Genomic DNA, 144,179 nt, shown 5'->3' with positions numbered 1-144,179 from the left:
GCCTATCTGTGGAAGAGGTCACCTCCAGTGGTCCCCACAAGCAAGCGATGGATCCGAGACCAACTTAAAAAATTAGGAGAGAAATTGAAGCAAAATAAATCAAGTTGAATGAGAGTAACAGCCAAGGACGTGAGAGAGAAAGTGAATTCAGATTTAAAGCATGATAAATCTTGTCAAGCTTGCTTAGTGCCAAGTGTAACTAAGAACTTGCGGTCAGAGACAGCGTGAGGAAGTGTTATTTTATGAACAGAAATGCTCGAAGCTCAATCTAGACACTTGTTGGGATTGATGTTCAGAGGTTTGCAGAAGTTCTGATGTGGAAAGGCAGCTGGGGAACAACTGATCATTCCCCTCAATGACAAACTGCAGTGGAGAGTGCAAAGTCGTAAAATGCAAAATATGTTTGGTTTTTTTTGTGTATTGATATTGTTTGCTCTGTAGCAAGAAATATTTAAAAGCCGATTATTGAGCAGGCCTGATGCATCATCGAGCAGAATCCAGCTTGCTTAAAAGTAGATTAATGACCCAGAAATTCATTTGTGCAATTGTTTATTTCAATGCTAAGTGACTGAAAATGCATATTGGATAGCGTCGAGGTCAAAATCAACCATTTCTGTTGTCCATCATTTTTCCGAATTTCCCAGCGAACTCAGGATGAATTGTGCTGCTTATAATTTTGTCCCAAGTTCAGGAGTAGACATGCACCAAGTGAGGTCATCAGTCACAGAGACATTTATTTGGGCTATATATTTTAGTAGTCTCCTTCTCTCCTATGGTGCCTTCAGCCCAGACATGTATACAAACTCCAGAAGCTGGTTTACACCAAAGAGAGACAAATAGGTGGAGTAACTCAGAGGGAGAGGCAGCATCTCTAGAGTGAAGGAGCGGGTGACGTTTCGGGTCGAGATCCTTCTTCAGACTGAAAGTCACGGGAAAGGGAAATGAGAGATATAGAACAATGAATGCAAGAGATGCAAAAAAGGTGACAATGATAAAGGAAATAGGCAATATTTAATTGTCTGCCATGACCAGTTTTTTTTACAATTACTGATGATAGACCTGGAGTGGATGAGGCAGACAACAAGAACCTTTTTCCTGTAGTGAGAGCCATTTTCATTTGTCACTTTCTAAGACTGGGCCTAGTTCACTTCAACCAAATGGATGGTTCAACTAGTCTATTAAGGCTTGCAAGCCTTCATGTTACAACCAAAGGGGACTTTAATGCCAGACAATTTAGGGAAGACAGATGCGGGTCTTCAGACACAAACAATTAATTTAATGGCTGTAGTTGGCTGCATAGTTAACCTGTTGAGGTTCTGATTAGAATTATAATGCAAAATAGATTGATTTATTCATGACATAAACAAGGCAAAAAAAATGCATTTTGAATAAACACGAGTGACTGCTAATATACCGCTGAATCATTAGAAAAAGAAAACAAATGCTGTATGACTATTCCCGCCTTGTCCATATTATTTTCACAGACTTAAATCTACCCGAGCAGAGTTTTATTTTTTAATTGACATTTGGTGAACATCTAAAATGAATGACTCAGAAGGTTCCAGAGGAGCATCTCTAAAGAACATTCATTATGCGAGTCAACAAAACAGCTTAAACACATCTAAGAGCAAGTACATACTTGTCACGGCAAATTACTGTAAACATTCCATGGAAGACTCACAACTGAGAAACTTGCTTCCCTTTCAGGCACCAATGACCACTTAAGAATGATTTTCGGCTTTCCCAAGATACCAATTCTAATTTGCATTCTTTCCTACTAAAGTGCTTGCGAGATTCCTCATTGAAATTATGGATCAATTAATTTTAATTAATATAAATAAAATCGCCTATCGGTGTAGCACTGGTCAAAATTCAGGACATTCCAAAAGTTCTCAATCGCCTAAATACCTCTTTTATACTTGAGATTTAGACTAGGCTCAGGCAGATACAAGCCCTTCGCCATTGAGTCTGTGCCGACCAGCGATCTCTGTACCTCAACACCATCCTACATACCAAGGACAATTAAAATTTTTATCAAAGCCAATTAACCCAAAAACTTGTACGTCTGTGGAGTGTTGGAGGAAACCAGAGCACCCGGAGAAAAACCCAGTCCCAGGGAGAACATACAAACTTCGTACAGATAGCACCCGTACACAGGATCGATCCCGGGTCTTATGGAAATAAGCCTATCGGCTCACCATGGTTCCCAAGGACCACTGATCACTTACTCACACTAGATCTGTTATCACATTTCCGCATCCACTCCCCACACTCTAGGGGCAATTTGCTGGGTGATTAACGTACAAACCCACACATGTTTGGGATGTGGGAGGACACCAGAGCACCCAGAGGAAACACACATGGTCACAGGGAGAAAATGCACACTCCGCACAGACAGCAACCGAGGTCAGGATTTAACCATAGGTCTCCGACGCTGTGAAGCAGCAGCACTACCAGCTGCTACACTCTGCCGCCTCATTTTACTCTCTTTTTACAACAGGCCGTAAGATCCCTTTGTGCAGGTGATCTCAACTACAAACCTCTTCCATCATTAGCCAAGGCATCACCACCATCTCATTTGAACAGTGCCAGTTTTTATCTTCCCACCTTCAAACACTGCAAGACATTTCCTGCAACATGCTACATGATGGGTTCTGTGCAAGTACTTTCCAGATGTGCAAGTACTTTCCAGATGTGCAAGTACTTTCCAGATTGTTGCTTACATCATGCATCAGGAGTGTTTTTCAAAAGAGCTTATCCATGAATGCAGCCCTTTAATTGCACATTTCCACATTTTATAGCACTTAACTTACACTTTTTTTTCGGGTATACACATTTCAAAAAGAATGAAAGCTTAGCCTTCATTTAACGATTCAGTCAAAAACCAGATTTTTTTTCCCCCCCATATAAAACGTGAAGATTCATGAAATCTCTTTTCTAGAAAGGATCTGTAGTTTTTTCAGCCACCCAGAAAGAAACCACCTTAACAATGTGGTAGACAAAAATGCTGGAGAAACTCAGCGGGTGAGGCAGCACCTATGTGGTAATGGGTTTGAAACTTGCACAAAGAATGGGCACTCCGGAGATCATTAAGGAGCAGATAGTTTCTCACATCCACTGCTGACATTCAGCAAGAACATTACTTGACAACATGCTGACTTGTCCTTCAACACTAGCACTTCCTGATAGGCACTGGATGGCTGGGAACAAACACATTTTAATCAGTACTTAAAGACATAATAGGTTGGAAACACTCTCAGACAGCATACCCACATGTTGCACTGTATAATAGACTATCAAGGTGGACAGAGTGGTACTACTCTCTTACAGCTGGAGACCTGGGTTAAAACCCTACCTTGGGTTCGGATTGTGTGGAGTTTGTGAATCCACCTTCTGTCTGTAAGAGTTTCTTCTGACAAAGCGTCATAGAATGAATGTGGAAACAGGCCCTTCAGCCCAACTTGCCCACCATAACCAACATGGCCAATCTACACTAGTCCCACTTACCTGCTTGTGGCCCATATCCCTCTAACCCCATCCTACACTATCCATGTCTAAATGCTTCTTAAATGTTGCGATAGTACCCGCCTCAAATACCTCCACCGGCAGCTCGTTCCACACACCTACCATCCTTTATGTAAAAAAAGTTATCCCTCAGGTTCCCATTAAATGTCTGACCCACTGAGTTACTCCAGCACTTTGTGTCCATATTGAAAAGGAATTCACATTGGATGAAAATAGGTCAAGGTCAGACAAGCTTCCGAATCATATTGGTTAGCTTCCACTGACAACAGTCTAAAGAGTCACAGCATGTAGAGCTGTTGCCTCACACTTACTGAATACCAGGTCCACTCTTTCCCTTCAGTTCTGTCTGCATGGAGTTAGCACATTCTTACTGGGACCATGTGGGTTTCCTTTGGGTACACTGGTTGTGTGCCACATCCCAAAGATGTGCGAGGTCTTAAAGTCAAGAGGGCTGGTAGGTTCATTGGCTGCTCTAAATTGCCCCTGGTAAGTAGATGAGCAGCAGTATCTTCAGTTGGGGGAGGGTAGTTGATGAGAATGCAGCAAGTGACATTAATGTAGGATTATTGTGTCAGTGGGTGCTCGACGGTTGGCACGGACTCAGCGGGCCAAAAGGTCTGTTTCAGTGTTGTATGTCTCTACGACACATCCAGATAGGATGCTTTCTGGATGCATCTGTAGAAATTGTTAACAGTCCTGGGAGATGTGCAGAATTCATTAGCCTTCTGCGGAAGTAGAGGCGTTGATGCGCTTCCTTGCCTGTAACATCAATGTTGGATCAAGTCAAATGGTTGGCAAAATCATTGCACCGGGGGACTTTAGCTGGTTTCTGAGCTATGTTACAATTCAGTGTGGCTAGCACACTTCACTGGAAGCCGGTCCAGCATGTGAACAAATCATAAATAGATTAAAAAGAAAAAAGTGGGAGGGATACATCAGTCAGGTCACAGAATGGATGAATTTGGATCAAGAGATTAACTCAAGCACTGCTAATTAAATGTAATTAATAATACAACTTAATAACAACGTTTCCTACATCTGAAGGGTTGGAGGAATTACTGCGTGTTTGCATGATAATTATCTGATGTAGTGCATTGCCTGGTCATGGGGCGTAAAACGGAATATGTAAAATGACACAAAATTGAATTCAAAACTGAGAATGCAATAAGATTGAGCAGGATATAACCTGCTATCTTGGCACCGCTGATACTGATAACAAATGGATGCTTGCCTATTCCTGCATAAACCGCTGCATCTTATTTTGTGCATGCTTGTGTTGCATATATTGGGTACGATCGGAAGCTTAGCGACAGCACGAGTATGTCGAGCGATGAAGACTGAATGGAAACAGAATATACCGAGTCGACTTGGAAGTTGCCAATGTTGTGCAATCCAACTGGTTGTTGCTCAGTGGGAAGAAAGCCACAATTTCCTTTACTTGTTAGAATAAATGGCCTTCAGTTAGATATATATTCCTAAAAGGAAAGTCTGGAGATGATTCCGTACTCAGCAGATGTGCCTTCATCTGGTAGAATTTAATCAATTGAAGAGACAGCTAAAAGTATAGCGGGATACAAATAGCAAGGCAATTAAAATGTCTACGAGTCAGTGCTGTGACAATCTCAAAGCACAGAATACATTAAGCATGCACTCAGAGTCTGGCTTTGCTTTTCCACAATACTCTTGGGGTAAAATTCTCCCTTTGCTGTATGTGCAAAATGTGTAATGTAGCAGATCATGCTCAATTGACTTTGTATCATTTGCTTCTGAGATTTAACAGAGCAGAATTACTGAAGCAAAGTTCAATATGTATACATTACTACATTGAACATACATCGTATATCTTTTCTTGGATCTTTCCTCGACGGAGATGTGACTTTTTCCATGTCGTATCTCCGTCTGCACTGCAGCCTAACATCGTGGAGTTGGCGGCCTCGTGTTTGGGACTTCTAGAGCTCCGAAACCGTGGAGCCTGCGGACTTACCATCTCGGAGCGGGCGATCCCTTTGCCAGGGGTCGGCCTTTGCTGCTCCGACCTGCGGGAGCTGCGGATTTTAACATTGTGGAGCACGCAGTCTCCGGTGAGAGGCCGATTTCGGAAACTCCAAGCCGCAGGAGTTTTGACCGTCCCGACGCGGGAGCTCGATCGCCGGTTGCGAATGGTTCGACTTCCCCCGACCGCGGGAGGAAAGGAGAACATACTTTATTGCCTTCCATCACAGTGGGGAACATGGAGGAACTGCTGTGGTGGATGTTTATGTCAACCTTTATGTATTTGTGTGTCTTGTTGCTTTTTTGTTATGGCTGCATGGCAAACCAAATTCCCCGTATGTTGCGAAACATACTTGGCTAATAAATTATGATTATGTTTGAAGGATCTCAACCTGAAACATCACCTATTCCTTTTCTGCAGAGATGCCGCATGACCTACTGAGTAACTCCACCATTTTGTGTCAAACATCATATGTTACAGGACATAATTCTCCGCAAGAAATTCAGCCTTAACTAGGAGTGCTAAACGTGTTATATAGTACCATCTGCACATTCCACCGTGCTTTGGAAATTCATTTCACCCAACACCCAAAGGAGGATATTTTTGAGGCAAAATATAATCTGCATTTGTCACTGGATAGATAATTGTGCAATTGTTAACACATGGTTTTCTTGGCATGTATTATTTTATGAAGTACTGAATATTGAATGGGGGACAAAGAATGGAAGGCAACATAATAAAATAAAGACGATAAATCCTATGCAAGATTTCCTAATCCCCAAAAAAGGTTTCAATTTTTCAACAGCAGCAGGTAAATTGCACAGAAATTAACCAAATGGATTTCAGCCCAACACAATAAAAACATCTTTCGATCGATGCTGCCTGATCTAGTGATTGTTTCCAGCATATTTTGTTTCAATTTCAGATTTCTAGCATCTGCAGGTTTTTGATTTTCAATTGAGAGGCATAGATTGGGTAGATGCACAAAGTCTCTTGCCCAGAGTAGGTGAATCGAGGACCAGAGGACATTGGTTTAAGGTGAAGGGGAAAAGACTAATATGAATCTGATGGGTAACTTTTTCTCACATAGAGTGGTGGGTGTATGGAACAAGCTGCCAGACGAGGTAGTTGAGCCTGGGACTATCCCAACATTTAAGAAACAAGTACATGGATAAGACAGGTTTGGAGGGATATGGACCAAACTCAGGCAGGTGGGACTTGTGTAGCTGGGACATGTTGGCTGGTGTGGGCAAGTTGGGCCGAAGGGACTGTTTCCACGCTGTATCGCTCTATGACTATTTATTGACAATAATACAACTTGGGGAGAAGGCAGGCACGGGTTATTGATTGGGGACGATCAGCCATGATCACAATGAATGGCGGCGCTGGCTCGAAGGGCCGAATGCCCTCCTCCTACAGCTATTTTCTATGTCTAAATAAAAAATGTAATCAATCAAGCAAGGATGATGGAATGGAGTGAGAGTATGAACATTGTTGTGCATATAGGTTCTAGTAAAAAGGTATTATCATCAAGTGACAACAGAGGAAAAAATTATCAAAGCAATTTGAAAATAAATTGAATCAGTATTTGAAAGGAAAAAAGTATGAGGGGTTGCTGGAAAAGAGGACTAAAGTAGATGGATTAATACTGGCAGAATAACAACAATATGACTGGTCCCTTTCTGCACGACCACACTGATTATACAAGTAGTGTTATTTATATTTCAACAGGTCACAGGCTTCAGCTATGTAATTAGTCTGCTTGCCATTTGTTGATTATTTTAATTTAGAAAAAGCCTTTCATACTGAAAATGTCCTACCGCAAAGATTCATTGCCGATTTCCATAGCAGTGAAACATATCATTGTTAATACCTCCACACTGACACCCCTTTAAAATAGTATTTTCTGATAAGCCCATGCATCACTATGACCATCCCGTCACCTCCGGTAACTGGAAGCACACACCAAGCGTTCTAAATGAGCAAAGGCAGTGACCTCAACAAAACTGCACTGGTGGTATTACTTGAAGCGTCTTACTTTCCAATGACATTCCTTGAAGTGCAACACGCTGAACATTTACAGTAGAGCAAGGGAACTTTGACCCAAAGTGTGCAGCAATATTGCAATTCACCAAGGTGAGCTGGCAGATCATTTATCACCCAGGAATCATGGAGAGGCTGTGCTCATGCCAGGGCCCCTACATCCTGGAGCAAAAATAAAAGCTGCTGATGGAAGTCAGAGTTGTGGAACAACAGAGTCCAGCTTCTAGCATCTGCAGTCTCTTGTACCACCCTATACTCTGAGCTGCTTAAGCAGCTGGACAGCAGTAGATTCCTTTACCACCTGGAGAAATAGCCTCCCTGATGTCATAGAAACATAGAAACAACTACCTTCTGTGGCAGAGAATTTCACAGATTCACCACTCTGTGTAAAAAATGATTTTCTCATCTCGGTCCTAAAAGACTTCCCTCTTAGCCTTAAACTGTGAACCCTAGTTCTGGACTTCCCCAACATCGGGAACAATCTTCCTGCATCTAGCCTGTCCAACCCCTTAAGAATTTTGTAAGTTTCTATAAGATCCCCCCTCAATCTTCTAAATTCTAGCGTGTACAAGCCGAGTCTATCCAGTCTTTCTTCATATGAAAGTCCTGCCATCCCAGAAATCCGTCTGGTGAACCTTCTCTGCACTCCCTCTATGGCAATAATGTCCTTCCTCAGATTAGTAGACCACAACTCTCTTTGTCCTCCCTTTCCAAAACATGAATCAACCATTAAATGGAGGCAGGAGCAGCACTTGGGCTGGAGTAACTCAACAGGCCAGGTAGAATGTGTGGAAGGGAATGAGTGAGCAACATTTCAAGTCTTCAAACTAATAAGGGGGGGGGGGGGGGGGGGGTCAGCAACGAAGATTCAAGTCTTCAAACCTAATCCATGCTTAGTCTTGCATTAGAAATGAGGCCATGAAGGGAGCGCCGAATGCAGTAGATGAGATTAGAAGTGCATGAGAACTTGGACTTCAGACTTGAGATACAGCACAGAAACAGGCCCCTCGCACACAAGTCTGTGCCGAACATGATGCCAAGCTTAACCAATCTTACCTGTCTGCACATGATCCATATCCCTCCATTCCTGGCCTATCAATAACAGCTGGCACAATGGTAGAGTTACTGTCTTACAGCGAATGCTGCTCCAGAGACCCGGGTTCGATCCCGATTATGGGCGCTGTCTGTACGGAGTTTGTGCGTTCTCCCCGTGACCTGCGTGGATTTTCTCAGAGATCTTCGCTTTCCTCCCACACTCCAAAGACGTACAGGTATGTAGATTAATTGGCTTGGTAAACTTAAAAACTAATATGCGGGGATTGCTGGTCGGTGCAGACCCGGTGGGCCAAAGGACCTGTTTCCACGCTGTATCTCTAAACTAAACACATTCCATGCATCCCTGCAGCCTTTCCCCTTTCACCTTCAAGCTATACCCTCTAGTCTTTGACCACACACACACGCAAACACAAGATAGGTGGAGCAAGAATAGGCCACCAGACCCTTCATCCCTATCCCGCCATTTAATATGACCATGCCTGATCTAACCCAGGCCTCACCTCTTCTGTGCTTGATCTTCATTGCCCTTAATTCCTCGATCTTTCAAAATGGTAACTACTTCCAGTTTAAATACTCCTAATGGTCTAGCCTCCAAAAACAAAAACTGTTGACTCACTGATAATAAAAAAAGGGTGAAAGGCTGAAACAGCTGCAGGCTGGGCAGCCATACTCAATGGCGTCCCCTCGGCTGAGTCAAGCACACATACAACCTTCAGCTGAAGTGAGAACACGGGCTGCAATTATCTTCTATCCTCTTGTTAAATGATGCAAATGGTATACAAGCTCAACCAATGACAGCTTCAAACTGAAGATCGGGCAAATCAATTAAGCACAGGCTTCTAAACACAACTAGAAGTCTGGTTAACTCTTTCATTGATAGTTTGTCATGTCATTTGTAAAGCCTTTGGAGGACAATCCTAAATTTAAAATATTTTTTGTCATGGTTAAACTCCTCTAATAATCAGAGTTGTACAGCAGGTAAACGGACCCTTTGGCCCGACTTGCCCATGCTGGCCTGAATGCCCCAAAATATTGTGGGGCCCACCTGCCTGCGTTTGGCCCATATCCCTCCAAACACCTGCCCAAATGTTGTTTAAATGCCTCAATTACCACCTCTGAGAGCTCATTCCATCTGTGTCAAACATCATGGTTTACACCATATGTGTAAAAGTTTAACCTCGGGTTTCTATTAAATATTTCCCCTCTCATCTCAAGCCTGTGTCTTCTGGTTGTTGATTCCCCTGCTCTGGGGAGAAGACGCTGTGCGTTCACCCTCTCTATTCCCCTAATGATCTTATTCACCTCTAAAGATTACCCCTCAGCCTTCTGCACCCTAAGAAATAAAGTCTTGTCTATCCAACCTCTCCCTATAGCTCAGGCCCTCGAGTCCTGACAACATCCATGTAAATCTTCCCTGCACTCCGGCATGCTACGGTTTTAGTTCTATGTAACTGGCAGTAATTTGGACTATTGGATATTATTTCGATTAATATTTCAAGAGACTTTTGAATTGAATTAAAATAGAAAGATACCACCGTCCACACTAGTGTTACATTATCCCATTTTCGGAACCACTCTTTGCACACAGCGGGCAATTAACACAATCCAATTAACCTAGAAAGCCACATGTCTTTGGGACTCGAGAAAAAAACTGGAGCACCAGGCCAAACTTCACACAGTCACTGGGGGAACGTGCAAACTCCACACTGACAGCACCCAAGGTTAGGATCAAGCCCAGGCCTCTGACGCCAAGGCAGTAGCTCCATCACTACTGGGCCTTCCTTTTAATTCACCTTGTGTTTTAAGATGTCAAACAATTGTCCAGTGGCCCTGGTGAGCTAGACACCAAACCATCCGGATAATGAAGTAACGGGGCAGGGGATTGGTGGACTTTGTGTGAACGACACAAGGCAGATTAAAGCTGCAGATTTCCACTCATTGAACTCAGCTTGCATTTAGCAACAGTGTCCCAAAGACATCCAAGGTTGAGACACACCTTCTGATGCGAGTGAGCCACATCCGTACTAGCTTTTTTTCCCTCAAAAAAGTTCCAATTCTACTTTAATATTAATTGACAAAGAATCCACCAGGCATGATGCATTTGTGCAGCGTGGAAGAAAATTAAAATAAAGTGAGAATTTGTGCTCGTACGTACTCCATGTTGCTGTTATTCCATCTGCTGTCTAAATCTTATTATGCTGAGCCAAGAGGCTTCATGGCTGATGCCCTCTCCAATTAGGTCTGAATGTCTAACAAATTAGTCCAACCATTCTTGTGAGAATAATCAATATTATAGTTTCAATGCATTCTCCATCTATGTCTCAACCTCTCACAAACCATCAGACAGTTTTGCTACAATAATCAAAACACTAGCACTGAAAAGAATGTTTCTCGAGTTCCGTGCCATTAAATGCCTCGCTTACATATCCACTCTCATTTTGAAACATTTATGCTGCGCAATTTCTTCAATATGTTTTCTTTTTAATTGACAGATATGTCAAGCGCTTGATGGAAAACTAAAAACAAAATCTAAAAACAAAAGTGCTGATAAACAGAAATTGTTGAGCTTAGAGTTGTGTAGAAACCCGGAATCGACACACTCCAAGGACATGATGCTATTCCTGGTGTTTTTATTGTAATTCTGTGGAACAGCTTAGGAGACTGAAGTCTGAGAGACCAAAGATCAGAATGTTGTACTTTAGGATGTCTAATGGAAGAGGAAATTATACTGTTAGTAGCAAGACCCCCGTAACAGCATTGATGTATGGTGGGATCTTGGGGTCCAAGTCCAAAGCTCCCTGAAAGCTGTAACACAAGTGGATGGAGTGGTATTAACAAAAGCATGATGTATCCAACTGACAGTATCAGGACCCAATCAACATTTTTTTTTTTTTATAAGGCTGCTGAGCAGAACACTAACATTTCCACCAGATTCATCAATAAAGAAACACGGTGGAAAGTCATCCAAAAATGCAGATTAAACCTTTTCCTTGCGTTTTGCCTTGGGTTACGGACTTATGCCCCTCAGGATTGTACAAAGAAAACTGACTAAGTTGACCCTGCAAAGAGCTCAAGTACCCAGCTACCTATTTAGAACAGAATGCATCAAAGCTACAGCACTGGAACAGGCCCTTCGGCCCGCACTAACTGCGCCAAATACAATGCAAAGATAAACTAATCCCATTTACCGACACAAGATCCACATGGACCAAATGCAGGCAGGTAGGACTAGTGCAGTTGGGACACATTGGCCGGTGTGGGCAAGTTGGGCCGAAGGGCCTGTTTCCGCGCTGTGTCTCTGACTATGACTCTCAGCTTCCTATGAAGAAAAGGCATGAACAGAGAGACTCCAATGGTTAAAAGAACCAGGCCGCAGATTTGGAAAGGGGCTATTCTATTCACGGAGGCAAGGGGCGATTCTTTTGTGCAGGATTAAAAAGGGAATTGTAACGTTGGGTGATAGTCTGAAGAAGGGTCTAGACTTGAAACATCACTCATTCCTTCTCTCCAGAGATATTGCCTGTATCTCTGGGCTTACTCCAGCTTTTGTGTCTATGTTGGATGATAGCAAATCAGTAAAGTTGTTCAGAATGCTTTTTGCAAATGGAGCTCTAGCATTGATTTTTTTTTTCTCTTTTAACTTTTGGTACCTTTAACGGAGTAATGTTGAATGCAATTATGTGAGAAAGGATAGAGAAACATGCCACCAGATTAAATCAGTTGTTGTTAAAGTGCAAGGTGAGTCCTACTAGGTTTCCATTTGGTTTCCATTGAATGATGTGGCATCAAAAGTACTTCATGTTATCTTTTTAGACACAATTGTACTCGACTTCCTACATCACAAAAGATCTTAAGCAAAATCTAGTTTGGAAGACCAAGGAATTGCAGGATATAAAAATCCCATTACACCAATTCCAATATAAATCAGCCAGTCCCCATTGGTGTCTTGGTCAATGCTCATCTCTTGTCCAAAATCACCGCATAGTTCTCCGGGGATGAATTCCTATTACACTCCATCCTAGTTCAAGCTTCCAGTCCTCTTGAATGATTGATTACTTGGTTATTACAGCGAACCATTGCAGCACGATTGCCACGTTAAATTCCTCTCAAATACCTAATCAGCTGAACAGTGGCTGTCACCCAACTGATGAGAAAACCACTTTAATTTTCATTATCATGCAATGCATGTAGCTGGGTGTCTTGAGTTAAATGGGATGGACACTTTAGTGGTAGACCCCCTCATGTTTAAACACACTGGACTTTGGTTTCCTGCTTTTGTACATAATTGGCAACAAATTGTTCAGTTACATTTGTGTCGGAAGGAACTACAGATGCTGGTTTACACTGAAGATAGACACAAAATGCTGGAGTAACTGAGCGGGACAGGCAAGGAATGGATGATGTTTCAGGTCAAGATCCTTCTTCGTTCTGAGAGTCAGGGGAGAGGGAGTCTAGATATATGGAAGGGCAAGGCGTGAAAACGACAGATCAAAGCCAATGATGGAAATGTAGAATGGCTCATTGTTAGCTATTCTTTGTTACTTGTTCTTTATGTAATTTTCCTGGAGAGTTAGCTACAACTATTAGCCTGGAGCAACTCTGGTGTATTTATAGATACCACACTCTTTCTCATGAGTGGCACCCAGAATGAATACGTTGCCAATCAAGTGACCTGTCGGTGTCGAGTTTCTTGACAGTTGCTGCATCTCCACACATTCAGGTCAAGGTAGAGCATTCCATCACATTCCTGACTTCTGAATGATAGATACAATTCTGTTAGTCAAGATAGACAGTTAAGGGAATGGAAGAATCCAGATCACGTGCATGCAGGTGCAATTAGTCTACTTTGGCATCTTGTTCAGCACAGACATTGTGGGCCGAAGGGCCTGTTCCTGTGTACTGTTCTATAACTAGAGGCACTTGCTACAGGATACGCAGTCTGACTTGTTATAGATAGTTATTTGTGGCAGCACTAATTTCTGGTTAATGGGATGCCCAGATGATTGAAGGTGGTGAATTCATCAACGAGAATGCTCTTGAATTTTGAAGACGGGTATTTAAACCATTTTGCATTAATGAAGGTGGCAGTGGCACAGCGGTAGATGGGAAATGGCACAGACCCAATCATCTGAAGAAGGGTCTCAACCCAAAACATCACCTATTCCTTTTCTCCAGAGATGCTGTGTGACCCGCTAAGTTACTCCAGCTTTTTTGTGTCTGTCCAAAAGACCTTGTTCGGTGTCATAAGTAATAAGTTACTCGTTGCTACGCCTCGTGTGAAATGCTAATAAACCAAGGAAAAAGGTCAGTTAAATACGGTTATCTTTGATTTTGCTGCTGAAAGCAGTCAGATATTTAAAAATCTGTTATGCTTCCCAAAAAAAAAAATTTAACTGACAATGTGTAGATTAGTATGTCTTTACTATATATATCACCACACAGATTACATTTGTCTGATATTTGGAAGTTGACAAACAATTAATTAAATTGAGCAGCTGCAATGAGTACTGAATTTAGAGTGACAATTTTGCAGTCCATTGCATTCAAAGGAATGCCTGATGCCTGTTAAACCAGCAATGCCAAACCAAAACAATTGGTAAGTAGAGCTATGCTCTGTCAGTCCATAATTAGATGCATTGATTCAACTTGTCTCTTCCCAACCACTTTTCACTACTCATATTGCAATGATCTTGTCTAATTGATTGTTCCTTGAATTAATGAGGATGTGTGCCTTCCAAACATATTTAACAGCTGGCGTCTCCAAAGAATACGAACCTGGTGCCACGACTTGGCCAGTAATTCAGCAATATTTAAGTTGTTACAAATTGATCAGAAACCAGTAGCTGTAAACTCATGCCATTCTACGACGAGATTGGCAGCGTAATATCTTAGAAAGAACATTTCACTATTGGTAGCTTCTACTGTGTGGAATATTGTATAACCCAGACAAGGGAAACATCTCTTGTTCATTTATGACGGTCAACATTCAACTGAAACATGGCAGCAATTAACAACACAAGTGGCCAGCAATCCCACCAATCCTAAAGGAATACTTCATACAAATATCACGTACCCGAGAAAAGTTGGAGAGATTGGGCAAGGGAGGGAAAAGGGGAGCATTAAATAGCAAACTTGCCAAATGAGTTAAACAATAAGATGGTGGCAGTAAGTTTGTCCCAGAGGGACGAGCAAATCTTGGCCCCATGTATTGGGCTTACGTAGTTTCACCTGACCGCTGGTGGAAGCAGACCCATCGCAAAGCATTAAATTGGCAGCCTTGCTCAGAAGGGCCACAGAGTATCTATACAACCAAGTGATTTGTCTTCTTATTAGCCCAGAATCGGCAAGATCAAATGTAGTAACTGGTTCAGCCAACTAACTCAGCACCACCCAGATTTCCCACATATCACAAGTGGAGCATTCACCAGTCCAGAGTGAAAACAGAGGATGGTACAGCACTGGAACAGGCCCTTCAGCCCACAGTGTCCATGCTAAACATGGTACAGGATACAGCTTGGACAGGTCATAAATAAACAAAAATAAAACCCTTTCACCACAAGTTCTCCAGCGTGCATGGGCAAGCCAGTTCTGAATCCAAACAACCAAGTCACCATGGACCTCATGCATCATAATCTTCTGGCTCAGCCTACCATGAGCAATTTCATCAAAAGCCTTACTAAAATTAATGTTGTCAACATTATTGTTTCATCAATTACTTTCATCAATTCCTCAAAAAAAGTCATTCATTCACAAGAACTTGGCATGGGCAAAGCCATGCTGACTGTGTTTAATTAGCCCAAACAATAAATCTTCATCAAAAAGAACCCTCTCCAAAAGATTCTCTACCACTGATGAGAGGCTCACAAGCCTATAATTTCTTGGATTATCTCCAATTTATTTAGTAAACAACAGAACAGTGGTGAATCTCTGGAACTCTCTGCCACAGAGGGTAGTTGAGGCCAGTTCATTGGCTATATTTAAGAGGGAGTTAGATGTGGCCCTTGTGGCTAAGGGGATCAGGGGGTATGGAGAGAAGGCAGGTACGGGATACTGAGTTGGATGATCAGCCACGATCATATTGAATGGCGGTGCAGGCTCGAAGGGCCGAATGGCCTACTCCTGCACCTAATTTCTATGTTTCTAAACAACAGAACAGCATCAGCAAATCTCCAGTCCTCTGGGACCTCACCTGTGGCCAGAATAAACATACAAACCTCATCAAAGACCCTGCAATCTTCTCTCCTGGCTCTCCCAAAATCCCATTAGGCCTTGGGAGTTATCCACCTTGAGTTTAGTTTAGAGATACAGCACAGAAACTCCGTGCAGACAGCACCCATGGTCTGGATCAAACCCACGTCTCTGGTGCTGAAAGGGAGCAACTCTACCTCTGCGACACCGTGACACCCATAATATTCTTCAATAGCCACCTCCTTGCTGCTCAATGTTGCTCTAACATAGCACTCCCCAAACTGATTTCACTGTCCTCCACACCCTTCCCCTTGGTGAACACAAATACCTCACCTACGTTTTAGACTCCAGTCATAATTTCCCTCCTTTATCCTTGAGCACTCCTACCTTTTCCTCCCTGGTTACATCCCTGGCTTTAAATGTACATAAAAAGCCTTGGGATTTTCTTTAGTCCAATTCATCAATTATATTGTGTAGGATGGAACTGCAGATACACATTTACACCAAAGATAGACACAAAGGGTCAGGCAGCATCTCTGGAGAGAAGGAATGGGTGACATTTCAGGTCAAGACCCTTCTTAAGAGTCAGGGGAGAGGGAGTCTAGAGATATGGAAGGTAAGGTGTGAAAAGGTCTCCCCCTCAGCAACCAATTGTATATTGTGTTATCACCTTTCCCTCAGCTAACAATGAACGATTCTACATTTCCATATTAGCATCTGCTTCGATTTGTCATTTTCACACCTTACCCTTCCATTTCTCTAGACCCTCTCCCTTGACTCTCAGTCTGAAGAAGGGTCTCAACCCAAAATGTCACCCATACTTTCTCTCCAGAGAAGTTGCATGTCCCACTGAGTTACTTCAGCATTTTGTGTCTATCTTCACCAATTATATTACATGCCCACAAGCTAATTCCTGCTGGCATTATATTCCTCACATTCTCATGCCATGAATGGCCCTTGAATTACCTTGGTAATCTACAGTAACTATAGGGAGTAAAACATGAGGTTTATTGAGCTCCAAGCACAATCCACTCCAATCTTTCATTTCACTGCATGTAATGTGCATGTGACAAATAAAATTGACTTTGACTTTACTTTCACTCTGGCGAATTTAAAAGTGAACAACATATTTGACTGACCTCATTTACACATCAAGTTTTCACTCTAAAACACCCCTCAAAAGGTAATTCTCTGCCTCTCTGTTTTATCCATTCAAACTGCTCCAATTCAGACAGCTGAACTTAATTGACTCCATTGAAAGAAATCACAAGCACAATTACAAAGGGAGGACCCAAGTCAAGAGAGTTTATTGTCATGGGTCCCAGATAGGACAATGAAATTCTTGCTTTGCTTAACATTAACCCCACTTAACATTCCCTGTTTGTTTGCTCACCTGAAATTGCAAGTTTTCCAGGTAAAAAATAAAATACCCGACTTGAATAGAATTTGATTGTAAGAATGACTGACTTTGACGATCAACTGAGAATAAACTTAGTAATATAAAATATATTTACACTTTTTTTACCTACTCCCACTCTCCAAAGCCAGGATTCTTGGGTTTTTATTTTTGCAATGCATCTGAACATATCATACTGGTGTTTACCTTTCTCAGGGTGCCTGGAAAATATTGACCCTGCATGCAGACAAAAGAAGGGTCTCGACCCGAAATGTCACCCATTCCTTCTATCCAGAGATGCTCCCTGTCCCGCTGAGATACTCCAGCATTTTGCGTCTATCATCAGTGGAAATCAACATCTGCAGTTCCTTCTGACACATTGTCCCTGATTGCACCTCTGTTCCTCATCCAGTCCCCTCCACTGATGTGTGCACTTGAACTCTGCCTGGATTATTTTACCTTGATACATGGGAGGCGCAGTGGCGCAGCTGGTAGGGCTGCTGCCTCTCAGCACCAGAGACCCAGGTTCGATCCTGACCTCGGGTGCTGCCCGTGTGGAGTTTGCATGTTCTCACTGTGACCGTGTGGGTTTCCTCCATGTTTCTTCCACATCCCAAAGTTTGGAAGTTCATTTGTCTCTGTAAATTGTCCCCAGTGTGTAGGGAATGGGTGGGAAAATGGAAAACATGAAACTGGTGTGAATGGGTGATAGATGGTCGGTATAAACTCGGTGAGCCAAAGGGCCTATACCCATGCTATATCTCTAAACTAAATCTTCCTTATCACTTTCCGATGCTTACTTTCCCATCAGTTGTGTTTATTTGTTCACTCCCTTCCCAAACAACCCGATCAAATCATTGCATTTCTTGCCACAAATTATTCTTCACCTCTTCGGGTAAATTAACCTGAGAAATAGATGTGAATAACTTCATTGAAATGCGATCTGTTAGCCTGGGACTAGCAAGTGAGAGGAACAGTGATGTTTTCGTATTGCTCACTAAAGCGGAGGAAACTCAATATCAATTTCCAGAATTTGGACCCGACCAGATGGAAATCGGGAAGCTACTGTCTTGGATGGGGCTGTTCCCAAACCATACATACACACAAAAAGCTGGAGTAACTCAGCGGGACAAGCAGCATTTCTGGAGAGACGGAGGGCGGTTCTCTGGATGCTTTCAAGAGAGAGCTAGATAGGGCTCTTAAAAATAGCGGAGTCAGGGGATATGGGGAGTAGGCAGGAACGGGGTACTGATTGGGGATAATCAGCTATGATCACATTGAATGGCGGTGCTGGCTCGAAGGGCCAAATGGCCTGCTCCTGCACCTATTGTCTATTGTCTATTGAATGGGTGACGTTTCAGGTCGAGACCCTTCTTCAGACCTGTTCCCAAACTATGCTGTGATACATCCTGATAAAATGCTTTCTATGGAGCATCTGTAGAAGTTGGTGAGATTTGTTGGGGACATGCCGAACCTCCTAAGCCTTCTAAGGAAGTAGAGGTGTTGGTGTGCTGTCCATTGCCAATGTATATGTCGTTGTTCCTGACCTGTGGGCCATATCAATGTCTAACCTATGGCCAGTGTTTGGTCAGTCCATACAAATACAGTACATGTAACCGAAACAAGTGATTTGTTAAAATTATCTCCCATGCCTTTGTTGCCATGTCAAATTATCTCAATCTCATAACTGTGTTCGAGGTGTAATAACTGTTTTTTTAAGATCTGTATAGTATATATTGGGCAAAATAACAACAGCTGTCACTGTGTTAAAGCCATAATTCAATCTTACATGCTGCTGCAGGATGATCTTTATGATATATGATACAATTTGAACTTGCTGATTAGATTGCAGTCCAGTGTCTCCCTTCATTGTATCCATTATTCCACATGTAATCTCATATTTCTCCCTATTCACTCCGATCATCACACTTCGACGAAACTTCATAATTGAATTTGTACAACGAAGAGACCAGAGTTACCCAAGCTTACAAAGGATTTTATGCTATAATATTTTAACAGATGTATGATTGCTCTGATGACATTCCAGTTGGGTGACTGTGAAAGGAAAAGGAATACATTGTTCTCCTTTACTTGGAGAAGCATGGATTTGTTGATTTAGTGGATACAACACAATTTATTTGTGTAATTTGAACCTCATTGAGGTTCAAACGAAATTTGGTTTCTGCAGTCATACACACAAGAAAAAGATGCAAGACACAACACAATTTACACAAACATCCATCACAGTGAATCTCCTCCTCGCTGTGATGGAAGGCAAAGTCTTATCTCTCCCCTGCACTCCTCATTCTCCTCACGATGTCAGAGTCAAAGCCCCCGGCGGGCGATGGTAAGTGTCCCGCGGCCATTAAAGCCGCACGGGGTGATGCAAGGCCGCGCTCCGGGTCTTGGTGTTGGAGCCCCCGGCGGGCGCTAACAAGTCCCGCGGCCATTTAAAGCCGCGCCGGGCGATGTAAGGCCCCGCTCCAGGTAATTTTCAACCCCGCAACTCGGGCGGGAGAAGTCGCCGTTGCGGAAGCCCCGAAAAGCGGTCTCCCAGCAGGGACCCGTGGGCTCCCGGTGTCACCGTCCACCAGACCTGCGGTTGGAGCTCCAAATCTCCAGGGTCGGGTCGCAGCCGCGCGCCACCACAGCTCCTCCCGCTCCGAACTCGGCCAGCTCCGCGATGGTGGGTAAGTCCGCAGCTCCGTGACTGGAGCCCCCAGGTCGTTCCGGTTGGAGGCCGCTCCACGGTGCTAGGTCCCAACGACAACGGAGACCCAACAGGGAAAAGGTCGGGCTCTCCATGCAGGGGAAAGATTTTAAAAGTTTACTAGATTTCTAGGTACATTCTACCCATACTTGGTGTCGTTAGAAATGGGGTTTGGCAGCTCACTGGTTGAGAACAATGAACATCACAACATTCTATGATTGGCAGTGAAATTTCAAGTTTAACTCCAAGCCAACTTCGAACAAAAAATCAAAGCTTTTGGCTATGACTATGAAAGTACTTGAGGATTCCTAGGGCATCTATCTGTTACAAACATGGCCAAAGATAAAGCCAGAAGCGATTCTTCCTCGATTTTCAATCTGGTCCTCAACTACCATTTCTCACTGTTGCTGGTGAGATCAGTTTTGGAAGGAAATGTAACTATGCTGGCACGCATTCTGCTTTGGGAAAGCAGCCAGCATAATCAATGATCCTTACCAACCCGGTCATTCCTTCTTCCCACTGCTCCTGACAAGCAGAAGGTACAAAAGCTTGAAAGTGCATATTGCTATACTTAGGAGAGCCTTTTCCCGTTATCAGACTTCTCAATGCTCCTTTCATAAGATCCCTTCCCGATTTTCCAACCTACCACATAGTAGACATTTTTCTCTGTAACTGTTACTCTACAATGCTGACTAAATATATTCTGTACTCCGGTATTTTTCTCTTCAACGCAACGTTTGAGCTCCTCTCACATCTAGGCTGAGCATCATTGATTGACTGACTCTACAACATTCTTTCATTCGACAAGTCATTGGTTGCCTTTCATTAAGCCATGCACCCCAACGAGAGTTTTTGTTGAATCTAAAGCTTGAAGTTTTAAGTTTATTTAATTGAATCATGATGTAGAATTGGAAGCCGCTCGGCCAGAATATCAATGTACAAGCTCCATACAGACAGAACCCGTAGTCGGGATCGAATCCAGGTCTCTGGCGCTGCATTTTGCTGTAAGGCAGCAACTCTACCGGATATCTGCAGAAAGCTTTCATTCAGCAACCTAGACATTGGCAAGCAGAGATTTTCAACTACAGACCGTAAATTCAACAGTTTATGGACGTGCATAATTCCTCTCTGCTTTTAGGTTCCTTTTGCGGTATAATTGAGAAGTACCACTCATGCAGGCATCTGTCCTTATCAGCTGCAACATTAGATCTCAGTAATGTCAAGGAACTTACACTTGTTGATCAACTAATCCATCTATCCATTTGTTAAGGCTCCTTCATTCATCTGGTCCACTGTGAAAAGGTGATCACCTCAGCAGTGCTCGCCATGCCTTGCTAGGAAAATTGTGGGTGCAGGCACTGTCTTAGAATGGAGCTAATGGTCAATGTCATCTTCCACAAGCCCTGGGGAACAAAGGAACAAAGACATTGTTAGGACAATTCAGAATGAACAAATGCTGCTGGCTTTTAACTGCCAGGTATCTATTATTTCCTTTTATGGTGCCCCGGTGGCACAGCGGTGGAGTTACTGCCTTACAGCACCAGAGACCCGAGTTTGATCCTGGCTACTTGTGCTGCCTGTATGGAGTTTGCACGTTCTCCCCGTGAGTTTTCTTCGGGTGCTCCAGTTTCCTCCCACATTCCATAGACGTGCAGGCTTCTAGGTTAATTAGCCCCTGTACAATTGCCCTACATGTGTAGTGTACAGGTGATCATTGGTTGGTGCAGTCTCGTTGGGCTGAATGACCAGGTTAAAAAAATTAGACAATCAAACAATTTATTTGAGGAAATAACAAGAGCATCTCGGTCTGCTACAAGATTCATTGGATAGCAATGTAGTTCTGTTAGGAAATCATTATTCCGTCAGGTTGTGAGTCTGTGATCAGGTCATGGGTGATTCTGAGCCTGTGGGTGATCAGAAGGCATGGGAGCCAGTTTTTATTATGAAACTCAAAGGCCAAGGATTATGAACATGATGCTTCTAGTTTCAGGCAGAATCTCAGCCGACTGCCCCACCGCCCCCTCAAGAGAGTAAGGGGAATCTAATCCTCGACTGTGATAATGAGATTGAAAACAATATTTTATGTTATAATTGAGAACTAAAGGGGAAGGGGTAAGGACGCACAGCAGAATTTGAGCTTTCAACTATTGGAGAAGGAAAGGAAGATTATCACCGTGTGAAGCAGTTTAGTTTAGTGTTGTTTCGTTTAGTTTAGAGATACAGCACGGAAACAGGCCCTTCGGCCCCACCGAGTCCGCATCGGCCAGCAATCCCCATGCACTAACACTATCCTACACACACCAGGGACAATTTTTACATATATTACACGCCAATTAACCTGCAAACCTGGTCGTCTTTTGAGTGTGTAGGAGGAAAGTGAAGTTCTCTGAGAAAACCCACGCGGTCACAGGGAGAACATACAAACTCTGTACAAACAAGCACCCATAACCAGGATCGAATCTGGGTCTCTGGTGCTGAAGACGCTGTAATGCAGCAACTCTACCGCTGTGCCACAGTGCTGCCGCTGCTGTTCTACAGTTTTGAGATGAACGAGGCAGTGTAATAAACACTGATTTGCATCAAATGAGGAATTAAATTCAGGAAACTAAACTCCAATTCACAGTTCAGAAAATATAAAAATCAACAATAGTTTGTCAAACAAAATAACATTTCTGTGTCAATGAACTGTTCTCAGTTGAATACTCTCAAAATCCAATTATATCAAACAATAGTAACTAATTGTAATTACATTACTGTCCACATGACTGGTGAATAAATGCCTGTGAAATAATTACCCCGTTTTTATTTAGTCTGATTTTCTTTTGTTTTAAATTAGTGTTTGTAAAGAGAATGTTATATTATAAATTACATTAGCTTTTGTAGAATAGTGCATTATATCTCTAATTGTGTAAAAATGTCTCAAGTACCTTGTTCAGTCAGTTACTGATAAAATTCGGCGACTTTTGCAAAGGTAGCTACCATTCTTCCCCAGGCAAGATTCATATGAAGCAGTGAGCTGAATAAAAAGTTAATCTGTCCTTGTTTGCATTGATTGAGGAAGACATTTAATTAGGCAAGGGTATTTGGGATGGCAGAATGAAAAAAGGGATTAAAACCTCGATCAGCCATGATCTAATTGAATGGGAAAACAGGCTCAAGGGTGTGAATGGCTTTCTGTTGGTCCAATGTCATCATTGCCAATGGAACATGCTGGTGGTGCCATTGGAAATTTTCATGTAAACTGAATCGTTAAAACAGGCTGGCCAAACTTCATCCAGTCCAGATGACCTGAATCATGGACTGTCCATTTCCATTCAAAGATCCTCCCTGGCTCACTGCGTTCCTCCAGCAGTTTGTTTTTTTCCCCCTCCAGATTCCAGAATCTGTATTCTCTTGTGTCTTCATCAAGGCAAGAGAAAGTCAAGAATCAATAGCATTTAATTAAGTGGAACAATGAAATTCTTGTTTGATGATTTAGATCAGATCAGATCCTCTGTTCCCCAGCTTTCTCCCCTCTACTTCTTCAGCCTGAAGAAGTGTCCCCACCTAAAATGGTGTCCATTCATTCCCTCCACAGATGCTGCCTGACCAGTTGAGTTCTTCCAGCACTTTGTGTTTCGTCAAGATTTCAACATCTACAGTTTCTTGTGTCTCCGTCCAATCTCTTAGTTTAGTTGAGTTTAGTTTGGTTTATTTTGGTTTAGTTTAGAGATGAAGCATGGAAACAGGCCCTTCGGCACATTGAGTCCACACTGACCATCGATCACCCACTCACGCTTGTTCAAGGTCATCACACCCACCCACTCCCTACATACTAGGAACAATTTACATTTTACAAAGGCCATTTAACCTTCAAGCCTGCATGTCTTTGGGATGTGGAAGGACACTGGAGCACCTGGAGGAAACTCCATGTTCATGAACAAGAAAAATAGCTTGACATAATCAGGTAGAAATGCAATTTCATGGAATACTTCCGCATCCAATGTTAAAATTGCCATGTTTCTAGTCTGGTTTTGACTGTTCTTTTTCTTTGCAGCAGGACCAAACTTGATGTGTAGGAAAGAATTACCTTTCCTGCAGATGTTGGTATAAATCAAAGGTAGACACAAAATGCTGGAGTAAATCAGCAGGACAGGCAGCATCTCTGGATAGAAAGAATGGGTGATGTTTCGGGTCGCAGAAGGGTCTAGACCTGAAACGCCACCCATTTCTTCTCTCCAGAGATGATGCCTGTCCCGCGGAGTTACTCCAGCATTTTGTGTCTAACTTTGCCTGATGTAGTTCTCTAATGTACATTTTGAGTTAATTTCCCACTACAGTCAATATTTGACATTCATCAAAGTAATTTGCGCTTTAATTGGCCTTCTGAATTACACGATGCTTCATCCAAATGGAGCTGAGACAGTTTGAATTAATAGACAGCTTAACCATAGGGAGCTCACGCCAAGTCCAATCTAATTCACACTCAACATCCAAACATAGACTTTTTCCAATAGTCAGAATAAACAGAAAGATGCGTGATTCCATATCCTCATGGTGTCATAGAGCGATATGGAATGGAAACAGGCCCTTCGACCTAACTTACCCACACCGGCCAACATGTCCCAGCTGCACTTGTGCCACCTGTCCGTGTTTGGTCCATATCGCTCCAAACCTGTAGGGTTCTGATCTGAAACTTTGCCAATTCCTTTTCTCAAGAGATGCTGCCTGACCCGCTGAGTTACTCCAGCATTTTGTGTCTACCTTCGCTTGAAAGCACATGTGTGGATATCTAGCGAGGATAACTGGAACTTACTGGTGAGTCCCCTGCAACTGGATATCTCAATGACAGGCCTTGCAAGTTTGAGCAGCTTGCTGTCATCTGGTAGTTCCAGTTTCCATCTGGTGAGAAGTGGAGAAGGTTGGAATGTATACAAGTCACCCAGAGTCTTGAGCTTGAATGAAAGCAGAAAGCACTCAGCTCATTGAAGAGTAACTCCCAGGCCAATACTCCAAAGCTACCAGGATGCAGATGAATGAGTAAAAATTCCGACCCTGAAGCCAGGTTTCAGTCTTGGTGGTACTGCCTGTCTGAATTATATACAAGAACCATCCGCAGATTTCCCACTGGAGATTAACTACAGGGCCTCATCATTGTCCAGCCGGCTAATAGTCTGTCCAATACAGTTAGAAAGGAGTGGCCAGGAGGTAGGCGAGGAGTTCAGTGCAGCAGGACAGACAGTAGAGAGTGTGGAAAGTGAGCTGGAGGGGAAGGAGGTGGAACAGTGCAGGAATGGGGGATGTTCACAGCTTTCTACATGGGGAACTGTTTTTCTCTGATCAATTGCAAGTAACTCATCCCCTCTCTCCTCATCTGGCAGACATTTGGCTGAAGATAGATGCAAAATGCTGAAGTAACAGCGGGTCAGGCAGCATCTCTGGAGAAAATGGATATGTGACATTTCGGGTCGAGACCCTTCTTCAGACAGGTGGCGTTGTAGGTTAATTGTAGGTTAGTGCATCTCCAAAACTGATACGTTTTACATTTGTATTTAATACTTTTGTATGGGCAAGAACAGTCAATGCAGAGACTGCAATGTTAATTGCCTCCCTATTCATCTTCACTCCAACTAATCCACACTCTGATCATAGACATATTTAATGAAGGGATGTATGGAGTCATTGGCTAATTTAGCTCCTGAACTGAGAGCTTGTTTGAGACCCACAGCTCACAACAAAAATGTTAATGCCTGAATGTGAAATGGAGGATTTAAGTTGTAAAACTGTCTCCTTTTAAAAGAAACGTGCACCTAATATTTATATAGCGATTTAACACAGCCCACCTAAAAAGGCCAGAAGGAAATCTGATTTCCCTGTCTCATACTGTATGTACAACCAAAAACATGAATGACAAGGAACAAGAGAACATTTATCTCTAGAGTGTGGTGCTGTTTGTAATGTTGTTCTGCTTTTCCCAGAAAATAAAAATGACTGGTATTTGTTTTAGATCAGTCTTTGTGGGAGACACTGTCAGTAGGCTTGGAGGTACACAAAAAAATGCTGGAGAAACTCAGCGGGTGCAGCAGCATCTATGGAGCGAAGGAAATAGGCAAAATTTCGTGCCGAAACCCTTCTTCAGACTGATAGGGGTTTTGGCCCGAAACGTTGCCTATTTCCTCAAGTGCCTATTTCTGTGGCAGGATGGTTCACAATTGCCTGATAACAGCTGGAAGAAACTGTCCCTATATCTAGAGGTGTGCGTTTTCATACTTCTGTGCCTTCTGCCTGATGGAAGAGGGGAGAAGAGGGAGTAGCCAGGGTGCAGGTTGTCCCCAGTGTGTAGGATAGTGTTAGTGTACAGGGTGGTTGCTGGTCAGCGCGGATTCGGTGGCCAGAATGGCTTATTTCTACGCTGTATCTCTAAAGTCTAAAGTCTGCTTTAGATGTTGTGCTTGGATGCTTAGACAGACATTGTCACTAAGAGTCTGAAGAAGGGTCTCGACCTGAAACTTCACCCATTCCTTCTCTGCAGAGATGCTGCCTGTCCCGCTGAGTTACTCCAACATTTTGTGTCCATCGTCAATGAGAGCTGAATTGGTTTTGTTTCCTAGTTGGAAAAATGAGTTAAGGAAGATAAATGCAATAGGTACCTGCCTGGGGATTCAAGAGAAGAGACAAAGCTATAATCTGACTTGTTCTGTCCAAAACCAGTAAATTACTATTGAATTGATTATTAAAGTGTGCAGCAAATGAGTAAAATGGCAACTCAATCCATGTTTGTTGGGTTGATCAAGAGAGAAAATCTAATTCCATGTCGTGCAACGCCCAGGGCTTTACGTTAACATCTCACCAGGGAGATGAACAGTTAGTGGTGTCAATGATATTCATACTCTGTCTTTGCCCCTTTAGCAGTTTTGTCTAACCTTGCCTAGAAATTATGATTTTGCAGAAACCCTTTGAAGGTGGTAGGACTGGTCGCTAATTAAGAAATTCTAGGGTGCGGCATGAAGGGGAATTTCTAGTGTGATAAATAATAATAATAATAATAATAATAATAATAATAATAATAATAATAATAATAATAAATTTTATTTGTGGGCGCCTTTCAAAAGTCTCAAGGCCACCTTACAGAATTTAACAAGAGTAAAAAACATATAATCGGAGTAAAATAAATAATAAAGACATCACCAATACACAAATTAAAGACAGAATTCGATCCAAAGACAAAAAAATCAAAAACGCAATGTGAAGAGAGAGCAGCGGCAGCTAAACCGCGCCAGCGTACAATCTCCCTTCCGACAGCCATCATGGACACAAACTGAAATAATCACTTACACACAAAAATCATCCCCCCACAATGGTTACCACTGTGGGGAAAGGCACAATGTCCAGATAAAGAGTGTTAGTTTGAGACAGGGTGGGGGGGAAAAACCCAGAGGATTGTGAAATTACTTCCAAATTGACTTGGGATAGACAGTTTGCCTATGAGCAATCAGCAATCGATCAATAAGAACAATATTTGCATGCACCTTTGTGCTTAACATTGGATCCACACATGTTTCAGATTTCCTAAAACTTAACAGTGAGCAAGTTGAGAGCAGGATGTCAATGGAGAGGTAGAAGCAAGGAACTGCAGATGCTGGTTAACACAAAAGGACACAAAGTGCTGGAGTAACTTAGTAGGTCAGGAAGAATCCCTGGAGAACAAGGGATAGGTGACATTTCTGGACCCTACCCTTCTGTAGAAGTGTTTAAGAAGGAACTGCAGATGCTGGAAAATCGAAGGTAGACAAATATGCTGGAGAAACTCAGCGGGTGCAGCAGCATCTATGGAGCGAAGGAAATAGGCAACGTTTCGTCCCGAAACATTGCCTATTTCCTTCACTCCATAGATGATGCCGCACCCTCTGTAGAAGGGTCTTTTTTGTTGTGTCTTGGTAACAGGCGTATGGTATGGTAGTCGTCCAGAATGAAAGAGTCAAAAAGTTATGATGCAGCTCTATAGGACTTTGGTTGAGCCACATTTGTGTGCAAATCAGGTCGCCCCATTACAGGAATGATGTGGAGGCTTTGTAGAGCGTGCAGAGGAGGATTACCAAACTGTTGCCTGGTTTAGAGTTTCAGCTACAGGAAGAGGTTGGATAGACTCTGATTGTTTTCTCTGGAATGTCGGAGGTTGAGGGGAAACTTGGTAGAAGTATATAACATTATGAAAGGAATAGATAGGGTAGACAGTCAGAATCTTTTTCCCATGCTAGAAATGTTCAGCTCAAGAGTGAGAGGGGAAAAGTCGAATGGAGATGTGCAGGGCAATTTTCTTTCCACAGAGTGGCGGAGGCCTGGAAAGCACTGCCTGGAGTGATGGTGGAGGCAGATACGATAGTGGTGTTTAAGAGGCTTTTAGATACGCACATGGAAGCGCAGGGAATAGAGGGACATGGATCACGTCCAGGCAGATGAGATCAGTTTAACTTGGCATCATGTTTGGCGCAAATATTGGGGGCCGTTCCTCTGCTGTACTGTTCTATGTTTTAAACATGACAGATCGGCATAATTTCAGAAGGAACCACTTCGTTGCTGTTGTGAAGGCTGAGATCACTTCCACTGTAATCGGGTTAATGGAGGAGGTGGAACAGTGACAACGCAAGGAGCTTAACAAGACCTAATATCAGAAAATATCACATGATTCACGAGCACAGCACCAATGAACGTCAGATTATTAGCACCACAAGTGATGTGAACCAGGAAGTTAGTAAATTTGGTAATTAATGTACGACATTATTGTACAAAACTTTAATATACCCATATTACATTTGATGGAAGTGAGTGGGTTAATGCTGTCATGGCAACGATGAGGATGCACACACGTTAAGTATTCCTATGATAACTCCACAGGGTGAATATTCTAAGCTTTAATCTCAGGCTAGTTAGAGTTTACAGAGCCTTGGCAACCACTTCAACCAAATCTGGGAACACACTGCATATCTTCACCGTTCTCGTGGGGCTTATTAAACTTAGAGTGGCCTTGAGTAGTTAAGGCAAAAGGTAATCACAAAAATTCTCAGGAAAATCTCAAGGCCTTGCAACATCAAAGGTATGGCTGCCATGGCGACATCTACATTAAACTGATCCACGTTAACAAGAAGAAGAAGGAGAAGACGAAGAAGAAAAATGCCCTATCTCCACAACAAAACCTGTAAGTGCTGGAGTAATTCAGCGGGTCAGGCAGCAACTATGTAGGGAATGGATAGGCGACGATTGGATTGGGTCAGAACCTTTCTTCAGACTGACTCCACCACTCTCGACAGTGCAGATTTAAATTGCAGGGATTAGCTGCTGATCAGGTTTTTTGGAGGAAGTGAATGCACTGATGAGTGTGGTTGGTGCAGTCAACATGGATGTCAGTAAGGTCTTTGACAAGGCCCCAGATTGGATTCCAGTTCATGTAAGAGCCCCCAGAATCCAGGGCAATTTAAGAAACTGAATCTGAAATTGCCATCCTGACGTAAGTTGAAGGTTGTTTTCGCAATTAAAAGCTTGTCACTCAGTGGCACACCGTAGGAATTGGTGCTGGAACCCTTGCTAGTTGTTACACATGTTAAAGAAATGTATGGGAATGTATAATTCATAAATTCATTGATGGCATAAACATTAGTTTTTACAGATAGTGGTGGGGCCTAGAACGCGCTGCCAGGAATGGTGGTGGAGGCAGATATGATAGTGGCGTTTAAGAGGCTTTTAGATAGGCACATGGAAGTGCAGGGAATGGAGGAATGTAGATCACATACAGGCAGATGAGATCAGATCATGTTGGGCACACACATTGTGGGTCAAAGGGCCCATTCCTGTGTGTACTGTTCTATGTTCTGTGGCGTTGTTCTTGATAATGAGGAAGATAATCTCTGGCTACAGAATATTGATGTATTGACGAGTCCAAGAGATGGGCAGAGCAATGGCAAATAGGATTTAATGCTGGAAAATGTGGAGTGACCCATTTTGGCCGAAGTGTAACAATAAATGTTCGGACATACCAAGGCATTTCCCAAACCTAATGAAGTGATGTGTCACAGTTTATCTCTTAATTAGGCATGACAGATTTTAATTTTTATTGTTTATGTATTTTGACAGATAAAACTTGTTTCATTTTAGATACTCATTATGATTTTTATTGGGCTAAATTTCAAGATTGCTCCAAATTCAGATAATTGAAGCAGTCAATTTATCAACGACAGTAAACTTTAAAAAGCGTGACATTATCACAAATGTAAACATATGCATCTTCGCCTGCTGTAAAACATGGTGCTTATTAGGCAATTGTGTAATATTTGCAAGACAAACGTGATTGAAAGATGTAAATATGACCCTCCTTGTGCCAACTGCTCATGTTCACTTGGTGGTGGATTTATTAATGAGCTCTGATTATTAACAACGGGAATATTTTTCATCGAACTGTTAGCTGGAATAAATATTTACTGATAAAAATTGCCGACACATAATTTAGTTTACTTTAGAGATACAGCGTGGAAACAGGCCCTTCGGCCCACCAGCGATCCCCGCACATTAACACTATCCTACACACACTAGGGACAATTTTACACATACACCAAGCCAATTAACCCACACACCTGTACGTCTTTGCAGTGTGGGAGGAAACCGAAGATCTCGGAGAAAACCCACGCGGTCACGGAGAGAATGTACAAACCCCGTACAGACAGCACCGTAGTCAGCATCGATCACGGGTCTCTGGCGCTGTAAGGCAGCAACTCTACCGCTGTGCCACTGAAAATCTGCAAAATCTAAAGTGTTATTTAATGGCATAAATGTGGGAGTGCTGTTCTGCCAGAAATGCTTTCTATGTTAAACTAAGGTTTTGGCTGCTCTCTAAGGTGACACAGGTTACTCTGTTGGAGGAGAAACAAAACAATTCTATTTGCTCTGTCCAGCATGATCATCAAAAAAATTTATTTTCAACTCACTACGACAACCTACGACAGCAAATATTGTCGCCTGTAGTCGCCCAAAATATCGTCGAAGTGGGACAGGCACATGAATGTGCAGGGATCGCTGATCAGTGCGGATTTGGTGGACAAAATGTACGCTGTATCTCTAAACTAAACTAAACTAAACAGAATAGTGATCTCATGACTAAAGTAACTGATGGTGCATTACAGTATCTACCATAATAATGGCCAAATAAAACCCATGTGAATCTTGCACAGTCTGAACGGTTTTATACAAATGTAAGTCTTTTCTTTGTTACCCAGTGTGCAAGGATCAACCATTAAAAGTGTGGGCCCAGATATTTGATTGTGTTGCCTTGCTTTATTTTACCACCTGGGTTTCCCCCAAATGCTCCGGTTCCTTCCAAATCTCAAAGCTGTGCGAGTTTGTATGTTAAGTCTAGTGTGCAGGGAATGGATGCGAAAGTGGGATAACATAGAATTTAGCATGAACAGGTGATTGATGGTCAGCATGGGCTCGGCGGGCTGAAGAGCCTGTTACCATGCTATTTCTCTCAAACAAGACCATGAAGCATATGAAAATTAACGTTTCCCCTGGTGCAAATCACTATGAAGACTTTTGGGTAAAGTTGTAACTTGCGGGAATTGCTGGCGATGGACAATAGGATTAGCATAGATAGGAGATTGATGTCATAGACATGGCCATTTGGAAAAAAATGGGCTGAAAGATGGCAGATGGAGTTTAATGCTGATAAATGTGAGGTGCTACACCTTGGCAGGACAAATCAAAATAGGACGTACATGGTAAATGGTAGGGAATTGAAGAATACAGTTGAACAGAGAGATCTGGGTATAACCGTGCATAGTTCCTTGAAGGTGGAATCTCATATAGATAGGGTGGTAAAGAAAGCTTTTGGTATGCTAGCCTTTATAAATCAGAGCATTGAGTATAGAAGCTGGGATGTAATGTTAAAATTGTACAAGGCATTGGTGAGACCAAATCTGGAGTATGGTGTACAATTTTGGTCGCCCAATTATAGGAAGGATGTCAACAAAATAGAGAGAGTACAGAGGAGATTTACTAGAATGTTGCCTGGGTTTCAACAACTAAGTTACAGAGATAGGTTGAATAAGTTAGGTCTTTATTCTCTGGAGCGCAGAAGGTTAAGGGGGGACTTGATAGAGGTCTTTCAAATGATGAGAGGGATAGACAGAGTTGATGTGGACAAGCTTTTCCCTTTGAGAATAGGGAAGATTCAAACAAGAGGACATGACTTCAGAATTAAGGGACAGAAGTTTAGGGGTAATATGAGGGGGAACTTCTTTACTCAGAGAGTGGTAGCGGTGTGGAATGAGCTTCCAGTGGAAGTGGTGGAGCCAGGTTCATTGGTATCATTTAAAAATAAATTGGATAGGCATATGGATGAGAAGGGAATGGAGGGTTATGGTATGAGTGCAGGCAGGTGGGACTAAGGGGAAAAAAAATTTGTTCGGCACGGACTTGTAGGGCCGAGATGGCCTGTTTCCATGCTGTAATTGTTATATGGTTATATGGTGGGCTGAAGGGCCTGTTTCTGGGCTCTATGACTCTGCAAACCCTTTATGCACTGCACAGCTTCCAACCAAGCTACCACTGCAGGCTCTCATACAATTCTAGGCCAACAACTTGTGGAAAGATTTCAATAGTTCTCAAACATCAAGTCTTGAACCACTGTGCACTCCCCCACCACAAACCTACCCCTGGACCCTAACCAAAACCCTACCATGGCACCGAGCCACAACAGACTTTGCCCCACAGTGGTTACTCTATGTTTTTTTTGGGTTTTGCACTATCATGGTTTAGTTTACGTAGAATAACTAATAATGTCTGTTTATTTATTTGTATCGCTGTTGCGACTAATGTGTCTGCAGAGCTGTAGCAAGTAAGAAATCCAGTTTTCCAGTTCATATCCGATGCAAATGACAAATAAACCCTCTTGATCTCTCTTGATCATGATCATATCACAACAGTCGGGTGCTTTGTGCCTGAAGGAATCTTGACAGAGGAAGATGAGATGGTTGCCTGCTGAGATTGTGCGCTGTAAATCTTTTATTACCAATAATTGCAGATTTAGCATTAGAGATGCTCGTTTATATAAAGACAGCAAACATATTCAACCCAGGTGGGTGTACGCAGTGATAAATGGCTCCATCACCATAACAATTGATGAACGCAACCACGAGCGGTAATGCTTTGTTTGCGATGGCTTAATGATCCATAAAGCAACCGCAATCCAGCTCATCCTGAGCACATACATGAGGGGTAGTTTTGGCTGTAAGTGTAACAAGTTTGTTTTGTCAGGAGAAGCGGTGCTCTGAGGAAACTTGCCGCGAGCAATGAATAGAAGAAGAAATGTTGAGAAAAATACATGATTTGTAACACTGAATACAAGAGAGAAAGCTGCTTTTTGATTTCTGCAGAAACATCATAAATATATTCATGAAGTTTTTTTTTCTAGTTAGTATTCCTTGCAGCACAGCTCCAGTGTCAGTTAAATAACTTATATAACATGTAAATAATTCCCTCCTAAGCTTTCCACCGCTTTTGGTATTTACTGCATGTATTAGACTTGGAATGTTACAATTGATGGAGATTCATTGAGAGAAAGTACTATATATTCCTTGGGTATGCCTTTCCACTTGCATCAATAATTCCCCTCCAGCTTCACTGCTAACATTTTCCCAAAGATCCTCGCCAATTTACCATGAGGCATGGTGGCAAGAGTTTGAATGAAATGTCCACCCAAAATGTTGCCTGCCGATTCCCCCCTCAGATACTGCCTGGCACGCTGAGTTTCTCCGGCACTTTGTGTTTTGCTCAACATTTCAGCATCTGCAGACTTTAGAGATAAAGCGTGGAAACAGGCCCTTCGGCGCACCACGTCGGTGCCAACCAGCGATCACCCCGTACATTAGCACTGTCCTACATACCAAGGACAATTTACAGTTTTTACCAAAGCCAATTAACCTAGGGAGGGGAGAACAAAGGGGTAACTCGGGCTCGGTGGGTGGTGGGGGGGGGGGGGGGGGGGGGATCTGTACCTTTGTATGTGCCCTTTATGGGCAACTATTTACATGCCTTGGGAAGGTATGCAATCAAAGAATATTACTGTGACTTGTCACATGTGGCAATAAAGTATACCCTATTCTCTCTCTCTCTCTCTCTCTCTCTCTCTCTCTCTCTCTCTCTCTCTTGCAATTCTCCCCTTTGACCAAGTGGGTTTTCTCTGGGTGCTCCAGCATCCTCCCGCATCCCACATGCTCCAGTTCCTTCCTACACCCTAAAGAGATGCAGATTGGTAGATTCATTTGCCACTGTAAATTGCCCGGAAGTGTAAGTGGTATAATCAGAGGAGAGTTGATGGGAATATAATTAACCCTTAAACCTGTACGTCTTTGGAGTGTGGGAGGAAACCGGAGCACCCGGAAAAATCCCACGAGAGAACAGGGAAAACATGCATGCTCTGCACAAACATCACCCATGGTCAGGTTCGAACCTGGGTCTCTGGCACTGTGAGCCTGCAGCTCCTCGGCTGCGCCACTGTGTTGCCCCGATTAGCTCCATGGAACAAGTTTGGGCTGCAGAGCTGTCTACTTATTTGATTCAATTATGCATTACCCAGTTAATTTACAAATTGAGCCACTGAGACCATTTCTTGATAAATTCTAAAACCAGAGGACCAGAACATGCCAGTCCCTGAAATACGCCTGCATCGGTAGCAAAGGGATAAAATAGTCCAGTATGTTTGGTGAAATCTGTAGTGTTTTATTGCAACTAATTACAGCTTAAGTATCCCTCATGATAAATAATATATTGTTATGTAACTAATAAGCTGTGTAATTCAATGTACGAGGTTCATTCTCTAAAACCAATAGCAAATTTCATTCGATTTTTATCATCACATTGGCACCTGCCTCCTGGTTACCATGGTTTGAGGTAAGTCATCCACTAGTGACCAGTAAACAAGGCAGATTTTCAATGATGCTCTTACAGTAGAAATCTTCAGTCAGACTCACAGTGGTGTTGGAAATGAATTTCATTCAGTAGACGGTAGAGTTGCAACCTTACAGCGCTTGCAGTGCCAGAGACCCGGGTTCGATCCCAACTACGGGTGCTGTCTGTACAGAGTTTGTATGTTCTCCCCGTGACCTGCATGGGTTTTCTCCCAGATCTTCGGTTTCCTCCCGCATGCCAAAGACGGACAGGTATGTAGGTTAATTGGCTTGGTAAACGTAAAAATTGTCCCCAGTGTGTGTATGATAGTGTTAAAGTGCGGGGATCGCTGGTCGACCTGGACCCCGTGGGCCGAAGGGCCTGTTTCCGAGTTGTATCTCTAAGCCAAACTAAACTGAAAGTGACTGAATGATGAAGTGGTTCATTTGTATTCCATTCACATCAGGGGCCTGGTTTGTCTCAGGCCAATACAGCCAAGGTTTCCTCTCTAGAACAACTGAAGAATCAATGGCTAAGATTTCATAATTTTCCCGAGTGAACTTTTGATGTATTCCAAAGGTGCTGTGGTACATGATTTATTGTTCATCTTACAGACTAAACTGAAGAATGCTACAGGGATGGATGTTGAGAGGAATTGAAATGTGATATTGGTGTAGGAGGGAATGTTTTTTGAGATTATTGCAAGCCAAGTTTTTTTCCGAAAGGTTAATTAAGTCACCAGGGCCCGGCCTGCTCAAGTACTTCATCAATACAACCAACTAATTATTGCTCTATCCGCGAGTTGTTTGGAATCACCTGTAAAAGTTGCCCCTCGGGTTCCTATTAAACCGAAGGGCCTGTTTCCATGCTGTATCTGTAAACTAAACTAAATTAAACTAAACACCAAAGAGCATTGTCCCAATGGCCAGGTCATCTGTTCATCTATGTTAATGATGGGATGGATGTTGCTAATCTGTGGAATTCTCTGCCACAGAAGGCAGTGGAGTCCAATTCACTGGATGTTCTCAAGAGAGAGCTTGATTTAGCTAAAGGAATCAGGTGCAGAAGTAGGCCATTCGGCCCTTCGAGCCTGCACAGCCATTCAATATGATAATGGCTGATCATCCAACTCAGTATCCTGTACCTGCCTTCTCTCCATATCCCCTGATCCCTTTAGCCACAAGGGCCACATCTAACTCCCTCTTAAATATAGCCAATGAACTGGCCTCAACTACCTTCTGTGGCAGAGAATTCCACAGATTCACCACTCTCTGTGTGAAAAATGTTTTTCTCATCTCAGTCCTAAAGGATTTCCCCCTTATCCTTAAACTGTGACCCCTTGTTCTGGACTTCCCCAATATCGGGAACAATCTTCCTGCATCTAGCCTGTCCAACACCTTAAGAATTTTGTAAGTTTCTATAAGATCCCCCCTCAATCTTCTAAATTCTAGCGAAGGAATCAAGGGATATGGGGAAAAAGCATTGGTTTTAGATGATCAGCCATGATCATATTGATTGGGGGATGCTGGCTCGAAGGGCTGAATGGCCAACTGCACCTATTTTTCCATGTTTTCATGTTAATCCGGACACCCATGATAACTACTCTGCTTTATCAAAGAAATGCCATGAAACCCAACACAACCACTTGAGTGAATATATTCAGCCGAGTTTGATCCATTAGATGCCAATTTGAAACATCAGCTCTCCCTCAGTATCCTACTGATGCATCAACCTACTTTCTTGGGTTCAAGTTTCTGGAGGAGGCCATGAAAAGTTTTGACCGGGTAGAAGTATCTGCACAAATGGACAGAAATGTTTACCTTGATTGATCCTCTTCAATTAGCAAGAATCAATACGCTGAGTGAAATTTATTAATGCTTTGAAGACTGCCATGTTCCTTGGGCAGAGGAACCGAATGGAGCTATTTATCTAAGTAATGTTTCTCCCTTGGTGTAATTGCATCTCTCAAAAAAAGCCTGCCCAATATTAGTTCATGCAAACACAATTAGCACTGAGAGTTGACCATGGCAAGGTTCATTAGAAGATGCCCTAAATCACTGTGACTTTTGAATCAATTGTAAAAGGAAGGCTACGGAACTGAAGTTGATAAAATTCCAAGTTGGCTTCAATGCTCTTCTTTCCTTAATTTATATTATTGACTCAAATTAGAATCTACCATCCATCATTATATAGATATTATGGAGATGTAATGCAAGTTTTCCTAACACTTAGTTGGATGCAGTCAGACATTTAGACTTTAAACTTTAGAGACACAGGGTGGAAATAGGCCCTCGGGCCACTGAGTCCACACAGACCCTGTGCACTAGCACTATCCTACACACTAGGGACAATGTACAATTCACAGAAGCCAATTAACCTACAAACCTGTACATCTTTGGAGTGTGGGAGGAAACCAGAGCAGCCGGGGAAAATCCATGCGGCCATGATCTCTGACTAGTTTCACTGTCCAGATTACATCTTACCGATTACATGCCTCGTTATCACCTTCTCCATAGCTAACAATGATCCATTCTACATTTTCCTTGACATTTGGCTCCTTTGATCTCTCATTATCACACCTTACCCTTCCATATCTCTATGCCTCCCTCTCTCCTGAGTCTGAAGAAGGGTCTTGACCCGAAGCGTCACCCATTCCTTCTCTCCAGAGATAGGCTAGACTGTCAGAACCTCTTTCTCAGCGTGGAAATATCCAACACTGGAGGGCATTACTATAAGGTGATAGGGGGAAAGTTTAACGGACATGTGCGGGGTATGTTTTTTTTACACAGAGAGTGGTGGGAGCTTGGAACGCATTGCCGGGGGGGGGGTGGTGAAGACAGATACGAAAGTGGCATGTAAGAAACGTGTAGTTAGTCACATGGAAGTCAATATGGATCATGTACAGGCAGATGAGATCAGTTTAACCTGGCATCATTTCCAGCACAAACATTGTGGGCCGAAGGGCCATTCCCGCGCTGTACTGTTCCCTGTTCTATGTAACCCATGAGGAATTGGTCAAGGACATGGACACCCATATATACAGAACTTCAAGAATGGATATTTTCTTTCCAATTTTCTTCTTTTTGTGTTTCATTGTTAAATAAGGAACATAGAGGTTGGGGAGAGCCCAGAGAGAAGTATTTAAAATTATGAGAGGCGTAGATAGGGCAGACAGTCAGAACCTTTTTTCCAAGGATGGAAGTAATTTTATGAAGTAATTTTGTCCAAGTCATAGTGCTTGTGTTTCCTCCTTTTGTTGAAAAATGAGTTATAAAAAAACGTTCATTCATGTAGCGATTAGCCAGTTAACAGCCAGATTATCAGTGACCGAGGAGTGAAAGCCTACAATTTAAGCATAAACATGCGGCTAACATGTTCAGATGTGTTTTAGATTGACGGCTTTGTAAATTTATCAGTTACTTAACATTTGAAATTTGCGTATTTATCAGCACGCATATTTCGATAGATTTACTTTCATCTGGTGTCTTCAAAGAGTGAGTGTTACACTGGGCAGCTGATGTAACAGATAGGAACATAATGTAACTGAAGTGAACTGAACGGAATTGAATTGCAGAAGTTTAATTGATTCACAAGTGGGAGGCAATTTTGCCCATTGCTCGTGTCAGTTGAAAACTGAGGGTTGCACGGTGGGGCAGTGGTAGAGTTGCTGCCTTACAGCGCCAGAGACCCTGGTTCGAGCCTGACTAAGAGTGCTTTCTGTATAGAGATTGTACATTTTCCCTGTGACCAAGTGGGTTTTCGCTGGGTGCTCTGGTTTCCCCCACATTCCCAAAGACGTGCGGATTTGTAAGTTAATTGGTTCTGTAAATTGTCCCGTAACCTTTAGCCCACTGATCCATGGCAAACATCAATCACCACTTGGCACCAATCCTACATGAATCTAATTTCTTTATTTTCCCCACCTTCGCCCCCAGATTCTACCGTTCATCTGTACACACTCGGGGAATTTATAATGCCTGATTAATCTAACAAACCCCTCAAGTGATCAGGATGTTGGCGGCAAGAGATGGATCCAGGGAAATACACATGTTCACAAGAAGAAAATGAAAACTCCACACTCACACACACACACACAGTTCATAGATCCACTGCCTCACATCTTCAACGACTTGAGGTACCCAAGGTCAGGATTGTATCTGGGTCGCTGAAGATGTGAGGCCGTTTCTCAACTAACTGCACCATCGTGCCACCACAAGATTTCCTGCAAAATGCTTTCTGACAAGGTGGCATGGTGGCACAGCGGTAGAGTTGCTACCTTACAGCGCCAGAGACCTTGGTTCGATCTCGACTACGGGCGCTTGTCTGTACGCAGTTTGTACGTTCTCCCCTGACCTGCGTGGATTTTCTCCAGGCAGTTCTGGTTTCTTCCCACACTCCAAAGACTTACAGGTTTGTAGACTAACTGGCTTCGGTATTATTGTAAATCATCCCTGGTGTGTGTAGGATAGTGGTAGTGTACGGGGAACACTGGTCGGCGCGGACTCGGTGGGCCGAACGGCCTGTTTCCACTCTGTATCTCTAGTCTAAACTGAACAAAACTAAGACAAGGTCATCATTGCCTCCTAGTTGTGGGCTTTCATAGGTCCAAGGTCAGTGCACAGACCTGGGAATGTGTGGCTCAACACACAGGCAGCACAATATGTCAAGTGAAACATTGCACCTTGATTTACACTATAATTATTGAAACACTGTAATTAAACACCTTGCAAGTGATAGTTACAATTCTGTGGTCTGTCTGCCTAAATATTGTTCACAATGAATCCTGTAACCTGTAACTATAATGCTTCTTTCATACTGTCTATGTAACAGTGAAATGAGTCACAATATGCCAACTACTCCAGTGACATATGACAGAAAAAACAAGTTTCAAGTTTGTTCTGTCGGTGGACAAACACTATGCAAGATGCATCAATTACTGGAGATGAATGTCTCTACCGAAGATAGACACAAATGGCTGGAGTAACTCAGCGGGACAGGCAGCATCTCTGGATAGAAGGAATGGGTGATGTTTCGGGTTGAGACCCTTCTTCAGACTGAGCATCAGGGGAGAGTGAGTTAAGGGGCTGTCCCACTGTACAAGCTAATTCAAGAGCTCTCCAGAGTTTAAAAAAAAAAAATCAAACTCATGGTAAGCACGTAGAATGGACGTTGCGGGTACGTCGGAGCTCGGGACGTCTCTTGAAGGCTCGTAACGCTAACGGCAGGTACTCGGGAAACGCGGTAAGCTCGTAAAGATTTTTAAACATGTTGAAAAATGTCCACAAGAGCCCCACGTTCCTACGGGCGGCTATTACCATAATTCTCCGAGTTCGAGTCAGGAGAAACTCAGGTGAACTCTTGAATTAGCTCATACAGTGGGACAGCCCCATCACAGAGATAAGGAAGTGTAAGAGATCAAAAGAGATGAAGAACAAGGAAAGTGTAGAATAGACCATTGTTAGGTAGGAGACGATGATAACAAAGCAGAGATAAAATGTAATCAGGAGAGCAGTCAGATTGATCAGAGAACTGGAAAGAGGAAGGGATGGAGAAAGAGGGAAAGCTAGGGTTACTTGAAGTTAGAGAAGTCAATATTCATAACACTGGGGTGCAAGCTAACCAAGCGAAATATGAGGTGCTGTTCCTCCAATTTGCATTTATATACATTTGTACTCATTGCGCTGAGGGATGTAAGATTTTCCAGCTTTACTTTCAAAAGGCACAAGCTAGCAAGTGCCTCCAGCATACCCCAACCCTGAGCCTAAACCTCAGCACCTTTAGAGAAGAATTATCACATGAAAGTGGCAATTCACCTCTGCTAGGTGAACACTCGCTTTGTCACAAAGTTAAAGGAGATAACACAATTACTATGTCTTGCATAAAATTACTTCACAACATTACTTCCATCCTGGGAAAAAGGTTCTGGCTGTCTACCCTATCTATGCCTCTTATAATTTTACACACTTCCATCAGCCCTCCCAGCAATCTCCGGTGTTCCATGTCGGTCCAGCCTCACCCTGTAGCCAATATCCTCTATTCCAGGCATCATTCTGGTAAAACCTCCTCTGCCACATTTACAAAACCTCCAGATCTCCTTATTTTTAAGACAGAAATTGACAGAGGCTGTCAGGGGTTATGGGGAGAAGCCAGGAGAATGGGGTTGAGAGGGAACGATAGATCAGCCATGATTGAATGGCAGAGTATCAATCATGGGCCGAATGACCTTATTCTTCTCCAAGAACTTATGAAGATCCTTCCTGAAATGGGGTGACCAGAACTGCACTCAATACTCCAAATGCACCCAAACCAAAGTCCTATAAAGCAGCATTATGACTTCATGAGTGGCTGCAAGGCATCCAAAATCTCTCCTGCACTTCACTTGTTTTCCTTATCCTCTTTAGTTGCAGCTTCAAACCTGCATTGTGCTCTGTCTAATTGCCAGGCAGAGAATAAGTGGAATGATTTACTTCAGAAGAATCGAACTTAAATGAGAGCTCACACCAAAAAGTGCGGAACAAGAGACTCTGTTCAGTTCGCTCTTTCATCATAAAGCAAATGAAAATAAGCACCAGCACTCCACCAATGCATTGACTGCATCTTCAAAACTTTTGAAACTTGATGCCTTTGAAGTAATTTTTTCGATAAATAAATTCCACAGTATTTGCCCTAAGAGACTGTGCATTGTCAAGATTGACAGCTTTGAACTATTGTAATTAATATATTCTTTCCAGGGTAGAAATATAATGGCAGTCACACTCGTGGCTTTGAACTGTGGACTTCTGAAGAAGTGTAATTCCTTCCGTTAGGCATTTCAGGCAAAAGGATATTGGCTGCACAAATATCCCTACCATTCCATCAACTCAATATCCATCTTTTTTTGCCACTTATAGTCATAGAGTGATACAGTGTGGAAAGGCTCTTTGACCCAACTTGCCCACACCGGCTAACATGTCCCAGCTACACTAGTCCCACCTGCCTGCACTTGGTCCATATCCCTCCAAACTTGTCCTGTCCATGTACCTGTCTGTTTCTTAAACGTTGGGATAGTCCCAGCCTCAACTACCTCATCTGATATCTAATTCCATACACCCACCACCCTTTGTGTGAAAATGTTACCCCTCAGATTCCTATTAAATCTTTTCCCCTTTCACCTTGAACCTATGTCCTCTAGTCCTCAATTCCCCTGCACTGGGCAAGAGACTGTGCATCTACCCGATTTATTCCTCTCATGATTTTATACACCTCTATAAGATCACCCCTCATCCTCCTGCTCTCCAAGGAATTGGCTCCAATCTGGATCATTTCTTTGTGGCCTGTACGTTATGGTTTCAAATCATCAAATTGATACCTGGGGAGATTGAAACAGTGTGTAGAAACAGTTTTGCAATCTACTTTGGTGATCACTTTCACTGAAGTTTTGTTTTATAGAGAGGTATGAAGAGGTGATCGAGAAAAGTTAAGCCTCCTGTTTCAACTGGAGTGGAATTTGAAGTGGAAGATCTTATTCTGCTCACACTTGAAACATGTTGTGCCGATAAGTGTATTCGTTTTTTCCAAACCAATAACTGTTTTCAGTGAGTCCAGTGCTCAATCAATATTAATCTGCTGTTTTCAAAGTGCATTCATATGTTGGTTGACATCTGCCAAAAATATTTTTTTATTAAAAAAAGCTATTGGTACAGCAGTAACTTCAAACCAAGATGCTTGAGTGTTCCATGGTATATTGACTGTATATCAGGGGTATATTATCTTGTTACCCAAATGTGTGGATTAGTCGCATATTATGCCATTCTGCCTTGGTATCCTGCACTACCAGTCAATATGACTAAACATCCAAATTTAATCAGTCTGAAGAAGGGTTTTGGCCCGAAACGTCGCCTATTTCCTTCGCTCCATAGATGCTGCTGCACCCGCTGAGTTTCTCCAGCAATTTTGTGTACCTTCGATCTTCCAGCATCTGCAGTTCCTTCTTGAACATCCAAATTTAATACCTTGCTCCAGCTTTTTCCATAAATCCTTTGATCTCCACCAGTCCTTAGAAAAATATCCAATTCCTTCTTAAGTATTTAATGACTTGGCGTCAACTGATTCCTGTGGTAGAGAATACCAAATGTTCGTCACTCTCTTGGAGAAGAAAGTATCCCTCATCTCATTCTTACTGTTATCCTTAGATCTGGGTCATCCGGAAACGTCACCCATTCCTTCGCTCCATAGATGCTGATTCACCCGCTGAGTTTCTCCAGCATTTGTGTCTACCTTCAGTTATGATCTCTGTCACTAGTGGGAGAGTCTAGGACCAGACCCCACAGCCTCAGACTAAAAGGATTTACCACTAGAAAGAAGATGAGAATGAATTTCTTTCATCAGAAGGTGGTGAATCTGTGCAATTCATTTCCACAGGCAGCTGTGAAAGACAAGTCAATGGATATTTTCAAGGCAGAGATTGACAGGTCCTTGATTATTATGGGTGTCAGGGGTTATGTGGTGAAGGCAGGAGAATGGGGTTGAGAGGGAAAGATAGATCATCCATGATTGAATGGTGGAGTAGACTTGATGGGCCGAATGGCCTAATTCTGCTCCATTGTCATCTGCACATGAATTAATCCCACCACCAGAGTGTTTACCATTTGATGCACATAAACCTGCTTTACCTGGGCTTCTTGAACACAAGAACACAATAAAATAGGAGCAGGGGTAGCCACTAAGCCTCTCAAATCTTCGCTGCCATTCAATATGATCACGGCTGATCTATGTTGACCTTAGCTCTTCTCTGTCAATCCTCCACAACCATCAATTCTTCAATCTATCTAATATTTATCTATCTCCACTTTAAATATATCTGGCGATCTGATGGATTAAACACCATCTGCCAGTTCTGTCTACATTTCCAACTGCTCTAAATCTTCCTCTATCCTTTGCCAATCTTCCCCACTCTCAACCAATTTTGGTGTAATTTTCAAACTTACCAATTAGCCCACCGACAAGTACCTCCTATCATTTATTTATATATAACAAACAACAGAGGTCCCAGCACTGATCCTTGTGCAACACATATGGTCACAGAACTCCACCAATTTCTTCTGTCTCCAAGTCCACACCTATCCAAAGCTAATAAAGTAAATTCTTTAGTCAGACTGAAAGAGTCTGAAGAAGGTCCTGAATTGAAAATCACCTATCATTTTTCTCCAGAGATGCTGCCCGACCCACTGAGTGACTCCAGCACTTTGTGTCTATAGTAAAGTAGATTGTCAGCCGACTCCAAGGTTGTAATATGAATCAACTTTGGGCTAGTCTCAATTCACTTCCTAATTTCTACAGATGCACTGCGGAAAGTATCCATTGCACCCTGGTATATTAATTCCAGAGGCTGCAGAGAGCAGTGCACTCAACCCTGGTCGATCATGGCCACAGCCATCCCCACCATCAAAAGCTGCCTGAAAAAGGCAGCATCTGTCATGAAATGTCCGCACTATGTCATCTTCTTGCTGCTAACTTTGGGCAGGAGATAGAGTAGCCAGAAGTCCCACTGTACCAGGTTCAGGAACACCAACTTCCTTCTCGTGTATGTGTGGGCTATGTAAAGAGAATCTCACCGTGCAGTGCATACGTGACAATAAAGAACCATCGAAACCATCAGGTTCTTGGTCTGACAAATCCTCCCTTGGTAACAGAACACTACGGACCATGCAATACCTTAGACTTTTGAAAAAAAAAGTGTTTTTGCACTAACGTCTTGTTTTGTGCTCAGTCTTTTTTCTTTTCACTGGTTTGTATAACTATTGCATAATCTATGCTTTGCCTGTTGTCTGAGTCTGTCCTTGTGATGCTGCTGCAAGCAAAACCACGTTCATTGTAACTGTACTTCACCGTTCATGTGCATGCGACATTTGAGTCTGAAGAAGGATTCTGACCCGAAATGTCACCCGTCCTTTTTCTCCAGAGACGCTGCCCGACCAATTGAGTCTATCTTCTGACAATAAACTTGATTTGATTTGACTCGAATAGCAACAAATAACGTCCAGCAATTGTCAGTGTCACAAGAACTTATTGAAGGCAATAGAAAAGATGCACATTGGCACAAGAGTGGGTGCTCTCCTTGGGAAAGAGAGATACCTTTAACTGCATAAGTAAGTGATAGGGAACCGTTTGAGGGGAGGATTAACTGACTGCAGCTGTAGGTGAATCTACTCACTGTTTTCAAAGGCAACATTTAACACAAAGTAAGTCCAGAGGAAAAGATGTACTGAAGCAACATCAAAGCTTCTATTTCTCCCAGCTTCAGTCATCTTCCCTCAGTTGAAGAAAGGAGTCGAGCTTGTCTTGTCTGAGAAATTATATCATACAGTAGTTTCAATTAAATGGACTTTGAAGAAATGAAATTCTAATTGAAAAATGCAAAGATGAGCAGACTTCAAAATGTCAGTTTAATTTCCGAAAGCAATCTTTATGCAGGAAATTGTACAGTGCTTTATATTTCACAGAAGGACTAAAATCATTAAAAAATGAAAATATGATCTTGGTTATTTCTCTCTCATTTCATCGGCCAGCTTTACAATGAGCATCTGGTTGCCATTGAGCTTGGGGGGGGCCACCGAGGACAGAAGGAGACCCGGAGGGTACAAAACCCCCATACAGACAAAACCCGTAGTCGGGATCGAACCCGGGTCTCTGGCGCTGTAAGCGCTGTAAGGCAGCAACTCTACCTCTGCGCCGTGTGACACAAAAGTGACAAAAATTTCATAATTAACCTTCAAAGGCGCGCATCATTGGTTGTGGGAAGAAACTGGAGCACCGGGAGGAAACCCATACAACCACAGGTTGAACATGCAAACTCCGCACAGACTGCAGCCAAGGTCAGGATCGAACTCGAGTCTCTGGCGTTGTGAGGCAGCGGCTCTACCAGCTGCATCACTCTTCCGCCCATTACCTATGTTTTAATGTTTTAAATTACACGTTGGCAATTTACTGTATCTTAATTTACTCTTAAATGTTGTGATTTAATTCATTTGAATAGTTTTTAAATGTCACTGACTGTGTCCAGAATGATTTGGCCGAACAAAACATCATATTGAGCCAGGAACGTGGGCTCTAAGGTATACGTTTTAATCAGTAAATAGAAACTTATTGATGGGTAGATTATCATGAGATCTCCCGAATGTTTGTATTGGTCTGTCTGCCAAGTTGGTACCAGTAAAATCAATAGAGTTCAACACTCAGTTGTGGTGAAGGATTTCAGCTGAACATTAATGAGTTATGCTATCTAACCTTTGCCATGTACCTCTTTTTTAAATCAAAATCTTTTTTATTTAGTTTTCAGGACATAACAAAGTGCAAAGTTGTCTATTTGTTACAGACAGAGTGTACGAAAAGAATGAATAAAAAACAACTTATGCTAACATATAACAAGACAACAACAATAAAAGAAAAATGAGATACCAAAAATAACCCTCCCCAGTCACTGCCAGTGAGCATATGCAAATATCAGCCTGTCACAACAATAATCCACGATAAATGAATGGGTAGACTGTTAAGCTGTTAAACTGTGCTTGATGATCAAGCATTTATAAAGTCTGGAATGCATTTAAAAAAGGTCCCCACGCTTTCTGAAACCTTCCATTTGAGTGTTGAAGTGAGTACCTGATTTTCTCAAGCTTTAGGCAGGACATACTATCTGTCAGCCATTGAGTATGAGTGGGCGGGGTGGGTTCCGTCTACCTGAGCAGGATTGTTCGCCGAGCCAGAAGAGAAGCAAAAGATATAGTGCGTCGTTTATCTGCAGTTAATCTAACCTCCTCACCAGTGACCCCAAAAAGAGCGATTAGAGGCTTTGGTTCCAATTTGAAATTTAACACCTGGGACAATGTATGGAAGACCTCTAGCCAGAACTTGTTAAGGCTGGGGCATGACCAATACATATGGATAAGAGAGGCTTCAGAAAATTTACATTTAACACAGAATGGACTAACCTCAGGGTAAAAAGTAGATAATTTGGCTTTTGAGATATGAGCCCTATGTACCACTTTGAATTGAATCAGACAGTGACGAGCACATAGAGAGGTGGAATTAACCAGTTTAAGAATGGAACTCCATGTATCTTCCGAGAGAGAGGAACCCAAGTCTTCCTCCCAAGGCATGGTCCTCTGACTATGTTTTGTGGACAAACTTGAATAAAAAAGAGTGAAAAGTTCTAAATTAAAATCATATGGTACCAAGGATATTGGGAGCATTTTCATCCCAGTAAATTAAAACCAGAAAATACTGCAAATACTCAGCAGGTCCAGCAGCATCTGTAGAAAGAGGGTCAGATGTGACCAGACCTGCTGAGTATTTCCAGGGCTTTCTATGTTTGTTCCGATTTCTTGCAGTTTTTATTTCAATTGATGTTGTAATGGAGTGATTCTCAATGGGCTCATATTATCTTAACAGGAATATATCCATTGTTCAAGGGCATAAAGTAGGTGGAGGTTGGTAGAGGATCTGTGTCTTCTGGATCTTGAGTATGAACCCAGCTTCTCAGTGTTTCAATGGAAGAGTCATTCATAAAATTATGAAAAACATAGATAGGGTTGACAGTCAGAACCTTTTTCCTCAGGGTGGAAATCTCCAACTCTAGAGGGCGTAGTTATGACGTGTCAGGTGGAAAGTCTAATGGAGATGTGCGGAGCAAGTTTTCTGACACAGAGGTGGAGGCAGAAATGATAGTGGCTTTAAGTTTAAGAGGTTTTTGGAAGTGCAGGGAATAGAGGGATGTGGACCATGTACAGGCAGATGAGATCAGTTTAGTTTATCATGTTTGGCACAAACATTGTGGGCCGAAGGGCCCATTCCTATGCTGTGCCATTATATGTTCTATGTAATGGCTTTGAACTCATACTCTGAGTGAAAAGGGGTCTGCATACTGCAGCTCAACCATTGAGATTTGGGTGACCTTGGCTCTGGTGTGTAGTTGCCGGCAATTAAACGCATTCTCATTAGTTCTGAAGGTTGGTTCCATCGCTGTGGAAAGCTTATTGGAGCTTGTCGAGACTATCTCCACAGTGGACAGAAGAAATACTGCTCCATTGTTATCCCAATCAAACTTATCTCCTTTCTTAAAGATGGTCATAACTCTTAAAGATCCTTCTCTTTCCAGATATCCTGTAGATTTGTGACTGAATCTCCTCATTGCAACGTTATCCTTTATAGGTCATTTTTTGCCCATTCTTTTTCAAGATTGGTCATCCTTACCAAATTGTTCTCACCCTACAGTTCTGGTAATGTCTATGGTATACTTTCTTGCACCCTTACCAGAGCTACTCCATCCTTTTTAACAAGGCAAATGGACTGCATCCTACAATCCAATTAGATCCTAACCAATAGAGACTCAAAAAGCTGGTGTAACTCAGCAGGTCAGACAGCATCTCTGGAAAAAAGGAATCAGTGGAATTGTGGATCGAGATCCTTCTTCAGACCTAACAAAGAAAAAGCAGGAACGGGTACTGATTTAAAATGATCAGCCATGATCATATAGAATGGCGGTGCTGGCTCGAAGGGCCGAATGGCCTACTCGTGCAACAATTTTTTTGTTTCTATCTTTCTATGATATAAGTTTGGCATGATTTTTCTGCTTTGCACATTTTATTCCTCTAGAAATAAATCCCAATTCTTGTTTTTGTTCTTCTGCAATCTGTAATGATTTATAAATTTGCATTTCCAGATCCCTTTACTCCTCCACATCATTTTGTTTCGTGTTTTCCAAGTAATATGACTTTTTTTTATTATCAAATTGCGACACTGCGCAGGCCGCTATGTTGAAATGCATTTGCAATTATGTGTCCCTCTAGGAAGCATGTTAAGAAGCCGGGTCAATCTGATCCTCGCCTACGGCACTGCTGAACACCATGGCTGGAAATACATTTCTATGGCTGTGCAACTTGCAACACGTTGCTGGCACGGTGGCCCTGCCAGTCAAAAGGCAACATTTACTGAGTTTGCCTTATGGATTTTCAAAGTCAGCTAAGCAATGCAGGACAGGCACGTAACACGGAGCAGTGCCTCTCAAGAGTCCTGCCTTTGTATGAATCTGAGGACATGTGGAGGGAATGAGGTTCTGTGTTTATATTGTAAAAAATACATCCAGGTTTAATAAAGAAGAGGGCACAGCGATTGTGGTGACCCAAGTCAACAGTTTGAAAACCAGGAGAAAATAATCACAGTGTGGTATCGCAGGCAGGTTATTGACTGAGGCTACACTATTCTCTCTAATCCTCAAACATGTTCACTTGAAGCTCTAATTCGGTGCTTTACACTAAACAGTGTAAATAAAAGTTGGCTCCTTAAACCTGTCCTATTTAAATTTTTTTTAATTCAAAATTATAAATAGCCTGTTGGGAAACATTATTACTGCTAAAACAAATTTAGCAATGACAAATAGAATGGCAAAGTGGCATGGCGGTAAAATTGTGCTGTCTTACAGTTCCTGAGAACCGGGTTTGATCCTGACTATGGGTGCTGCCTGTACGGAGATTGTACATTCTGCCTGCGACTGTGTGGGTTTTCTCCGGGTGCTCTGGTTTCCTCCCACACTCCAAAGATGTATAGATTTGTAGGTTAATTGGCTTTAGTAAAAATTGTAAATTGGCCCTAGGGTGTAGGATTTTGCTGGTAAATGGGGATTGCTGGATGACGTGGATTCCGTGGTCCGAATTGCCTGTTTCCGCGCTGCATTCATGGTAACATGTTGTTTTCACAAATATGGATACATGGGCTTAACTTCAAGTAGCGCTTGCTTTTCCTCTCTCTTCATCCTCTTCCCCTTACCTGTTCTCCGACCAGTCTTACTGTCTCTGACTACAATTCATCTCTGTTTGCTTTGTCGTTAGCTTCTCCGAACAAACAAAGATCTATTCTACATTTTCCTTGATCTAAATTCCCTTCGTCCAGTTTTCACACCTTACACTTCCTTATCTATACACTTCCTTATATATGTACCGCCCAATCCCCTGACGTCAGTCTGAAGAAGGGTCTCGACCCGAAACGTCACACATTCCTTCTCTCCAGAGATGCTTCCTGTCCCGCTGAGTTACTCCAGCATTTTGTGTCTATCACGAGTGTAACTTGATAGCCTCAGAGGCATGGTATAAGGTGACAAAGGCTGAGAATTAAACAGTTTCTCAGAACAACAAATAGTGGAAACAATCAGGGTGAAAAAAAATGTTTTCATCCAGTCATGCAATTGGGTAGAATTGGTTAACCATCCTATAATTAAGAATTGTCGAGGAAAGAATTGTGGCTGAGGAATATGGGTCTCAAGCAACTTAAATAAAAGTAATCACTAAGATTTGGAGAGTTGACTGAAGTGGGTTGGGGGAAATAGATTAAAAGATACCCAATTGCAAGCACTCAAAAAGAAATTTCATAAATCTCAACAAAGATCCTTTCCAAGGCGAAATAAAGACTCTGCAAGAAATATGAAACTTTTTTCACTAATTAAGAAAGTTAAGGACAATATCTAGTTGAGAGCAAAGACATACAAAATCATTAAAATTTATGATAGGCTTGAGGACTAGGAAATGTTTTAAAAAGTATGCAAAGAATAATGGAAAATATAATACGTAGGGAGAAAGTAGATTATGAGAAGGGCCATATTACAAGAATGTAAAAAGGAAAAAAGTATCTAAATTAAATATTTGTCCCTTGAGGGATGAGACTGGGAAATCAATAGCAGAGAAAAGGGAATGGCAGAGACCTTGAACAAGCATTTTAAATCAGATATTGGCGGCACAGTGGCGCAGCGGTAGAGGCGCTGCCTCACAGCACCAGAGACCCGGGTTAGATCCTGACTACAGGTGCTGTCTGCGGAGTTTCTATGTTCTCCCTGTGACCGTGTGGCTTTTCTTCAGGTATTCTGCTATCCTCCCGCATTCCAAACATTCCAGGTTTGCAGATACAATACAATACAATACAATACAATACGGTTTATTTGTCACAGTGCACATAAAGTGCAAGTGAAATGAATATGAATAAATTGAATGAATATGAATAAATTTCCCATCGTGTGTCAGATGCAAAAGTGGGATAACTTAGAACTAGTGTGATCAATCGTCAGTGTGGGCCAGAGGTCCTGTTTCCATGCTGTATCTATAAAACTAAAATTGTCACAATAGGGGTGGCACAGTGGAGCAGCAGTAGAGTTGCTGCCTTACAGCGCCAGAGACCCAGGTTCGATCTTGTCCACTGGTGCTGTCTGTACGGAGTTTGTACATTCTCCCTAATAACTACGTGGGTTTTCTCCAGGTTCCTCCAACATTCCAAAGATATGCAGGTTCGTAGGTTAATTGGCTTTGGTAAAAATTGTAAATTGTCCCTAGTGCTAGTGTACAGGGTGATTGCTGGTCAGCATGGACTCAGTGGGCCGAAGGGTCTGTCTAAAGTCTAAAATCTAAAGTCTCACTGCACCCAACAATGTGTTAGGAAGACTTGCCTTACATCTCCATAATATCTGTATAATGATGGATGGTGGCTTCCAATTTGAGTCCATCACACTGCACTGCCTCTGTGAAGTCTAATGTCTAAAAAACATTAAAGGCATATGAAATCTTCCCAAGAGTAACATTGCCATTTGCCACCTAGTTAATGATTTACATAACTTGTCTACATCCTTCTACGGATACCTTGAATTCTCCTCACTTTGCCAACTAACTTCATACAGCAAAATTTAATACTGTCTTTTATTTAAATTACAAATGTTAAATATTATTAGATGAGGTCCTGGTGATGATTACTGGATTACAAGTAATAACTGACAACCTAAAAATGACTTGTATGTTCCTGCTCTTATTGGTCTTTTAACCAATTCTCCATCTATTCCAGTGCCATGTCTAACATTCCCATTTAATTAAACAAGCTTCCTTTCAATTTATCAGCCTCGGTGGAAATATCAGCATTTGATTTTCTTTCATTAAACATGTTGACCTTGTCCCATAATTTGTATGTATTCTGCATTACATTTTAATGTTACCATCAATTAAAGTGAAACCAGGGAAAGATGAGTTGAGAAAGAAGGATGAAAAAATCCAGGGAATTATAGGCTAGATGATTTGACACTAATTATCAGTAAAATGAAAGCATTGGTCAACATTTGTAGCCCTCAGGCTTACTAATCCTCTGCAACATTATAAAACTTGTCTTTTGATTTGATTTGATTCTTAATCAGTTTGGTTACTGGATTACATTTTGCAGGCATTTTAGAAACATAGAAACATAGAAAATAGGTGCAGGAGTAGGCCATTCGGCCCTTCGAGCCTGCACCGCCATTCAATATGATCATGGCTGATCATCCAACTCAGTATCCTGTACTGCCTTTTCTCCATACCCCCTGATCCCTTTAGCCACAAGGGCCACATCTAACTCCCTCTTAAATATAGCCAATGAACTGGCATCAGTTACATTCTGTGGCAGAGAATTTCAGAGATTCATCACTCTCTGTGTGAAAAATGTTTTTCTCATCTCAGTCCTAAAAGATTTCTCCTTTATCCTTAAACTGTGACCCCTTGTTCTGGACTTCTCCAACATCGGGAACAATCTTCCTGCATCTAGCCTGTCCAACCCCTTAAGAATTTTGTAAGTTTCTATAAAATCCCCCCTCAATCTTCTAAATTCTAGCGAGTACAAGCCGAGTCTATCCAGTCTTTCTTCATATGAAAGTTCTGACATCCCAGGAATCAGGACTTCTGGTGAATCTTCTCTGTACTCCTTTTACGACTCATGGGAGTGTATTTTTGTCGAAACCAATGAAAAGGTTCTGAAAATCCTCTCCGCTAACTCAGAATCACAACAACTGTACCCATTAGGAAGAAGTCTTTCGCGGATGTCTTTCGAAATTAGTTCTCAAGCATGTTTCTAGTTAAATAACATGACATTTCTTTACTGTTAAAGATTTTCTTTTTAATCTAGTAACTATGTACAAACAAACCTTTCTCTTTTTCTTGAAAGCTACCGATTATGTCGAAGATGGTTTTCTCAACAATGCATTAAAAAAGTGTGGTTATTTTCTGTATCTCTGATATAGGCATTGTTGGGAAGTGTGGCGTGTCTCGCCATTCTTGTACACCGGAATGATGTTTAGATTTTAGTTTAGAGATACAGCGCGGGAACGGGCTCCTTGGCCCACTGAGTCCGCGTTGACCACTGATCTCGGCACACTTACACTATCCTACATGCACAAGGGACAATTTACAATTATACCAAGCCAATTAACCTACGAACCTGTACGTCTTTGGAGTTTTGGACAAAACTGGAGATCGCAGGGGAAACCCAAGCCAGTCACGGGGAGAACGTATGAATTCCGTACAGACAGCACCCATAGTCAACCATAATCAAACCCACGTCTCTGCCGCTGTAAGCACAGCAACTGTAGCGCTGCGCCACCGTGCGGCCACTTGTTCAGTTACTTTAAAGATTAGTAAGTGGTTAACCCTGTTGCTGATGCCAGATGAAACAAGGATGTCAGATTTCATTGCCCAGAGAACATCAAAGAACAAAAGAGGATTTTATCGCAAAGCAGCAGCTTCATCAGCAGTTTCTGCTGTTATCAACTTTTTAAAATTCTCTTTAAAAATACTGAATTGAAGTTTTCAACCAGTGCTGTGTGAATTGAATGTTTTTTTTCCCTATGGATTATTAGCTCAGCCCCACAGGCCACTAATCCATTGCATCAAAAGGCTATGTTATTTATTACTTAGGTATTTTGAAGAGGATTTCAGCGTAAGAGTAAAGACATCTCACTGAAACCATATTGAGCCTTGGTGAAATCAAGTTGGTGCATTGTGTACAGGTCTGGTCTCCACGTCAGAAGAAATGATATCATTGTGATTGAAGGAACGCAATTAAAGTTGATCAGATTAAGTCCTGGATTGAGAGATTATGATTAAATCTATACTCCAAAGGGTTTAGAAGAGTGAGAGGTGATTTACGTGAACCTAATAAAATTCTAATGGGTTTTGAAAGGGGAGATGCAGGAATGACATTTCTGGGATCGGGAGAAGTCCAGAATCGGTCTCAGAATAAGTGGTTGGCCCCTGGGAAGGTGACATGTTTTTGGAATTGTCCACTCCAAGATGACTGTAGAGGCATAGACCCTGAACATGCTCAAGGCAGAGATAGAGAGATTTATAAATATTAATTAATACTCCCTCATATCCATTTATGTCCTCTCATTATCACCTCCTCCACAGCCAACAATGGACCATTGTGGGCTCTTTGGCCATTGGTGCCGGCTCTGATTTGTTCTGTACTTTGTTATACCTCTAGTTTCCCTCTCCCTGAATCTCAGTCTGAAGAAGGGTCTCATCTCGAAACATCATCTATTCCTTTTCTCCAGATATGCCGCTTGACCCGCTGAGTTACTCCAGCAATTTGTGCCTATCTTCGGTGTAAACCAGCATCTGCAGTTCCTTCCCGCACAATAAATCACAGGATATGGGTTTACTGATGGAAGTGAGTAAAAGAGATGCCCTGATCTTGTTGGCTAGATTTGCGTTGAGTGGCCTACTCCTGCTCCTGTTGTTTATATTCCTACATTCTTTTAATTTTATAGAAATATTTAAAGCCTTATATCACAGACAGCTACATCTCGGTTTGGTGGACAGTTGTAAAACAAATGGAATAAAAAGACCTCTTCTCCAGAACCAGAACTCATAATTTATTGATCTGGATGTAGCCTCTGGATATGACGAACAAATATCTAGGAGCATGTGAGTATTGGACTCAAAGAGATTGGAAGCAATATATGAGGGTCACTTTCAGATTAAGCAGCAAGACTTCATAGTCCCAGTGTGAAAAGAGGCCCTTCGGCCCAACTAGTCCCACCTGCCTGCTCTCAGTCCATATCCCTCCAAACCTGTCCTATCCATGTACCTGTCTTCATTTTTAATGATTCAAGAGGCAACTCCAGATCAACTTCCCAAAGGTAGCTTTGGGGACAGCACAATGGCGCAGCAGTAGATGTGCCACTGTGGATATCTGGCACTGGAGCGCCAGAGATCCAGTTCGGACCTGACTACGGGTGCTGTCTCTATGGAGTTTGTTCGTTCTCCCTGTGACCACCTGGGTTTTCTCTGGGTGCTCCGGTTTCCTCCCACACTCTGAAGACGCACAAGTTTGTAGATTAATTGGCTTTGGTAAAAAATTGTAAATTGTCCCTAGTGTGTAGGATAGTGTTAATGTACGGGGTGGTCTGTGGTCAGCATGACCTCACTGGGTTGAAGGGCCTGCTTTCGTGCTGTATCTCTAAAGTCTAAAGGGAAATATGAATGCTGGTGTTTTGATCAAAATCCATACATCGAATCCATGAAGAAAAATAAAGCCTCTATTCAGAATAAAACTAAGAAGCAAACAGAGGCAGGATACTCCAGTGTATGTTCTGGGTGATCAGGAACTGAAAAGAATGTATGTAAGAATGTAGTATGCAAGAATGTAGAGATGGAGATAGAGTGATCATGGAGGTAGAGGTCAAATAAATCAGGAAGGTGGGAGTTGGGAGAGATGATGGAGATGGGGATACGGTTAGCCAAATCTCAGGGACGGAAACACATCAGTCTGATTGGTATATCCCTGTCCTTTTTACCACCTTTTCCATTATTACACTGCTTGGGTCATAGCAGTCTAAGGCAGGATTGGTACAGAGTAAACGGCCTGTTAAAATGAGGGAAGGCAATTATTTCACTCACTGATTCATCTCCGAGGAGTTGGTCAGTTAATAAATGCATCTGATAAAACTTGTAAGTGAACACAATACAGACTGGATGACGTTTTTCCAGCTCACCCTCTTTAAGATATTAAAATCACTCACTTTGTTATCTAACAGTGTTGATGTTCCCAGCATTTGTAAACGCTCCCTGCCATACAACTTTTTGAGACATTTGCATTCCTACAATTTTGCCCTTTTGATTTTCCCCTAATTTATTCCCTTAGCCTTCAGCCGAAGATAGACCGCAAACCCACCTACATTTTTGACCCTGGTATTCTGGACCCCAACCCCAGCTCCAACAGTGCAGCCCATCCAAAGTCTACCCCCCACCCCAGCCCAGGCACCTCGGATCCCCTGCATGGATGCACACCCTGATCGCTCTCCAGACCCATGCCTCACATTCTGGGTCAATGCAGAACAATCTCAAAGGGGAGAGTGAGCAACCAGAGCTCATTGCACCCATGTACCAAAGGCATGGGTTGGAAAAGGGATGAGGTCCTGTACAACAAATAGAGGTGTGATAGGCCTGGATAAAGTCAATGTGTAGAGGATGTTTTCACTAGTGGGAGAGTCTAGGCCCAGAGGCCATAACCTCAGAATAATAGGTGCTACATGTTGGTCGGTGTGGGCAAGTTTAGAAAGGAGATGAGGAGGAATTTCTTTAGTCAGAGGGTAGTGAATCTGTGGAATTCATTGCCACAGATGGCTGTGCAGGCCAAGCCAACAGATATTTTTAAAGCAGAGATTGACAGATTCTTGATTAGTACGGGTGTTAGGGGGCTCTGGGGCGAATGCAGGAGAATAGGGTTGAGAGGGAGAGTTAGATCAGCCATGATTGAATAGTGGCCAAATGACCTATTTCTACTCCGAGAACTTATAAACTTAGTTAGAAAAAGGGGTTAAAAAGAGGACGTCAATCTGGACTGCTCACAGTGCCGCATGTTAGCGAGAGCAGAAGGATAGAGTTTGTCAAATTATTGATTTTGTTAATAACTGATCTCCCCCTATTTAAGTTCAAATGATTCATGGAGATGGGAAAAGCAAAAGAAACCAAATAATTCCCCTTGTGATTAATTATATGCATTAAAATAGTGCAAACTCTGTAAACTACCCGTTACCATCCACATCACTAGTTGTGTGATTAAACTGCTTTAATGTCTTAATCAAACAGTAAATACTCAATTCTTATTTGAAAGCTCAATGGTGCTCTAGCTGTTATCTTGTGAAGTGCCGGATTGCTGATTTATAGAAGATTACAACACATTTATCTTTCTTTGTATAGACCACCAAATAAAAAACTGAAGTTGTGAAATACTGAAGGGCAAGGAAAATAGATTCTGGCATTAAACTACACGTTTATGTCACAATGATCAAATATAATGGAACACAAACTATAATTTCATCCCTCACGTTGTTTTTGCAAGGAATGTTCAAAAGGCTTGAAATTTGAAAAGTAAAATCACTTTGATGTTTGCAGCTAATTTTCAATAACCAAAATTGCACTGGGAGTGATAAGAGTTGAATTATAAAAGTATAAATTCAAGAATGAAAGAACAATTACTGGATTTCTATACACAGTGAGGTTGTAATTTTCTTCAAGCCATAAGGTTATACTTGTTATACTTTGATTGTTTATCGCTGAAGCAGTGAAAATATCAAGGTAATCACCTCAGCGGATAGTGAACAAACCTAGGGTCCAGAATCTTTGCAGAGATACATGTCAGTCACAGTCTGAACCATCACAGCTTAAACCAACACAAGTGATATTGAAGCAACAAGAGGAACAGTACAGTTTGGGTGTCGTACCTGTAACTCTTCCACCTCAAATCTTTCTTCTTCACTAACGTTCACTTTACTTGCTTCCTTCTCAGTCTCGAGCACTCGAGGAATTTCACGTCTTCATTATTCTCCTTCCCGGTCCGAGACTGATGTCTCTGCAGTTCCAACACAATCAAACCTTTGAGCTGACGGTTCAATCCAGGCCCAATGTTTCTTGAATGAACGACATTCATTTCCAAAGGACTAATTCATGCAGCACACTCACTAATTATTTGAGGAACAGCTGTCCTGTTAGAGAAGGCTCGAATCTTACAGGGGTACTTCCTAACGCTCTGGCTGCAACATTTGGCATATCCATACCGTGTTTTGTTTTTAATTCTAAGGTGAACATTTAGAGTAAGTCTCATCCCTTGAGTATTAATTGAGGTGCACAACGTTTATAGACCCCACTCATAATTTCCATGATAATATCCTTTCTTTACATCCTCTGAGCGAGGGCTATATGTATATATGTAGCCGCCACAGTAGTTTGTTAGTTTATACTATTCTTATAACAAATGTAAAGCACTTTGGCCAACGAGAGTTGTTTTTTAAATGTGCTATATAAATAAATGTGACTTGACTTGACTTGAATATTGCATCAGGCATTTTCCACTGGAATCGTTAAACTGACCAAAGTAATTCACTGACATTTTGTCACATAGTCGAGTGTCGAGTGATGGACTAAAAAAGTGACGAAAGAACTGAAGGCACTAGGCTTTCGGACAATGGTCTTTGTCCAAGATCCTGATGTTATCCCTGACAAAACGCTTTGGGTTGATACAGGACAGACACCTCCTGAAAAGAAAAAAAGGATAATCGATAGCTCTTGATATCACAATTATTAAAGAGACATTCCATTTGTTCTGGGATAAACAAAAATGCTGGAGAAACTCAGCGAGTGAGGCAGTATCTATGGAGCGAAGGAAATAGGTAACGTTTCGGGTCGAGACCCTTTGTTCTGTAGCTGCTTTCAAAGTAAGGCATTCAAGGGAATGTTGCAGAGAAATGGAGGTTAAAAGTGATAAATTATGATATAACCAAAATGAATTAAAATTGACCGCAAGATGTCAAAAATGGGACTTTTAATTTGGAAGGTTGTTTATATCCACACAACTCATAGTCTTTCCACTTTGTCACATCAGATCCTGCCACATAAATTATCGGTTTCACCATTGTCTCATTCATCTTGCACTGAAAAGAGACGTTGGTTGGAACTCTGCCACCTGATGATCCCTCTGCATTCCGAAAACCCAAGGCCTCCTTTCCACACCATTTATTTATGCTTTAATGCATGGGTGAATTACAAGCAGCCAACTCTGCAGTTAATGAAAATCAACACAAAAAAATCTGAAATAAAAGCAAAAAAACGATGAAAATAGTATATTTTCACATCCACACAGAGATATCATACCTATATCGTAGTCATACAGCGTGGGAACAGGCCATTCAGCCCGTCCACAGACTCTCAGTCTGAAGAAGGGTCTCGACCCAAAAAAAAAATCACCTATTCCCTTTCTCTAGAGATGCTGTCTGACCCACTGATGTACCCCAGCTTTTTATGTCAACCTTCAGTCCGACACATCCATGCTGACCAGGCTTTATATAGGGTGGCACGGTGGCGCAGCAGTAGAGTTGCTGCCTTACAGCACTTGCAGCGCCAGAGACCTGAGTTCGATCACAACTGCGGGTGCTGCCTGTCTGGAGTATGTACGTTCTCCCCATGACCGCGTAGGTTTTCTCCAAGATCTTTGGTCTCCTCCCACACTCCAAAAGCGTACAGGTTTGTAGGTTAATTGACTTGGTACAAGTGAAAATTGTCCCTAGTGTGTGTAGTACAGTGTTAATGTGCCTGGATTGCTGGTCGATGCTGACTTGGTGGGCCAAAGGGCCTGTTTCCGTGCTGTATCTCTAAACTAAACTAAACTAAACTTTAACTGTACTAGTTCCATTTGCCTGCCCCGTATCCCTCCAAACCATTTCCATCCAAGTACTTATTTAAATATCTATTATACACCACCATTGTACCCACCTCCACAACTTCCTTTGACGGCTCATTCCATATATCCTCCCCTTTCCTTGTGAAGAAAATACCGCTCAGGTCTCTTTTAAATCTTTCTACTCTCACCTTAAACCCAAGCCTTCTGTTTCTGGATTGCACTACCTATGGAGAATGGGAAGAGGTCACATCGAGGGGTCATATGAAAGGACTGTATGAAAGGGTCATGTGAAAGGTGAAAGGTCACGAGGGGTCACATGAAGGGGTCATAGCATGAGAAAACATGGAGTAGTCATGTGGAGGGATCAACTCCTGGCCTTATTCCCAATGTTCTTATATTCTTACCTACATCTACTCCTTTGAGATTCCGCTGGTTCAGAGTGACCATTATCAACGGCAGTGGCTAAAATGCCTCATGATGAAGGCAGGCTTCATTCTTCCACAGAATGAGATTCAAACTCAAGTTCTTTAGGATGGTATGGTGCGGAAGTATAGAGCTGTAAATATTAACATTTTGCCGAAGCTTTGGTCTAGTGAGCACAAGTATGTGTCGCAATCAATGCAGTATTATAAAAAATGAAGTTCTTCCTGTAGCTAATAAAGAGGCAGCCACATGGAACATAGACTCCAGATAACACAATGTGTTTTACATGTCGTTTGCTTCTCAGTCAAGTGGGTAGTATAAATGGCCTATTACAGCAATTGTATTTCCCCTTGCAAATCCAAATGAAGACAGCCAGGTTGGCCAGTCATGTTTCAATTGTGATTTTTTATTTTTGATAACTAATTTAATTTTCATTAGTAAGCTTTAGTAGACAGGATTGAGCCGTAAAAGAATCACAAAATGCATCTGATGGATGCCTCTGATATTCTGAATTATCTGCTGTTCCTTGTTACAGATTGGACCATATGCAAGGCATAAGTAAACATTTTCTGTTGTGAGATGTTGAATCTTGAAGAATCACAAAATGCAACGATTGCTTCTTCTTACTGGCCTTTGAATATGCAACAAAATGAATGGTAAAAGTTGCTGCAACCAACGTAAGATAGTTGTGCTACAAAATGTGTCTCTGTAGCAGTTATTTCTGACAAATTAGTTGCAATTAGTGCCTGGGGCATACCTAACTTGTACATTTTGCAGGCGGCTGCATAATAATTAGTTTGTGTAGAAAGGAACTGCAGATGCTGGCTTATACCGAAGATAGACAAAGTGCTTCAGCGGGTCAGGCAGCATCTCCGGAGAAAAAGGATCAAGGATGGGTGATGGAACCCTTCTTCAGACTGAAAGTAGGGGGGGGGGGAACTGGAGATAGGAAAAGGCCAGAACAAATCTGGGCAGTCAACAGATGACCAAGGGTGGAGTGAGGACTGCAATTTTAGCGACATTTACAAAAATCCAAAATTCGGTCCACGTGCTTGATGTACTGGAGCGGTCCCGATCCAGGTATGCCCCAGGCTGCTGTAGGACCTCCACCATCACCCTCGACCGACTCGGTCCACGAACCGACTGCCTGACTGCCTCAGTGTCCCAGAGGCGCCTCCTGCAGCTGACCTCAAAGGAGCTGGAGGCAACCATCTCCTACCCGCCCACTCCTCACGTCCGTCGTCACCAGATTCCGAGCTTTCCCCCTGCAGGCAGCAGTCCTGCCGAATCCTTCCTGGTGGCGGCAAGTTAGGCCTGCTACCATGCACGGCCACAGGCAGCCCGCCGCCGGTCCACAAGGTCCTTCTTTGCAGCGGCCCACCGGGTCCTTCTTTTGCAGCACATCTTGAGTATCAATCTTTAGTAACCCCAGCACTTTTTCCAGCACTTGACCCATGTCCACACCGCCCTTTTACGTGTACACTTGTAGACACCGTGGAAATTCCTGGTCTTATCCTTCTTCCCCTTCTTAAATATACATATGATGGTATCAATCCCACAGTCTCCTGGCCTTATATTGCCCTCTAATAATTTAAAAGTGATACAGAAATTGCAAGTGACACAAAAGATTTCAGGTAATAATTTCAGTCAATAACTAATAAAGATAAATGGGAGAGGGGAGATAATAATAACCTTTCATGATGGGAATGATACAGGCAAACAAATCGCAATAAATGCAAGGTTATACATTTTGGTCAAAAATATAATGAGATTATGTACTCCCTAGAAATAACAATTTATGTAAGGTTTAGGATCAGCAGCCATAGATACATGGATTATAATTTCAAATCGGACCAACGGGGTCATTAAAAAGTTGAACGTTACAGAGCTCAATACCAGGGGAACTGAACTGATAAACAGTAACGTTATGTAGATCTTTTGCAGACCCTTGGTTAGGCTCAGCACGGATGGCTGCGAGCAGTTCCGAGGGAGAAATTAGTCTTTGCTGCAAGCAGTAAGTAGTTGCGAAAGGAAAGGATGGGCTGCCAGCTGTGTTTCCCTCCACGCATTCATTTCCATTGACTGCAAAGGAAACTTGCTGGGGTATGGAGAGCTTTGCCACGGAAAATTTAATAACCAATTACAATAGCGGGATATGCAGCGCTGAGGGAAATAAAGGCGATGGAATTAGGTTTTGATTTCTCTGGCCGACAGCCAGCAAAGATATGATGTAACAAATTGCTTTCTTTGGTGTTGTTAATCACTGCTGCTGTGATACTGTTGACCAGGATTTAATTTCTTGGCAATTCATTGTAGAGACTGAATCAAGGCGGATTGAAGTTACATTTGAAATAATGATAGATTACAGCACTACTGTAATATTTTGATCACCATCTCTTCCGGGAGCATTGATTTCTATTGACAACAAAGGAGATTTTTAGGCTTAGGCTGCCTGCCTACATTTTGACAGTGCTGTCCTGCACAGTAACTGGCATCAGGCCTCTCGCTGTGTGGAGGTTATTAAAGCTTAATCAGGTCCGTGTCCAGCTTTTTTAAAAAGCCACAGCAAATCCCTTGTTCCTTATTGAAACTCCAGTGGAATGAATTGATAACACCAGTGGGTTGGTGATTTTCCTGTGTGTGTTTTAATTGGGCTGAACTTCATCCTTCCCCAACAAGCCAAGTGTCTCTGAGCGAGGGCAGGCCAGTGACAATGATGAGTTGTGGCTTGCCTCTCTCAGTGGGCACTCATTTCTGAAGGCTAAGAACTCAGCTATGGGTGTAGGGTCACCAGCTGGGAGGATGTAACCTGAGAAACTTCAGGTTCCCAGTACTAGGCTCCACAGCTTTGGGGAACACACAGGCACTGTGAAGCATTGTAAAGGCCAGCTGCCGCATGTGAGGTCCATACACATTCGCACCAAGCTGCCATAGGTGATGCGATGAAGTCAGATGCATCAAGGCACAGGTTTTATGCGTGAGGAGAGGATTATTTGCAAGTCAAAACGCTTCATTTACATTTCTACTGAATCTCCAAGCACATGTCAGTCCCAATGTTACAAACCTGGTAGACCAGATAAACTTCCTGACCTGTAGATACACTACACAATTCCAATGTCCATGGCACAATACTGGGCACTAATGTACATGCCAAATTCCTCTAATCGTTAAGATATGGAGGATCTGGAAATATTGCTTGTGCGCATGTGGTGCGTGTGTAAGTGCGTGTACATGCATGCGCATGCGTGTGTCAGTTTGCTTGAGTAAGGGTTTAAGAAGGAACTGCAGATGCTGGAAAATCGAAAGTACACAAAAATGCTGGAGAAACTCAGCGGGTGCAGCAGCATCTATGGAGCGAAGGAAATAGGCAACGTTTCGGGCCGAGTTGCGTGTGTGTATGTGTGCGTGTGTGTATGTTTGCTGCATCATTGAATATCCAGTATTAAAGATTGATGGTATCCGTACATTTTGCATCCTATCATCTATCAGGAAAAACAATCTTTATCAATGATACTCCATAGAGTTCCCTGCCCTACAACAGAAGGATTGCTTTGTGCTCCTTCGATCAAATTCCCAAAGCACTTGAATGCCTATATCAGGAGGTATGATTTGTGTCTGTGTTCCTATCTCACTGATTGCAAATACTTCATTGTGAATCAATTTGTATCCATCTGCGAAGCTAGACAAATGTTATCCCATGCACACATATTCTCAACCTTCAAATCGTGTCTCCTCCTTATTAGTGGGTTTACAGACAAACAAAGTTACTGTATGCGTCTTGGGGGTTATGCATGATTCATGAGAAACTCAACTGTCAGCCTTTCAATCAGTTTTTACACAGAGCTGTTTGATAGAAACTGAGCATCACTGTCTCAGCCACTCTGCCAGAAATAACCATCGGCTGTCTAGCCTCCCGAGCTAACACCTGACATTTGCAACCAAACGATTAAGCTGAAAATTACAGATGAGGGTACTTTCAAAATGTATTGAAATCATTCACCTTTCCTCCTCAGAAGACAAGACATTATATATATATAATGCATATATATATAAGGCATATATTGCTGACCTGTTGGGGAGGGATTCACGCCAGGAAAAGTGGTGTGGACTCATGCTGGTGAAAAATGCCCAAAATAATGATTACTGTTGTTAGAGACAGTCAGCTTGAGTTGTAACGGACTATGTTGGATTCAAAACACAGTAGGAGAAGAAAATAACAACATCTACCAACAGTGCAAACCAGATTGCCTCATGAAATTTCCCTCAAATGTGTCACGTTGCTTAAGGTCAGTTAATGTGTTAAAGATTTTCTGTGAGATGGAACATTTTACAATATAGTCGGGAGTTATCATGAATTGACCTCTCAGCTTATTCTGTTTCTTGACAACACAAGACTCATTAGAAAGTAAACAACATTATCCTATGGGTTAAGCAGATGCAAGAAGTAGCAAGCTCAGCACAGATCTGATTTTTAGTTTCCATAGCTGGAGTAACTCAGCAGAACAGGCAGCATCTCTGGAGGGAAGGAATGGGTGACGTTTCGGGTCAAGACCCTTCTTCAGAATTTTAATTGTGTTCAGTGTACTTTAGAGATACAACGCGGAAACAGGGGATGCCTGTTCTGCTGCGTTACTCCAGCTTTTTGTGTCTATGGAAACAGGCCCTTCAGCCCACCGAGTCCATGCCGACCACTGATCTGTGTACACTAACACTATCTTACACACACACTGGGGACAATTTAAAATTTTTACCGAAGCCAATTAACCTACAAACCTCTATGTCTTAGGAGATGTGGGAGGAAACCGGTGCACCCGGAGAAAACCCACATGGTCACGGGGAGATCGTACAAACTCTGTACAGACTGCAACTGTAGTCAGGATCGAACCCAGGTCTCTGGCGCTGTAAAGCAGCAACTCTATTGCTGTACCACCCCCATCTGATGTATTTCTACCAAACAAACGTACTCACTCTTGAGGCAACTCGATGAGCAGGTTTTCTGAGCAGAAAGGTGTTGGCCTGCTGATTTCACCACTTTTAAATACAATGTTTGTCCTTTGATACATCACAAAGCTTGCACTCTTTCCTCCCCGGTTCAAGTAAAGACAAATTCACCAATATCCCTAACCTTATATCCCCATTTTATCTCTCGGATGTCTTTATCAGCTCTTTGGCATGGTATGTTTCCTTTTATTGGGCGGGACAATGAGTATAAGAGTCCGGGAATCATGATGCAGCTTTATAGGACTTTGGTTAGGCTGTATTTTTAGTCTGTGAAGGAAAGTACTGCAGATGCTGGTTTACATCGAAGGTAGACTCAAAATGCTTGAGTAACTCAGCGGGACAGGCAGCATCTCTGGAGAGAAGGAATGGGTGACGCTTCGGGTCAAGACCCTTCTTCAGACTGATGTCAGGTGAGTGGGCGGTACAGAGATAAAATGCGGTCGGAGACAGTCAGACTGGTAGGAGAACTTGAAAGGGGAGGGATGGAGAGAAAGGGAAAGCAAGAGCTACTTGAAGTTAGATAAGTCAATGTTCATTCTGCTGGGGTGCAAGCTACCCAAGCGAAATAGTAGATGCTGTTCCTTTACAGTACAGAGTTCCCACATTCCTTATTTATAGTACAGTACATTCCCCCATTCCTTATTTCCCTGCAATCCTTCAACTCATTCTCTGGTACAAGTCTATCGCCTTCCCTTAGATATTTTTTGCCATTAACACACTCAGGGGCAGTTACAGCAGCCAATTAACCTATCATTCCTTTCTTGGACATAGAAAGGAATTAGTGGGCGGCATAATGGCACAGTGGTAAAGTTGCCGTCTAAAAGTGCCGGACACCCGGGTTCGATCCTGGCTACGGGTTCTGTCTGTACAGAGTTTGTACGTTCTCCCTGTGACCACGTGGCTTTTCATGGGAGCTCTAATTTCCTCCCACACTCCCAAGATGTACAGGTTAACAGATTGTAGGTTAACTAAGCCTCGTTAAAAATTGTAAATTGTGCTTAGTGTGTAAGGTAGTTTTAGTGTAGGATGTGGTCGCTGGTCTGCGCGGACTCGATGGGCCTGTTTCTTCACTGTGTCTCAAGGAGGACATTGTAGCACCCAAGAGTAACCCACGTGGTCATGTGGATAACATGCACACGCCACAAAAACTGTGACAGTCATCAGGATTAAACCCGGGTCCCTGTAGCTAAAGGCCAGGGCCTCTATCTGCCATGCCACAATGCTACCCTTCAGGAAAGTCTGCAGGGGACTAAACAGCCAAAGTTCTAGGATTTTCCCACATATTCTGATGGATCACAATGGATGGATAAAAATGATATCAATCTATTAAATTTATATCCTGCCTACTATAATTCAAATTCGTACTCACTTTTGTTCCATCAAGTACTGTATTGCATTTTTAACTTTAATGTAAAGTTCAATTATATTTAAGATCATACTTACTGTCAGGTCTCCTTTAAATTCATAAAATCTGCTGCAATAGCGTTTTCCATTGTGGAAACAATTGTGTCCTGACTACCCACAGGGCTACCAACATTGGGTGAGAGTTGGGAGTGAGAAATTGCGAGAGACCAAGCCCGAGGGAACATAGCGATGGGGGGGGGGGGGGGGGGGGGGGGGGGGGAGGGGGGGGGGGGGGGGGGGGGGGGGGGGGGGGGGGGGGGGGGGGGGGGGGGGGGGGGTGGGGGGGAGGGTGTCCCCCTCTCATTGGTACGGAACATTTGCATTGTCCCCCGGTGAGGGAGTGGAGCAACCGAGTGGGGAGGGTGTGGAAGAAGGGTGTTTCCCCTCCCAGGGTAGGAACTATTTGAAATTTAATGTATTAAAATCATGTTTTAAAATCATGTTCGCCACACCACGCCGAAACACAGTGCAAATTTTTCGGTGACCTGATATGTCAGTCAACGATGCCGGAAGTCGCTGAAAAAAAATCGGCAAGTGGGACAGGTACTTTATGATATCATAGCGATTTCAGGCAATTTGAATGCAGCTGCCTGGTTGTGAAGTTGCCTTGAGTCTCCACCTGGCCCATGCCAGACTTGAACTCAAAAGATTAGTTTAGTTTATTGTCATGTGTGCTGAGGTACAATGAAAAGGGAACAAAACATTGCATTTCTTAAATCCGATCGCAATTGCAGGATCCAGATGCGGAGGAATTCAATCCTTAGGAAGAAAGATTAGGCATCTCTGGCTGATCGGTGGCCACGTTCCCATGGTGATAATCCTGAAGGGGGACGTAGGAATGGTTCATGGCTTCTCCCTGCTCTTCTAAGTAGATTCTAAGATCACAATATTCCACAGCTAACAGCCGGGACTGGAAGTGAAGTCAGCCAAAGGGCCAAGACACAATAACCAGAATATCTCTGATGCCATTTAAAAACCGAAGGCTAGTTTCTAAAGTACATGGTGTTAAAACTTGTGGGTTGAGTGTGTCATGTGGAATATTCCGATGTGAATTAATTGTTGACAAGACTGTACACTGGGAAGACACATATGTTGAATTATCCTTTAAGCTGGCGACACAGTGGCACAACTGGTAGAACTGTTGCCTCAAAGCACTGGGTCTCGGTGGCTGTCTATGTGGAGTCTGCACGTTCTCCCTGAGGTCGCATGGGTTTCCTCCAGGTGCCCCGGTTTCCTCCCACATCTCAAAGACGTACAGGTTTGTAGGTTAATTGGCCTCTGTAAGTTGTCCCTCTTGTGCAAAGAATGGATGCGAAAGTGGGTTAACTCAGAACGATTGTTAACAGGTAATCGATGGTCAGCACGGACTGGATGGGCTGAAAGGCCTGTTTCCATGCTCTATCGTAAAAAACTGTTGGCAAACCAACTGAATATGTCCAAAGAAACAAATAGGACAAGACAGTTCCATTGAAGTAACAAGGAAGACAATTCTGAACTAAATGTATGCACCGCACATTAATCTTAGGAGATGTTAAAATGCTTTACAATCAACTGATGCATAAAATACTGCAGATGGTAGAAGGCTGAAATAAAAAACAGAAATTTCTGGAATCACATCATGAGCCAGACAGTAACTGTGAAGTTATGTTTTCAGATTAATAACCTTGATGACATTTCCTTTGATGCATCACAAGACTCGAATGGCAAGGCTCCGGCGAAGGGTCCTTAATCTATCATGACAATTGGAGCTCAATGAACTTCACATTAATGTCAAGTTAAAATGGCAACACTACAGCTACACCGAACAAAAGATTATTATAATGAGTTCGAAATTTGAATTATTGATTAAACTTTGTTGACAAAAACATTTTTTTCAAAATGGAGCTGAATAATTTTCACTGCAGATAATGAACTATTGATTTCCTGTTCCTAAGTGGAGCGGTACTTAAAGTCACAAGTCGGTTAAACTATGCCGTATGGGAAGGCATAAAGAAAATTAGTATTTTGTAACAAAATAAATATTGATTGCAGGGAACAGATGTGTGTCATATTTGATTCGGTGAGGTATCATAAAATCGATAGCAATATGATTTAATTTTTACAATTTATCTTGTAGTCCTTTTAATGTGAATCTCATGGTACATCAGAGAGTGCTTTGTAAAAAGCAGATACAGGAGCCACTGTAGATTAATCTGGCAGCCGAGGTCAAGTTATTCATTATGATTTTGCCCCCTGAGAACATCATACGTGCTTTATAATTTCAAAGTCAATTAAGAACATACAAATATTAGAAAGTAGAAGAACAAACTGGAGCTAGAGACCTGCAGGCCTGTGTAGGAGGGAACTGAAGAAGGGTCTCGACCATAAACTTCATCCATTCCTTTTCTCCAAAGATGCTGCCTGTCCCGCTGAGTTACTCCAGCATTTCGTGTCAACCTGCAGGCCTACTTTGCCACTAGATAATGAAGAAGGATTTCGGCCCGAAACGTTGCCTATTTCCTTAGCTCAATAAATGCTGCTGCATCCGCTGAGTTTCTTCAACACTTTTATCTACCTTGCCATTATATAATTCAGGTTCTAAAGTATAAAATGTTCTTCCCCTTTCTCTTCAACCACTTAATCTTCAAGTTCAAGTTCAAGTGATTTTATTGTCATGTGTCCCTGTATAGGACAATGAATCTTCCATCATCAAACAAAACCTTCAACAGACCCAAGGATTAACCATTGATCACTTTCTATGCTGAGAATTGCAAAGATTTACTGCCTTCCACCTGTACAATTTTTTTTTCTGACAGCTTTTCATATCCTTGAAAATTGGTGAGAGAGTTTCTCAAAAATGTGCAGAGCTTTGAAGAAGAAAACAAAATCATTTTTAAAGTCTTCACAATGAATAGTTTGCTAAACTAAGCTAATGTCAACATCAGATTGCAAACATCTACTGTCACTTTGTGAATCGCTTCAATGCATCTCAAGACTATGGTGTCTCATGCTTGTACATATTTGTTTTACATATGGCACAAACTCCATGATATGCTTTTAATTCAATTGAAAAGCATTGTTTGCTGTTGCAATAATGCATCTCCAGTCAAAATACTTTCCAAATCAAAACAAGTTGTATTGTCATTCTGTCTGAGGATCATAGTCACTAAAGCAATTATTAGTGCAGAATCTGCTGAGATAACAACAGTGGTATATAGATCATCCAGAAATTTCCACATATGCTGCCTGATCTGCTGAACAAAGCTAACATTTTCATTTTTTTCCTCAGCTTCAAATCTTGGCGGCTTCCCAAAGTGTTCGAGGGATTTGCTAAACATCCAGAGAAAGATTGTACAGGCGGATGTTCCAATGTTATCTCAGACTTACAGCTAATTACATGTCTAGCTGTATCTCAGCTGATTTTGTACGAAGGTCTCCATCTACAGAACTGCAATGCACAAATTTCAGGTTTAACTCCAATGAGCCGTAACAAATTAAAAGCGTGACCAAAGACTTTGTCGAAGACTTAAGCCTTGGAGACATCTTAAAAGAGGCGATGGGGAAAGGTAAGGATCAGAGAGGTTCAGGGTGGAAGTTTCGGAGTCTAGGATCTTAGCATCTGATGTGGATACAGGTAGTGCAAAGAGAGCTTGAAGATCTCAAGTTAATGAAGATCGAGAACAGCTAAGATCAGCAGGGGCTAGTATGGAATAGTCAAGTCTGAACGTAATAAATTAAAGGGTTATCATTTGCTAGAGTCATAAAGTTATACAATTGGAAACAGGCCCTCCAGCCCAACTCATGCATGCCAACCAAGACGTGTGTCTGTCTGTGCACATCTAATTTGCCTGCTTTTGGCCCGTTTCTAGAGTCAGAGCTAAGACAGGAGGAAAAACATTCAGCAGTGTAAAGATTAAACAAGGAAATTGATGCCTGGATATCTGATGCAAAATATTACACCAAGATAAAAGTCTGGAGCAAAAACACCATCTTCTGGAGGAACTCAGTGGTCAGGCAGCATCTGTAAAGGGGTGGTTGGCATTTCAACTCGAGACCTTGCATCAAGACGCTACAGTTCCCTCGGTAGCTTGTTTTTTTTTTGGTCCAGATTCCAGCAGCTGGAGTCTCTTGTATCTCCCTCCTTGAAACAGTCTGTTTCATTTCCAGAGTGGTCTAGGATAGCAATGGAGATTTAACAAGAGAAAGAGATGACTGAAGGGTGGCAAATGTTGTGCCTCTATTCAAGGAGGGAAACAGGGAAAAGGCTGGGAACTACAGGCCAGAGAGCTCAACATCTGTGGTCGAAAAATTGCTGGAGATTATTCTGAGGGATAGGACACATATGCATTTAGATGGACAAGGGCTGATTAAGCATAGTCAACATGGTTTAATTCATGGGAGGTCATGTCTCATGAATCTGATTGAGTTTTTCAAGGATATGGCCAAAAACGTCGATTAAGGCAGAGGTATAGATGTTGAAAACATGGATTTCACAAAGGCTTCAACAGTTCTAGATGGTAGGCTGCTCTGGAAGGTTAGATCTCATTGGATTCAAGGAGAGATAGCTGAATGGATAGAACTTGTCTGTCGGACAATTTAGGAAGAATGGAGGAGTCAAGCAAGGTGGATGATAAATCTATATAATCGATTGATTAGACTGTAGTCAGCATAATGCAGGAAAAGTTTGGTGAACTACTCTGGAGAAAGTCAAAGTCATGCTGATGCAGCAAAGATTCAATAAAATGACACCAGTAAAGCATTATAGTAGGTGAAGGTTTGTATATATGTTCAAAGATTCAGTCAATTATCATGTGAAGGTATTCATATCATGAGGTTTCACATATTAAACGTGGAGAAATTACTTCCGCTGCTTATAAGACAAAGACAAATTATTAAAATACATTTTGATTTAAAGGGCTTTTAAGATGAACATTTAAAAAAAAATCCTTTTTCTTGAATGATGTGCACATCGATAATAAGAACAGTATTTATTGCTGACACAACAAGAGTTCTATAATGATCAATTCCACAAATGCAGTCATGGACAGATATGCCTGCTGGAGGTAAGTTAATAACTTGAACGCATCAAGTTTATCCCTTATCTTGGTTCACTCACAGCCAAAGACAGGTCAACCATGCAAGATGTGTTCTTCAGGACACAGCCAATTTGAAGACGTTTTTTTAAATTCATTATTTAAAGGGGTAGGTATCATTGGAATAAAGAAATGCCTGAGATAGGATGTGTATAGGTGACAAACCAGGTAAAGGTTGTGAAACACATGCAGAAGGCAATGATGGGGCAGTTGGATCATTGTATGAAATTCTTGAAATCAACAGTGAATCTCAAGGTCAAAATCTGCCCAGTGGAGATGGGATGCTTCGAGGGCAGCAGAATGGTACTTTTGGGAGATCCACTGCTTCACAGCATACGAGACCACACTTAATTCTTCTCCAGGGTGCTATCTGTGTGGAGTTTGCACGCTCTCCCTGTAACTGGTAAGTTCCTCCGGGAGGTCCACATTCCATCCATATTCCACAGACGTGTCGCTTAGTGGTTTAAATGACCGCTGTAAATTGTCCTTAATTGTGTAGGGGAGTGGTAGAATCTAGGGGATGTTGATGAGAACGTGGGAGAATTAAAAGAAAAATGATTAATGTAAGATTAGTGTAAATTGATAGCTTGACAGTTGACACAAACTAGAATTGTGTCAAGAAGAATAAAGATGAATATTACTGGAAATGGGTTCTATTCTGAATCTTTCCATTTAACTTCTCTAAGTGGCTGTCAATAATGGTCTAACATCTGTAAATAAACTACTTTGCAATCTGTTCATCGCTCACCTTGACAACTCGGGAAAAACATTAGCATGAAAAGTTTTCAACTCTTGCCTTTCAGTTTCCATTAGCAGTGTATTGTAAGAGCTCAATTATCCAAATTATAGAGCAAACCTGCTGAATGTGAACAAATTGCATTGGAAAATTAGATGCCATTAGAATATTTAGTCGCTTCCTGCAGCATTCCTGACAGTCATGATTCTCGAGAGAGAATTTATTGCATTGAGAGTTTAAAACTGCCCTCCCCGGGGATAACATGAATCAAGGCCATTAGCAAAATTATGGTGGTGACAATATGGTTTAAACATACTCACTTTGTGATTTGGTCAGGTTTAGTTTAGAGAGACGGCGCAGAAACAGGGCCTTCAGCCCATCGAGACAATGCTGACCATCAAACACCCTGTACACGAACATTATCCTACACACTAGGGACAATTTGCAATTTTTACCGAAGCCAAATTAACCTGCAAACCTGTACGACGTAGGAGTGTGGGAGGAAACCAGAGCACAGGGGAATACCAACGGGGTCACGGGGAGAATGTACAAACTCCGTGCAGACAACACTCGTGGTCAAGATAATAATAATAATAATAATATCTTTTATTGTCATTGCACGTCAGTGCAACGAGATTTAGTGTGCAGCTTCCAACCGATGTAAAAGAAAAGTAAAAGAAATAAATAAGCTGTGTGCCGTGACCATCCGAGGGAGACAGTCCAGGGGGGGTAGGGGGCACTCAGCAGGGCCGGTTCAGAGCCGCTATAGCTCTTGGAATAAACCTGTTTCTGAGTCTGGAGGTTCGGGCGTAGAAGGCCTTGTAACGTCTGCCGGAGGGAAGTAGTTCGAACAGTCCGTTACAAGGGTGTGAGGGGTCTTTATGGATGCTGGCGGCCTTCCTGAGGCACCGTGTGTGGTAGATGCCCTCCAAGGCTGGTAGCTCTATCCCAATAATCCTCTGCGCTCTGTAGACGACGCGCTGAAGAGTTCTCCTCTCCGCCTCCGTGCAGCTGAGATACCACACAGAGATGCCATACATTAATATGCTCTCTGTGGTGCAGCGGTAAAACGTTGTCAGCAGCTGTTGGGGCAGACCAGTCTTTTTTAATGTCCTCAGGAAGAACAGTCGTTGCTGTGCCTTCTTGACCAGCGCAGCGGTGTTGGTGGACCATGTGAGGTCCTCTGAAATGTGAGTGCCCAGAAACTTAAAGCTGGACACTCTCTCCACACTTTCCCCGTAAATGGAGATTGGGGCGTATTCTCCATTATGGGACCTCCTGAAGTCAATAATCAGCTCCTTGGTCTCGGAGGTGTTTAGTAACAAGTTGTTACGTGTGCACCAGTCCGCCAGGTTCTGCAACTCCGCTCTGTATTTTGTTTCATCACCATTGGTGATGAGCCCAATCACTGATGTGTCGGCTGCAAACTTCACGATGATGTTGGTGTCGAATGCAGGAACACAGTCGTGAGTGAAGAGGGAGTAGAGCATGGGGCTTAGTACACAGCCCTGTGGTGTGCCGGTGCTCAGGGTGATAGTGGAGGACAGGTGCGGGCCCAGTCTCACTGCCTGCGGTCGCTCCGTCAGAAAGTTCAGGATCCAATTGCATATCAGCGAGCTGAGGCCTAGCTGGTGGAGTTTGGTGGTGAGCTTGGTGGGGATGACCGTATTGAATGCAGAACTATAGTCTATGAAGAGCATCCTCACGTACACGCCCTGTCTGTCCAGGTGAGTCAGGACAGTGTGAAGAGCCAGAGAGATGGCATCCTCTGTTGATCTATTTGCCCTGTATGCAAATTGATGAGAGTCCAGTGAGGCAGGGATGCTGGATTTGATGTGGGAGAGGACCAGCCTTTCGAAGCACTTCATTGGGATTGGAGTTAGGGCAACCGGGCGGTAGTCGTTCAGGTTGGTGACTGTAGACTTTTTCGGCACCGGCAAAATGGTGGCTGTTTTCAGGCACTTGGGGACCGTTGCCAGAGATAGAGACAGATTAAAGATTCTCGTGAATACCTCCGCCAGCTGTACAGCACAGTCCTTTAGTACCCTTCCCTGGACTCCATCCGGGCCTGCAGCCTTGCGTGGATTGATCCTACGCAGAGTGCACTGTACCTCCTGAGTACTCAGTGTTAAGATCCAACCCAGGTCTCTGGCGCTGCGCCACCGTGCCACCCCAGGTATTCACCTTGTGCTAAGATGAACGTGGTCCAATATAGGAAAGAGATATGATGCTGGATATGTTTAATGTTTTGTTTGCCCATTAAAAAGTCATTGAAATTTTCAATTATTAATGTCACAAGGCACAAGAGCTGGAAAATGGCAGGGAACCAGAGTTCTATTGCTGTACTCAGTTGAGATGATATTGTCAAGTAGTTTAGTTTAGTTTAGAGATGTAGCACGGAAACAGGCCCTTCGGCCCAATGTGTCCGCACCGACCAGCGATCCACACAAACTAATACTACCCTACACACACATACTAGGGACATTTTTTTTACATTTACACCAAGCCAATTAATCTACAAACCTGAACGATTTGGAGTGTGGGAGGAAATCGAAGATCTCGGAGGAAACCGATGCAGGTCACGGGGAGTACGTACAAACAGCACCAATAGTCAGGATCGAACCTGGGTCACTGGTGCTGTAAGGCAGTAGCTCTCCTGCTGCACCACCGTGCCGCCTGAGAAACCAGTTCTCAAGATGTATGATGTATGAAACTTCCATGTTCATTGCACACATTAATGCAGGAGTCACTCTCTTCCTTACTGTTACCTGGGGAAACGGTTGCTGCTCCACACGCGATGGCTATCATTTCTCAGGAAAGTCTTGGTCCTTACTCTTCCATTTGCTCTCTGCTTCTCACTGTAACCAAAAGAAATTATCATTAGAACATCATCATACAAAATAAATCAGTCCCCTTCTCTTTTCCAGATCCCTGCAATAAATTCAGGAAAATAATAACGCAATGTGTATCAAAATCTATCTGCATCTTCTCCTGTTTCTTTGACCCCTGCACTATATCTATGTCCTCCAGTTAGTAGTCATTCTCCATGTTAAAATATATTTCTCCTTCCCATCCCATCCAAATCTCTCTAGATCTTGAAGCCTGTGTTAAGCCTCTCTTCAGACATCTGTACTAAAAGAGCTATCTGAGGTTTTCTCGGCAGCCAGTGAATCTAGGGGTCAAACATTTAAGGCAGCAGCTTGGACAGAGCGATTCAGGGACAGAGAACTGGGAGGAGATTGCAGGTTTGAACAGGGCGAATCATGAAACATGATCATGCATAAAACCTCCTGCAAAACCAAACATAATGGATGTCTGCAAACCATTAAATAAGGTGATGCAGATGATTGAAAATAACACAAGAAAATAGTAACAGGATTAGACCATTCAGCCCATCAAACCTGCCCTGCCATTCAACATGATCATGGCTGATAGACACAAATGTTAGAGTAACTCAGCGGACCAGGCAGCATCTCTGGAGAGAAGGAATGGGTGGCGTTTCGGGTCGAGCCCCTTCTTCAGGCGTATGATTTATGCTGGCCTCACCTGCTGGTCTGTGTCAGTTTCCCATAGCCCTCAAGTCCTTGACGTTTCAAAATAATCATCAAATTCCCCTTCAAATATTTCCAGTGATCTTGCCCTCCATCATTCTCTGGGGTAGAGAATTCAGTGGTTTACCACCCTTTGCAAGAGCACCCTTTATTATTGCATTACAAATGAGGGAACACTCGGTTTTGCTTAATACATAATCACAAGTGCACTTCATGCATATTTACTCACATCACTGTAAATTAATTTATTGTGCCTGAATGATGTTCATTGACGCCTTGCTCAATCAAATCAACGGTTGACACTAAATAATGACAAGATGAGTTATGGATGAATTGAAAAGTGCACATGGTACATCTGGCATCGTGAATGAGCCAGATGTTATCTGCTGCTAGCCCATTCCTAAGGATGCATTAACAGCTTCTCTGAACCTTCCAGTAAATGAACTACTTGGGGGTAGAAATTAATGTTGGCTTGAATATTGGGCGAGGTGTACAAAAGACATGATCAATTTATGACTAGTTTGCACAGTTGATTAAGATGTGTTCATAATAATTCATGCTTCACGTCTTGCAGGAACCCAGCTGAGTCTCCTCAGTAAAAGTTTGGGACTGGGAAGTATTCCGCATCTTGCCAAGAAAATAAAAATCTCTCACTGAGTCGCATCATGGGAGTTTGGTGTTTGAAATGCTGCCAGCTCTTCACTGCACTGGAGAGGAATTGTACCAAGTAATGCAGCTTGATTTTGATCTATATGTCCTTTAACTTTAAAGATTAGCTGACAGTATATATCGACTGTTTCAAGAACTTCCTGGGAATCAGGCATATATTAGGCGGTGTAAACCAGCATCTCAGTTCCTCCCTACACACAGGTTCATAACGTTATAGGGGGAGAATTAGGCCATTTGGCCCATCAAGTGTACTCCACCATTCAATCATGGCTGGTCTATCTCTCAACCCCATTCTCCTGCCTTCACCCTATAACCCCTGACACCCATATCAATCAAACACCTTACTAGCCCAAACTATAAGGCGGTGTTTATTAATTCCTGAGGGAGCTTCAACATTCGAATGAGCAAATGTGCTCCAAGTTATGGACCTTATCTGGCACTGGTTGTTACCGAGAAGGAAGCCTAAACATTTTACTATAGGTAATACACAATTGGTCTCTGCAGGCATGATTTCTATAGCCACAATTAATAACCAGCGGAGAGACAGTGTGGCTTTAATGGAGAGAGTAAATCCTCCAAAAATTCTTTAAAAAAACATTAAAGCGGTCTAACAATCATATAGATCATCCGATCCTTACATTATAATTGGAAAAGTAACCAGGATTATTATGGCCACCTGCTGTTCCGTAATAAACACCCAGATCCAAACATCTATGGGGGGCATAGTGGCACAATGGTAGAGTTGCTACTTTACAGTGCCGGAGGCCCGGGTTCGATCCTGTCTACAGCTGCTATCTGAATAGAGTTTGTACTTTCTCCCTGTGTCTGCCTGGGTTTTCTCCGGATGCTCTAGTTCCTCTCTCATCCCAATGACATGCAGGTTTGTAGGCAAATTATCCTTAGTGTGTAGAATAGAACTAGTGTACGGGTGATCGCTGGGCGGCATGGACTCGAAGGGCATGTTCCCGCGCTGTATCTCTAAACTAAACTAATCTGTTAATATTACTTAATTGTAACATAAGGCACAACTATGAAGGAAACTGACCACTAATAACAGATCACCCGGACCCCACTATATAGCTACGTGCATGAAGTGATTACTTGTTGTAAATGTAAGACTGGTACACTTTCACCAACAGTAATCATTACAGTGCAGATTTGGAGAAACATAATGGGGGATAGCTCCAAGATACAGTAGTTCTGTTGACGCAAATTTGCCCTGAGCAATTTCACAAAGCACTATCAGAAAAATCTGAGATGCAGAATAAAGATGCGCTCTCCCGGAATTTGTGCACAAATTATTATTTTATTTCCACACATGTTTCTTGGTGCATTCAGAGACGATGTGGCATTAGGTTGCTTAAAATAGGTAATACACAATTGATCACTGCTGGCATGATTTACATAACCTCAACTAAATACGTAGAGTTTTGTGGGAAATGTGATCCATCCCTCCTCTGGGATGCAGGGTTGCCTCATCTTTTCCCAAATGTTTCATAATATGCTTTAACATCACAGAAAGATAATTTTACTGAAACAAACTGCAGTGCTATAGGAAATTAAAGCTCCCCAAGGTAATTCTAAAATGAAATTAAAATACTGCACATTTTTAATGGAAATAATGGCCTGTTACTATGGAAACCTACTCCCTAATATGGCACAGATGACAAATGAAAGATGACACAGGTTTCTTGGTATTTTCAACATGGGCAGAACTGATACAAAAGAATCCAAAGTTTTTCCCCCAAAGTTCCCAAATGTACAAATCGACTAATGAAAGGAAAATATAAATAGATCGCAATTAGTTTTGAGGTAATCCAAGCATGGCTGCACTTGAATACTTCCTAGGTTAACATGTTTTTCTAACAAACATTTATTTTGTGTGTCTACAATTGAATTGAAATGAAATGAATTGAATTGAATACATTTTATTGGCCATGTATGTATACATACAAGGAATTTGTCAGTGCTTTGCTCGCAAGGATAACAACACAATATAGAGTAGACAATTAAAAATACAGCATTATAATTTAAACATGTAAAGAATAAATAAAATACCAGAGCAAAAGGAGGCTACAGACTCTTGAAGACACAAATGAACTCTGGTGTGTGCTCGAGACAGGGAAGGACATCCAACAAAAGAAATCGCAAACAAAGAAAAATTAATCTTCGGGCAAAACCTGAAGATTTTAAGATTTGGCTAATCCACAGGAGAAAGTTACCGTGACCCACCCTCTGGTACACCTTAGGTGTAGGGTCAGTTAACACTTCAACAGAATGACCAATTGCAGTCTCATTGCAGGTTTAATGCTTCTGTTTTCATGAAACAAAATATCTTCAAACATTTCAGAGGCAGTGCTGCAGGAGATTTAATAATGATTAATTAGAAAAAGCAAAACCATATTGTGGGGCAGATCACAAATCAGGCTTGAATTAAGCGATGCCAGATTCACAGCAGGCAATAAATTAATTGTTTATCATGTTGATGAAATTTTTTTTTCTACACTATCCATCACCAATTAATGACCATAAGTGCAGAAAAACTTCCTGTCTACATGAATAAGCTCTTATGAACTCGCTTCACAAATTAATGGATGAATGAAGCATAAAAAACATGAAAGTTAGAAAATAACTAAACTGATTTTAATGTGTAGGAAGGAATTACAGATGCTGGCATAAACTGAAGATAGGCACAAAATGTTGGAGTAACTCAGCGGGACAGGCAGCATCTCTGGAGAGAAGAAATGGGTGATGTTTCAGGTCGAGACCCTTCTTCAGACTGGGCTGAGGAAAGGTCTCGACCTGAAACGTCATCCAATCCTTCTCTCCAGAGATGATGCCTGTCCCGCTGAGTTACTCCAGCATTTTGTGTCTATAAACTGATTTTAAGCTACTCTTGTGGTAACGATAGTTTGGGCTTTTTTGATGCTTTCTTGGGAATCATAAAGTAAATGTAATCAAAAAATAAGGTGACAGAATTGAATGAGAAAATGGTCCAATTTGATGTTTAAGAAGGAACTGCAGATGCTGGAAAATCGAAGGTACACAAAATAGCTGGAGAAACTCAGCGGGTGCTGCAGCATCTATGGAGCGAAGGAAATAGGCAACGTTTCGGGCCGAAACTGTCTGAAGAAGGGTTTCAGCCTGAAACGTTGCCTTTTTCCTTCGCTCCATAGATGCTGCTGCACCCGCTGAGTTTCTCCAGCTTTTTTGTGTACCTTTGGTCCAATTTGATGTTTAGTTTAGTATATTGATACAGGGTGGAAACAGGCTCTTCGGCCCAATGAGTTTGCGCCCACCACTGACCCCCCCCACACGGTAACACTACCATGCATACATTGGGGATAATTTACAATTTTACCAAAGTGAATTAACCTACAAACCTGTAATCTTTGGAGTGTGGGAGGAAACCGGAGCACCCAGTGAAAACCCACGCAGTTCACAGAATGTACAAACTCCATATAAACAGCACCCGTAGTCAGGGTCAAACCCGGTTATCTGGTGCTACAAGGCAGCAACTCTACCACTGCACCACCCAAAATGGATGATGGTGGAAGTTTCAAGGGAAGACTCAGAACTAGCATTATTAACCTTCCAGACCATTTCAGTCAGCTAACAGAATTGTGCTTTTCCTCCATTGTTCTGGATCACATCCACCATCCCGGGCAGGACAGTCCCAGGGGTGGTCTTGAAGAGATGTAGACAGGAGGGGCAGGTCCTGGTGGTCTACAATATTGAGTCCAAAACTCATCACATCTCAAGACAACAAGTAACGACCAACCATTGCTCTCATTTAGTTAATCGGTACTCTGCCTCATTAAACACACTTGGAAGAAACAGAGAGTGATAAGAGTACATATATGCTTTGTTTTAGATGCTTTTAATTCATTGTTAAAGGTGGCTGAGTTAACCCCCACTGATTGAGGTAGCAGAGCCTGAAAGAAATAGCTGCTAGAGTGGGCAGGTATCAGGTGAAAAGAGCATTAACAGAGGTGACAATCTTCATCTTTACCGGTTTACCCAATGTGTACAAGTGCCCATACAGTATTTGTAGGATGGGGATTGCTGCTCAGCAGTTTAAAAAGCTTCGCCGGGCAACAGGCAGAGGACAAAATTGAAAATAAGGCCCTGGTGTTGAACACAATATGAAACAAAGAACTGTAGGTGTTGGTTTATACTAACGATAGACGCAAAGTGCAGGAGTAATTTAGCAGGTCAGTCAGCGCCTCTGGAGAAAAAAGGATTGGTTTTATTTTTGCCAAGAAGAGGGGCCCCAATCCAAAACATCACCCATCCTTTTATCTTCATAGATGCTGCCTGTCCCACTGAGTTACTCCAGCACATTGTGTCTATCTATGAATTCTGCGATCCTGGGCTTGGAAGCTGTCTCGTCCTTTTCCAATCTCCCCCAGACTCTTCCCAGGGTGGTGAATCTATGGAATTCTTTGCACAGAAGAATGTGGCAATAACCACATAACCACAGAAGGTTATGGCAAAGTCAGTGGATATTTTTAAGGAAGCGATCGATAGATTCTTGATTAGTACGGGTGTCAGAGGTTATGGGGAGAAGGCAGGAGAATGGGGTTATGAGGGAGAGATAGATCAGCCATGATTGAATGGTGGGGTAGACTTGATGGGCCGAATGGACTAATTCTAGTACTATCACTTATGACGTTATGACCTTCTCTCAGATAGCAGGATGGTCATTCCTAAAGAAATGCTCTAAACTATTTTGGGTAAATAGCTTTATCTGTTTGCAGGGATTCATAAGCTCAGCTTCAAAGCATTCACCATTCATTCAATTAATGAATGAACCCACTGATTTACTCCAGCACTTTGTGTATTTTCGTAATCCCTCTTGCACGCCACGATCATAGGAGGTAGAACCAGGATGGCACAATGGCGCAGCGGTAGAGTTGCTGCCTTACCTCGCTTGCAGCGCCAGAGACCTGGGTTCAATCCCGACAGCGGCCCAACCAAACCTCACTTGCATTCTGAAGAAGGGTCTCGACCCAAAACGTCACCTATTCCTTCTCCCCAGAGATGCTGCCTGTCCCGCTGAGTTACTCCAACATTTTGTGTCTAACAAAGATTTTGACTCTGTGTTTGATCTAGAATAATGCTGGAGATAGCTTTGGAGCTGCATGGCTGTGGATTGTGGATTTCATACTTTAAAGAAACTGCTGGACAACCAGCCAAAGACGATTCAGATTTGATTTCTGAGTACAATTTGTTAGAATTAATTTCCCCTCCCACCAACCATCTGGCATCAACATTTCTCCAGCTTAATAATTCATTGGTTTTCCTCTGTGGAACAAGTATACTTTCCAAACAATACTTTCAATGCATAGAAAGCACTGGCATTTGGCCCAGTAACATCGGTGAAGCAAACAACTGATGTAAAAAAACAAAATTGATGAACATTAGGTGCAAGTGAGTCAGAGGGGAAATGATACCACAATAGATCTTCCTCAATTTTTTACACAAAACACACCTCAACTCAGTTAACTGTTTTTTTTAGAGATAGAGAAAGAGGCCCTTCGACCCACCGAGTTCACACCGACAATCCCCGCACACTAACACTACCTTAGACACACTGGGGACAATTTACACATACACCAAGCCAATGAACCTACAAACCTGTACATCTTTGAAGTGTGGGAGGAAACCGTAGATCTCGGAGAAAACCGATGCGGTCCTGGGGAGAACGTGCAAACTCCGTACAGAGAGCACCCGCAGTCGGGATCAAACCTAGGTCTCTGGCGCTGCAAGCGAGGTAAGGCAGCAACTCTACCGCTGCGCCACTGTGCCATCCTGGTTTTTTCCCCACCTATGATCGTGGCGTGCAAGAGGGATTACGAAAAGACACAAAGTTCTGGAGTAACTCAGCGGATCAGGCAGAATCTCTGGAGAACATGGATAGCTGACGTTTTGGGTCGGGACAATTCTTCAGACTGTTGGGAGCTGGAATAGAGGAGAGGCTGGAAAAAGCATGGCAGTCAATAGGTGGACACAGGTAAGGAGGGGTTTGATAGACAGATGGTTGGAACAAAGGGCAGAGATAATAAAGCAGGATTGAAGAGTTGCAAATTGTTGCAAAAGCCAGAAGAAGGAATGTTGGCGGAGGAGACAAATAGGTATGAGTCCAGGTGGGGCACAGAGGAAAGGGTGGGAGGGAAGAAAGGGGGAGTGTGGGGCAGAAAGGAGAGGGAGAGGGAAAGGGAGGTGTTGTTAGAGGTTAGCTAAAATTGGAGAATTCAATATTCAATACGGATCACATTTAGGCAGAAATGATTAGTTCAATTTGGCATCATATATGGTACAGACATGGTGGGCCAAAGGGCCTGTTCTTGTGTTGTATTGTGATTTGTTCTATGTTCCTAGTCCAGGGAAATATGTATGCATGAAATTATACCATTTCTGCCTGGGAAGCACGGTGCGCAGAGCTGCTGTGAACTGTCCATAACTCAAATCGTTCGTAAGTCGGAAGTGAATAACAGCAGTGTGCAGGATCACAGAAATAGCTGTGAGGGTGGCACAGTGACGCAGCGGTAGAGTTGCTGCCTTACAGCGCCAGAGACCCGAGTTTGAGCCTGACTATGGGTGCTGTCTGTACGGAGCTTGTACGTTCTCCCCGTGACCTGCGTGGGTTTTCTCCGGGGTCTTCGGTTTCCTCCCACACACCAAAAATGTACAGGTTTCAATTTCAGCAACAACTTCCCAAATGCAACACGGGAAAATCAAGACTGAAGGAACAGCAGATGCTGGTTTACAAACCAAAAATACACAAATTACTTGAGTAATCAGCGGGTCAGGCAGCATTTAGGCCACGTTTCAGGTCAGGAGAATTCCAAAGAAGTGTTCTTATCCAAAACATCACTTACCCAGTTACTCAGTGAAGCTGTCTGACCCACTGAGTTCTCCAGCATATGTGTATTTTATTTTTCCAGAAAATTCCACCATGGACATTTCCTTCTGTAAAAACGTATATTCCTGTTGTCCAAGGATGTGGGCTGTTGGCCAGCCAGCTTGAATATCGATATTGCATGGCAAGATTCTGCCTACTGTTCCTCCATGAGTTTACAAACCAAATTAAAATTTCTACTAGATTTGGATCAACATCTTTGATACTCAAGAGACAGCCATCACTCTAAGCAAAGCTTGTTCCCTATCCACCATTACATATGCCTCATATTTTCCTGATACATTAACATAGCCTGAAACTGTCAATAGCGAATTTTAAAACATAATAAAAGCAAAACTTGTATCACAAACTCACCCTGCAGTAAAGTGTGTAAAAATAATAGGAACTGTCTGCCCAAGGAAATAACATTTAAACTTTAATACAATAATATTCCAGCACACAGCAACTGTTTTCACAGATTCTAAACACTGTGTGGTGCTGTCCCCAACCAAGCACTTTGCAGTGTGTGCTTTGGAGAGACAACAGATGGGTCTAACCAGGATCTTGCCTGGATTGAAGAGTATTATATATGAGGAACAGTTGGAAAGACTTGGATTACGTCCCCTGGGGCGTTGGAGGTCGAGGGGTAACCTCATAGTGTATGCAATCATGAGAAGCATTGTTAGGGTAAGTATTCTTATTTATCTAAGTTATAGTTAGGGACATATCCTTCGCTCAGTCAGCCTGGGCATACGCGATCTCCCAGTTGCAAAACACTTTAACTCCCCCTCCCATTCCCATACTGACTTTTCTATCCTGGGCCACTTGCAATGTCATAGTGAGGCCCAGTGCAAATTGGAGGACCTCGTATTTCGCGTAGGCATCTTACACCCCTGTGGTATGAATATTGACTTCTCTAACCAAGTAACCCTTGCTTTCCCTCTCTCTCCATTCCATTCCCCCCCCCCTTCCCAGTTCTCCGACCAGTCTAACTGATGACAACAATGTTCCTTGTACATCTTTTCATAATTGGTCTGCATATCAGTTCCTCTATCCCCTTACAACCCAGCGCTATGAATATTGATTTCTAGAGCTTCAAGTAACCCTTGCTCTAACTCTCTCTCTTTGTCCCTCCCCCACCACAGTTCTCCGACTAGTTTCACTGTCCTCCTGATTAATTGCATTTATGTCAAATCCTGATATAATTTCAGAAGACATACAGCGCATTGTGGCTTTTCAAGTGCAAATGACGGTAGATGCAGCAAATCAATAATAAAGAGAGTAAGAAACGAGCGACTGGAGGAACTCAGCTGGGCAGCTGCACCTGTGGAGAGATGGTTGACTTTTCAGGCGAGGAGCTTTTATCGGGACTTTCTCCTGCAGTTTCGTTTATTGGTTCAAATTCCAACATTTGCACTCTCTTGCCTCTCCAAAGAAAAAAGGTATTCTGGTGAGAGTCGGGAAATTATGAGAGAGAAACTGACTTAATGTATCAGATTGATAATCTTTCATCAAAAAAACTTTCAAACTCGGTCATGGATATTGCATAAGGATTAAATTTCACACCCTGGGTTTATATAGTTCCCCGTCACTCCAAACACTTGAGCCCAAGGTCAAGGTTCCAGTGCCTTATTAGGTGGATACAGCGCAGCTATCTTTCTGATGTGGAATCAGCCTGTGGCTCAGCCTGCCCTTGTCAACGGGCCATGGACCAAGTTCTAGTAAATGGAGGAAACAAAAATTAGAGCTGCAGGAAGAACTCAGCCGGTCAGGCAGCATTTGTGGAGGGAAATGGACACTTAACATTTTGCGTTGAGACCTTTAACAGGATTTGAACAGAATTTGAACAGAAAGAGCAGAGGGAAAGCAGTCGGTATGCAGAGGTGGGAGAGGTGGTAAATGGAATTAATATAGAAAGGCAATTGAGGTTCAGCCTAGGTCTGCGCCCAACCCAGGCGACTATTTATGTGCTAGCCACAGCAGCAGATCACAAACACTTATTACAATCACTCCACACTCTTAAATAATACTGTACACTGTGGATGGCTCAATTGTAATCATGTATTGTCTTTCTGCTGACTGGATAGCACGCAATAAAAGTTTTTGTTCTGGGATGTCAGGATTTTCATATGAAGAAAGACTGGATAGACTCGGCTTGTACTCGCTAGAATTTAGAAGATTGAGGGGAGGTCTTATAGAAACTTACAAAATTCTTAAGGGGTTGGACAGGTTAGATGCAGGAAGATTGTTCCCGATGTTGGGGAAGTCCAGAAGAAGAGGTCACAGTTTAAGGATAAGGGGAAAATCTTTTAGGACCGAGATGAGGAAAACATTTTTCACACAGAGAGTGGTGAATCTCTGGGATTCTCTGCCACAGAAGGTAGTAGCTAGGTGCAGGAGTAGGCCATTCGGCCCATTGGCCTATATTTAATGATCATGGCTGGGAGTTAGATGTACCCCCTTCCCCTTGGCTAAAGGGCCACATCTAACTCCCTCAGGGGGCCTCAACTACCCTCTGTGGCAGGAGAGAAGGCAAGTTTTACAGAATACTGAGTTGGACTTCCCTGAGGTCAGCCATGATCATTGGCTATATTTGAATGTGGCCCTTGGCTAAAAGGGATCAGGTGGGTGGAGGCAGGTCGAAGTTGGGGCCATGAATGGCCTACTCCTGCACCTACTTTTCTATATTTTCTATGTTTCTATGTTTTCACTGTGCTTCGGTACACATGACGATGAACTAACCTGAAATAGATGGGTTGACCCTAAGAGCCTGTTTCTGCACTCGTTGACTCCAAGCATATGCAAAGGACTAAGAAAAAAATCCCAGTAATAAACACTAAAAAGCTGGGGAAATCCGTGGAAATAATTCTAGAAATGGATTCTAGAAACAAAATCCAATGTCATACTAGAGTGTTCCAAGAAAAGATACAGAGATAATGGAAGTTCATTTGTCCTTGTTCCAAATGCCCGCACAAGACGGAAAGAGCAACCCCAGCACAAAAAAACAGCTGAGCTCCACCGAGTTAATAGCTTTACATCAAGCCTGAGGATTTAATGAGCCTAAAGCGTGAAATGATGCAAGCAAATGATGATAAATAAAGAATAGCTGAGGATGGGACCAGCATAGGGCCTTGTGGCAACTCAGCACTCCCTGTGCACCGATATACAGTACACCTGCTCTCCCACCCACACAATCGCTCCACTGGCCTTCATTTCAAAGGCAGCTGGTGGCTGCATCAGCAGAGAAAATCATTTTGCTACCCCCTTAATATTTCTGAAGATGTCCAATTTAATTCCCTCAGTTGAAGTCTTGCCAACTGATGACACAACACACTTGGAAGATGTTTGCAAACGTTGCCTGCTGCACTCATACCACTTTAAAGTAGTTGGGTGGTATACCCTTTAATGAAGATACTGAGGAACAGGGCGGTTTATTGTGTATACAATCAGTGTCCTGCCGATTGACTATAATAGCTTGTAGAAGGTTTCAAGGTCAGTTTATTGTCACATGGACCAATTTAGTGCTCCAGTTTCCTCCCTCATCCCAACGCTGGTTGTTTGACTAATTGGCCACCGTTACTTACTCAATGCGGGTGGCTGGTTCTGGCGGTAGTATTTGGAGGGATGGCAGTGGGGGGAGGAGGCGGAGTTAATGGCAACGCCAGAGAGATTAAATCCCAAGACAATAGCTGGGGGCAATAGGAATGTTCTGAAAGCCAGCACAGACTCAATGAGCCAAATAGCCTCCTTCTACACTGTAAAGAAATATATGAAATTTGGTAAGGAGGCTAGTTGAGCTACATTCAAGTTGCCAGATCATTGACCTTTGGTACCTTCACTGCCACGTTATTTACGTCCTTCCTAAAGTTACGCCCTTTAATTCTGAGGCTATGGCCTCTGGTCCTAAGCTGCCCCACTAGTGGAAACATCCTCCCCACATTCACTCTCTCCAGGCCTTTCACTATTCAGTAAGTTACTGTGAGGATCCCCCCTCATCCTTCTAACTCCAGCGAGTATAGGCCCAGTGCCTTCAAACGCTCATCATATGTTAGCCCGCTCAATCCTGGGGTCATTCTCGTAAACATCCTCTGGGCCCACTCTAACGCCAACACATCATTCCTCAGGTATGGGGCCCAAAACTGCTCACAATACCCCAAATGCGGTCTGACCAGTGCCCTATGGGGCCTCAATGATCTCCATATTCTCCATAACGGTTTCCTCAACTACACTTATTACCAGGAACTTATCACCACTCACCCACAATGTCGGGAGGCTGCCTTTATTGCTGGTGATGCACTACTTGCTGAAGAGACCTTCATTCAATCTGCTGGGACTGTCAAACATTACCTTCCAGTCTCGTCCAAGTCAACTTGGAGTGCAAAGATAACGATTAGATTTGTTTCTACACAACAAATTGGTTACTTGAACAACAACAACACAAAGCAGAAATTGCCAGGAATGCTCAGCCGATCAGACACCATATGGGACGAGAGAAAAAAATAATTGGATCCAGAGCTCTGATAAATGTTTCTCTCTCCACAGACAATGTTTAATTTTTTGTTTGGTTTAGAGATCCAGAGCAGAAACAGCCCCTTTGGCCCACCGAGTCCACACCGACCAGCGATCCCTGTGCACTAACACCATCCTACACACACTAGGGACAGTTTATATTTATATCAAGCCAATTAGCCTACAAATCTGCATGTCTTGAGTGTGGGAGGAAACCGAAGGTCTCGGAGAAAACCCACACGGTCACGGGGAGAACGCACAAACTCCGTACAGACAACCTGAGTCTCTGGTGTGTAAAGCAGTAACTCTACCACTTCACTGCTGTGCCACACTGCTTCACCTCAAGCATCTTGCTTGCGCTCAATATCCGCTGCATTTTTATGTTTTACTTCAAATTTCCAGCATTCAGTTTGTGCAAATAAATTGTCCATTTGGTCCACGTTTCAATAGCAAGTATAAGGTGTTCCTGGAATTCGTTACTACTAACACTGATTTGTTGTTTCTTCCACATCCATCTCCTCCCCTCACGAAGATACCCCAGAGGAATCCATCTCTCTCACCTCTCAGACACCCCGTTTAAACTCACCATACACCTCTTCTGCTCTCTTGGACCTCATTCTAACTGAATGGCAGTCTAATTAATGTTCAAGATTCCAGCATCTGCAATTGCTTGTGTATGAGTTTGGGAACTGGGTATGAGTTCAGGATTCCAGGTCTGAGAAAAAAATGAGGCACAAGAAACTACAGATGCTGAAATCTTGAGCAAAACACAAAGCGCTGGAGGAACCCAACTTGAAATGTTATGGATCTGTGTAGGAAGGAACTGCAGATGCCGGTGTACACTGAAGATAGAGACAAAATGCTGGAGTAACTCAGTGGGACAGGCAACATGTCTGGAGAGAAGGAATGGGTGATGATTCGAGTCGAGACTTTTCTTCAGATAGGGTCTCGACCTGAAACGTCATCCATTCCTTCTCTCCAGAGATGCTGCCTGTCCCGCTGAGTTACTCCAGCATTTAATCTCAATGGTGTATTCCCTCCACAGATGCTGCCTGACCTGCAGAGTTCTGTGAATATTAGGAACTGGGCGTTAGTGCAATAATTTAACTATTATGTGTTTAACAATTCATGGCAGGGTTGCACTAACCACGCTTGATTGAGTCGTGTGACCTTTTCATGGAACGTCTCATGGGCTGGGAGACACACTAGTCATCCAGTGGTCACTTAGTGCCAGCGGGCTCTCCTTCTCTCTGAGTCCGACACCCCTACACTCTACATCGCTATGGCCTTGGCCCACACTCAGTGATCATAGACAATCCTTCATCCTCCCACCAACAGCCATAATTACTGTGCTGTGCCGTGTTGGGTAGCACGGTGGCGCAGCGGTAGAGTTGCTGCCTTGCAGCTCTTTCACTGCCAGACACCCGGGTTCAATCCCGACTACGGGTGCTTGTCTGTACGGAGTCTGTACGTTCGCCCCGTGACCGCGTGGGGTTTCTCCGAGATCTTCGGTTTCCTCGGTAGGTTAATTGGCTTGGTATAAATGCAAAATTGTCCCTAGTATCTGTAGGCTTGTGTTAATGTGAGGGGATTGCTGGCCGGCACGTACACGGTGGGCCAAAGAGCCTGTTTCTGCGCTGTGCCTCTAAAATAAACTAAATTACCATCCTCACTCCAGAGTTGTTGAAACACCCACAGTGGCAAGATGGAGACTGGATATGTCGGTCTGCTCGTATCAGCCACTTACCGATTACCATTAATTATTACCATTAGTCACTTGGCAATTCTTCACACTGTAAAATAGAATTTAAATTTTGTTGTAGCAAAATTCAGCGCCAGCACGGTGAAATAATCATTCACAGCTCCGTGCAAGAAGAGCATGAAAGGGCAGAAGCTTCAAAATAATAGACTATATTGAAACAGCTTGTCTCTCTCCCCCAGGGAGCAATTGATAAAGATATCCGAGTTGTATATTCCAAAGGCCTCAGGTTTGCTGCCATGTTTAAAGAAAGTTAATTGCAGCCACTACAACAGAGGGAGTGCTGCAATTGAGCTGTAACTTAACTTTCCTAAGCAAGTTGGCGTCCTCTAATCAATCCCCACTTGACCAATGCACTGCTCGTTCTGCTCCTGATTACTGCCGCGTGAACTTTCCGGGCAGCAAGACAAAACTGACAGGTGTGCAGTTATATAGTTTAGTTTACTTTTCTTTAGTTTAGAGATACAGATTGGAAACAGTCCCTTCGGCCCACCAAGCCCGCGCTGACTAACGTTCACCTGTACAATTGTTCTATGTTATCCCAGTTTTGCATCCAACACACATGGGGCAATTGCCAGAGACAAATTGGCTACAAACCTGCACGTCTTTGGAATATGGGAGGAAACCGGAGCACCCAGAGAAAACCCAGGAGGTCACAGAGAGAACATAGGTACTCCATAGAGACAGCACCCATAGTCAGGATCAATCCCAGGCCTCCGTCAGCAGCTCTACCACTGCGCCACTATGCTGCCCACAACTCAGTTACTGAGCATAAACCAACACCCATTCTTGAACCAAGCTATAATGAGGGCACAAAAGGCAAAGTGTTGCAAAGCCTGCCAAGTAATAGGCGGATACAGATGAGGAGGGGGGTTTGATAGGCAGATGTTTGGACAAAGGCCACAGATGAAAAGACAATGGTGTGAGATAAAAGGATCAAAGAGTTGCGAATTATGAAGCTAGAGGATGGAATGTAGGAAGGGGAGTGGGAGGGGAGAAATAGGTGCAAGGTCAACCAAGGTTCGAGGAGAGGAGTGAGAGGGGGGAGGAAATGGGGAGGGCAGGGGGAGGAAGGGGAGAGTGAAGCAGGGTGTTTCGAGAAATTAGTTAATAATTCTGACTCCAACCACTTGGCCATAAAGACCGATTTGCCAGTTGCTACACATGCCTACCAAAAAATGGTGAAACATGCTCAAGAACTCCTGAATCTCTCTGCACTTCATTCAATTTGTTTGGTTTAGATACAGCGCGGAAACAGGTCTTTCAGCCTACCAAGCCTGCACAGACCAGTGATACCTGCAAATTGACATTATCCTACGTACATTGGGGACAATTTTACATTCATACTAAGCCAAATAGCCTACAAACCTGTACGTCTTTGGAGTGTGGGTTGAAACCAAAGATCTTTGAGAAATTCCGCGCGGTCACAGGGAAAACGTACAAACTCTGTACAGACAGCACCCGTAGTCAGGATTGAACCAGGGTCTCTGGCACTGTAAGGCAGCAACTCTACCGCTGTGCCACCCTCTTTGTGATCTTACCACTTAGTTAATAATTTGCCTTTTCTTTCCTCTTACTAAAGTCTGTGACCTCTCACTATCCTGCATTAAACTCAATTTGCTAGGTTTACAACCATTCACTCACTCGGTCTATATTCTATCTATATTCTATCACAGTCACAATGTCATGATCAAAACATGTCCCTCCATTTTCTTTCATGTCATCAAACATATATATGATGAAGAGAACACAAAAATAAAGAGGCCATTCAGCAAGCAGCATACAAAGCACAGAGAATGCGACAAAACCTACCTTTACAAAATTGCTCACAAATTTTGGAGCCGCCTTTGTAAATTTGTTTTGCTTTTGCAGACCAATAGTGTATAAAAGCATGAGGGGATTATATACGGTGATGCACAGAGTCTGTCACCCAGAGTAGGGGAATCAAGAACTAGAGGGCACGGGTTTAAGGTGAGAGGGGAAAGATTCAATAGGAACTTGAGGGGCAACTTTCTCATTCAGAGGGCGGTGGGCATATGGAACGAGCTGCCAAAGGACGTAGTTGAGGCAGGTACTATAACAACATTTAAAAGGCATTTGGACAGGTACATGGATAGGAAAGGTTTAGAGGGTTATGTGCCAAATGTGGGAATAGTGTAGATGGTGCATCATGGTGGGCATGGGAAAGTAGGGCCGAAGGGCCTGTTTCAGTGCTGTATCAGCTGTGTGACTATAATACGGCTAAGACCGAAGGCAGGCAACTCTTGCTCCGTATCCGTTGATAAACATTTGGCCCTTCACTTGTTTCCGCCAACATCCCCCATTGAATAAATTTGGGAACTTGACTCTCAAGCACACCTGGGCTGTGCTCTGCCATTTTCAATGTGCTTAATTGCAGCCAATTTATCTTCATGCACCGTTTCACATTAGAATCTTGCCAGCTGCACCACTTTTAAGGTCTTTTTCTCAGATGTTACACTTAAAATGCAGACTGCTCACCTTCCAGTCATTTCGTGCTCCTGTGGTTTGTGAAACGTTGAACTTTTTTTCTAATAAAGGTCGCTGCAATATTTGCATGTCATTAATCTCATTATACTACAGGTGCACCATGCAGTCACGTTAAATATCTGCAGTTTCTGAGACACAGCATTCAAATTTGCACCTAAGGCAACGAGAGAAATTTTCTACTTGATAGAATAATCAATAGTGAAATAATCAACTTGTCTCCAGAGTAAAAGACAAAGCGCTGGAGGAACTCAGCGGGTCAGGTAGCATCTATGGAGGGAATGGACAGATGATATTTCAGGTCAGACAGAAGAAGGTTTTCTTTTTTTTGTATTTTTAAAAACTTTTTTTTAAAATATGGAACGCTTCATGAATTTGCGTGCCATCCTTGCGCAGGGACCATGCTAATCTTCTCTGTATCGTTCCAATTTTGGTATATGTGCTGCCGAAGCGAGCACGTGACTGAAGAAGGTTTTCAACCCAAAAACGTCATCTGTTCAATCCTCGCACAGACATTGCCTGATCCACTGAGATCCTCTAGCACTTTGTTTTTTGCTCAAAATTCCAACATCTGCAGTCTCTCGTGTCGCTGATTCCAGTGTTTTCTTCAGAAAACTTTGACATCTCTGTTTCAGCGTGAACTGCAGCATGGAAACAGGCCCTTCGGCCCACCGAGTCTATGCCGACCAGTGATCACCCGTTCACACTAGGTCTACGTTATCCCACTTTCTCATCCACTCCCTACACACGCGGGCCGATTTACAGAGGCCAATTAAACTCCAAACCCGCACATCTTTGCGATGCGAGACCAAACCGGAGCACCCGGAGGGAGCCCACACCATCACAGGGAAACGTGCAAACACCACACACACAGCACACAAGGTTGGGATCAAGCCCGGGTCTTTGGCACTGTGAGGCAGCGGCTTTGTCAGCTATGCTACTGTGCCGCTTTGAATATCCATCACTTCCATATAACCCCAGCTTCGAATAGATGGTGGCAAAATAGGGTCATCGCAGGATGACCCTAAACCTGCCCTTGGGGTCACATAAGTGAGCACTTGTCTGATGTTACCCTTCTCTAACCTCGGGAAATACAATACTCATAGGGAACCTGCTAACATCAGCTAAATCAGCACAGACTACGGCTTAAACGTGAACATTTCTCGATTTGTATGGCTCAAATAAATCACCTATTAGTGTTCTTATCCGCTAAAATTCACAGGGTTTCACTTTTTGCAACTGCTTTAGCTACTGTTCCATTATAATACAATCACACTGAACTAAACCCCCTGTAATTAAACTCAACGTAATTGAAATGATCCAACAAGCCTATCATTTTTTTAAATAGACCTGCGCTATGCCTGACTCTTCATCATTACCCTTAATCTTTTCTCTTTACAGAAATAAATGAAGTCACCCTCTCAAAACCCATTTATTCTAATCTCTCTATCCGAGACGCCAGGCAGAAACGTGGGAACCAGTCTCCTCATTTAAATGGAAACCAGCTCGTAATCATTTAATTTAAAGATACTGTATTAATATTAAATTTGATACATTTTATGTTTTGAAATATCCTTTTCTACCGATTTCTGAAATTACAAATTTTCAAATTACATTTTTAGGGTGCTGTCCCGCTGCGGCGATAAATTGGCGAGTTTAGAAGAGTTTAAGAGAGTTTGAAAAAGTGTAATGTTGAAGACTATGTAGAAGACTAGTTTCGACGAACTTTGGGAAAATTGGACACCGAATAGTGGAGAGTGAAGACGACCTCCTTCGATCTCCTTCAACCTCCCTTCGACTATGTTTAAGACTATCTTCGACTACCTTTGATTTCCTTTGACTACCCTTGATTACCTACGAATAACATGCTGACCTACTATGACCTACATCGACGATACCTACGAGTAAAAAATATATAGATTTTTTCCATGGCGACCTTTTTTTTACTCGTGAGCATTTTTCAGCATGTTGAAAAATACACCGCGACCTAGCTGAGGCCTCGAGTACGTGGGGACTACCCTCGAGCATGAAGGAGAGTTACAAAGACCTCATAGGACCTCGTGTCGACCATGCTGCGAGTATGAGTCGAGGGCAAACTCTTCTAAACTGGCCAAGTAGGTCGCCACAGTGGGACAGCCCCATAAGGCAACGATCCATTCCTGATCCCTCTTTAATTAACAATGACATCAATTGATCTCAAAGTAAATATATCCCCAGGTTTGCTGAAGATAAGTTTACAGTAGGTCCAAAACCCAGTTTATGGAAAACATAAAACCATTTTATTAAGTGGCAAATACAGCAAGAATATGAAGCGTTCCGCTAGGTGAATTCAAACACAAAAATAATAAGATTATTTCTATTTATTTTCAAAGGGAATTTGTACAAATGAGAACACCAGGGCAGATTTTGTTTGCCTTAAAGCATACATAATATAGCAACTATTGTACACCTTCTGCAAATAATTTAATTTGATGCCAATTAAATCCCCCAAAGCAATTTTAATTGAATCAACCCGTCGGGAACTTGGAGGAATAAGGAATGCAGATGCTGATTAATACACAAAAGGACACAAAGTTCTGAAGTAATTCACCAGGTCCGGCAGCATCTCTGGAGAACATGGATATGTGACGTTTCAGGTCGAGAAGAAGGGTCTCGACCAGTAAGGTCACCCATCCATATTCTCCAGGGATGCTGCCTGTCCCGCTGAGTTACTCCAGAACTTTGTGTCCTTTTGTATGCTATAACAGCATACATCTGTGACATAGCCTTCACTTGCGATGTATTATCTCCAAACAATATTATCTCCATTAATATTCAACCATTTAATAATTTTCTCATGTGACTATCACTGGTTAACAATGACGGAGTGAACAAACACGTTATATTTAATGCCTTTTTATTTCATGCTTAACATCTTTTTCGTTAGTCTTCGAGAGTAATGCATATTGACATTCATTAATCAAGCTTAAAACTCTGTAAAGAACTGCATCAGACGTAATTCTTTAATGTGGTATTCAACAGTAGGAAAGAAACTAAACGCTAGCCAACATCACACACCCATTGCTGCAAACTAAAGAAGCAAATGAAATGGAAAATATTGTTGCAGAAGTCCTCGCGACACAGCTTTGACAGAAGATCGGTGGAAACCAGAGGGTTTTATGAGCTACAGATAGCAGAACTTTACCACAGATCTTCCGCTGAAGGAACGATCTCAACCTTAAACGTCACTTCTTTCTTTTCTCCAGAGATGCTGTCTGACCCGCTGAGTTACTCCAGCTTTTTGTTACTATCTGAAGGATAGGGAAATCTCCTTATGGAAATTCAGCCTCAAATGTCCTGAGCTGCTTTACGGTCGGTATCATCTTGCAGATTAGACTCCCGACGTTAAACTCCTGGATTTCACTCATTACTTAATTTACCAATTCTGTATCTCTCATCTTCGCCACTGCAATCAACACCTTAGAAAAAAAATAAGAATTCAAAATGCATCACAGAGGGCTCATTTAATGAGGAAACTAGACTAAGTGAGTCCGGTTGGGTCCCATGTTCACACGGGAGGGCTGGTCCCCCAACGCAATATTCTACCTCTCCACCAATTCCAACATTGGTAACCAGTGGGTGGTGGGGGCTCTTTTTGAGCGCTAGTATGGGTGTTGTGGGCCGAAGGGACTGGTTTCCAGATGGACATTGTGGGCCGAATGTATTCTTGGGCTGGCAGCTCAGTCACTCAGACATGGTGGGCAAGCAGCTAAGTCACTCAGGGCTGGTGGGCCAGCAGATCAGTCACTCAGGGCTGGTGGGCCAGCAGATCAGTCACTCAGGGCTGGTGGGCCGGCAGATCAGTCACTCACGGCTGGTGGGCTGGCAGTTCACTCATGGCTATTCCTTTTCAAGCAGAATGCAGGCCACCAAATTCAATTTCATAGCATTTCAGGCAGTGCAAGCCACCAAACTCAATTTCATAGAATTTCAGGCAGAGTGCAGGCCACCAAACTCAATTTCATAGCATTTCACCATAGCTGTTCCGCCAATTTGTGCTGGACCTCACTCTAACAATGGAGGAGGCCCAGGACAGAAAGGTGAGTGTGGATATGGGAAGTAGGGTTAAAGTGTTTAGCATCTGGGAGATCAGGTAGGTTTAGGCAAACTGAGCGGAGGTGTTCAGAAAAACGGTTGCCGAGCCTGCACTCCACCTTCCCAATTCTCCAACCAGTCTGACTGTCCCCCTGATTACATTGTCTCTGTTTGCTTTGTTGTCACCTTCTACCATCTAACAATGGTCTATTCTACATTTTCCTTGATCTGCATCTCTTTTGAACTTTTACAATTCCTTATCTCTGTGACTCCCTCTCCCCTAACTCAGTCTGAAGAAGGGTCTCGACCCGAAACGTCACCCATTCCTCCTCTCGCGAGTTGCTGTTTGTCCCACTGAGTTACTCCAGCATTTTGTGTCTATCTTTGATGCAAACCAGCATCTGCAGTTCCTTCCCCCACACTGAACACTGTTGTCATTGTGGATGGCATTAACTTCATGGTCCTTCATGGTCAGATCAAGAACCCTGCACTTACAACAACTGGGACTTGAAAATGGCGCCTAACTGACGATTCTGTATACTATCTCAGTGTACTACTGCTATACACTTGTACTGTATCTGAGGTGCTTGTCTAATATGTATCCAAGTGCTTATGACTAGTGATACTTCTACTGAACAGTATACAAAAATGAAGTTCACTGTACCTCGGTACAGGTGACAAATAAAATACCATACCATACCATAACTTCCCAAACACTGAATGAGACTTCAAGTGCAAGATGCTTAGATGGGGCAGAATTTGTTAGACGTAACCAAGATGTCATCTGGAAATAATATGTGGGCAGTCTAATTAGAGGGACCACATTCAACCATGCATTGGGTAACAAGCCTTGCCTGTTGCTGGTGTTTCAGTGGAAGAGCATTTTGGGAATAGTGATCACAACTCCTTTGGATTTATGATAGTTATTAATAAGTCTGGACCTGGAGAAAAAATACTAAATTGGAGAAGGGAAAATGTTAATATTATTAAGCAGGAGCTGGGGGGAAAATGCTTGGATTAGCTGTTTCGGGCTAAATTCACATCTGACAAATGGGAGTCATTTAAAGACGAGCTGATCAGAGTTCAGGACCCACATGTTCCAATGAGCAGGAGGGACAAGGGTTTAAATGTAAGGATACATAGATAATAAGAGAGGTGGTAAATTTGACAATGGTCTCTCCAGCAATGAGGCAGCAGCACCAACTGCGAAAAGGATGTCACTGTGTGATAACACCAACGTTTGTGAATAGAAAGAGTTCATTGAGTGAGAAAGAAAAATATAAAATTAATTCATTCAGAGAGCAAAGCAAACACTGACTTGCCATCAATGACATTGAGCTAAAAGATAAACTGAGATTTAAAAAAAGGTGTTAAATTAGGAAACATTGCCTCATGCACAGTGTCAGGTGATAAAAGATGAATTATTTGTGCTGGTTATAGAACAGAAAAAGAGACTGATTTACAACAAGTGCTGGAAGGAGAGAGACAGCAAGAGTGATTCACACAGGATATTGGACAGAAAAGAAAAAGACTGACCCACGGAGAGATTGATTTATATAGTTTGTTCAAATGGGAAGAGGGCGAGCCTACTGCATAGATTTTGTCAAGGGAACCAAAGAGATCACATCAGCGAGACAAAGGTGCAGAAAGACAGAATCATGTCAGCTTCCCGTGATATAAAATGATTGATTAGCAGAGAATACAACAGCAAGTGAGAGGTGGACTAACTTGGATTACATGCCAGAGAAGAGGTGCCACACAGAATCCGTGGCAGATAGTGGACAGCAAGGAAAGGGAAGAAAATAAATTTTGCAGTCCACTGAGAATAGGGACCGAAATTAAAGTTGTGACTGAAGCCCTGACAGTATCATGGAGACAGAGAGAAACAGTGCCGTCAACTGAATCAGTTCTCAGATGACAAAACAATAACAGCTTGACCAATAGTTTTAACAGATCCTAATCAACAGAGCCTGATCAAAATGTAATCCGTTAGTTTTTGTGGTAAGAATGCTTTTGGTAAATTATATGTCATAATCTGTAGGAAGAAACTGCAGATACTGGTTTAAACCAAAGATGGTCACAAAAAACTGGAGTAAGTCAGCAGGCTAGGCATCATCTCTGGGTGACTTTTCGGGTCGAGACACTTCTTCAGAGTCTGAAGAGCCGTCACCTTTTCTTTCTCTCCTGAGATGCTGCCAGTCCCGCTGACTTACTCCAGCTTTCTGTGACTATATTTTATAATCTGTTCCCTTCTTCCCTACAGGCATCAGGCTATAAAGCACTGCAACCTCCAAATAAGCTCTGACTACATGGATATTGGGGGGATTGGTTTTGCCTTTTTGAACCATTATTGTTTATTTGTATGTTTCATGTATGTGCATATATATAGATTTATTGCACTTTTTGCTTATTATATTGTCTACAGTACCACCGTATGTTTACATATTATGTAGTGTTGCTGTATTGTTCTGTGTGGAACATATGACAATAAAAACCACTCTTGACTCTCTCGAAAATGGCTTCAAGTAATACAAGCTATTTGTCAATGCTTGGTTTCAGCTGTAGCAATTCTATCCATTGTAACCAAGTTCAATTCCCTCTCAAGTTAAAGTGACTCTTCAGTGTATCACTGGAGAGATGCAACACTATGACAGGTTCCTAACAATCTGTTCATGCGGATATAAAACTCTGCGTGTCACAGGGTGCTATGATCTTACCCGGTGTCCTGATTAAGCAGCAAGCACTCGATCAACAACAGCAAAAGTAGACATCTATCTCACGCTCCTAACCCCAATCTCCTGCCTTCTCCCCATAACCCCTGACACCTGTACTATTCAAAAGGAAAATATTACCTATCAATAGGTACTATCACAACGTCTAAGAAACATTTAGACAGGTGCATGGAGAGGACAGGCTTAGAAGGATATGGACCAAACGCAGGCAGGTGGGACTAGTTTAGATGGGACATGTTGAACGGTGTGGGCAAGTTGGGTTAAAGGGCCTGTTTCCACGCTCTATGACTATGACTCGATAACACTTCAAATTGACCACTTAACATTCCTGAAATAATGCTATTTAATTTTTCCACTGCACTCCCTTTGCTCTCTTCTAAAATCTCCCCAACTCTTCAGATTCAGGGGCAGTTTCTTCCCGGCTGTCATCAGGCAACAGAACCATCCCACCATAACCAGAGAGTAGTGCTGAACTACTATCTACCGCTTTGGCGACCTTCGGACTATCCTTGATCGGACCTTGCTGGCTTTACCTTGCACTAAGGTTATCCCCTTATCATGTATCTATACACTGTGGCTCGATTGTAATCATGTATTGTCTTTCCGCTGACTGGATAGCACGCAACAAAAGCTTTTCACTGAACCTCGGTACACGTGACAATAAACTAAACTGTAAAAGGTTGACATGAAATTGATAAACCCTGAAAATGTTGCCATCTCAATCTTTCTCATCTCATCAGTGAATTCTTCATAACTTTAACGATCACAATTAAATCTCAGACTCTTCTCTGCTCCATGAGAAATGGTCTCCATATTTTCTAGCAAAATACAATTTCATATTCCTGGCAGAATTCTATCCAGCCTGACATTTAAAAAAATATATTTATGTATATTTTTGAAAGGACTAAAAGAAAGAATTTCACACACTGTTATCTATAATATGTCCCAATATTGCAACAAAATACTATTTTATTCATAATCGAAAATCTAATCAATTGCAATTACCGTGCGTGAAGAGGGAACTCTTTACAATAACAGACTTTGGAAGAAATGAACTTATGCATGTTACACAGACGTGTAATTATATAAACAGCTGAACAAATAGGCCAGTTGATATAATTCAGTAATGAATGTGTAATCAAGCTCTTTTACACCAACCTTCATCTTTTATTTATAACTGTACCGAATTGTTGTTTCCTCCTTCCCAGGAAGAATATAAAACTGATTTTACCATTTTGATAGATCTCATTATTAATTTTCAGAGCTTACTGCTGCCGAAAGCACCATTAAAAACCTTTATTTCCTGGAGATAAAATCATTCTGACTGTAAAATTACTTTTTCAATAGGCCAGTTTTGCTCTATTAGTCTGTGTGGTGCCTTATGTGTAGACCCTTTAGAAAAATGATTTAACACTAACTGTATGGCAGAAGATAGGCAATTAAAACCTGCCATGTTATTTACTGCCTTAATTACTGGTACATTGTTGACATCATGCACACAATGGGCTGAACAGCCATCTTCTTTGCAGTAGATTCCTGTGCTTTAATACTTCTGAGGAGTTTGTACAACTGATTTTAATCTGCTCCACTAGTAAAGGGCAAGATCATTCATCCAAGCTGGTAGATGATTTGTAGAGCTATAGAGAGAGTAATTGAGTCATATAGCACACAACCAGACTACTCATCAAATACCCTTCCGAACCCACTTATCATTACTTGGTCCATTGCCTTATTTTCATCAGCACACAACTGCATTATAACTCGGTGGCCTCATCAAGAAGTTGTAGTGCATTTCCCACCAGTTGAAAAGGGGAGAGAGGAGGATGTTCAATCATCTCAGGTGTGTGCAGCCTCCGACTCCCACACACAAATCATTAAACTGGGGATGCAACAAGTGAATACTATCGTCCATTTAAGCTGAAACAGAAAGTGCTGGAGTAAGTCAGTGGATCAGGTAGCATCTCTGGAGGACATGGATAAGAGATGTTTTGGGTTGAAGAACATCAAAGTCTAGAGAAGGGACCCAACCTGAAATGCCACCTATCCATGTCTTCCAGAGGTGTAGCCTGACCCATTGAGTTACTCCAGCACTTTGTATTTTACTCAAGATTCCAGCGTCTGCAGTTCCTTGTGTGGTCCCATTTAAGCCACATTCATCAGATCCGCTGAAGCAGGTCATTGTGGGATTCAAATGTTTCAAAAGAATGGATCTAAAGCTTGGGGGAGTATTAGGAGGCAAGGTAGTCTGTAGAGTCCAAGCGAAGCACTGGATGGACTTAAGCAGAGGGGACCAGAGGACCGATGGAGCAACAGTGAAAGATGAGGTGTGCTGACCCGAATCTACACTAGGATGAAGCAACACTGGAAAAAGGTCAATCAAATCCCTGAGGTTGAATGATGGAGGAGGGAGTGGGATTCTGTAAAGATGGAAAGTATCCTGACTGGTTGCATCTTGGCCTGGTGTAGAAGTTCCAACACACAGGAATGCAAGAGGTTGCAGAGAGTGATAGACTCAGCCTGGTCCATCACAGGCACAGCCTCTACACCATCAACCGCATCTACATGAAGACGGCGTCTATCATCAAGGAACCCCACCATCCAGGCCATTCCCTCTTTTCACTGCTATCATCAAGCCAGAGGTACAAGAAGCCTGAAGACTCTCATCATCAGGTTCAGGAACAACTACTATCCTACAACTATCATGTTCTTGAACCAACCTGCACAACCCAATTGCAATGTCACATTTCAGATCATCTTTTGCACCAACATGGACTTTTTCATTCTAATTGTGTATTTTTGTACTAAAGTCTTGCTTTTTTGTAATCCACTGCCCATTGTTCTTCCCCCTCCCTCACCGTGGTCCCCCCACGACAGGTCCTCCATTGTTCTTCCCTCTCCCTCACGGCAGTTCCCCCGCGACCAGGTCCTCTTGTGTTCCTCCACCCTGAAACTTGCATGACTGAGGCATGTTCCATGTGTACTGAACCGACTAGAGTGGGTTGCAATGTTTGTGAAGAGAGTTATTAAGGACAGGGTGCAGCCTGATGATACAGTATTCGATATGGCATGTATTATACACATACACTCTTGATCCTAAACTTAAATTAGTTACTGAGAAAGTCAAATTTTCTTCTTAAAGCGACCACAAGTCATAACTCACTTAGTTAAATGATTGCAATATTAAATAATTTAATCAAATCATTAATGCTTTGAAATTACCCCTGGCAGGTTTTAATATTATCAGCATAATCTCATCATGAGTTAAATAATTATACATGTAAATTATATGTGAAGTGCTATGCGTGATGGAGTCAATGGTTCTGAACTCCGGTGTTACAGTGAATCTTAGTATTGAATGGGCAGCTGGTAAATATGGAAGGAGAATATACATTGAACAGACTGTGACCCCCACAGTGGGATCTAGGAGTTTGCTGCATATTGTGTGGAGTTTCTTACTTCCTGTGCCTTGGCTTTCTCTATGTCCGCTTCATTTTATGAAGTTACCACTCAGCAAGGTCATAAGGTTATAAGTGATAGGAGTAGCATTAGGCCATTCGACCTATCAATCATGGCTGATCTATCTCTCCCTCCTAACCCCATTCCCCTGCCTTCTCCCCATAACGTCTGACTCCCATACTAAACAAGAATCTATCCATCACTGCCTTGAAGATATCCACTGACTTGGCCTTCACAGTTTTCTGTGGCAAAGAATTCCACAGATACACCACCCTCTGATGAATGAAATGTCTCCTCATCTCCTTCCTAAAAGAGCCTCTTTTAATTCTGTGGCTAGTTCAAGACTCCCCCACTGGTGGAAACATCCTCTCCACATCCACTCTATCCAAGCCTCAGCAAGTGAGAACATTTAACACATTGCATGATTGAACAGCGGAGTATACTTGATGGGTCAAATGGCCTAAATCTGCTCCCAGAACTTATGAATTTATCTTGAGCAAAGAACAGACGACTGGTGGAATACAGTAGTCAGAGGTCAGGGGGCAAATATGGAAGGAAATGGACAGACGATTTTGCAGGTTAGGACCCTTCTTCAGCCTGCAGAGGAGATTAACCAGATGTTGGCTGGAATGAATGTTGCCTCTGAAGAAGCGTCGTAACCTAAAATGTCATCCATCCATTTCCCACCAGATGCTGCCTGACCCACTGAGTTCATCCAGCAGTCTTAATTTTATTTACAACTTGCCACAAACCTTATCTATGGAAATTGGAGATAATTCTGATAAAAGTCCAGCAATCTATCGAAACACCATGAGTTGATCGTGCGTTTTGCTGCTTAAACCATTAACCTTCCAGTGGCCACACTTTTCATATTCTGTGATCTGTGACGTTATGACTCAATGACTAAGACAGTTGTAAAGTTACAGAGCAAAGAATGATGAATGGTGTAGCCTCAAGAACCTCTCTGCTAATCACATTTTGTGGCATTCCAAGGGGTGCATTTTATGTTATGGCCATTCAAGTGATCACCTGAATGATTCTTAAAGGTTGTGAGAGAACCAATCTTTCCAACACCCTCAAGCAGTAATATAACAGATTTCAGGCACCATCTTGATGAAAATATTCTTCCCTTTGCATCTCCTCCCGCTTAGCTTAAAGCTATTCTCTTTGGTAATGGAGACCTCGGTTCAGAGAAAATTCTTCAGGATCTACCATATATTTATCTGTAATAATTTGGCATTCCTCAGTTTGGCCCGTCCTCAGCTTTTTCCACTCCATGACAAACAATCCCAGCCTCTCCACTCCCCCTCCCCCCATGGTTGAACTCCATCTAAAGATAGACCCAAAATGCTGGAGTAACTCAGCAGGTTTGGGAGCATCTCTGGAGAAAATGGACAAATGACGTTTTGGGTCAGGAACCTTCTTCTAACTGTATCAACCCACATCTGCAGTTCCGTTTTATTACATTTATAGCATCTTGATTAATCTCCTCTACAGCTTCTCCGGTGCAAATAAGTCCTTTATACAGTGTGATGATGAACAATACCCTTGCTGTATCCTAAGTATAATGATGGCATGGAGGCGCTGAGGTAGAGTTGCTCTCTTTTTGCGCTTTCAGTGCCAGAGATGCGGGTTCAATCCCGAATGCAGGTGCTGTCTGAATGGAGTTTGTACATTCTCCCCGTGATCGCGCTGGTTTTCTTGGAGATCTTCGTTTCCTCCCACACTGGTCAGCACGGACTCGGTGGGCCAAAGAGTCTGTTTCTGCGATTTAAACCAGTATCTGTAGTTCTTTCATACAAAAGCCTCACTTTAGATATCTTACTACAATCATGGGACATGCAGGAAGGAACTGCAGATGCTGGTTTAAACCGAAGATAGACCCAAAATACTGGACTAACAGCGGGACAGGCAGCATCTCTGGAGAGAAGAAATGTGTGAAGTTTTGGGTCAAGAATAGGTCTGAAGATACGTCCTTTTATTCTGAGTCTATGGCCTCTAGTCTTAGACCCGAAACGTCACCCATTCCTTCTCTCCAGAAACTGCTCGCACCACTGAGTGACCAGCATTTTGTTTCTACCTTACATTCTTGAGACAATTACCTTATTTTATATTTACAACTGACAAATTGAATTAGAACTTATAAATCAATGTAGAACTTTAGGCTGGTGGTACAGCTGCTGATTTCCAATTATAATTACGTTACTTCATGTTGCCCTAGCCAGTGATGTTTGGCTATAAAGTTTTTTTGATGAACTGAAAGGAATAGCAATGTCATGATCGATTTTCTGCTATTTTTTGTTGCAACAAAATTTTTCAAGCAATGTCTTTGTATAAGTGGCGAATGTAACTTTTACAATCCCGTGGCAATAAGTTTCAGTGGAGTTGGCTAGAGGCAAATGGAGTTTGTACTGTTTAACAGGCTGAGATATTGCTCTCTGTTTCCGAAGGAGCAGATCCTGGAGCAGGGACAGCACATTGACATCACCCGAGAAAACCATCTGTACATGTGATGGCATTTAAGTAATCAAAGGCACTTTATAAATGGCATGATTATGTGACATTTTTTAAAGTTACATAGATTGTACTTTATTCTCAGGACGTATAAATTTGCAAGAAATGTTATTTATTCTCAAAGAGGATGACATTCAATAAGTGAAAGGTATTCGATTAGTTAAAAACCTGGATAGAGTGAATGTGGAGAGGATGTTTCCACTAGTGGGAGAGTCTAGAACCAGAGGTCATAGCCTCGGAATAAAAGGACATTCCTTTAGGAAGGAGATGAGGAGGAATTTCTTTAGTCAGAGGATGGTGAATCTGTGGAATTCATTGCCACAGAAGGCTGTGGAGGCCGTCAATAGATATTTTTTAAGGCAGAGATAGATAGATTCATGATTAGTACGGGTGTCAGGGGTTATGGGTAGAAGGCAGGAGAATCCAGTTTAGAGGGGAAGATAGATCAGCCATGATCGAATGGTGGAGTAGAGTTAATGGGTCAAATGGCCTAATTCTTCTCTTATCAATTATGAATTTAGGAACATTTATTATCTGTGATGGTTGCTTTCTGCAGGAAGAGAGATCTGTTCCTGGATCTGCTATTGTGATTAAGGCACTGGTCTTCCTGTAGTAGGTGGTGAGGAACTCCAATGACAAAGACCACTCAACCTATTTTGCATCAAGGAGGAAGATTTATATGCATCATTTTTGAATACAAATGCAAAGAAGGTTCTTGGGCCATTTCTATGATCATCAGCTCAAGAAAACAACCAAAGATTATTGCTCTTTCAATTGTCAAATAAAACATCGCGGTGCAGATCTGTGAAGAAAACAAAATGAGGTTTGGTAATTACGATAGGAAATGTGTCCAAGATGACATGTGTTACCAGGGATCATTTTTTCTCTGATGACCGTCTTCCAATGATGTTATTATTCTTGTCCTACTTGGTATTAAAGTGGATGCCGCAAGCAAGTTTATTGGTGTGAACTCAATAAGTTGCTGCTTTCCCTTGTCTTGTTGATTCTACAATATCTTGAATTTTTGACCTTGGAGAAATTGAGCTGAATTGCAATAAGGGCTTATTGAACTGATAGCTTTGTACTGGTTGATGATTTTGCTTTACTCTAGACTTTAAAGATACAGTGCAGAAGCAGGCCTCTCGGCCCACCAAGTCCACGCCGACCAGCGATCACCCCGTACACTAGCACTATCCTACACGATAGGGACAATTTACAATTTAACCAAAGCCAATTAACCTACAAACCTGCGCGCCTTTGGAGTATGAGAGGAGCTGTGGAGAGAAAACCCACGTGGTCACAGGGAGAATGTACAAACTCCATAAAACCAGCACCAGTAGCGAGGAGGGAGAGATAGATCAGCCATGATTGAATGGCGGAGTAAACTATGGCCTAATTCTGCACCTATCACTTATAATCTTATGATCTTATGATCTTACGACTTATGATCAGTTGAGGCTCAGCAAAACTTACTAGGCCTCTTGGTGTGGCAGCTCGTTACCTTTTTTACATTTAGTGGCACAAACAATTACTGTCAATTGACACTCAAATCTGTATCTTGTGCAGCTACTTAAATTATCAGAGGAGTAACTAACTGTCAGGATACAAACACTGAGGGGACACAATACAAGTAGCAAATTCTAGCAATTTGAACTTGTAAATTGAGTAATTAGTACTAAGTGGCACCATGAAAAGAAAATAGCAGAAACAAAATCAATGTGGTCACAATAAGACAAGAGGAACAAATTCCTCTTTTCGTGGTGGCACGGTGATGCAGCGGTAGAGTTGCTGCCTTACAGCACCAGACACCCGGGTTCGATCCCGACTATGGGTGCTGTCTGTACGGAGTTTGTACATTCTCCCTGTGACCTCATAGGTTTGACCAGGTTGCTCCAATTTCCTCCCACACTCCAAAAACGTACAAGTTTCTAGGTTAATTGACTTCTGTAAAAATTATAAGTTAGGTCAGCACGGACTCAGTGGCCAAAGGGCCTGTTTCCGTGCTCTATCTCTAAACTAAACTAAATTAGAAGTCAGCAAGAACAGGATTACAAGCCTTTGTTCTGGCCAATCCGAATCTATCCAACTATTTCACATGCAGGAAATGCAGTACTGTCTTCATTTTATTGATCACTGGTTCCTGTGTTGCTTTAAAAGTAATGAACTGCATCAGATTCATGATGTGTTGTAACTAGGGATCTGTCACTCACAGATAACAAGGGAAATTTAACCGGCAGTAAGCAAGCAGTTCTTGTGGAGTCAAAGTCCTGTTTTCACATCAAAACACATCATGTTGTGAGGCACCACACTTGGATGCATTTACAACAGATCCCACAGCTCAAACTAACTATTAAAGGGGTACTGTGAATCATCAGTAGCTACAGAAATATATATCACCATAATATGTAATTTTACAGCCAGCAATTATTTCGGGCCTTGTTGCAACTGCACCTGGAGTGTTGCGTATATTCTTAGTTTCCTCGAAGATCAGTGAAGATTCATTCAACTAGTTCTAAGCAATATGATAAAAATTGTAAGATATCGCTAGTGTGTAGGAAAGTGATAGTGTAAGGGGATCGTTGGTCGGCATGGAATCAGTGGGCTGAAGGGCTTAATTTCTAAGGACTTGGTATGTGGAGGGATGAAGTTGACCAGTTCGGCAGTCTCTAGAGTAAGGAGAATGCAGGCCTCTGAAGTTGGAACCAGGGAGCAGGTTTCTCTTGGTGAAGAGTTCCAGAACCAAGGATCAGAGCTTCAGTGTAGGGAGAAGACTTTTAGGACTGAGGTTTTCTCTCAGATGATGGTATAGCCTTGGAATTTTCTGCTATGGTGAACGTCGTTGAGTTCATTCAACATCGATAGTGATTGCTTAGTTTACAGATACAGTGCGAAAACATGCCCTTTGGCCCACCGAGTCCACACCAACCAGCAATCCCCGTACACCAGCACTATCCTACAGTCTGGGAACAGTTTACAATTTATACCCAAGCCAATTAACCTACAGACCTGTGCGTCTTTGGAGTGTGGGAGGAAACAGGTGCACCCAGAGAAAACCCTCGCGGTCACAGGCAGTACGTACAAACTCCACACAGACAGCACCCATAGTCAGGTCTCTGGCACTGTAAGGAAACAACTCTACCGCTGTTGATCGTGAATGTTAAAAGACTCAGAGGGTGTGAGCTAGTCCAGGAAAGTAATGCTGAGTTAGAAGTTTAGCCATTATCATGATAAATGTTGGAACAGGAGGGATGAATAGCCAATTTCTGCTCATAATTCTTATAACATCTTGCAGTAAAAATCGTAACAACAGCCCAGACAGATCAGCGGAAGATTCGAATTTTGTAAAATAAGATCATGAAACTCCAACTGAAAATGTCTGGTGCTCTAATCTAGGCATAGATTCTCTTTATTTACATAGAATTGACACTTTGCCATTGATGATATACATGGAAGAGGAAAAGCAACTTTGAGGGGGAACAATGCAATGATACATCTTTAAGTTATGGTAAAGACAGATTACTTCAGTGTTCGTGGAAGAGAGAGAATTTCTCAACTGGAAATTGACAATATTGAGACTGAAAAGAAGAACAAAATGTTCATTCTTCACTGTTAATATATTTGTAACCTTTGAAGATTCTTGGAGATTATTTCATGTTTCTAAGCTGCCAGTCTGCCGGGCATCCATATTTATCCTGACTTTCATTAACTTCCAAATGTGTGAGTTATTGTTCCAAAGGACATCTCTAGAACCAATATTAAGCTTTAGGGGAAAATCTGCTATTCTGTGCGGTTCTCTATCATAGCCCAGGATCTGCCTTGGTTTAATCTCAGAGTTATTAACAAAGTACTGGAGAAACACAATGGGCCAGGCAGCATCTGTGGAGGGAAATGGACAGATGAAGTTTCAGGTTGGGACCTTTCTTCAGACTGGAGAAGATTCCCGACCCGAAACATCATCGTTTCCCATTCCCTCCATAGATGCTGCCTGACTCACTGAGTTCCTCCAGCAATTTGTTTTTACTTCAGCTTCTACCACCAGCAGTCAGTTGTGTCTCTCTAACTTTCAGAGTTATTGATATCAACAAGAATTGTAATTGGACTCAACACCTTTGCGGTATAGGTCTCCCCGTGACCTGCGTGGGTTTTCTCCAAGTTCTTCAGTTTCCTCCCACACTCCAAAGACGTACAGGTTTGTCGGTTAATTGGCTTGGTATAAATGTAAATTATCCCTAGTGTGTTAGGATAGTGTTAATGTGCATGGATTGCTGGGTGGCGCAGACTCGGTGGGTCGAAGGGCCTGGTTCCGCGCTGTATTTCCAAACAAACAAACAAACAAAATGATCTCAGGATTGAACTAATACAAACAAAAGCAGATGAGAGATGATCTAATCGCACCATGGTATCAGGTTGTGTAATCGGTAGTGAAACACAAAGTCAGAGGTCGCGAGCTTTAATCGAAATTGTAACATAAATCTTACCTTTTAATAAAACAATTTCCTTTAAAATCATTATTTTATAAAATATATTCCCAGAAATTGTATTATTACATTCTACTCAGTTTAAAGAGCTTAATGAACGTTAAAATTTCTGCTGTTCATTGTCTTTGAAACACCACAATTTCAAAGTGTGTTGTATAGATCAATGATTTAGGTCACAACTCTACAAAAAATGTTTAGTGTTTTCCTTTTTGTCATTTTTGACCAAATAACAGTCAACAAAAAGTGAGAAGTAGCCTACAGTTAAGAAAATCCATTTCTGAAGTGGGATTATGAAATTAAACACATTAAATCTCTTCCAATTAAACATAAATTCCTAAAAAACCCTTAATTCTTTGTTCAATATATTTGTACAGTACACATTTGTAATGGTCTGATTAATCTAAAGACGTGCATAACCAATTAAAAATGATCTAAGTGACTAAGTGTGCAGAAAATTTGCCCGTTAAGCACACAATTGATTTGTACATAAAATAGATAGATTGCAAATTGTTGGGAGTGTAATTTTTATTTTCCAATGTGCAATCCCTTTGTGCAGTATGTACTACTGCCGTTGTCCCTTCATGGAAATAGAGTCAGAGTGATACTGTATGGAAACAGGCCCTTCGGCCCAACTATCCCACACCGGCCAACAATATCCCAGCTACACTAGTCCACCTGCCAGCGTTTGGTCCATGTCCCTCCAAACCTATCCTATCCATGTACCCGTCTAACTGTTTCTTAAACGTTGGGATATTCCCAGTCTCAACTACCTCCTCTGGCAGCTTGTTCCATGTGTGAAAAAGTTACCCCTCGGATTCCTATTAAATCTTTTCCCCTTCACCTTGAACCTCTGGTCTGCGATTCCCCTACTCTTGGCAGGAGACTCATTGCATCTACCCGATCTATTCCTCTCATGATTGTGTACAGAAGATAGCCTCCATGAGGTTGTACCAAGATACTGTTCCACATGCATGAGATGTCACCCAGTGCCATGCTCTTCACCATCTCCAAAGTAACTATTGGCAAGCTGTGTGAATCCAATGGATCCATTTCTCAGCCAGATTTAGGAAAAATACACTAGTTCTGGTCCATGCCATATCCAGAACACCAAAGTTAGCTGGAGAATTCCATCAGCTATCATTTGGGATTATTTAATTTATCACAGAGGGGAGATCAAACCTGGAATTCACGTGTCCTTTATGATTCAATCCCTACAGAGAAAGTTTCATGATTCAATTCAGACTAAAATTTACCTCGCAACTGTAAACCACTAAACTATTCCCCAAAGTACCACCACAGGTACTATCGCACCTTTAAGAAACATTTAGACAGGTACATGGATAGGAGAAGTTTAGAGGGATATGGGCCAAATGCAGACAGGTGGGAATAGTGCAGATGGGACATGTTGGTCAGTGTGGGTAACTTGGGCTGAAAGTTTCCACACTACGACTCCAAAGTTCCCCGTTTTTAATTGAGTAATTTGCTAATTGTATAGCTTTATTTGTACAAAGTTTCCATGCTGCATCTGCCTGCTATTGTTTTATGTATGAATGAATTATTTGTTCTTAGTTTTTATTTTGCAAAATGAGTAGATGTTATGTTTAATACAGTGTATGGGTAAAGTGCCAGCTGGGCCTTTTGGCAAGCAGACATTTACTCTTGGCAAGGAATTGTCATCATCTTGGCAGCGCAGTAAAGGTTTTAATGTTGGCACCTTGCTGCTTTCTCTCCTATGGATCCCGTTCATAAATGCTTTGCATTCAGTGCTCATGTGAAATGTATTTCATAGCTTTTCATTACAGAAAGTAAAATACATGGACATCACTGTAAGTCCACACCGTGTTACAAGGTGGTAAAAAGCAACTAGTTGTGGTGGCGCTTTGAGCAGAATTGCATACTTTTTTTTTTCCCACAGCAGTTGAGCACAATTATCAATCTCCACTATTTTAGTTTAGTTTACGGATACAGAGCGGAAACAAGTCCTTCAGCCCACTGGATCTAAATCAGCGATCCCCGCACACTAACATTATCCTACACTCTCTGGGGACAATTTACAATTATACCAAACCAATTAACCTGCAAACCTGTATATCTTTGGAGTGCGTTAGGAAACCAGAGTTCCTGGAGAAAACCCACACACAAGTACAAACTTCATATGGACAGCTCCCGTAGTCAGGATTGAACCTAGGTCTCTGCCGCTGTAAGGCAGCAACTCAACCGCTGCGCTATCGTGCCGCCCTGTCTAAGGCAATGTGCTGGGAAATCTTCAATGATTGTAAATGCATTGGAATCAAACTATCATAATACATCTCGGCATTTTTTTTTTTTAAATGGGCCGGACAAGGATAGCATCAGTGAGAAAGAAAAATGAAAGAAATGGAGAACATCCAATATTCTATTAAGATGTCAGGGCTCTCATTTAACTTTTTTCCCTGTTGCCAGCCGGCCAACCTAGGCAGCTTTTAGGTTGCCAAATGACTGTTTAGGTGGTCATTTAAGACGGCTTGCGTTATTATGCTCAATGAAGTATTCACATATTATTTCTGCTTCAAACAAGTCACAAACTAAACATATTCACCAATCAAGACATGATATATACCACAATAACATGCAGCAAAATTATAATGCAGTATCTCAACTCTTTTTACACATTGCAATTAATGCAATTTCTATTATTTCTTTCCACTTCCAAACAAAAATGTAGTTGGATTATTCAGCGTATGATCAACCTGTGTCAATAAATCCTGGACCATGGTAACATATATGCTTAACCATGCACACTACAGATTTATGCAAGCATGTTTTCTGTGAAGGACTGAAAATTATCATGACATGACCATAGCATGGGTCATTATTGCTATTGGTACAGAAACACTCTCGCTTCTTACATAAATTATCCACAACAAAATATACAGGTTGCAAGGAAATTTCTAAAGGCATGTTATGACAATAGTTGTTAAAACCGACTATACCCATCTGACAGCTTAAACATCCCACTAATTGACAAGAGATGGCCAAAGGGCATAACTGCAGCAAATTATCTTTTGGCAACATGTTTAAAGGTGTCAAAATGCCACATTACCGGACATTCAGATTAGATGTATGTGGTGTGAACAGCAATGAAGATACCCAGTTTGTAAGCACCAGATGTTTATTTAATTATTGATAAATGCTATTTCCATCATTCCCATTTCAGAATTAATGGTACAATTTCAACTGAAATATCTCCTGACCAAATTTGTGATGTATATGACCGACTGTAGAAGTAAAACCTGGATAAATCCAACGTATAGTTGTGAATGTTGCTCATTAAATAACTGCAGTACTGATACTCCATATTAAGAGCATTGATTTGCCATTAAAATGAATTCTGTAATAACGTGTCAACGGTAGCAGTGACAAACGAACACTGCGGTTATAGGTTATAATGCTTCACATTTTCACAATTTAATTAATCCATCTTTATGGATTAAAGCAAATATTAACATTGGGAATTAAAACGCATTTGATTACATTCCGTTATCCAAACACAGTCAATGTTCGCTCTGAAGACATTTCCAGCACAATATGGTTGCGGGGGGGGGGGGGGGGGGGGGGGGGGGGGGGGGGGGGGGGGGGGTTCGAATCAATGCGGGATGGATAGATGGCGCGCGGGGGGGGGGGGGGGGGGGGTTGAGAAGGCAATGGATGGATTGAGGCAGGGGAATTAGCGGTTTGAGTAGGTAAATTGTGTGAGGGGAGAGCGTGGAGGATGTCAGTGGGGGTTGAATGGGGGGGGGGGTCAGTACGGGATGGATGGGGGGGGGCGGTGCAGGATAAATATAGGGGGGGGGGGGTCAGTATGGGATGATTGGGGGGGAATCAGTACAGGATGGGGGGGGGGGGGGGGGGGGGGAGCAATGCAGGATGAATGGGAAGGGGGACAGTACAGGATGAATTGTGGGACCAGTGTAGGATGGATGGGTGGTGGCAGGAGAATCAATGCGAGGTGATAGGGTGATCAGTGCAGGATAAATTGATCGGGGGGGGGGGGGGGGGTTTGATGGTGGGGAGCACAGGGGATGTGAGTGAGGACTGAATAGAGGTGGGGGATTATGGATCTGTGTGGGATGGAGAGGAGGGGGATAAAGGGGGGGGGGGGGGGGATAAGAAGGGGGGGATTATGGGGGGGGGGGGGGGGGGGGGGGGGGGGGGAGGGAGAGGGGAGGGGAGAGGGAGAGATTGGATGCTGTATTTTTTTTAATGGAGTTTGCACGTCCTCCCTGCGACCGCAAGGGTTACTCTGGGTATTCAGGTTTCCTCTTTGTTGCATTGCAAGAACCTGCAGGTAGATTCACTGACTACAGCAAATTGCACCTTAGTGTAGTTTAATGACAAAAAGGGAAGTTGATGATAACGTTTGAGAGATAGTTTAGTGATACAGCGCGGAAACAGGCCCTTCGGCTCACCGAGTCCGCACCGACCAGCAATCCCCACACACTAACACTATCCGACACACACTAGGGAAAGTTTACACTTATGCCAAGCCAATTAACCTACAAACCACACTTTGGAAGATCCCAGAAAAAACCCACTCACCAGGTGAAGATCGTGCAAACTCTGTACATACAGCACCCACAGTCGGGATCGAAAGCGGGACTCCGGCTCTGCAAACACTGTCAGGCAGCAACTCTACTGCTGAGCCACCTAGCTTAGTTTATTGTCACATGTACCGCTTGCCAACCAATCAGTGGAAAGGCTATACATGATAAATGTTGCAGGACTGCAGGAAAATAAGGAGAGGATGAGTGAGACAAATGGGCTCGCTGCTTGTGGGCCAGCACAGATCTGATGGGCTGAATGGCCTCATTTTGTTTTATATTAAGTGTAAGATAACATAGCAGGAGCAAAACTATGCTCAAATACATTAACTAGCATTCTTCCAAGAATGTTATCAGCACTTTAAAAAGCGTATTTTAAAGTTAAAGTCTAAAGAACATTTGATTTGTTTTTTGTTCCCACATTTTCATCTAATTCAGCCAAACAGATTACACGTGCTTAAACAATATCTTTATTTTTCCTGTACACATCCGAGCTGGTACTATTCGATATTTGTTGCAATCTCAAGCCCTTCTAGTTTTCCCATCTGGGAGGGAGATGCTATCTAGATATTGTTCAACTGCTGTAGTTAACACACTACGTCGAGAGTTTATATGCATTTCAGCTCCCCAATTCCATTCCCCGTCAGCTCCAGCATCTCATTTCCCTGGTGGTTCGGAAGGCGATTCATTCACACCGTCTACTTTCTGAAGTAATCTCATAGCTAATGTTAGAGTGGATCAGAAAATGTCAAGCAGTTTAAAGTAATTCATTCTGTCAGTCATTCGGTGGACAAATTCGTTATTGCCAAATAGGCTGGAGAATCAATACATATGTAAGTGGCTGCGAACAATGCCTTCCAAAAAAATTCCAGAGGATTAAAGGGTTGATTTACAACTGTCAGGTTGTGTCATTCCTTTAGTTTCATTTGCAATCCGTACAACCACCAGCCCCGCACTCCTGCTCAGAAGCAGTGTGTTTATCACAGCCTGTGAAAACTAAGCACCTGCTTAGATTTAGACTCAGCTGCAGTGATCACAATTCATTGAGCAGAAAATGTAACCATCGACCCTCTCAAAGACAGTTGAGCAGCAGCCAGCCAAGTGTGCTAATCAGTAAATTACACTGCGACGCCACTCAATATTTGGAAGGTCTATTTTATTGAGCCGAATTAACCTGGAGGGGTTGATATAAAAAGGATTCCAGTTGTCTTTGGCACAGGGAGCATGGTTAACTCATCTGTATCACGTGCAAGGATGCACACCAGTATGAAATGATGCAATTGAAAAACCAACCGGCATGAACCTAAGAATTTGGCAGGTTCTCCAATAATGTAAAAGACAATAAACATGCAGAGATTTGCTTTTAATACAGCATTGTGTTGCAGCAGTCACGGAAAACTTCATTGGATTCACACAACAATCACATTGAGATAACCTGAACAAATATAATAGATATTTTTGCACCACCAAACTGCGCTGAAAGGAATCATCACTATAAGAACGGGAATGTTGGCCAAAGCTTCCAGAATTTTCTTTTGAATATTATCAGTGGAGTTGTCAGCCAGCGATTAATTGACCAACATGATTATCTGTCCATGTCTTTATTAGTCGGCGCAGACTCGATGGGGCGAAAGGCCTGCTTCCGCGCTTTGTCTCGTCACTGAATATTTACTAGAATTTAGGATGAGAGGGAATCTTATGGAAACATGTACAATTCTCAAAGGATTGGACAAGCTAGATGCAGGAAAAATGTCCCCAATGTTGGGGGAGCCTAGAACCAGGAGTCACAGTTTAAGAATAAGGGGTAGGCCATTTAGGACTGAGATGGGGAAAAACTGAGAGTTGTGAATCTATTGAATTCTCTGCCACCGAAGGCAGCAGAGGCCAATTCACTGGATGTATTCAAGAGAGAGTTAGATATAGCTCTTAGGGCTAATGGAATCAAGGGATATGGGGAGAAAGCAGGAACGGGGTATTGATTTTGGATGATCAGCCATGATCATATTGAATGGCGGTGCTGGCTCAAAGGGCCGAATGGCCTACTCCTGCACCTAGTTTCTATGTTTCTATCTCTAAACTAAACTATAAGAAAAGATTGCATCAACCTCTACAGCGATGTCAAAAGGGGCGGAGGCAAAAATAAAGGGACAAACACGGGTGAAGGTATTATAGAGAATAAAGAATGAGCAGAGCTTGCACACATATTTTGGCTTTGGTTTTCACTGCAGAAGATAAAGTGAATGGAGAAAACATGGAGGCGAACCTAGTATTTAATGACATTGACGAACTTACTTGGGTGGCATAGTGGCACAGCTAACAAAGCTGCCTCCCCACAGCTCCAGTAAACTGGGTTCAATCCTGACGTCCGGTGCCGTCTATCTGGAGTTTACATGTTCGCTTTGCGATTGCTCGAGTTTCCTCCGAGTAACTTTGGTATCCTGCCACATTTTCGTCCATTACACCTCGTGTGTAAGTGATTCTGTAGTAGATTCTGAGGGTAGTTGATGGAAATGTAGGGAAAATAGTAACATTAGATTAGTGTAGCATTAATATCATAATTATAATCATACTTTATTAGTTAAGTATGTTTTACAACATACGAGGAATTTGATTTGCCATACAGCCATACCAATAAAAAGCAACAGAACACATAAAGTACATTTTAACATAAATATCCACCACAGTGACTCCTCCACATTCCTCACAGTGATGGAAGGGGAAAAAATTTCAATCTCTCCCTTCTTTGTCCTCCAGCGGTCGGGGGCCTCTGACCTTCCATTGACAGGACAATGTCCTTATTCCCTTAGCAGGCGGCGGACCTCCTCGTCGGGGCCATCAAGCTCCTGCATCTGGGGGGGGGGGGGGGGAATCTCAGCTCCCCCGCGCTGGGCGATCTACCCCGAGTCGGGGCTAGTCGTATAATCAAATAAATAGTTGTTTAATGTTTGGCATGGACTCAGTCGGCTGAAGGGCCTGTATCTGTTCTCAATGATTCTATTTCCTTGAATGTTATTAAAGCAAAAGCACTGAAATGCTGGGGAGACTGAAATAGAATAAATCTTTTGGACTTGACAGCACGCATGCCAACATTCTGGAAAAGACAATGGAAGAATTAGTAAAAAAGTTTCCAAAATTTAAAAGTTTCCTGAATAGTTTCACCAGCTTGTAAATAGAAAATGTAGTGAGAACAAAGAAAATAATATAGGAGATTACAGGCAAGTCAGCCTGACCTCTGTCATCGTCAAGATGTCAGAATTCCTAGAACATCATTAAATAATTAGACAGAGCTAACATTGTTCCATGAAGGGTAAATTGTGTTTGACAATTGGAATACTTTTCTATTATACTCTATAGTCAAGGTTCAAGACAGTCACGACTCGATGGAGTCAAGAGTGTTTTATTGTTATATGTACCATCAACCGAACAATTAAATTTTTACTTGCAGTTTAACAGGCCCGCAAACACACAGACAATTTCCAACAATTTTTAAATATTCAATAAAGTGATAATCATGATACTCGTGCAAAACAACCAACATCCTTAGTGCAGCCAAAGGCAGTCCATAGAAGTTCATAGTTGCTGAGGGCAGTGTTGTAGAGTGTAGATGGTTGTTGGAAAGAAGCTATTCTTGAACAGCTACAGGCTCCTGTACCTTCCACCCGATGGTAGAAGTGAAATGAGAGGAGGACCAGGGTGGCGTGGGTCTTCGATGATATTTGGTGCCTTTTCGATGGTGGCGAGGTCAACACCAGCGATGAACCGGGCAGTGTCTACCACTCTCTGTAATCTCCTTAAATCCTGGGTGTTTGAGTTGCCGAACCAGGCCATGATGCAACCTGTCAGTGCGTTCTCTACCGCAGACCTACAGAAGCTGAAATAACGTATTCCTCAACATACCAAATTTGCACATTCTTCTGGGGGCAATAGAGGCATTGATGTATTTTCTTTGTGATTGCATCAATGTGCTGGGCCCAGGCCAGATCTACAGAGATATGCACGCCCAGGAACGAAGCTGTTAGAATGCAAGGAATGTAGTACATTTGATGATTTAGAAAGTATCACAAAATAACTGCATAGAATAAGGGATTACAAGGTTAGGGAATGGTGGAGGCGGATAACACATTAGCATGAGGATTGTTTAAAAGACAGAAAGCAGGGAGGAGGAGTAACAGATTATATGTAGATTGATGGGCTGTTCAGAGTTGAATCATTATTGGGCCACAGCTGTCACAGTTTATAATGTAGAAGGAACAGAATAGCATATGTTACAAAGTGTGTGGGAATGTGGGGGAACTGGGAGGTGGAAGAGTTGGAAAGGAGGGGTGGATGAAGGGTTAGGCAAAGAATAACCAAAATGAATGCGAAGTCTGTAAAGGGATTTTACCCAGGCTCGGCTAGTAAATGTGATGGGAGAAAGTCAGGTAATTTGAATCGTAAGAATAATGTCAAAATATTTTTTTTCTTAAGTGATTAAATAACACAACAGTAAATGTTGATCTTCAGAAGAATCTCGGTGTGCTGCCTTATAAGTTAGAACGAAACAGACAAGTACAGACGGCAGATACCTGAGACTACGCATGCAGGAATTTTGAGCAAAAATAAACTATGGGAAGAACTCAGCATGTCGGGCAGTATCTGTGGAAGGAAATTAACTGACAACATTTCGGGTTAGAACCCTTCTTTGGACTGATGGAGATGACAATTCGGAAAGCAATTAATTTGGTCAAGAGATTTAGTTTAGATACAGCATGAAAACAGGCCCTTGGACCCACCGAGTCTGCACCGACCAGCGATCCCCGCCCATTGTCACAAGTCTACGCACACTAGGGACAATTTACACGTATACCAATTTACACGTATATTCAAACCCAAGCTAATTAACCTACAAACCTGTACGTCTTTGGAGTGTGGGAGGAAACCGAAGATCTCAGAGAAAGCCCACTGTCCATGGGGAGAACGTACATATTACATACAGACAGACGCGTAGTCGGGATCGAACCCCGGTCTCCGGCGCTGCAAGCGGTGTAAGGCAGCAACTCTACCGCTGAACCACGGTGGCCTCTAAAATGTTACAATGCCTCAACCACCAACCCCAAGAGCGCATTCGAGCCACTCAGCACCAAAGATCCTAGAGGGACAAGATAGACCACTCCTCGAAAAACGCGTAGTATGACGTGTGTGACCGTCGACGCCATTTTGTTAAGCATTTTATGGGCTTCCCCCACACTGTCATGGCGTCCTGGTCTAAATTTCATCTCACTGCTCTGCTATCAAGTATTCTAATCGTAAATCTAAACGACCCAACCTGTCATTCTTTAGGTTCCCCAATAAAAAAGAAAGGTGAGAAAATATTTTTATTATTTTCAGTCGATATTCTGTCGTGAAAATGGTATTTTCTGTTCTCCCATCAACGGCCATTGGGAAACATTAGTCGGTACATTAGAAAGTTATTAGACTTATTTTTAATAGTTCTTTACTCACCACAATAATAAAGACAATTTGGACACTTCTGTACGTTTTTGGTTTTGTTTTGTAAGGGATTAGTCTGCACAATATGGCCCGCGGACACATTAGGTCCAGTGACCAGGAGATTTTTCGAGTCCGGGAATGGGCGGCTGTTACCCATTATATTCCTCGAACATAGGGACATAGCAAACAACACTCACATTCATACAATACATCACAAGCAAAGATCACAAGCCCGCCGTGAAGAAGGGTGCAATCAAATATTATATAACTCTGCTCTACCATCTTTGGGTGCAATGGAGGGGCGGGGAGTTCGGCAGCAGCGGCGGCGATGGCCGCAATCAAAGATACTAGTGGAGCTCTGCTCTATAATCTTTGGTCGGTATGGGACGGCTGCGCGTTATAATGTGCTCTCGTTCCACTCTCCCTCTCCCCCTTGTCCCTCTCCCCCTTGTCCCTCTCCCCCTTGTCCCTCTCCCCCTTGTCCCCCTTTCCCCCTTTCCCTGTCCCCCCCTTTCCCCTTCTCCCTCTCCCCCTTCTCCTTCTCCCCCCTTCTCCCTCTCTTCTCTCGATCTCTCTCCCCTCCTCTCGATCTCTCGCTCCCCTCTCTTTTCTCTCTCTATTTCTCTCTCTCTCTCTCTCTCTCCCCCTCTCTTCGATTTCTCCTCCCCTTCTCTCTCTCTCTCCCTTCCATCTCTCCCTCCCTTACCTCTTCGTGAGAGTTGGCAGCTCTGCTATGCCTTGGGTCCAAAAGAGGATAGATAGAAAATACTTAATTGTCTTTGTAAGAAGATTTTAATAAGCTCTTCTACATTTAAGGTAAATTGACATATTAGAGGCAAAACACATTTTCAATATACAGGTCTCTCCACACAACTGAAAACAATTGCATTTAAGTGATATATCATCCATTGTTCAGGCAAGTAGCACTAGGTTACAATAAACTTCCTGCATATTCCAGGAATTCATCTCATAAAAATGGGAGAGGCTTAAATGCATTGTAAAATCATAAATCCATGTTGACTTGGACTAATGCTTTTACTGCTATCCAAATGCCCCATTATTACATCTTTAATAATTGACTCCAGCATCTTTCACACCACCAAAGTCAGGCTAACTGGTCTGTAATTCCCCATTTTCTCTCTCGCTCCTTTCTTGAAAAGTGGGATAGCATTAGCTATCCTCCAATCCACAGGAACTGATCGTAAATCTATTGATCGTTGGAAAATAATAGAAACATAGAAATTAGGTGCAGGAGTAGGCCATTCGGTCCTTCGAGCCTGCACCGCCATTCAATATGATCATGGCTGATCATCCAACTCAGTATCCCGTACCTGCCTTCTCTCTATACCCTCTGATCCCCTTAGCCACAAGGGCCACATCTAACTCCCTCTTAAATATAGCCAATGAACTGGCCTCGACTACCCTCTGCGGCAGAGAGTTCCAGAGATTCACCACTCTCTGTGTGAAAAAAGTTCTCCTCATCTCGGTTTTAAAGGATTTCCCCCTTATCCTTAAGCTGTGACCCCTTGTCCTGGACTTCCCCAACATCGGGAGCAATCTTCCTGCATCTAGTCTGTCCAACCCCTTAAGAATTTTGTAAGTTTCTATAAGATCCCCTCTCAATCTCCTAAATTCTAGAGAGTATAAACCAAGTGTATCCAGTCTTTCTTCATAAGACAGTCCTGACATCCCAGGAATCAGTCTGGTGAACCTTCTCTGCACTCCCTCTATGGCAATAATGTCCTTCCTCAGATTTGGAGACCAAAACTGTACGCAATACTCCAGGTGTGGTCTCACCAAGACCCTGTACAACTGCAGTAGAAACTCCCTGCTCCTATACTCAAATCCTTTCGCTATGAAAGCTAACATACCATTCGCTTTCTTCACTGCCTGCTGCACCTGCATGCCTACTTTCAATGACTGGTGTACCATGACACCCAGGTCTCGCTGCATCTCCCCTTTTCCTAGTCGGCCGCCATTTAGATAATAGTCTGCTTTCCTGTTTTTCCCACCAAAATGGATAACCTCACATTTATCCACATTATACTGCATCTGCCAAACATTTGCCCACTCACCCAGCCTATCCAAGTCACCTTGCAGTCTCCTAGCATCCTCCTCACAGCTAACACTGTCCCCCAGCTTAGTGTCATCCGCAAACTTGGAGATATTGCCTTCAATTCCCTCATCCAGATCATTAATATATATTGTAAATAGCTGGGGTCCCAGCACTGAGCCTTGCGGTACCCCACTAGTCACTGCCTGCCTAATGAAGAACTCAACCATATTATGGTCACTCTTGCCCAAGGGGGCAGTACAACAAGATTGCTAACTAACCCTTCCTCATTACTCAATACCCAGTCTAAAATAGCCTGCTCTCTCGTTGGTTCCTCTACATGTTAATCATATGTATAAATATATATGTATGTGTATATATATGCATGTATATGTGTGTATATATGTATGTATATATATGTTTATATGTGTGTATGTATGCATATAAATGTATCCATATGTATGTGTGTATTTGTATGTGTGGATATGTATGTGTATATGTATGTATGTATGTGTAAATGTGTGTGTATGTGTATGTGTGTGTAAATATATATATGCATATATATATTATTACTATATAATTATATATATAATTGCCTTTATGGTTTATGTATATCATCTTACAAGACAAATAAATTAATAGCGATTATTTAAATCAAAGTAGCTTCTGATACATGAGAATAAACTATTATCTCTAACTTGCCTCTCACACACAGACACACATTCATATAAATATATTAAATATATATACGTTAAATTTAATTTTTTGCAGTGTGTGTTAAAGCAATACAATGCAAGGGAAACTACACATAGGAGGGGTCTGTTCCCGCTACAAGATACTTGAGAATCTTTGCTTTGGATCAAAGATTATAGCGGAGCTCTATAATCTTTGCTTTGAATCACGGCGGGTGGAATACCGGAAGTCGAGTGTCGCTGTAACAAATGGCGGCCGTGACGTTCCGTTGCGTACTACACGTCAGCCCATTGAATTTCGAAGGAGTGGTCTATCTTGTCCCTCTAGGATCTTTGCTCAGCACCTTCTGAGTACAAAACATGCCCAGCACATCTCCTTCAAGCTTTGCCTCTGTCACATTAAAGCTATGCCCTCTAGTATTTGATTTTACCATACTGGGAAAAGGGTTCTGATTGGGTTGTGTTTAAGGATTAGAGGATAGTTTAGTTTAGTTTATTTAGTTCATTTTTACCTGTATGTGTACTGAGGTACAGTGAAAAGATTTTGTTGTGTGCTAAACAGCCTATGATAGTCCTATGAAGAAAGATCGAGTAAGATTGGCCTTTGCTCACTGAAGTTTCAAAGAGTGAAGAGTGATCTCATAGAGATGCACAATATTGGGATTGAGAGTGCAGTTGATGAGAGGCTATTTCTTCAGCTGGAAGAACCCAGGGCAGGAAGCCATATTCACAAGTTAACGGGTTTGATTAAGGAGACTGAGAAGACTTATGTACAGTCTTTGGAATTATTATTACAACAATCTGTGGATGCTCAGTTATTGAGTGTATTCACAGTAGAGATAGGAAGGGACCAAAGGTCAAAGGATATCAACAGATATAGGTGTTGAGACATGGGATTAGCCATGCCTTTACTGGCTATTAAAGCAAGCACAAAGACCATCTCCTGCTACTTCTTGTTTTCCGAGGACAAGCCGAAGAGATGAAAGGGGAAAAACATAAAACCAGTTCTTTCTTCATTTGCTTTTTTCTTCCGAAATCAAAAGCAATAAAAGGTAGAATGAGATTTTAAACGACAAATAGCACCAATCATTTAGAACATTGTTCTAATCAAAGTACCTCTGTTCTAGATAATGGTGGATTTGTCGTTTCAGAGAATGCAATTAGGATTTTCTTCAACTACAGAGTCTTCTATTGATCTTTGTGCAAATTCATAAAAACAAAACGTTTATCGAAAATGGCAGCAGTTTCCCAACCTGAACTAACAACGGCATAAAAATCACACCACAATTTGGGCCAAGCTCCTTCCAGCTGTTTGCAATACATGGTTCAGTATTTCTTTCAACCACCAAAGTTAAACTGATGCTACAATCACAGTGGCACAACTAATAGAGTTGCTGCTTCATGGTGCCAGTGACCAGTGTGCAATCCTGAGCTACAGTACTGTCTGTGTGGAGTTCGCATGTCCTTCCTGTGACTCAGCGGGACAGGCAGCATCTCTGGAGAGAAGGAATTGGATGACGAAGAATGGTCTTGACCCAAAACGTCACCCATTCCTTCTCCAGAGATGCTGCCTGTCCTGCTGAATTACCCCAGCATTTTGTGTCTACCTTCGATTTAAACCAGCATCTGCAGTTCTTTCCAACACATTTTTCCTGTGACTGTTTGGGTTTGCTCTGGTTCCTCAAAGTCATGCAGAATAGTATGTTAAAAACACTGAGTGCTGGAGTAACTCAACGGGTCAGACAGCATCTCTGCAGAACATGGATAGGCAATGTTTCAAGTCAGGTCCCTTCTTCAGACTCCATGTTCTCCAGAGAGGCTGCCTGACCCATTGAGTCTTTGAGGAACCAGAGCAAACCCTGTCACAGGAAAAACACGCAAACCCTCTGAATTAATACCAGCAAGGTATTAGCATTGGCAGTTACTTGTACAAAACAGTAGGCTAATAGTCCATTGTAATGTGTATGGGTGAGAGGTAGGATTTGGGAGAAGTTGATGGCAAAGTGGAAAGTATTTATTTATTAGTTATTTATTTCGGACAGAATAAAATAATAAAAAGCAAATGTGAAACAGCATACAAAAAACAAAACAAAAATATTTATAAAGTGTCATAAACAATATCTATAAATAAATGAAATCATATGTGTCCGAAAAGGAGCAGGAAGAAGCCAAAGCTTATTAATTCCCACCCCTTATTCAACTGCTTGTAATTATCTTATACAAATTTAGCAGCTATATGTACACCATATGTACACCAGCCACTATATGTACACCAAATTATTTACATTGGAACACTAATCAAATATTTACAAAGCCAAGTATAAAAATGAATAGTAAATGATGAATGTAGCAGGATACATGATGGTTACCACTGGTGTGCTTAGCAATGGGCCCGTTTCCATGCTGTATGACTCTATGAATCTCTTACCTTGAAAATCATCTGCAAATTTAGTAAAAAACTGCATTTAAAAAAAAATGAATTTGCATCTTTTGGCACCAACTAACACTTATTATTAAGTTTTAATTTATTTAGATTAAACAATATTATTGTAGAAAAAATAGTTTCTGAAGAACTTCGCAAATATTGGTCCAACACTGATTTTCCGATAACTGGGTACTCATGTGTTGGCAATACAATACCAGATTCCTGGTCTCCAGGTTCAATTGTTCATTATTTTTATTTGTCACATATGCAACTGCACAGTGAAATTCTTTTTGTATATATTACATAGAATCCATACCACATTTTGGCGCCATTATTCAAAGTCGGGTCGGCCCGCGCGCTCGACTTGCTGGGGCAGTTCCCGCCAACCGACGTCCCTCTCCTCGCCGGCCATTTTGTGTCCCTTGAACGCGCTGGAGGAATTAACCCGGTTCACCTGCCGACCGGCTCACGCTCCTCACATCCGACATCCCCAGCTCCCTCTATAATCTTTGCTCCCGGTTATGCCGTCCGGCGAGCCTACGGGCAGGTGAGGCAGCAGTTCTACTTGATGCGCCACTAGACCCTTCTTTGTTCATTCAGTACTCGGCCTCTGAAATTCTGCAACATTAACAAACCTTACTTACCATGCTCATGATTTAAGGATGAAAGAAGCTGCTTTCCTTTTTTACTCACCCGCTTTGATCCCAGCATGAGCACATAACTAGACCAGCACTTAAATGCACATTACTGAGGCAGGCCTACACTGCCAGAGGTATTGGGATGTTAAACAGTCTTCTCCCTCAAGTAATAATAAGAGGTCGTGGAGCATGACTTAATTAAGTGCATCGTTGTTCTTCACAGCTTTCTGCCCAACATCTATCACAATGTTCTGGGGATTTGCTTTATATAGGTGTTCCCTGGAGCTTGCGATGCACAAATGTGCTCTTCCACTTCCTAAATTTGGATAAATATTTAATTTGCTGTGAAACATTTGGTAATGACCTGAAATTGCGAATATGCCACGCGATTCAAATCATTTTTCTTGTTTGTTTATAGTAGTGGTTGAGATTCCAGCGTCAGGAGGATTGGAACTCTCTTTGATATCTACTGTACGTGACAGGAATGCTAGAATGATAAAGAAAGTTGCCTTGGTGTAGTACCTACGTATAGGAAATACAGGTTGCTTGAAAATAATCAGAACTAGTTAACCACTGATTTCAAATGCAAATATATATGGAATGGTAAATGCTTTAGATAAAAAATGAAGATTCCGAAATCCTGCTGAATGTATCAGACTAACACTACATTAAAAATCTTCTTGATGTTGGTTTCCTCCCTGTTTATGCACTGGGTTTTCATATTGGTTTTTGTAACATTGCTCCTTGTCATTAATGTTTATGGACAGGTTTGACAATTAATCCTCAAACTGAGAAATGTTAGGTTTGTTTTAATCAGTGTTAATTCTGCACTGTTTAAAAATCTCCCCCTATGTTTCAGTCACTCCCAGCTATTTATTTCAGTTTGATTTCTCTGTCATCCAATCCACTTTCTGGTGCGAAGCTAAGTTCCTCTGGCTACTCGCGTCTCAGGTTCAATCGCAGGCTGCAATGAGTAGGAAGGAACTACAGATGCTGGTTTAAAATGAAGATAGACACAGAAAGCTGGAGTAACTCAGCGGGACAGGCAGGATCTCTGGAGAGAAGGAATGGGTGGCGTTTCGGGTCGAGACCCTTCTGTAGAGGATTGCAGGGAACAGCAATGCTATAGGATCTTTAGGGAGCAGGGAGGCTCGTTGGGAACAACGTGGATATCAAAAATCCTTTGGTGAATATCTGCTGGTCTGCTGACCCCTGCCGGCAATTAAACATTAGCCGAAAGCATTGCAACAATGGGAAGTTGCTGGTGCAGATGCTCTGTAGCTCGTAAATCACTCACCACCTTCTCCTGAGCCACGCTGTTTTGTGCAAGTGAGGTGCAGGTGCATCTTGTGGGAACCCTGGCCCAGCTCTTCCCAAGGGCTGGACCCTGCAACCGCAGAGATGCACTACAGGACGGCTTTGACAGCGGCAGAGAGCCCAACCCTAGGCTCTCAAAGCCACCCCTGTTTTAGGAATATGTATCAGTTTAAAAAAACACCCGTTATTTTTACGTTGAGAAACAAACTAAAACATTTTAACACTCAGATACATAATAAGAACTAAACTCAGTGGGTCAGGCAACATCTCTGGAGTAGTTCAGAAGTGTCCCGACCCAAAACAGCACCTATTTATGTTCTCCAGAGATGCTGCAGGATCCAGTGAGTGACTCCAGCACTTTGTGTCCTTTTATAGCAGATTTAACCTGGCAAGCTTTGCAGGCAAAATCCCCAGAGTGGAGAAGCCTCTTGGCTTCACTCTGCCTCCCAGGATCACAGGTTGTAGTTTCTATCTTGAAGAAGGGAAGAATATGCTGTGGGTACCAGGTGTGGATTTTAATTCTCAGCTTTGCTCTTTTTTTTGCTGAAACCTGCTGTGTGCTTCGTGCACATTTTGTGACATGTTCCTTACATTACAACAGGGTTTAATTGGCTGTGAAATGTATTGGGATGTCCAGAGGATCTAAAGGAGGAGATATAAAGCCTTTGCAGTTGAATTTGCTCTGGCATATTTTGACATTCCGGGAACAGTGTTAATTTCCGCACTATTTCCACATGGGGAACAGAGCATTAATAAGGCAAGCATTAACATGAAATTTTACATGGTACAAAACGCCTCTGAGGCACAAGGTGCAAATTTACCAGTGAATAATATCAATTTAACAGTAGGCATAAGCACATTAATTATAGGAGCTGTTTTTGAAAGAAATATACCATCTGTCTGCTGATAACATGTAAACAATCACGGTGGCACAGCGGTAGAGTTGCTGCCTTAAAGGGAGACCCGGGTTCGATCCCAATTACGGGTGCTGACTGTACGGAGTTTGTACGTTCTCTCTATGACCTGCGTGAGCTTTCTTCGATATCTTCGGTTTCCTCCCACATCCTCGGTTTCCTTCCACAAAAATTATCCCTAGTGGGTGTTAATGTGCGCGAACACCCGAAGGGCCTGTTTCTGTGCTGTATCTTTAAAACTAAATCAATGATTAAAATTGGTTTCTACTAACTTTTAAATTGTACGAACTTAAGAACCCAAATTCATTTGATTTGTTGCTCGACATTAAGGCAAGTTCAGATGTTTTCATATTTTTATTTTATGAAATATTTTGAGGGGATTGAGAGCAAAGTTATGGTTCAATCTGCAGCTGTTGCTCATAATCCAAAAGGTTGGCTGTTCTCTAGATTAGCTCCATTCTGATAACTATATTTATTGTATGATCCTGGTTTCTTTGAGATGCCTGTGGTTGACCTTTTTTAAACTGCGGCATTGTATATAGCCCTGGGACTCCCTTAATGGTAACAGAGTGGGATTGTCCATCATTCAGCTATAAAGCTGCAGAGTGTGAACTTTCCATGAAAGCATGAAGATGGTTCACATCTTCTTAGAGGGAACGAGCCTTTGCCATCCTCTAACTCAGTACCTTGACCCAGGTAGTCAATAACAACATGGAGCACAATGGAGAAATTATACCGGGAAATTAACTGATTAATGAATTATTTTACCTGACAACTCTGACTTACTGGCTTCAGTGGTCAGAGTTAACTTTGTACACCAGGCCGGCATGGTGGCACAGCGGTAGAGTTTCTGCTTTACAGCGCTTGCATTGCTGGAGGCCCGGGTTTGATCCCGACTACAGGTGCTGCTTGTACGGAGTTTGTACGTTCTCCCTGTGACTGCGTGAGTTATCTCCGAGATCTTCATTTTTCTCCCACACAATTGTAAATTGTCCCTAGTGTGTGTAGGATAGTGTTAATGTGCGGGGATCGCTGGCCGGTTCGGATTCGGTGGGCCGAAGGGCCTGTTTCCGCTCTGTATCTTTAAACTAAACTAACTTTACACAGAATGGAGGGACTGTACATGCTGATATCAGTGCCAATGACCAAAAGAAATACTTGTGCAGAGGTAAATAATTCAATCTTTATTTGACATCTCATTAGAAGTTTCTAATGAACTAAGTATTGCATTAATCAGTACCATACATTTTTCTGTAAGAGGTATAATGAAATTTAATTATGAATGTCCAAAATTATTCAGGAAGTCCTATTTTAATACATTGCAACCGTTCAGAATCTCCAATTCGTACATATGGGGAGGTGAAGGGAGCCGAGGGGAAGACAATACCTTAGGGGAAAGCTGACAAATCCAAATACCAGTAAGTAGAAATCCAACTGAATCTAATGACTGAACATTCTATTTTGTATAATAAAAACATAGAAAATAGGTGCAGGACTAGGCCATTCAGCCCTTCGTGCCAGCTCTGCCATTCAATATGATCATGACTGATCATCCAAAATCAGTACCCCGTTCCTGCGTTCTCCCCATATCCCTTGATTCCGTTAGCCCTAAGAGCTATATCTAAGTCTCTTGAATATATCCAGTGAATTGGCCTCCACTATCTTCTGTGGCAGAGAATTCCACAGATTCACAACTCTCTGGGTATAAATGTTTTTCCTCATCTCACACCTAAATGGCCTACCCCTTATTCTTAAACTGTGACCTCTGGTTCTGGAATCCCCCAACATTGGGAACATTATTCATGCATCCAGCCTGTCCAATCCCTTAAGAATGTTATATGTTTATATAAGATTCCCTCTCATCCTTCTAAATTCCAGTGAATATAGACCCAGTCGATCCTGCTAAGATCATTTTTCACAAAAGGTAGATATTACATTACATACTGTCTCAGTATATATGAGGGATCAAATCTGAGGAGGAGTTTATGGGAAAGGGGTAGAATAATGGGTTAGCATAGGGTTAGCGTAAAATTGCGTGGTGTATTTCCAACATGGGCTCAATGGATGAAGGACCTTATTCTGCGATGCATCTCTGTACGATGCTGAAAGTAGGAATTATCCCAGATCTGATTCCCAGAGGCTGCAAAGATGTTTGCTCTCAAGTGCCAGGAAGTCCAGACATACTTGGTAGCTTTAGTTAGAAAGTCACAGATAATTTACTGCCTTGATAGGAATCAGATTATATTATTTGTGCCTGTCTTGGTAATGGGCAAGGATTGGATTAAACTTTGTTGCAATCCTCCAACTCTTAGATGTTCACATCATGGATCAGAAGTGAGGGATGACCACAGAGGTAGAGTGAAGGAGGACAATTGACCCCCAAAGAGATACATTAGAAGAGCAGAAAATGGGTGATTAAAAACCTCATCTATAAATAGGAATTGAACATCACGGTAAAAAAACACAAATTGGAGAATAAATGGTGTGGCCGCAAATAGAGTATAATGTTCAGTTCTGGGCACCATACTATAGGAAAGATGTTGTAAAATTGGAAAAGGTACAGAAGATTTACGAAGATGTTGCTTGGACTCGAGGGCCTGAGCTATAGGGAGAAGTTGAGCAGGCTGGGACTCTATTCCTTAGAGTACAGGAGTACTTTTCACACAAAGGATGGTGAGTGTATGGAACGAGCAGGTGGGATGAGTGTAGATGGGACATGTTGGTCGGTGTGGGCAAGTTGGGCCAAAGGAACTGTTTCCCCACTGCATGACTATGACTCTAATATTCAACAATAAATAGAACCTTGTCATGGACAATTGCTTAGTGGCTGAAAGTTTAACCTGTTTACTGTTTCAGATCAGCAATACCTTCCAGCTCACCAAAATTGTATTACTAAATATAGATGTTGCTTAAAACTTCTCTCGTTCTCTAACTTTTCTACAAGCTGCAATTAAGGCATTGTGAAATATGATCCTACCCTTTAATACACATATTTTAAATGGAAGTTCAGTGGTAAAACAAGAGAGAATAAACCCGCAGATTTTAAAGATGCCCTATTTTAGGACAAATGTGTATCACTGCAATTGAACACATCCATCAATCTGACATTAAGTAGTGTTTAAGTATTACTATTTGTTACTTTCAGATTTTTCTTCATTCTTTTTTAAGACAACTACACTGAAAATGTTCTGTTGGCTTGGAAACAACAATGATTTAACCTCTTTTACTAAGAGGAGAGGAAAGAACGGCCTGAATATTGAATTACACAATATTTGATATTCTGCCATCTTTTTTTCATTAACTAACTGATCTCATGTGGCCTTCCTAACGAGGAGTCGACAGTCTGGAACACAAATGTTCTATGAGGATGATCCAGCAGCTGTCCAGGGTCTGACCTCCGCAGAGGAGCATGGGTGAAGCTCAACAGTCTTCGTACTGGAGTTGGCCGTTTCAATCCCAGCATGTGCAGAAGGGGACTCTGCCAGAGCCCAGCCTGTGAATGCGGAGCAGAACAACAGATAGCCAACCATGTCATCTCTGGTGCCTGCTCTACCACCCACCAAATGGAGCTCAGGGCCTGGCAGACATTGACGCAGAGACAACAACCTGGCTGCTCAACACCTGGCTTGAGATCCAACTATTCCTTTGGTTTATGTTTTATTTGCAAGAAGAAGAACAGTGATGTACATCCACCTTAAGATGAAGGGATCTTGAAGGTGATACATTATCCTGACATTGTTGTAGTCCTTCTTGGTTATTATCGTTCCACCATGGACTAATTTCACCTTGAGCTTGATTCCAAATACCTAGCTGGTGTGGCTTCAGTATTATCTTTCTACACTCTGCTTCAGAAGAAGGTTAGGCTGTTGGCTGGATGGTTAACAGGATTACAGATTGTATTTATGTCCAAAATTATGTCTCGGAGTCATTCAGTGTGGAAACAGGCCCTTCAGCCCAACCTGCCCACACTGGCCAAAATATCTCAGCTACACTAGTCCCACTCGGCCTGTATGCCCTCAAACCTGTCCGATCCATGTACCTGTCTAACGATTTCTTAAACATTGTGATAGTTCCAGCCTCAACTACCTCCTCTGGCAGCTTGTTCCATACACCCACTACCCTTTGTGTGAAAAAGTTACCCCTCAGAATAAATCGTTTCACCTTAAGCCTGCGTCCTCTGGTCCTCAATTCACTTACTCTGGGAAGAGACTGCTCATCTATCCAATCTACTCCTCACATGATTTTATACACATTTTCTTGCAACAACTGCCAATTTCATCTGACATAAGTCAATACCAGAGGCATGTAATCAATAAAGATTGTTCTCACTATGGAGATAGGATTTTGAGGAAGAAAATGGCCTTTTGCATGACGGGTAATAAATTTGATTAAATCCTGAGTGTTTCTTTTTGGGACGGTTCATCCCACCAACAAAACTGGGTAGGGCAAGGAGATACATCGCATGTAAATCCTGTAGTGTGTAAATCGGATATGGCTCGATTGTACTCAGATATGGTATGGTTTTGACTGAATGGCAGACAAATAAAGTTTTTAATTGTATGTCAGTACACATCGTGATAATAAACCAATATCAATACTTGCAGATCAAGAAATGGAGGCATGGTGGGGCAGCGGTAGAGTTGCTCCTTTACAGCACCAGAGACCTGGGTTCAATCCTGACTACGGGTGCTGTCTGTACAGTATTTGTACGTTCTCCCAGTGACTGTGTGGGTTTTCTCTGGGTGTTCCGGTTTCCTCACACATTTCAAAGACGTTCAGGTTTGTAAGTTCATTGGCTTTGGTTAAATCGTAAAATTGTCCCTCGGGTGTAGGATAGTGCAAGTGTATGGGGATCACTGGTTGACGTGGACTCGGTGGGTCAAAGGGCCTGTTTCTGGGCTGTATATCTAAACTACAGTGAAGTCGATACTTGGGCAATCCCGATACCAAACTGAAGTGTGGTGTTTGTTTTTCGTAGCACTAAATGTTTCCAAACTCCTGCAAGTGATGGTTCCTCCAAGCCTTCAACAGGATAGAGCAAGGCAGCCTCCCAGTAAATGGAGAAAGAGGTAGAGAAGGACCATCAACATAAGATCTTTTGGCAGCAAGTTTCGCATACATCCTAGAGTGAAGAGTGATATTTTCAGAGGCTCCCATGCAGCAAGGACTGTCATTGACCACATAGCTGCAGTCGTGAGTTGGTTGGTCTGCCTGTTGCCGTCTAGGGGACTCTGTTTCAATTTATTTGCCTGTGCATTTTTAAGTTTGTATTGGTGTAACTAGCAGCATATCTCAACGTGGACTGCACCAACTTATCTAAGAGGCCATGAAGACCCTAGTTGAGAAACCAAAGACATATTGGTTTGTAGGTTGATGTAAAGTGTCTCTATTCAGATTCAGATTCAAAAGTGTCTCTAGTGTGTACGATAATGCTAGTGTATGGGGTGCTCGTGGTCGGCATGGACTAGGTGGGCCGATGGACTCCACGCTGCATCTGTAAAAGTAAAAACTTGATGTTTTGATGGATCCACCTTCCTGTCTCACCACCTTCAGGAATCCTTAGCCTTGTGTTTTAACTTCCTTACCAGAATGATGCCTGGATTAGGGGGGGTATTAGCTACAGGGAGAGGGTTGGACAGACGGATTATTTTCTCTGGAACACTGCAGGTTGTGGGAAGACCTGTTAGAAGTATATAAAATTCTGAGCAGTATAGATCAGGTTGACAGCCAGTGCCTTTTTCCCAGGATGGAAAAAAAAATCGAAGACTTAGCTTTAAAGGTTAGAGGGGCAACGTTTAAAAGGAGATCTGAGGGGCAAATTTATTTTTACACACAGAGGACAGTGAAGCTTTGAAAACACTGCCAGGATTGGAGGTAGAGGCAAATATGATAGCGGCATTGAAGAGGCTTTTGCATAGACATATGGATTAGCAGGGAGTGGAAGGACATGGATTACACGTGGGTAAATAAACCTCAACATCTTGAGGCATCAGCAAAGTGATTCACTGGTAATTAGCAAAGTTTGATTACATCTGGCCTACCCATATCAGCCACGCTCCCAGGATATGGTCATCATGCCTTATGGGTAAGTGCCAGTGTATACTTTGTCTAGACGCCAAGCCTTGATTCCAAAGAACCCAGAGGATACACAAAATGTTGAAACCTTACATCTGCTTTACTGCTGAACTATCAGCTAAGATGGAAGATGCTGGATGGAAACGATGACACGTCCACTTCATGGGTTAGTTATAAGCTCTCTTGATGGCTCATTATATGCACACAGAACAGGCCAGGACGGACTTGGACTGTCAGGCGTTATTTCTCAGATCCTCAATTAGCCTCTGTGCTGTTTGGATTCGAGCATCTCCATGATTAATCGTCAGTCTAAGCAAGAGCTGGAGCCTTGCCTCGGGCATCTTCCTGGCTTGCTCCCCCTCCCTTGTTATCCACTTAATCCTGCTGCAAGCTCCTTGCTTGTAGTCAGTCAAGACGGTGTCAGACTGAGTCACGGTGGGGACAAAGTGCTGCCCAACACGTTCCGAGTTTGCAAGGGAGCACTATCCAGCTGCAGGCAGCTGTGGACTCGCATGCCTACGTATACCAGTGCAGCCTTCACAGAGTATTAAATGTGCATCGACTGAGGCAAATAGAAAAAAAAACGCGAGAATGCATACCAGTCAATTGAATCACTTCCCGCCAGTCCATTTGATCCCTTTGACAAAGACAAAGCCGGCAAAATAAAATATCTTTACTTATCCCGGATGAATCCGCTGATTAGACCAGATTCTCCGCAGGCTTCTTAATGACTGCCTAGTGCACTTGTGTCAGATCGTGCTGCCCTGAACAAAATCCCACTGAACTCCTCCTCTCCCCGATGTTGCTCATTGCATGCCACTGCTGAAGTACGGGTTTCAAGACATTGTTTTCCAGTCAAGTGGTTGCTGGCCATCTGGAAACAAACGTGTGTCTGCGATTGTCTGCAAGGCTTTTCTCACTTCAAAGGGAGATGTGTACACAGAAGCCTGGCTGGAGGCTATCGCTCCCGGGAGCTTCATAGGCTTGTGCAAGGATTAACGCAAAAGTAATTGATTCCCTGCCATAAAACATCGAACAGTGTAGCAGAGGAACAGGCTCATCTGGCCGCAATGTCTGTGCTGGACATGATGGCAAATGAAACTGATCTCTGCTACATGTGAGCCATATCCCTGCATATCCATGTTCCCATCTAAAATTCAGACACAAAATGCTGGAGTAACTCAGTGAGTCAGGCAGCATCCCTGGAGAAAAGGAATAGGTGATGTTTCAAGTCGAGACCCTTCTTCAGTCTCTGTGGACATGCAGGGTATCAATTATGTACAGGTAGATATGAGACTGTCTTGACATCATGTTCTGCACAGACTTTGAGAGCCCACGGGCCTGTTCTTGCGCTGTTCTATGTTCTAATTGTGAATACACGATTGCGTAGCCGGACATAGTGCGAACTCTGTCATCAAGTTCGCCGACTGTTGTGGAACGTATCACTGATGGGGATGAGTCCAGATGTGAGATCGACAGATTGACCAAATGGTGCCAGCACAATAACCTGGCTCTCAACACCAGTAAAACCACGGAACCGATTGTGGACTTTGGAAGGGGTAGGATGGGGACCCACAGTCCCGTTTATATCAACAGGTCGATGGTGGAAAGGGTCAAGAACTTCAAATTCCTGGGCGTGCATATTTCCGAAGATCTCTCCTGGTCCCAGAACACTGATGCAATTATAAAGAGAGCACTTCAGCGCCTCTATTTCCTGAGAAGATTACGGAGAGTTGGTATGTCAAGGAGGACTCTCAAACATCTACAGGTGCACAGTAGAGAGCATGCTGACCGGTTGCATCGTGGCTTGGTTCGGCAACTTGAGCGTCCAGGAGTGGAAAAGGCTGCAAAACGTTGTAAACATTGCCCGGTCCATCTGACCTCCCTACCATCGAGGGGGATCTATCGTAGTCGCTGCCTCAAAAAGGCTGCCAACATCAACAAGGACCCACACCATCCTGGTCACACACACATCTCTCTGCTGCCATCAGGTAGAAGGTACAGGAGCCTGAAATCTGCAACATCCAGGATCAGGAACAACTTCTTCCCCACAGCCATCAGACTATTAAACACAACTTCAAACAAACTGAACTATAACAGCCTATTGCACTTTATCTGTTTATTTATGTGTGTATATATATATATATCCATGGTATATGGACACTCTAACCTGTTCTGTATTTATTCCTACAATATTCTGTTGTGCTGCAGCAAGCAAGAATTTCATTGTCCTATCTGGGACACATGACAATAAACTCTCTTGACTTGACCCTTCGTGAAGATAATACTGCATAGTGGGAAAAATAACAGTGATGCATTCAAAACAATAACGAATCATCTGACAGTCCCAATTAATGCCATTGAGAAATGCTTGAAGATAATGAAGATACGTTGATTAATTGACTAACTTAAACTGGTGACCATCTTTGTTTAATAGTGAACATAAAAATGTTAGATAGTGTCATCGAGTCACACAGCGTGAAAACAGGCCCTTCGGCCTAACTTGCCCACACCTGCCAAAATGTCTCAGTTACACTAGTCCACCTGTCTGCATTTGACCCATATCCCACCACACCTGCCCTATCCATGTACCTGTCTTAGAAATGTTTCTTAAATGTTGGGGGGGGGAGGGAGGGGGCTCATGTTGCCGACCTCCCCATGGTGAGCTCTGTCAACTGACCTCAGTCAGGCGAACGACAACGAACAGGGAAAGCAGCAGCGCCGCATGCACCCTTTTTAGGGCGGGCACCTACAGATGTAGAACCAGATGGCATAACCTTACTGCAGACTTCTGCTGCTTCAAACGCAAGAAGAAGATAAATGTTGGGATAGTCCCTGCCTCAGCTACCTCTGGCAGCTGTTCCATACACCCACCACTCTGTGTGTGAAAAAGTTATCCTTCAGAGTCCTATTAAATCTATTCCGCTTCACTTTAAACTTACACCCTCTGGTCCTCGTTCCCCCTACTCTGGGCAAGAAACACTGTGCATCAACCCGATCTATTCCCCGTGATTTTATACAAGCTCTATAAGATCACCCCTCATCCTCCTCTGCTCCAAGGAATAGAATCCCAGCCTATTCAACCTCTCCTGATAGCTCAGACCCTCCAGTCCTGGCAACATCCTCACAAAATCTTCTCTGTACCCTTTCCAGCTTGCCAGGCTTCTATGTACACAGCTTCCCTCGAAGTAAATGGACAGTCACACCTTTGTTTCCACAAATGCCACTAACAAACTCAATGCATGAGTCTCAGAAGAATTAATAGTGCAGATGCTGTGCAAGATGTTTCTCCTGTCTGGAGAGTCGAGAACAGAGATGGAATAAGAGGTTGGACATTTTGGAGCTAAGAGGATGGATTTTGTCAAAGTCTCTGAACCTTTGGAACCGTCTCCTTCTGAGAAACATGGACCGCAATTGTTCAAATCTTTCTTGACTCAGAGAGAAACAAGAGATTGGGTAAGAGACTGAGTCCTGATTGCTGAAGTAGTCTCCTGTGTAGGGGAGCAACTGCAGATGCTGGTTTCTACTGATGATTGACACACACTGCTGGAGTAATTTAGCGGGACAGAAAGGATCCCTGAAAGTCCGAAGAAGTGTTCCGACCCAAAACGTCACTTATCCTTTTTCTCCAGAGATGATGCTTGAACAGTTGAGTTACTCCAGCACTTTATAATTATCTTCAATCACCTGTTTCTCATGTTGTTAAATAGGCTTTTGTTGACAGAAGATAGGGTGGGTCAAGAAGCACATTAAACCAAGATATTGGTTTAGCCATGTAAATGCGAAGCCATTTAGAAACATAGAAAATAGGTGCAGGAGGAGGCCATTCAGCCCTGTGATCATGTCCCCAATCAATAACCTGTGCCTGCCTTCTCCCCATATCCCTAGATTCCACCAGCCCCTAGAGCTCTATCTAACTCTCAAATCCATCCTGTGATGTGGCCTCCGCTGCCCTTTGTGGCAGGGAATTCCACAAATTCACAACTCCCTGGGTGAAAAAGTTTTTTCTCACCTCAGTCTTAAATTACCTCCCCTTTATTCTAAGACTGTGGCCCCTGGTTCTGGACTCCCCCAACATTGGGGACATTTTTCCTGCATCTAGCTTGTCCGGTCCTTTTAAAATGTTATATGTTTCTATAAGATCATTCTAAACTCCATATTAACTCCATAATGCATTAATTTCTAAATCCCACTGCAGACTGAAACCACACTAATAGCTGTGTCTGGAAGCCAAATTTGATGTCAGATTGGATTACACGATGCCACACTTTTGTGCAACGTCCTGGTTAATATCAATGAAAGAAGTGGATTGAAAATCAGCGTTTTTCCCTGTGAGTTTCATCCTGCATTTGATGTGCTCACTCAGAAAGGGTCCGTCAACAATATTTCCATTAAATGATATATATCACATTTATAACCTGTTCATTCATGACCTATATCGTGCCCAGGTCAATTAATGAACAAAGTATCCAAGAGAAATTGGTCCTGGTAAAATGATAATAAGGAAGGAGAGGATGTGCCTGGTGATGGCATTTTGATTGTGGTGGCCTGGAGGGGAATATCAAGCTTCTGTGCCTATTTTCTGTGCTCCTTTGTTCTATCTGGGGCCATTGTTTTAAGAATAAATTGCACATCCAAGATGGAGACAAGGCTTTTTTTCCCCCTCAGAGGATCATGAAACTTTGGCACTGTCTGCCAAATAAGTAGTTGGAAGCAGGATCTTTGAATATATTTAAGGCAGAGGACTACAGACATTTGATAAGAAAGGTGGGGATTGGTACCATATAAAGGTGGCAATGTCAGACTACAATCAGATCAACTCCAATCTCATTAAATGGCAGATAAAGCTTGAAAACCAAGTAGTCAACTCCTCCTATTTCATGTATCGTCATTACAGCCTACATGTTCTGGATTTATGGCCGGCATAAACATTGTGGGCCGAATGGCCTGTTCCTGTGCTGTTCTGTTCTATATTAAATCATATAGTTTGGTGTTAAATTTTGTTTGATGCCCAGTATATTGTTGCATTTTGCCATTATAAAGAGGCAGTATGAATAGACGTTTGTGTGGCAAATGCAGATGGTAACAAAGCTAATTCGAACAGATCTGTTGGACTACCAAGGAACATTCTAATAACAAGGAGCTGCAGATGCTGGTTTATACCAAAGATACACACAAAATTCTAGTGTATTTCAGCGGATCAGACAGTATCTCGCGAGAACAGATATTTGTGGCGCAGCGGTAGAGTTGCTGCCTTACAGCGCTTGCCGCGATGGAGACCCGGGTTCGATCCCGACTACAGATGCCGTCTGTACGGAGTTTTACGTTCTCCCCGTGACCACGTGGGTTTACTCCGAGATCTTCAATTTCCTCCCACACTCCAAAGACGTACTTTGTAAGGTTTGTTGGTTAATTGGCTTGGTATAAATGTAAATTGTCCCTAGTGTTAATGTGCGGGGATCACTGGTCGGTGTGGACTCGGTGGGCCAAAGGGCCTGTTTCCTCCTGTATCTCTAAACTAAACACAACATGGATAGGTGATATTTTGAGTATGATCCCCTGTTTAGACCAAGGAACTATATTGTTTAACGTTAATAGAGAGCGAATGGCTCTTGACTGACTTGAATGATCGTATGCTGAATCTTTAATGACATTGTACTTGATATTCACACTTGCAGGCAGATGTGTTTGGTTGTGACTGAGAAAGAAACTCATCTCCTGTTTCACAGGATATTCCATGGGAATAGTCTGAGAAGTAACACAGTGACCTTACAGGAGTTGGATGTGTTAAAGCGGGGGAAATTTCAATGCATACAAAACCTACTGGACAAAATTACATAAAATGTCACACAAAAAAATTAAGGAGCAAATTGTGCTTGATTGCGAATGAGTTCAAAAACTTGTTTAAAATATAAATGAGTGTTTTTTTTTAAATTAACTCAACTGGTTTAAACACAATAACAGTGCAGTTTAGCCAAAATGCCATTCATTAGCTTTTCGACATTCTTCAATTAAAAATTGACAAATGGCATAATGTCTGTACGAGGTAAATACGTTGGCTGCATTGTTTGTTTTATCATCCACAGCTCTATGTGTGGTGTCACTCCATGTTCAGACAGCCACATTCATTTATTAATTTTAATTCATGCTAAGTTTTAAACACATCAATTGACCCAGAGGTTTGGGGGCATGCATCTTATTATTTTCTATTTGCGTACGGAAATTACTTTCACTCAAAAGGCAAATCATCTTTTTGTGTTATTAGATTGCCACATTTTCACTTTAATAGATTTTTTTTTTAAAAGGAGACTCATTGAAAGAAAACAGTTGTCAGGGAAATTAGGCTTCGTGCTACTTTGGTTAACGTAACATTCTGCGCGGAAAAAGGGCCTTTGTCCCACCGAGCTCGTGTCGACTGGCGATCCCTGTGCACCAACACTATCCTACATACTGGGGACAATTTACAATTTTTACCAAAGCCATTAACCTACAAATCTGTACGTCTTTGGAGTGTGGGAGAAATCCGGAGCACTCGGGGAAAACCCATGCGGTCATGGGGAAAAATTACAAACTCCGCATAGACAGCACCCGTAGTCAGGATTGAGCTGCAAGTCTCTGGCACTGCAAGGCAGTAACTCTACCGCTACGCCACTGTGCCGCAGATGATCTGGGATGTATCCAGAATCATGGCTGATTGCAAATGGAATTAAGCTTTTCATGCTGAAAAATCTCGAACATTAACCCGCAGGCCTGAACAAGGTTCAGCGCTGCATTCTGGTGAGCCACCCAGTGCTGAATACAAGATTTCCCAATGCACGATGAGTTCCATTGCCCTTGTGCTTTCATCAGTCGCCCACAAAGTTCTCATCCGGATCCATTACAAAGACAACTCACGTGGAATCTAAACTTGTATCGGGATGTCATCAATGCCATCTTTCCCCTACACTGGCTGATGGGCATTCATTCAATCTCTATGCCATGTATTACGTCAGCTCCCCTTCAAGTCCTCTTACATTGCAGCTTAATATTTACACAGTAGCAGCTACGTGTGGTAGTGGTGCCTCTGCTGCAGCATCCAGCCAGTGAATCATGTGGCAGTAATTCATGGATACTGCAACCCTTGCAATTAGCAAGCAGAGTTACATTGTTTACAAGACTGGCATAAACTAATCGTGCAATCATGATCCTTGCATCAGCTATAGAATTTATTTCCCAGTTTCAACTTCTATGCCCAAGCAGTAATTAATAAACGTTCTTTGACTCTGTTCTATTCAGTTTGGTCCTAAATTCAGTCGAGTCGGCATTTTTATGAGACCTCGGGGCATTCGGATGGGAATGCTATCGATGGAGTGTCATGTTCTTCAGATCTGGTATATATTTTAATTGGTATCCAAGCTAGGCAGCATCTTTCCAATTAAGACCAGCGGAGTCAGAACCCAGTGATCCACTAGTGTGTGCTCGACTGGCTTTGAAGGTTACAGCCTGTTTCACTCACAAAAGATGATGAAATCTCACAACACATCAAACATTGGCAATAGAAACCAGACCAAACCCCGGGACCTAGTCCATTGAATTTAATTATTAATATGTGTCAGAGCCACCGTGGAATCTCCAAAGAAAATGATAACCCCATTAAGAGTCTTTTGTTAAAATTCCCAAATCCTAACAAAATGTAAACCTCCACGACACCTTTTTCAAGCCTCCACATCCTTCCTACAAAGGGGCGAAATGAGATACAAATCCTATTCACAAAAGCAGGCCATCATCGATGTCAATGATTGAGTGGATGAGTAAATTTGTCTGATATCCAAATCTTATAAAGAGTCATCGGAAAGAAGGTGATGACATTATCAAGTTGTTTACTCCCATGGTACCCTTACCTCCGTTGCAGACAGGAATCTAGGCTTACCGATACAAACTGAAAAGGCACACATGCACAGAAAGGTGCAATGGCCCGAAGTTGTATACTCTGGAATTTAGAAGAATGAGAGGGGATCTTATTAAAACATATAAGATTATTAAGGGATTGGACATGCTAGAGGCAGAAAGCATGCTCCCGATGTTGGGGAAGTCCATAACCAGGGGCCACAGTTTAAGAATAAGGGGTCGGCCATTTCGGACGGAGATGAGAAAAAACGTTTTTACCCAGACAGTTGTGAATCTGTGGAATTCTCTGCCTCAGAACTCAGTGGAGGCCAATTCTCCAGATACTTTCAAGAGAGAGTTAGATGGAGCTCTTAAAGATAGCGGATTCAGGGGATATGGTGAACAGGCAGGAACGGGGTACTGAATGTGGATGATCAACCATGATCACAGTGAATGGCGGTGCAGGCACAAAGGGCCGAATGGCCTACTCCTGCACCTATTGTCCATTGAATTGTGGGTCTCTACACTCTTCCCATTGTTAAATCATTAAAGCACTCGTGTCCAAATCATGATTCTTGGTTGGGCTGGGAATGGGGAAAACTGATGGAGCAGACAGCCCAAGATACAAACTATATTTTTCAGGACTCATTGGGACAAATGGAAGCAAGCTGGAAGTGTCAATGACGTACACCAACAAAGCTCATCCAATTCAACATTGGCTGTGCAAATCGCAGTCTCTGTTACGTCCCTGCTTAAGCTTGATGGGCCATGGTCGGACAATTGGTCGGGTCCAAGCCCCTGTGGTGGTTTGGTGGAGTGCACTTTGCTGCACCCAACTACAAAACTCATGAAGGTGCCTCTCCATAGCCATCCAGAGGTCTGCCAGTGTATTTCTCAAAGCTCAAAGCTGAAACTACATTGACATTTCTTTGGTATAACAAACTAAAAATCTCCCAGAGTCGAAAAATTAAATCAAACTGGTGCTTTACATTAAAGTATCAAAAAGATCACGAGAAATAAGTCATCTCATTTTTCAGCTTAAACAAAATAGAAAAAAGTCAAAATACAAAATATCCCTTCACTTTTACAGTGTCAGGTCATTCTTTTTGTCATAGCGTGGACTATTTGACTCATGGGAACATTTTGTTCTGCTCTTCTAGTTTACTGCACTACTGCACAGTTTGAGTGGGTGGACTGAAGGTGCATGGTGCATGCACATGATCAGCGAGTATGCTCATCAATAATGTGCAACAGGTATGCTGGTCATTATACTCTACACTAAGGCTACTGTTCCCAGTTTTACTGTTTACTTTAGACTTTCAGGCCCTTTGGCCCACCGTCCACACTAATCAGTGATCACCCCATACTCTAGCACAATCCTACATACTAGGAACAATTTACAATTTTACCATTGCCAATTAACCTGCAAGTCTTTGGAATGTGGGAGGATACCCGAATACCTGGAGAAAACCCACGCGGTCACAGGGAGATCATTCAAACTCCATGCAAAAGGATCGAACTCGGGTCTCTTGCACTATGAGGCAACAACTCTACCGCTGCGACATTGTGCCGCCCCGAATATAATTAATTCTCCTATCGCTTCCCGAAAGTTGTTCATTACACACCCCATTATAAAATTATCTTCTGCCAACCTATTCCTTTCAACCATTTTATATACTTTCTAAAGGCCACTCCTCAACCCCATGTCCTTATATCCATTCCTTGATTGTAATTATATTTTGCAGCACACAGGGACTTCTTGACTAGCTCCCTTGCTCCCTCTCACCTGAGAACCGCACTAAATGATAACTCTTGGTAAAAAATAGTTTTCATATATAATGCTAATGCATCTCTAAAACTTTCAATCACCCTGGGAAGGGGCGACTTAGATGCTTAAAAAGTAAGCAAGATCATACATCCAGAGACCCTTGTCTGATGGCTGATTTGCTAAGTACCTATCAGTCCATTGTGTTTCACATGTCCTTATATGAGGATGATAACCTGCATAAATGCCATCATATATCTCGGGAAGATGCAATAAGTAAGCAATGTAATATGTCTGATGGCTGATTTGCTAAGTAAATACATTTCACAATAGAGGATGATCCATCCATCATCTCGGGAAGTTAAAAATTATGTACAGGGGGGGTTTAGTAATCAAACTATAAGTGAAAGAAAAATAGTAGGACAGAAGATATTGTGAGCCCGGAGTCAGCAAAGTGCAGATTTGGTGTTGCAGGCAGACTGGACACCCTGACCAGTGGAGAAATATCCACAAAAACCCTCCATATACTCGGGTAGCACAAGCAAATCAATGTTAGCATCCTCTCCCAGATCAACAACCAGCTATTGAGGGAGTGCAACATAGGTTCACCAGGTTAATACCCGGGATGGCGTGACTGATAAATGATGAAAGAATGGATCGACTGGGCTTATATTCACTGGAATTTAGAAGGGTGAGAGGGGATCTAATAGAATCATACAAAATTCTCAAGGGATTGGACATGCAGGAAAAATGTCCCCGATGTTGGTAAGTTCAGAAAAAGGGGTAGGCCATTTAGGACTGAGATGAGGAAAAATGTTTTCATCCAGAGAGTTGTGAATCTGGAATTCCCTGCCACAGAGGGCAGTGGAGGCCAATTCACTGGATGTTTTCAAGCAAGAGTTAGATATAGGTCTTAAGGCTAACGGAATCAAGGGAGACACAAAATGCTGGAGTAACTCAGCGGGTGAGGCAACATCTCTGGAGAGAAGGAATGGGCGACATTTCGGGTCGAGACTTCTCTCCAGAAGCTGCCTCGCCTGCTGAGTTACTCCAGTATTTTGTGTCTACCTTCGATAAAAACCAACATCTGCAGTTCTTCCTTACACACGGAATCAAGGGATATGGGAAGAAAGCAGGAACAGGGTACTGATTTTGGATGATCAGCCATGATTATATTGAATGGCGGTGCTGGCTCAAAAGGGCTGCAAGGCCGACTCCTGCGCCTATTTTCGATGTTTCTAACCCCAGCATCTAGGTTTTATTCACAGCCCTCCAGCTCCAGTGCTTG

The 144,179-nt window shown here is 42.5% G+C and overlaps 1 long non-coding RNA gene and 1 other non-coding gene across 2 annotated transcripts; both read right to left on the bottom strand.

Moving 5' to 3' along the window:
* Positions 1-56,386: 56,386 nt before the first annotated feature.
* LOC129711622 (uncharacterized) lies at positions 56,387-124,771 on the bottom strand. Its single transcript, XR_008725876.1, has 4 exons — positions 124,633-124,771; positions 115,970-116,168; positions 74,715-74,804; positions 56,387-58,168 (listed from the first exon to the last, which is right to left on the bottom strand). It is a non-coding gene; the product is annotated as an uncharacterized LOC129711622 (long non-coding RNA).
* Positions 92,195-92,301, bottom strand: LOC129711778 (U6 spliceosomal RNA). The gene has a single exon (XR_008725922.1). It is a non-coding gene; the product is annotated as a U6 spliceosomal RNA (small nuclear RNA).
* Positions 124,772-144,179: the final 19,408 nt, after the last annotated feature.

The sequence above is a fragment of the Leucoraja erinacea genome, chromosome 30 (assembly GCF_028641065.1).
Source record: "Leucoraja erinacea ecotype New England chromosome 30, Leri_hhj_1, whole genome shotgun sequence".
NCBI lineage: Eukaryota > Metazoa > Chordata > Chondrichthyes > Rajiformes > Rajidae > Leucoraja > Leucoraja erinaceus.
This window is presented reverse-complemented; position numbering and strand designations above follow the sequence as displayed.